Here is a 144,179-nt window from a genome sequence, read left to right on the forward strand (position 1 = left end):
GGAAACGATTATGTCAAAACACCTGATTTGTTGGGGCCGTATCTCCGTTGGGACAGAAACCAGGCAATGCAGTGAATCGAAATTCAATTCGGCTCCGTTTGGAAAACACGCTTGATGTGGACCAGGCGAGAGCGTCGATGTTTTCCGCGCTGCGAGCCGGGCGAATAGGAGGATGGGTTTATTTGGTGGCCAGTGGAGCGAGTATCAGAGCCTTTCCAGAGGCAGAATTGGTGCCCAGTCTCTGTAATCGCACAGGTTGAAGTGAAAATGTATCCAAAATTGATGTGTTCAAACAACAAGGACTTAAAATGGGATGGGAATGATTTGAGGTGACCAATACGAATTCGACTATTTTTGAGCCAGAATATCAAACGCTTTTGAACCAGATCAAATGGTGCGGTGGGTCTCAAGGCGAGTCTATATGAAGAGAAGAACAACAACCCTGCAATGCGCATTCAAGTTAGCTTCACTATTTTTAGCGGCGTTTTTTACTTAGCTTTTTTAACTAATTTCGAAACAAGGTTCCAAATTGTGACATGTGTAAGATGATATCAGGATCACATCCGTAAACAAATATTTGCTTGTGAATATTGTATCAGGTAACATAATGGAAATCCGCATTTATAATGGCATTATGGCAATTCATGTAATGACTATCAGGAGAACTCTAATGGCTGTCTCATGCCTCGACCGAACATGCTCTTAGGAAATACAAGAAATAGGAAACCTTATTCCTATTGTGAAGGATCCTTGTCGTTGCACTATATTTTTGTCATTAAGTGCTTTTTATTTGCTGTTTTATTACTAGCCTGTAACTGCATTGTGTTATTAAAATAAAGCAGGTATGGATGAAATAATATGGGCACGAAATATATAGTCTACGACACTCGTAGACTTTATACCTATTCCGTGCTATGGGGATCAGCTGTTGGTAAGCTTTGAGTGCCGCTTGTGATGAACAAACGTTTACCAGAAATTTGCTCTCTTCTTAATTTTAGCATGCTGGAGTAAGTAAACACCAACATTTTTTTTAACGTCGCATGTTGGTTGTGGAGAACACCGAACTGGTGATGCTCAATCTCGGGTGCGGTCGGACAACTCCCGGAAACTACTTTCCGAGCTGAATTGAGCCTCATCTTCGGGATATTGGGCCTGTAGTGAGCTCTATTTTCGGCGAGGCCGCCACCAATCACCCCACTGCAGCCGATTGATTATCACATCGCTCTTCAGCCGGCGAAAATGTGCGAACCCGGAAAAGACTTTAAAATGTTTGCAATCCGATTTTACCTCTAGCCTATTTGGCTCTTAAAGTGGCGCACAGCGTGACATTGTCAATATCTCGAATATTCTCGAACTGCCGCGAACATTAAAGGGACTATCCCACCTTTAACATGGGGTTTGAGTTGAGATAGCCAAGTTTGCGGCGAGGTTCAGAAACCACTATCTATCTAGGTTGCAACCCCCGCGGCCTCTTGGTGTTGAAGAAATTCGTTCCCTTCATTTGAAAATGGGCCTTGTGCAAGGCCCTATCTTCAACATGGAGCGACCGTTAGTGTGACGTCACCTCGTTTAGTCATTCTGATTTAAATGGGTTTGTTCGTTGAAAAATCGCTTAAAACGTGGTCTGAACTTTGTTGAGGTGCCTACAGAGTAAAAAGAATCAGCTTTATGACAGTAATGTGGCCTGGGGAAGGAGGTAATTTTGGGCTGTGACGTCACATATTTGAAAGTTTGTGTTTGGAATATGGGAAGCCTAAGATGTTTAATGAAAAATAAATGCCAGAACCGTGTTCCTGGTCATCCAATCTATAAAGTCGGGCACAATTTAACTGGTTTTAACAACATTTTAGAAGGTGGGATAGTCCCTTTAAGGGGCGCAGCGATGGAGGTACACATCTTGGGAACAACCATGTACCGTGTGTGCTAACACAATCTGATGGCTGTTTACAAATTATAATGAACCACGGGCATAATGTTAGGCACTGTTTTTCATATTACGAAAATCCGGATGATTAATAAAGCGAAGCCCCAAATTTTTACAGGCCCATTAGAGGTTAGATCCACACTTACACACTTATGTATTGTCGTGAAGTTCAGACCTTGTACCTACATTTATACATTTATACCAGGTTTTTACGTACTTACCTATATATTCAAGCTCGGAACTGTATTTCGGTCCTCATTTGTCTGACCTCGAAATCAGTATATACACAACGGTGTAAACATGTACGAGACCCAGAAAATAAAATGCATAAATACCGCATTTTATTTTCTTACCGCATTTACCGCATTTATACCGCATATAAATACCGCATTTATATGAGTGAGCATACTGATCTCAGGCAGCTTTTGCCAAATTGTTAGGGAACTCAGATTTGTTTTTTCAATAGAAAAACACAATTCTAGAGGATAGTGTTTTAACTATTGACAACAAACCTTCGGTTATATGGTCACTCAACGGGATCATATATTTCTGCAAGGAGGGCTCAATCGCCGATCCTTATTGACATTTACAAACATATGCCAGCCGACAAAAAGACGTTGAAGTGCTTCCTCAATCGACCTGCAGTGTCGGTCCTAAAATGTCTAAAACCTAAGCTTCTTAAAAGGTTCTTAGAGCTGTTTCTGTAATTTCTAAAACGAATTATGATCTGGAAGATTAAACCTTCAAGTGTTTGAGACGCTAACAGCCCTCATTCTGGCGACTTGGGCTGCATTCTTGCTTGAGGAAAAACTCCAAGAAAATTTTGCTGGAGGTTCGATCAAACACTTAAGCGAAGAGCTGTCCCCACTTCAGCTAGAAGCTTGCTATACACATTGAAGCTCTCGCCGGTAACGGCTGCGACTTGTGCAGCAGGGATCGTATTACTATAGTTGGCTTGTAGAGCGAAAAGTGATGTCCGTGACATGTCCACGCGTCGATCTCTTAACTGTTGCATGTTTTGCAAAATGCCCAGGCATTTCTAGTAAGAAGGTACGAACTCTGCCTGCCATTATCTGTACTAGCATGGAGAGACTCGCTCTTAAGTGTGGCATCCGTCTCGATCTGATCCGCCCGACCTTCAGTGGGCTCCTCGGAGCGGCGATCCATCGGAGGTGCCATGTATCAGCGGCCCGGCCGGCACGCTCAGGTGCTCAGCGGTCTCATCAGTCTTCTGTAATCTGCAGGACGCGTCTCACCGCCACCCTAATCTACATTTCGAACTTTGCCACTGCCGCTGCAGACTCGGGAATGGTGGGCTGCATGCTGGCATACGCGCGGCACTGATACCCATCGGCATGGGACGAATGATCGACTGAGCACTGCCACAGTCATTTCGCCATTCCAATTTCCACGTAAATGTGCACCAACAATGGCTGCTTGTCAATGGACTGGACCTACTGTTGTAGGTAGGGGAAGCGGGGGTAACACCGCCACTGTGGGAAACACCGCCACCCCATCTGGCGGCGAAAGTATGAAATGTGAAGTGTAAAAATCCGTTATTTCCTATTGACCGCACGCAGGTAAGCGTCTTCTGATTTGTGTTCCGGTGTTTCAGTGTAATCGAAGCTCAATGTGGGCATTTAAAGAAAAATGCACATTCTCTTATAAAAATTCGATGAGTTGGGAGCACTTTTGAATGTCTTTAAGTAGAGACTCATTTTGATTTACTTGATAACATCGAAAAATAACTGATCGGCTTTGTCCAGTAAGATAAGTTTGCTTGAACCGTGTAGTACATTCTTACCGCTCGCGATTTTTGCTTGTGATCACTTATTGGGGAACACCGCCACCCCGTGGCGGTGTTACCCCAATTGAGGTTGCGGTGTTTCCTGTTTGTAGCGTGATAAGTGATGAAACTCCAAAGACACGCTTTATTTATGTTCGTAGATGTTCCTAAGTCGGGAATAAGCAGCTTATTTGATTTTTTACTTTATATTTTTCATGCATCCCGACCAAGCACTTGCCAGCTGTATAAAACTGGTAAACAGCTGATGAACCTATACCTATTTAGGTGTCCATTACCGATTATTTGCGAAAATTACCACTTACCGACAGGAAACTCATCGCACACGATCTCTGAACAATTAAAAGCTTTCGTAGGAATGGGTTTGGTTAACATCAACACCGGTGGCGGGGTTACCCACACAATTTGTAGGCAGCAAATATGCAAGGTATTTTTAAAAGTCGTGATACATGAAAACCTTTTAGGAGCATGCAAAATAAGTACCTAAAACACGTGAGAAAATGTTTAAATATTGTAACCAAAACAAAAACTACCAAGAAACTTCACACATATTCTCTCATTTTGGCGAAAAGCTTAGGGAGGCGGTGTTACCCCCGCTTCCCCTACTTTTAATTCAGACATCATTAGGTGTCTGAGATCACCGCAGCTATAACATTTATCAGAATAATATCAAAATAAACAGGGTTTATTACATTTGAAAGCGAAGAACTACATAAATTACATGTTAAACCTAAGACGACGCTATAGACCAAAGCAGTGAATGTCGCTTAATAAATCACATGACTACGTCTGTTCAGCAATCAGCCCCATCAGTTCAAGCAAGAAGATCCTAGGTACTCAGTTACAAAATAACTTACCTAACTGTACAATGATTTTTCATTACAAGCAGGATGTGAAAGGTACACATTTAGTATTGATAAACAAGCGCTCATAACGCTCTACGCCGAAGGGCTTCAACTGCGTTGCTGTCATAGCTCACCGCGGCTTCGAATACTGCTATTTACTTTATATTGATCTGCTATTTATTCCCTTCCCGTAATTGTGTGCGTCGATGACCGCAGTCTGTCCTCTCCGTTTTATCGGAGGGCAATTAACGCTGATAGCCACGGTTCGCGCGGTGGCCGCCCCCGCGGTGCCATCCGTTGGCCAGCGCTGGCGTTTATGGGAATAGCTCCGGCGTCGCACCCGCCGACCCAGTTGGAGGAAAATGAATGTGCAGCTAAACACGCGCGGTCAACCGCGTGTGTACCGAGCGTTAGTGGAATATTGACTGTCGAATCTAAATGTCAGGTATGGAACCCGACTCAGCGTCAATTTGTCAGCGGGCACTGACGCTAGTAAAGGCACGACCCGGCGCGACCAAGTGTTTTAACCTATCCTCTTGCTGTTCAATCTTTTTGGGAAATTCTGAACATACTTTGACCATTGGGCAGTGGGCAATGGGCATTCTGTAACATCATCCGAATCTTCCCCTTCCGTTTTCTGGATTTACCTACCGAAAAAAAATCACGGCAGAGGCGAGAGCAATGAAATGAGGATTATAATATAGGTAGGCGAATTAATATAGGTAAGCGAATTTGCGACACAGTCGCCAGCAACTCCGATGGCCAACGCAAAACACGTTTCACCTCTTTATCGTCAGCGACATTGCTCAGTAAACGGAATCTGAGCAATCGCGAGACCGGTCAGATATTATTAGATTTGCCCATCTCTCCCTCCTCTTCGGCAGGGAAGTGCATGTTAGTTCATTTTGGAGGTATTAACGCCAGTTAGCCCAAGAACCATCTCAACGTTTTTTATCAACCCACAGAATCAGTAATCTTCTTCCAATCTTCAAAAGCGCACATAACAGCTGAATGTTATATCTTCATGTCATACGTTGCACGGGACCGTAACTCGGCGATGGACGGGCCATTATTACGGGACTCGGATGCACGGGATTCAGCCATGCACGGCCCCGCGGCGCTTTACCATGTCACCTCATCACCTGAGAAGCGCCGCGGATTGCCGAGAAGATGCCGCGTTTAACGATACGCCGGAAACTTGCGCGGGGTTCGCTGAACTCTGTCCGAATGAGTTTCGGCTGCACCATCAGCCTGTGGACGAGAACAGCGGCACTTCCGTCCAGCACAATTGGAGGCTGTTGCCGGTGGTGCAGAGAATAGCGGTTAGGTACTTACTTCCGCTCAGAGAGGATAGGACCTTGTAGAAAACAGCTCTGTGCTACGATGTGTGACACTCGTCAGCTCGAACCAACGCCGCTCAATGGAACACTTGCATAGCAGGCGCTCAAAGCGCGTTTTGCGGAGGGAAATCGTTGGCGACGTAACAATCGAAATTATGGCCAACATTATTTCAAGTTCCGGTACCGGTAGCAACTATGCGGGTGAAGATGAGCCAACGAACACCGTAGGATGAGTCGATGAAAATAAGTCAAGATGGTTTTCGACGTTTCGATTGTGAAAACTGCAAAAAGCAATCAACATAACTTGAAATGCCGTGGGGTCGGTAATGCACAGCACAGTAAGGGCATAACACTTTTATTCCATTTCGGATGCAACATTAGAAAAAAGACAGATAACATGTCGCACTTGCATACCTATATCACGATCACCTAAACTCTCAATTTTCAAGCAAAACATCCGAAAAAATCAAACTATTGTTAAACAGCCCAGGAGCCCTACCTGTAACATGGAGAAACATCTACAAACAGCTCACACAAAAACAGAACATCGTTCCGCACGCCCAGGTAAACACAATGCTCATCTTCGGGAACACCGGAAATCAATCGGCAAAGAGGCGCGGCGCCACTCTGATTTCCCAGCGGAGTGCGGCAGATCCCATCAGCCGTCAGTTTTTACTCACCTGGCCCACACTGCGGGTCGCCTCGCCAGCAGCAGCGGTCCGCCCGGCACGGCGGCCAGTCCCAGTCGACCGCCGCTCACCGGTCCCCTCCGTCCAGATCCGTATCCGCTCGACACTCGTCCGTACGTCGTTCTCGACGCGTCGAATGGAGCCCGCCCGCCGCGCGCGATACGCCCCGCCGCGGCGCCTCCGGCCGGCCGACTGGTCCCGTCGATGACGGCGGAGGAGAGCGGCCGTCGGCGTCGACGAGCCCGGCGCACGGCGGAGTGGGGGGTGGGGGGTGGGGGGACAGATAGGTTTATTACCGTACGCTTATCTGGGGCCGACCGATGTAATCCGTCATGGTCCGGCCGGCAGACGGTATCGTCCCGGTGTCTAATCCTGCAGCTCTGCCGCGGCCGCCCGGCGCGGACTGCGGACCGTCGCGGCCGACGGACCACGGAGACCAGCCACGGACCATCGGTCGACGGACCAGTGACCACGGAGACCAGACGGACCTCGGGGACCACACACTTTACAGACAGACCACGGACCGTCGGCCGATGCGGATGGACCACGGATACCAGCCACGGACAGCCGACGGACCAATGACCACGGAGACCGGACGGACCGCGGAGACCACACACCGCACACTAACCGTCATACTGTCGGCCGACGAACTATACGGAAACCAGACAGACCACGGAGACCACACACTGCAGACAGACCGCCATTCTATCCGCCGATAAACTACGGAGACCAGCCGGACCACAGAGAACAGCCACGGGCGGACCGTCGACCAACCACCTTATCATGACATCTGACCGACCGGACACGGTCTATGACCGGCTAACAGACAACACCCATAGCCTCTATCCGACCGTTGTCCGATCACCCAAACAGGTGACTTTAAAGTGTCAGATTTCCGCGACCGATGTAGCTCGCAATTTTATGTAGTAGCACGCTCCTCAGCTGTAGACTTCAGGCTGGTGTGGTGTGCTCAAGAACGTATAAGATGCTCGGCGGTATTTCCCACAACTCCATTAACCCTCGCACGACCAGACCATTTCTCATAACACGAACGACCAGGGGGGGGGGGTTGTTACGACCCCCCCCCCTGGCGTTTCGAAACGGAAGGTCGTAGAGCTTAGCGGAAAAAACCAACGGATTGCTCTCAACGAGATCTCGCGATTGGTGGTATATTTTTTGGTCCTAGGTCAATATTTGACCTACTTTTGACCGGTCAAAGGTCAAATTTTCCGAAAAAATCAAACTTTTTCAACTTTCCGCGGCGATTGCGGCAAAACGGTGGGAGATATCGACTTGAAACCTTCACCATCGTGTTCCTTGATCAATTCTCTATCGTTTGGTATGTATTTCGTTTCCCTAGCTCTAAAAATGGCGCGTTGGGAGCGCCGGAAGTCGGCAAGGTCACAGTCGGCGGCAGAAATTCGAAAAATCAAAATTTACATTTTTGAAATCTGATTGTATTTTTGGATTTGGGAGGTCCATTTGCTCCCTATAGAAGCTAATATTGCTGCATATTCCCATTGAGGTGACAAGAATTAGCAAAATAGTGGTTCGGGCGCTTTTCAAAAATAGTACCGGACGCTGTTCCTCTTGTGACGTCATAGCTCCGTGACCTGACCTGACCCGGTCAATTTTCTTGCACCACACGATAGCCAATGCTTGCCCCAACATGCATGGGAAGTTTCATCATGATCCATCAAACAATGTGGGTATCACCGGCAGAAAACCTAGGGATTCGGCGCACACGTTTGGTAACTGTCGGCCGGAGGCTGTACCTCTTATGACGTCATAACTCCGTGACCTGACATGACCCGATCAATTTTTTTTCGGCAAAAGATGCGCAAAGGTTGCCCCAGAGGGTATTGAAAATTTCAGCCCGCTACAACAAGCCGTTTAGCGTGCACTTCGAAAAACCTCAGGGGGGGGGGTTGATACAACCCCCCCCCCCTAGGCGTTCTAGGGTTAAAAAGAATTAAATAAATTACTTCCTTTAATCACACAAGAAAGCAGATTGGCAAGGAGCTAGAAGGCGCCTTCTAAGAACTGCCGTAAATTCGCTCTGGCAAGAACACGCTTCATTTAATTTCAGCTTACATGTTCGGGATTGTTTACCCTCTCTTGTTCGACTTTTGCCCGAGGCGAAATCCTTCCAAATAGACCTTCTTTACAGGTTTCAGTTGAAAGTTGTGGCAGATGTTTCGTGTAATTTGTCTCGGAGGTCAACGCGGGAATACAGGATTTAAGCTAATGCCTAAACATATATACGCATGGCCCATTAGGAGTTATAACTTAACACAATCGATGCAAACCCCAGAATATGCTCAGTTGCCATATGGAGAAAGGTCACAAAGAAAGAGAACATATCAAGACACAGTGCATGTAGAATGTAGATCAATACATTTAAATGACAACGTGCGATTAAAGAACTATCATGAATGAAGGTGATCGGACCCGTTGGGAGCACAGATCGTCCGGCGGACGTTGGGAGCATAGGATCGTCCGGTGGAAGAAGTAAAGCCGTCTGCCCATCATCAACCTTTGAGGTATAAACACAAGCATTGCCACTGTGTTATGCGATATGTTTTTCAGTCGTGTGCTTGATTTCCCGCCACTTGTTGGTATTTGGTTTGCCATTAACTTGGGACAATCTACGTTTTACATGCTCATTGCACACTCTATGCAAACTTTCAAGAGCGACTTCGGGCTTATCTCGCCTCCACGTTGCTAGGGCCAAAGAGTAGAGTAGTTAGAGTCTGCTACGCGGCGAAAATCTCATGGCGTGTCAGGACGGTATGGACATTAAGTATGGTTGAGTGAGGGCATTGTTCCGAATCGTTACCCCCTGTCACAAGAGCTGACCATCTCCGAACAGCTGAGCGGGTGCTGCTCTTGCTCAAAGTGCTAACAGATGCAGCAGATTTACTAAACTTGTCAAGTAAGTCATCCGCATGATCGAAGTTTCTAAATATTCAAAGTATGCAGTTATGCATTTATGTAAGGCATGAGGGGTGATACATCCGGTTCGCTTCTCTCCCGAGTAAGCCAAACCAGCCGACCTGAATATAACAGTAGTAAGTGCCAAGCGTGGGTCATGGCGCTATAGCCGACCAGGTGGTGATTCGCCATCAGGAATGAGCGGTTACCAACACCCATTGCAACTCCACCAGGGCTTTCACTAGTGCCTTGAAATGGTAGATTTGTCTAGCGGTCATTTCGACTCAGCGATGACCTGCCCACGGTCACCCGTGTCGCCCGAGCGGTTACCAATGGCCAGTTTCTTCCAAGAGTGTCTCACTCAGCACTCGGGTCCGGTCGAGTGCCCGTCGCCCCCATTAGTGTGCCTCGGCATCCACTGCCCCGGGCGAGATCGCCAGTGACGCCCCCGGACGGCCCGTATCGACCCGTACACATGTGGACAGATCCGTCAGGTGGGTGTTTTGTTACGCTTCTCGGGTTAGAATTAGTGAAAGGCGGGAGTAGAAGCCAGAAGAGTTTGAGATGGATCGAGGTCAGGTGTCAATGAAACGCCGGTAATGCGTCACATAACTCGTCACATTTAGTTCGTGCTGTGCGTCACACAAACTTATCACTGTCACGACAATAATATTGCTGTACCTAGCAGAAATTAGGAAACTAACAACTCAGTTGTTCAACACGGCAGCTGAGGGTTAATACGAGCACTCGTGTGCAATGTGCATGGTCATTGGTCATGTGACGACGTTCATGTGCTGCGGCAGTCTGGTCGACTTTAGGGGTCGACTTGCCACCTAACCCGCTGGTGAACCGGTGCCGTTGCCACGTGATCCGACTTTGCTGTCAAAGTCCCAGCGCTGGTGCCGTATATATCCAGCCACCGCTGCCGCTTGTTCCACCTCTACTGCCAAATTCCCAGCGCTGGTGCCGTATATGTCCCAGCGCTACCGTCGTACGTTCGAGCGCCGCTGCCCTGCCAATACCCGTGCGCCGCTGCCGCGTGTCCCAGCACTGCTACCAATGTTCGGCCGCTGGGGCCGTATGTTCGAACGCCCGCCGGTGGCCGTAAATCGGCGGCACAATGCCGCTCGCTCGCCGATCGGTGTGGGCTTTGTCGGTGGAGAGCGGCCCGGCCATTCTGCAGCCCGCGGTGGGCACCTCGGCGGAGCGGTCGGCGGGCAGGACCGGCCGGCCCGGACCGCAGAGGGACCTTCAGGGCCGGGCAGAGGTCAGGCAACGGTGGGCGGCCTGACCTATAGGTGGGCTGAGGTTTCACAAGAGCAATTCTACAGACGAAACGGTTTTCGAAACGAATAAATGCATCAGTGCTGGCCAGTATGGCTGACCTCAACATTTGATCACATATAATTTTGCACCGATATGCGAGATCCAAAATTTATTTTTGTTTATATTCAAATTCCAGTAAAAAATCTATTGAACGGGCAGCACATTCAAAAGGTACAATGCATTAGATACATTATGCACTGGTGCATAATCTTAACATAAAATGCGGTCAATTAGTGTACAAAACAACAGTCAATTACTGTTTCCTACCATCACAAAAAGTATGCTCGTTATTGAGGAATAACGCTTACGAAAACAGTAAAACGAACCAAAGTAGGTATGTATTGGTGCCGTCTGGTACAAACAATTCGTTCTCAGGAAACCAAACATTTCCTCGTTTCACGCGGCACCACTGTAGTACATCCACGTCAAAAGCCTGCGTTCCATTAAATAACCATGATGTGATGAATCATTCCTGTCCCCGCCTTTCGCTCCGAACTATCTCCAGCACCGCAAGTGGAATCTCTGTTTCGATTCCGTCCCGCCTGCGAGATGTCCCCCGACTCAGTTCACTGTGCTCGGTGCTTCATCTTGGGCGACAGTAACATCCATCGAGTGAATCGAGTATCACGACTCGGGCACCTGGTCGAAGGGTATTCTCAGCCAACAAAGCTAACCTTCCATCGTCCAACCTGAATGCCGAAGGTGGGCGCAAAGACCTCTTCAGCGCGATACACAAAAACAAACAAGAGTCGGGTAGAAGAGGACCATTGCCCTGAAATAGCGGCAGCACGGAACGTTCAGCCCTCCAACCTTACAGCGAGTCACCATCACACCATAGTCAACATCGGTCGGGCCGACCCAGTGACGTCAGAGATCAGCTGACCGCAGTGACCAGTGACGTCAGAGCTCAGCTGACCCGGGCCGACAACATGGCCAGGTGTCGGCTGAACGCGTCCCGTTTCAGGGCCTGCCGCGCTGCTGTCTCCGAGAGCGCTTCAGTTTCAGTCACCTCGCACAGCAGCCGCCTACAAAAAGAGATAAAACACGACGGTTATTTCAGATGGGATTGAGCGCAAAGTATCCTCAAATATATAATCAAAGACAGGGCAGTGACATATTCTACGCAAGAGGAAATCACACTGGTGGAAAAGGGGGATAATTACTTCACGAAGAACTTCAAACAAGAAGAACTATTCGCGGATTTGTTATGTATCTCAAATAGAAATTCAAAATACTCCAGAAACGGTTGAAACAGAGTCCATGGTTGCTTGGCTACGTTTTGAACATTTTCAGTGATACAATTGTCCTCCAAGGTGTGGCATTGTCTTTACAACCGATCGCATGATCCATTGAACACTTCATAGCCGAAGTTTGCATCTTAGACTGTTAACCCGCGCCCCGTAGGGCTACCGGCGGACCCTACCACCCGTAGGGGGGGGGGGCGTTTCGGCCCCCCCCCTAAGATCTCGGAAAGTTACCGGCCGATTTTCAAAATTCAAACGGCGTTCGATAGCCCCACCCGGGAACTACCTTGTGACCAAAATTCATTGACCTAGGTCAAACCGATGACGTCACAGGTCAGGTCAAAGGTCAGATTTTCACCGTTCACAGGCAATTCAAGAAATGTGCTGTGAAAGCGAGTAAATTGGTAATTTATTGAAAACCATCGATGGTACATTGTTCGTCAAACACATACTTTGCTATCTGAGGTCACTGATACCAGGTCAGGTCACAGCGAGGTCAGGTCACCGGGGGTCACAATATGAATGTGTCGTGTGATACATGTTTTATGGTCCATTTTACATGACAAATGCGATTATGTGGGTTAGGCAGCCTTTGGGGCCAGCCTAGGTCACGTTTTGGTGAAGGTCAGGTCAAGATCAGGTCAAATTAGGTCAAATTTCAAAGTTGATATTTTTGCATAAAATGGGTATCGATTCGATGCAGCTCGTCACGGGGAGTCTAATGGTGGTCTTCGTTTTGCTCTACGAGTTCTAGAATTGCCAAAAATTGAGTTTGAAAATTTGACGTCATCATTTTTGAACAGTTTTTTCCCTATAACTTGGCCAAAAAACGAGGTATCGATCTGAAATTTGGTATGTAGATAGAAGACGGTAGGCACTATCACATATATTCCGGTTTTTTTCGAAACTCAAAAAACTTTTTGGTTTTTTTGGCGAATATATCCAAAAAAATGCTTTTTTGATTTTTGGGGGTCAAAACTCAAAAATTTTAAAAATTCGAGATAGCAGTTTTGTAGCCCTGTCAATTCTACACCTTTTATGTCTTGATCATTTTTCTGTATCTTCAAAGCTGTAGTCATGACAGGTCTTCTCGCGAAGGTCTTTTTTCGGTCGAAAATGACAGAACATGACGTCACTCTGACGTCATTTGTGGCCAACCTATCATAGCTTCTGGTAAAATTTTTGGTCACAATGTGTAAAGTTGATGCCCGGAGGGTTCCTGAAAGTTTGGTGGCGATATCTCCAGCCGTTTAGGAGATATCGACCGAAAAGGACAGGGGGGGGGCCGTTTCGGCCCCCCCTACGGGGCGCGGGTTAAGTGTTAAGTGTTCAGTACGTAGGTGATACGACGCGACCCGTGCCAAACGACCGCCACCAGCATGTGTCGCATTGGTTGTGCCGATTGATTGCGATGGATGATACTGATTGATGGATGCGATAGAAGATATGGCGCGCTGCGCTCGGCGACGGCGCTATCTGACGCAGAAAGCACGTGACCTTACGTATACGTAACCACGAACAATACCAGTTTAAGGTTCCGTCTTCGACGAAAGAGCAGCACTACGGGATGCTCGAGCACCTAAATTAAATACCGAACGCCCGCACGAGTGAACACGCAGTTACTTTTTTAAACACAAAATGTCAGCACGTGGCGTCGCAACGCCGACCAACATTCCAACAGCACCCTGCGAGATTCAGCACCCAGCCTGCAAAGTCCAGCACCCGATCTGCAAGGTCCCGGCACCCGACCCACTGGATACCGGCACCCGACCTGCAAGGTACAGCACCCGAATGGCAAGGAAAAGCGCTCATCCTGCTGCAAGCTCCACCAACTTCCAGAGCCGCCATACGTCTACCGCTGTAGTCGTAGGTCCTGCTCCCGCGGCCCGGCCGCTCGGCGGTTCCCCGTTTCTTCTGGCAGCCACCAGAGGATGCCAATCAGCGGCTCCACCGTGACATTGAGTGGCTGGAAAAAACGACGGCCAGCCGAAAGCAAAACGACTTACAGCCGACAACAGAACGACTTCTAGTCGACAACCTCACAACAGCTTTGCACCTACGTCAAAGCAAAACAAATCCAAGCCGCCAAAACAAAGTCGCTGTGACCCAGCGAGAGACCGAGGTCTGTCAGCCAGCAAGGACAGAAGTTCATGGACTTCAGAATATCGCGAATTAAAATCATAACACTCCACCCCGGAGTTTTCCGTCACAGATCGAGTGACCACCGTTCTACTCCCGCTAGTGGACAGTCCAACGGCCTAAGAGCACAACGCAATTATAAATAGCCGAGGGGTGGTGGAAATATACAGCCTGCCGACAAATATGCATTGCTAGCGTCATTGGTCACACTTGTGTTGCTGATTCAATGTCTTTCAACCTACAGCATGGCAATGAAGCGGTCGATTACGCAACACCAGAACTCATAAGTTCCAGGATATGACAGATCCATCACCATCATTACTACATCGTATCAACCAGTCAGTCTTAAGTGGCTCAGCCGAGTCGCGACAGATCATCAGCCAGCCCACGCAACTCACAATCGACCAACTTACGCAGTTCGCCAGCGACCAGCTCCCACAACTCACGCGCGATGCCACGTGACGCGCCAATCAGCTAATTGATGGTCGCGAGTTCGACTCCCACCAGGGCCGGTCATTTCAGCCCCACGGTCATTCCAGATCGGTGCGCAGGCGGGGGCCGCCGGACGGCAGTAAACCTGGCCGGGACGTTCGACGACGGACGGCGCGCGTGGCCCCGTCCGTTACTGACTGGTCTGGTCACGGAGGTGAACAGCGGACCCGGTGCCTGCATTATCAGCCAGACTACCAACCAGCCCCACCGTCTGGCAGTGAGTCAGCGATGATTGGGTGTCCAATGCCTCCGCCGCCGGAGGGAAGGAGGTCAAACACGCAGCTGATTACCTCTTTAAGTGGTCACGGAGATGGTCTATCCGCCGTGCCGCACGGACAGGTAAAGGGGCCACATGAAAGCGTCCGCCAAGAGGGAGGGCAAATGGGAATGGATGCGGCAGTTCGAGTGGAAGACAGAACCGGCGGCGACCGTCAGTCGTGACAGCTCTGTCAAACAACCAATCAGAGGCCGGTGAGGCGGACCTAACAGCCAATCCGACCGCTCCATCCCGAGGCGGCGGCGCCGGGGGTAGATCTCACCCCTGACTGAGTAGTGATGCGGAGGTTAGGGCTCCTGCTAGTGCACTGGGCCGGGGTCAGCCCCGTCCTGGCGGCCACGGTCGCGCCGACCACGGTCGCACACGCGGCGGTCGGTCGATGGCCGGCACCGCCGTCGCTCCGTGATTGCCGGCCTGTAATCCGAGCTCAGCGGCTGCTCGGCCGCTGGGCCGCAGGCCGGCTGTGACGTCACACACACACACAGGCCGTATGACGTCACCCGTGCACACACAAACACACGGGCTGTCCGCTCACACATTGATAGAGACTGTATCGGCGCTGGGCTGTTTGGTCAACGCCATCGGCCGTCCATACTCGCTCCGCCCGGCCGGCCGCCGGTGCCGCGTCCGACGGGCACGGCACGAGCCCGGAGCGAGGGGAGAGGCGTACCCATCCGCCGGCGGGCATCAAACAGCGGGCTCAAGGCTGGACAAATTGTTCAAAGTGAAACACCCGACACCGCTGTAAGTTGATCTTGTAGCATGCAACTCCTTTTTCAGAAGAAAGGAGCAAAACGTGACTGGAAACGTGTGTCAATGGCCTGAAATAAGTACCAGTAAAACGACTTTTGGGCGACCAACGGAGCGAGCGAGAGGATGGGCCTTGCACGTGCGAAATTGCGAGGGGGTACCTCCAACTAACTTGTGCACTGCACCCTACTAGCCGGTCTTTAGCGATGTGCCAAATTTCAGCGCAATCGGCCTAGCCGTTCTCGAGATCTGGAAGCGGCACACTGCACGTGTGCACGTGCAAGCGGGGTCCAAACTGACTTTTGCACGGCACCCTACTAACTGGTCCCCAACCGTGTACCAACTTTGAGCGCAATCGGCCCAGCTGTTCTAGAGATCTGGGAGCGCCCCCTGCACGTGCGCACGTGCTGTAGCACCCCAACCTTAACACATGCAGATGAATTATCTGATGGAGACCTAACTGTGTACCGAGTTTCAATTCAATCGGCCCAACCGTTGTGCCGTTATTGAGGTTGCAATTTTGGGGGTTCTTAAAAAATGTCCAACTTTACCACGCGCCACGTGCGGTGGTTGGCAAGAACGCATGGTGGCCATCACACCACAGAACTTTTACGTCCAAGTGACATTCAGTAAAGAAGACCGCTTGTCAATCGGATGTCCCGTTCCTAAGATATTAGCTTTTGAAGAGGGTCCCCACGGCCAGCCGCTCATACTCAGGATTTTCCCTTAATTCAGTATGAGACTCCGTTCGCTTCGCTCGCTCCGTAACTACTACACCGATGCCCGTTTACGGTGAAAACTTTGAGCAGCCACAAGTGACGTCAGAGCTAACACACCACCCACCGCGACCGCGCCTGTCACGCGTGCCTTCGGAGGGGCTAGGCAGAGCAGTCCTGCGTGCCGCTCTGCATCACTAACTCAGCCTACCTATCACGGCATCATCCGCCAGCATAAATACAAATTGCATCACCAAAGACAAAACACAGAAAACAGCTGGCGCTCCTTTTGTACCCAACGATGCACGCATTCAGGTTGCACGAAATGCTCGCTTAACCATAACGCTTCGCTCAAACCAGGATGAAGTTCTATTCAAATCGACCAGGTAGCCGTTGTTTCAGCAGCGCACATTTCAGCCCAGCCTCCAGCCACGTCAGTCAAACCTTGAAACATCCCCACACCCGCAACTGGCTGCGTCGGCGACGGATGACGCCCCGTCAGCCTGTCATCTCAGGGTGACAGTGACGAGCGGGCCGCGACACTTTCATCAAACGCCGCCGACGAATGGCCGCCCGGACGGGCCATTTCGACGGCGCGACCGGGGCGGTTGCGGCGCGGCTGGGACGACTGCGGCGCGCCTGAGACGATCGTGGCGCTGATCAGCGCCGGGCCGATGGCCGGGTTTGTGACGGTGCTGCCGAGTGATGGCACCCGTCGGAACGGTTCCGGGGATGTTTGTCACCGTGGCCGCGGGGGCGGCGGGAGCGGTCAGTGGCGTGACTGCCGCAAAACTGGATGAGGGAGGAGTCGGATGGAGAGGATTAACCCTAGCCTTCCCAGGTGGAAAGTTTCGGTGATGAAGTTCCCGACTGTTATATTCTTCCAGGACCGTTGGATGCTACCAACTGGGGAAAACTGCTATTAAAAACCACGAGTCGAGTGATGCTGATTCAATTTAATGAAGCTCGAATGTTTCGACTGAGTGGAGGCCAGAGCCCGCACTTCTAAGGGCTCGTTATGCACGTTTGAGATCAACAATCCGATCGCAAATTCCGTGTAAACAACATAATTCAGTATCGAGCAATTCGCAAACATCATATGCGGGATTCAACCTTCCTCGATAGCAGATTTGCTATGGCCTGTAGTTTGAGTAATGCCACTTAATCGCAGTTAATACCAATCAGAAAGTAACCGTTCAATGTTCATAACCTGGCTCCCGGCCGCCTCAACAATCTATTTCCTTCTGAGATATTTCGATGCTCAGGGGGGCAGCGTTACGACTATTTACGACAGCAAACATTAGACATTCGACTTAATCGGCGCGGAGAAATACAAGCCTTCCGAACGATTCTTTGTTCTAAAAATGTAAACGGAGCTGTTGTGTTCCTCAAAAACCGACGCTGTCCACCGCTGTCGGTCGGCTGTTCACTTGTGAGACGCACAGTCACCGAAATGACGTCTCCATAAGTATACCATACTAAGTCGAGGTCACGGACAACGAGACAACTTCCGCCTTGCTGAACAACCGCAAATCACAGCGTCCCGGTCAATATCCCGCCTCCCCCACGTGCCGCGCTCACGGACCGGGGCGGGGCGGGGCGGCATATCCGTGTCAGATGACCAGACCGCTCCGATTGGGCCCGTTTGGCCGCGGCGGCCGCTAATGGTAATCGGACACCGGCACACGGGTGTGGAGAGGTAGACCGACACGTCGACGCCGACACTGTGCCGCAGCGCTACCGGGCCCTCGCACCGGTAGCGGTAGGAATATACTCACAAATTCGCTGAGGACGAAGATGTTTCGTAGAACGTCTGGCGCAAAGCGTTTTCTTCCTAAGTGGACCAAGTGTAAGTATGAGTCTCTCACAGTGCCATCGATCCTACAGAGGTGCCGAGGAGTGTGAACGAGTGTACAGGTGAGTGTGCGCCCGTCCACCGATAGTGCGTTCTTCCTCCCAGCGGAAAATTATTGACTCAATGGCACCAACACCATTAGTGAGTCGCCTTCGAGCACCGGCTTCCGGCTGAAAAGAGAGAACCTAACTAGCCTCCACCGTTCGCGGAACAGCCAATGCGTGTGCCACAGTGTTTGCGCTCAGTCACCTGCCGGTAAACAGGTGCGGGGAGCCATTCCGGCTACCGCCCGTCGTGTCAAAGCCGGGTATCTATCAGCAGGGCGTCGGCTCATCATCAGAGTCACCAGCGAGGTGCCGGCTCCTGCGGCGACCTCCAATCACCACAGCATGCGGCAGCACGACGGAACACACTGAACAGAAGCCGGCGACACCAAATAATGAGGCCGGCAGAGTCCGAGGAAGCTGCTCAGAGCCGGCCGCAGCCGAGGCAGATGACACGCGGCGGCCGCTAATGAATGGCGACAGGCGAAAAAAGAAGCGGCCGCGCGCACAGCGCACGCCGCGCCGCGGCGCGGCTCCGCGTGCACAAACGAGAGTAGGGCAGAAATAGCGGCCCTTATCGCGGCGCAGTACCGATTTCCGGAAACATTGGTGGCTGTATGTCAGTGCGGGGAGTGGGGATTATTCAGCAGATCAGGCGACAGAGATTCAAACCATGGTCAACTGGGAGCTAATGAGGACGAGTCACGGACACCTAGAGCATGGACATTGGACATTCATGCCACGAGTTCCATAACGATAGTTCAGGAAAAGCGAATGGGAAATTCATGTCTTTTTAGACCACCCCACGGCCGCAGTCATAGCAGAGGCCTCTTGCACCACACTACCTAGCTAGGTAAAATCGAAAAACCGGTTTCAGAATAAGCTAATTTAACGGTGGTAAAATTGTTTGCAATAGCCCAATACATAATCCTACATGTGCTTGCTATTTTTTGCGCGCAAATTGTTACATTTGAGACTTGGACTGGGTACACGATGCAAAATAATCCAAGCATTGGTGCAAGAGGATTTTGGTGCAAGAGGCCTCAGATGTACGACAGCGATTTTTCCTATCCCTTACAAACACAAAAACTACCGTAGGAGGCACAAGACATCCACTCTAGGAAAAAAAACTAATTTAAGTCGCACACGAACTTCACGACTCTCCTGACTTTTAACGAACACTTATTCACATGCGCTGTGCGAACCAACTTAAAACAACTATGCATCCGACTGGCGAGCTAAAAAGCAATCGCCCTGACGTAACGAAAGCTGGACGAATAACAATGCCGAGTTAAGTTTAGTAGAAAACAAAACCCAAAGCACTAACAAACTGCAGATAATCCACCTAAATGAAATACAGCGGAACATTCGGGAGTTGTCATCCGTCAGTAATAATTCGACGCATTGAGTAGCGAGTGGAACTCAATGTAACCCTGGCATGAAAGAATGTCCCCCAAAATAATAAGGCAGCGCCGACCCAGCTTCACCACTGTGTTCACCGCAAACCTAGCCACCAACATTTACAGATACAACACAGATGACACGCCTATCCCGCCGTGGCCGACAATCTCTCTCCCGTTCCCCCGTCTCCCTGACTAACCTGAGCGCCAGGTATGCCCGCGCGTTGAGAGCCCACCGTTACGGTCCCGGGTAGACTCAAGACTGTCCCCATACCCTGACTGACCTGAGCGCCAGATCGGTGCGTGCACTGAGTGCCCGCCGGTACGGTCCAGGGTCTCCGATGGCCTCTTCCGTGCGCTGTCGGTACTGTCGGCGACACTGCTCCACGTCCGGAACAGGCTCCTGCAGCGACTCGCCAGCGGCTGCCGGAGAAGGAGACGGTCAGAGTGGTCACAGCGGTTACAGGGGATCAGAGGGGTCACAGATCGGTTACAGGAATCAACGCGGTCACAAGGGTCAGGGCGATCACAGGAGGAAGGAGTCAGAGAGGGTCAGTCTGATCCCAGAGGTCAGAGCGGTCGCTGAGGTAACAGAGGTTAGAGTGGGTTACAGCGGTCACTGGGAGCACAGAGGACAAGGCAGGTCATAGGTCAGAGCGGTCATACGGTTACAGAGCCAAAACGGGGTCAGATCGGTCATGTTGGTCAAAGCGGGTAACATGAGTTCCAGTAAATACCAGAGTTGAATATAGATCACGGGTCACTATCGATCGCAGACGTTAGGGCTGCAGGAGAGCACAGGTCAGCACAGTTCACACTACAAATTCAGGGGCCACGAGAAACACAGTACGGTTAACAACCGTCCACCAGTGACTACAAGCGAGGACAGGCAATATTGAAGACAATTAGACGTCCCCAATGGAAGAGGGACGTGATATTACGCTCCATCACCCTACCAAGATCGATAACATACAGCACGTGTAAGCACACATAGCAGTTTCCTTTCCAATCCAATCTTGTCGGTCGTATCTCATCGAACCGTCCGTATCCACCTCGCAGCTACACACACCAGTACACCTGTACACCTGTGCATTATGTAACACCGATAGACTGAATCAAAGGCACGACTAAGCGGCTGTCACAGTGCCGGCCAGCTCAGTTTGAGTCCGTGAGTTCACGTGTGGCTCTCGCGATGGTCGGGGAGGAATGCAATTCATTTTTACCCGGTACGATGGGTGAGGGAAGGGGGGAGGCGCCCTGTTGAGTTCATCTAGAGTCAGTTTGACGGTTAGCTAATGGTGGAGGGGTTAATCTGGAGCCGATCCTATGGCCTGAATGAGGGATCCCGCTCTGGCGAGTTCCTTGTAGACGGTCCGATGGACTGCGGAGGAGACACCCGCCGGTGAGTTCATCAGGAGCCGGTCGAAGAGCCGGGCGAGGGAGGGTGAAGCAGAGCTTCTCTCGGCTGTTTGCTCGTCCCGCCGGGCACAGAACGCTGATTAATTGTCAACAGCAGTAATGGCAAGCCGGGCCAGCGTTCATCGATGGACTGCACACAGTCAATGGGCCCGTAATGGGGCCTTAGTTAATCTGTGAAATGAATAGACTGACGGCGAGCCGGAGCACACGGGCTAATCGCCAACGGCAAATGGGCAGCGAGTTGCAGCCGTGGCAAGTCGCTCACAAATGTACCAATAGCCGATTACTATAACCCCTCGTGAAAGACGATACCCGAAGATGAAAACCACGCCTTCCATTCACATCGCAATTCACCATCTCCTTTCGCCCAGTTCGGTAACAAAGTTCAACACTATAGCGAATGAGCAAAACACCTCAACACAGAGGCGTACCGCCGGATCAACCGTCCAAAATCGAAGTCCAACACCGGCTGGAATTTGAGACAAAACTCTGTAAAACACAGCATAGAAGCTGTGGCGACCATGACAAAGCAAGCTTTGTAACCACCATTCAATATCTCCAATTTCTAAGCATATATTACATACAGAAGGTATATTATTATCTCCAGACCATATGCATACCATACTTCAGGTCAAACGTTCGTGACGTTGGTTTCAGATACAGGGTGGGGCAGAAAGATTTACCTGTTTGTTTTCAGTCCATTACTTAAAAAGTTATGAACGGATTTTGATAAAATTTTGCATGCAGCTTCCCAACTGACTCATGTATCAACTTTAAGATCGTTTTACATTTTGTAATAGTTGTTGGTGAGCTATGGCGAAGATGACTAAGTGAGCCCAAATTGCGGCGCTGAAGTAGACTGGTCACAGCTCCCGAAGCGTTGCCAAACAGCTCGGTGTTGCCGTAAAAACTGTTTGCAGTATAATTAAATGACTTAAAAAGACAGTGTTAGTGTCGTCGAAGTACACGCCACGCAAAACAAGGGATTTCCGCTTCAAAAAGCTAGTTGATATCGTGCACAAGAAGGTGTTTCAATTCCTAGGCGAAGCATGCGCAAACTGCCAAGGGAACTCGTTGTTTAGCCCAGAACCGCCAAGAGAATCATAAACGACGGCTTAGGCTTTATGTCATACAGGATGCAACGTCGACACCTAATTTCGGCGGCATCCAGGGAAAACAGGCTATACAGGATCCAAAAGACATTGGAGGAGATCAGGAGCGCCGGTAACAAGGCATTCTGCTGGTCCAATGACAACATGTTCATGCCTGAGCCCCAGAGACACTCCTAAAGCGTCAACATTTTAGCAGATGGTCCATCCAGCATTGATCCTGCTATTTGCACCATTTTTTGTTGCTTGAAGCCTGCTGGTGTCATGGTTTGGGTTACCGTCGTATCCGACGGCTCAAAAGGAGTCTTGGTCTTCATCAAGGAGGCTGTGAAAGTGAATTCAGAGGTTCAAGTCCATCTGCTGGAGGAACATGCTTTGTCTTGGGTCACTCAGTCGTTCTGAGACGGATACGTCTTCGTCCAGGACGGTGCGCCGCCGCTAACGGCCAACATCACTCAACCATGGTGGAAGACCCACATGCCTGGGTTCTGGGACAAAGACATTCGGCCATCATCAAGTCCAGACCTGAACCCGATGGACTTCGCAATCTGGGCCATCTTAGAGAGGTGGGTGTGTGCAGTTGCCACACAGCAGAATCGCCGCCCTGAAGCTGGCCCTCGAGACGGCACCGTCGAATCTTGGCGGGGACACAGTGCGGCGCTCGTGCCCCTCCGCAGAGGGATGTTTCGAAGCAGTGGTGAAATACAAAGGTGACCATATTGAGTCATTATGCCGTCGCTGAGATGTGTACATGTTACTGCATATATGTGCCAGAAATCAATTTGATATCTTTGGTCGGGGCCGAAATATTTAAGAAAATCAAGAGGTAAATCTTTCTGCCCCACCCTGTACAATCACACGTCAGGCAAACTCAGAAAGGTTTAGCGCGGTCGCGGGTGCGCTTAAAGAGCCGCTTAGGAGATCAGGAACGGTTCGTCGGGTCAGGAAAGAATGACATGGGACAGAGGGGACGGGCACAAAAAGAGGGGAGGGCAGAGGCAGAGGAGGAGACTCCCGGGTGCGGACGTGGCATTCTCATTTATTCGCGCAGCGACAGAGCACACGATAAGGGTCGCGGCGGTTCTTACAGAGGCCCGACATACAGGAGGCTTTGTCGTTGTCCGTTGCCACGGTGGATCCGTATTGGTTTCGATATGGTCGCTAGGTGAGCACCAGTTACCGATCACTTTAAACCCTGGTCGGGCGGCACACCGGTGGCTGCTGATAGTGCTGATCAAAGGCAGGTGGATCGGCAGACTAGAGAAGTAAATATGACGTCCGCCGCTGAACGCAAAAACAGTCAGTCCCCGCACATAGCCACAGGCTCCCAGGGGCCACCGCAGTCCCCTGACAACACACTCTGCTTAGCGTGATATACCGGCGAAACTGATAGCTGGCGAGAAGGCCACAGCACAGAGAAAAACAATAGAAAACAGGTATGACAGCCCGCTGAACATCTGAAATTGCTCGCCAGCACGATCATTGAAAATAATAAGCAATGGCTATTTGGTTGCCGAGTGAAAAAGAAAGATGAAAGACGTAAACGTACGATAAAAACAAAATTTTCGACGAAGTTTCGGCGTTGGGAAAAGCTCTGAGGAGGTGAGCGAGAGGATGGGACTGCTTAGCTATATAAACTTAATAGTGTGCGTGTCAGCTCCACGCACAGTCTCAATCGTTTTATCATCGATAAGAGAGAATTCGGTACCTCAACAGCCGGTTCGTTCAAGCGATGTCACCGCAAGCCGTCAGCGCTACTCGGCATCTCCGAAAAGAGGGCCCAGTGATTGGAAGTTCTAGGAACACATGCCGAAAGTCTTCGTATGGCTTGGTTCAACAATCAACGTTGTTTTGAGCATTGCTAATAAAATGTGGGAAACATTGACCCAATACTTAAAAAAGTCCAACCAATCGAAATCGGCGGGCTTTTAATGGTTAGGATACTTGACAGCCTTAGGAGGGCACAAAAGTCTCATTCGTTTTGTCTGAAAGATGAAGAATTTAGGGTAAGATAAGCACAGAATAAAAAATGAATGCTCATTGCTCAATAAACAATGACACAACACACACATTTTGACACGACAAAGGATGCCCGAAAACACATTTTGTGGTTGAACTTGGTGTCTTCATCTTATTGAATCATTGGAATATCTTTTCATTTTTTAATGAAAAGACTCGATAAAAAAGAACAAATTATTAACCCTGGCCCTGGCAGGGGGGGGGGGGGGGGCGGGGGTGAATGCTGATATTTTATTGCGATGGGCGCCGAACCATTAGTCGGATCGTGCTGAAATTTCCAATAGCCTATGGGGCATCCCTTACGGAACTTTGGGTAAAAAATATTTTCGGGTCAGGTCAGGTCACCGAGCTATGACGTCATAATAGGTAGAAGCTCCGACCATTTTTGACAAAATCGTACATTCCGCGTAACTGGACGTGATCTCATCGACAAAACGAAACTATTCCGTGTGATTTATGTCAGATTTTGACAGGACATCAATATTTACATTATATATTGACCTTTCTAAGGTCAACCAAGGTCAGTGGCCTCGCATGTTCACACGATGATCTTTGTGATATGAGCTGTGTTTAGTGGGATTCCTTGAGGTCCTGAATCCGGATCTGTGGTTATTTTTCATCTAAACGCCTTCAAAACTGTTCCTTGACCTTTACAAGGTCAATCCAGGTCAATTAGGTCCGTCCTCGCCGTCGGCGAGTGTGAGTGTAACCTCCCGTGTTCCCGGTGATAACGTCACGCCCGTAATGACTGAAATGCGGTCAACTATACATCATTTTGTTGCTAATTCGTTGAGAAACACGGTCGTGAGAGATTCATGTCGCTATCTTTCATAGATTCGCCAATTTTGGCTGAGTAACTTGAAAAATTATAGCTTTCCCCCGAAATTTGACCTTTAACCTGCCATTACTGGGTCAAATATTGACCTTAGGGTCAAAAAATTTACCGCCAATCGCGAGTACTCGTTGAAAGCAATCGACTGGTCTTTGTTGCGAAGCGCTACGACGATAAGTTTCGAAACACAGGGGGGGGGGGGGGTTGTATCGAACCCCCAATCCACCCTGCCAGGCCGCGTTATGAAAAATGTCCTGCCAGGCCGAGGGTCAAAATAATAAATCATCCATAAATCTAGAAGTTTATGGCACATCCGGCTACTCGTCAGAGCCGAGCTGAAGAACTAGACACTGAAGTGCCATTTCTGTCTCCAGAAGCGACCTCCCTTTAATTGGTCTTTAATCGCCATTCGCCATATAGTCATCGTGCAGAGTCTACACATTACACAACAGTCGGCAGTGTTCGGCACGTGGGCCGGATCCGGTCCGCGACCATCTGACGTTTTGCCGGCTGACGCAGTCTGGAGTATGACTAAGTATACTTTATGACGCATGGCAAGACATTTTAGCTGTATCAACCAAGCAACATGTTTCTCACGCAGTCATATTTAATAAAAACGCATGTAATATCCGAAGGTAGAGACTTTTCAATAGGAAAAATCACTACTTTTTAAATTGTGATTTCCTATTCAAAATCCCAACCTGAGCTACCTCTGAAGGGGGATATTTGCGCATATACGGTAAATTTTTACCATTGTTGACATGATTCTTCCGGCCCGCCGACCGAGTTCTGCGGGATTCGTTCAGCCAGCATCTTAAAAAGGTTGCCGACCATTGTTCCACTGGCGGATCCAGGGGGGGGGGGGGGGGGCCACCGGGGCCATGGCCCCCCCCAAAAGCCTGAAAGGGGGGGCCAACATATCTTTTGGCCCCCCCCAAAACGCTTGAAGAAAAATTAATGTGAGATGGTTGCGTAGTAGATACCTACTAGAATCAGCAGCGTGATTCAATAGCGTAGAGAAAGTCAGGGGTGCGGGAACTACTTTCAGACTGGGGGGGGGGGGCACACCATAATAGAGATAAACCTAGGGTCCCCCCAAATCTAGTTTCTCACCGGTTTTAGGCCACTTATTTTTCATCTCTTGGCTTTTTCAACAAAAAAGAAAACATTTGCAAAAAGGGCGGTATTCCGTCTGGAAGTTGTGGTGGCACCGCCCCCCGCTGGTGGATTCAGGGAGGGGGCCACCGGGGCCATGGCCCCCCAAAAGCCTGAAAGCCTTTGGCCTCCCAAAACGCTTGAAGAAAAATTAATGTGAGAAGGTTGCGTAGTAGATACCTAAAAGTTAGAATCACCGGCGTGATTCAATAGCGTAGAGAAACTCAGGGGTGCGGGAACTACTTTCAGACTGGGGGGGCACACCATAACAGAGATCAACCTAGGGTCCCCCCGAATCTAGTTTTCTCACCGGTTTTGGGCCACTTATTTTTCATCCCTTGGCTTTTTTCAACAAAAAAAGAAAACATTTGCAAAAAATGGGGTATTCCGTCTGAAAGTTGTGGGGGCACCGCCCCCACGGCCCCATAGTTTGGGGGGGTGGGCAAGCTGTCCCCACTGCCCCGGTTCCCGCGCCTATGGAGAAACTACCGGGTTTACTAGCTTCCTTCATAAAGTGTCGTCATGTCTTGTCGTCACCCGAGAAGGTCTTATTGCATACATATCGATTGAACTGTCAAGTTATCAAACTTGCTCTGGGAGCCTGACCTGACATGACCCGGCAATTTTTCATTCACGGAATATGCGCAATAATTTTTTTTAGGAACACTCACTGAGTTGGCGTTGAAAAGCTTGTTTTGTTTGGTAATTGTACAAGAAGCATATCAGGGACCTTTTTGTCCCTTCCCGTGAAACGGTAAAAGACTTATTTCGGTCAGAGCTCAGGCCAATCTCTAAGGGGTCAGTCGGGTCACTTATTTCTTAAAAGGGTCCTTACGGCATCCAAGGACCAATTCCGGCTTTTGAGTGCACCACATCAGCATTTGATGCTGCGACAGATGGTGAAATATGAATATATGTTACAGGCCGTATGAAAATTGTCCGTTTGCAAACGGCCTGGCCCAGTCAGGGCATATGAAACAGCCTGAAAACACCGGCCGTTTGCAAACCATGACCTGAAATATCAGACCGTTTGAAAACGGCCTAGTTAGTTTCGGCCTAGCGGATCCAGGGTGGCCACGGGGTCATGCCCCCAAGCCTGAAAGGGGGCAACATGTATTTTGGCCCCCAAAAACACTTAAGAAATATGAATGTGAGAAAGTAGCGTAGTAGGTAGAAACTACCGTATCATTAAAAATATGTGAGCTTGAGTGTTGGTCTCGTCTTCACCCAAGAAGTTCTTATTGCATACTCTACCTCTCGATCGACGCGTGAAGTTATCGTGTAAGTTATCATGAATCCGATCGCGACGAAACTTTAGCACCCTCATGTTGACAAAGTCTGAAAATTTCATGACCCTGACCCAAGTGACCTTTGACCTGTGGCCTATTTCTCGAGACTATCCGTGCGTTCGGAGAGCATGGAATATTCACCGTCCCCTGGAATATTCCCCGTGCCGCGTTCGGAGGCGTATCTCTCTGAACGACCAATCTCCGGGAATGTTCCGCGCGCATGGAGTATTCCACGGATTCCACGTGGAATGTGCCTCTCCGAACGCACCATATGTTTGGCCATGTTTGAGGCCATGTTTGGCCGGAATCGCGATTCCGCGTATGTCGGCTCACATTATCCGCTTGTTTACAGTCTTTTCGTGGTTTAAAACGCTCAAACATGTGAAATGATGTTGGTCCCAACCATTGTGGTAGGTGTCAATGTCACCTTAGGGTCAAGTCAGGTCATTGACCTTTGATGACCTCGGTGCACTTTTCCGAGTTTAACATGTTTCTAGGATAGTTTCGTTTAGCTGATTTTGAATTTAGCATTTAGCAACCATTTGAACATTTACGAAGTAGTTCCCGAAGTAGGTCAACCAATGACCAAGGACCTTAAAATCGGGTATCATCGGCTTCCTCTCGTCACTCACAGGCAACACACTCGTTTTTTCCGCGAGCTCTAGCTTGATCAGGGGCCGAACGGCAGAGAGGTTCAACCGACACCTCCCAGCCCGCGAAGGCTGCGCCAAGCACCGACCCGGAGCGGTGGTCGACAAAAGCAATTTGAAGTGTTTTCAAAGTAATATTAAGGCACGGGTTGAGTGGGCTACCATTTCTCTCTCTATTTTTTTTTTAGTTTAAAAAAATATCGTTTCAGGGCTGTGACGAAAAATAAGTGGCCTAAATCCGATGAGAAAACAGGATTTGGGGGTACCCTAGGTTTGGCTCCTTGCACGAGTTGGCCCCCCCCAAAACGCAAGTCTGGATCCGCCAGTGCATTGTTCTAATGTCAAAACCAGACAGGTCAGTGTCTGTTGAGCACTGTTTTTATATCAGAGTAAAGTGATCTTGTTTTTATACGTAAAACACCTGATAATAAGAGCAGGGGCTATAAGAATAAGAATAAGAATCGGCTCTACTCTGGAGCCGATTCATAAACAGTCGGCTTATTTGAATGTGGATGTCAAAATGGACACGGTGAACATGTGTGATGTGTATTACTATTCATCCCTAATATTTTATTCCGCCAACGCCAAGAGATTGGGAACATGTCGAGTTTCTTACATGAAACATGGTGCTGCGCATTTAGAAACTGCGGTGCTCCTATGAAGCGTTCAAATTTATGACTTTCGGTAACCACTTCCAAGAATTGATCATCGCTACAGTATTTCACGTCTGACACGCACATTATCGAGAAAGGTCCATTCCGATTAGTAAAAGGCAAAATATATTATACAATCACCAGGGAGCCGTCATCCATAAATGGTGACCGGCCAGTAATAGCACTAGGAAGCTGGACTACAACACAGATGACCACTGAACAGCCTATCATTATCGGTAAAAGAGGGACGACACAAAACATAGTGGTCAACTATGGACAACTCTCGTTCCACTCTTGGTAGCACCTGCTGCGACAGCAAAAGGTCCATACTCCATAGACCTAAAGGCAAGGGTACTTTAAATGGGTCTATCGTAAAGAAAGCCAAAGGGTACTTTTACTTACGACCATCGTGACTTTCAGGTTTCAGGGGGGTCTTTCCCGTATTCCCAAAGCGCATGCTCCAAAGAAAATTACCGTCAATAACTGGGAAAGGGAGTCTCGTTCATTACGGGTCACAGTAACATACATACATAAAACACACAAACAAGGCCACAGTTAGACAGACAAGAGAGTTGAGAGCTGGAGACCATAGCTAGAGAGACACACACAAGATAGAAACAACGCATTGCAATAACTTCACAAGTGCAAACGCACAACTAATGAGGATCGTATTGCATATAGGTAAGGATTCAGGTGGGTCAATACCATAAAAGTGGCATGGAATGAAGCATCATGATTCATGAATGTATTCGATTTGGCATTACGGTTTTCGATGACGCTTTCATTTACGTACTCACAAAAATAGTGTTAAAAATGACGTTTACAGTAAATGCACTGCTCAGTCGGCACGGGAACATCAATATCATCAGTATAAGAGACCTAAGGCTCTTTTGGTATCTGTTGCCATTGCATCCACAGGAGTTAACGACACATTTCCGCGCCGACACATACAACCATTTACCACAGTAGCAATGCATCAGCCAATACCACAGAATGAATGGGGCAATCTATTTCAATTGCCGAAAATAGCGCAGATATATAGGAGAATAAATGAGGAACAAAGACACAAAGAGGTCGGTTTCGGCGTGCGCTCTGCCCGGGATATCGACATTTTCCGGCAACTATACCAATCCAGATGCAAATAATTCACTTGATCACCGGTCCGTATGGATGAGCAGCCTCAAATACATTAGCCTCTGGCCGATCGATTGGTGCAGTTGGACCACAGCGTTCATATGTTCATCGAGAACTGGTACACAGTTGGTGCAGTGTTTAACAGAACCGGTTAAATGAAATCAGTCGACTGACGGAGTCCAAAAACCTGCGCTCGGGTCAAATTACCTGCGGTCATCAACCAAACTAATTTGAAGACGCTCCGGGCACCTTTTGGTATCCGTCAAACTCTCTGTGACGACCGACGTTATCTCCAAGGAGACTACCAGCATCCGGGCAGCTCAGGATAACAAGCACATCGGGGACACATAATATGCGACCCTGATCGGGAGATAACGAGAACACATCGTGTAGCACTCGCCTTCTGATTGTTTTTTCCTCGAAATGCCTTAGTAACCTAACAAGAAGCATACTTGGTGAGACCGGGCTGTGGTATTCCCTGTCCCAGCCACCACACGGCAACTGGCTAAGGGAGGCAAGTATCGTTACACCAATGTCTTCTGATATTTTTTTCTTATTTATAAGATGTGATATCGGTTCTGGTATCAAGATACCTGCTGTCTCAAGCAAATGTCCATCTCCGTTAGAAAACCAGCTGCCCACCGGGCCATAGCCAGTCTGGCTCGCACCCCTATCCGCCGCCCGGGACACACCCAGACAGTTTGGCTCAGACCCCAGTCCGCCGTCCAGGACAGTCTGACTCGGACCCCAGTCCGTCGCACAGTCAGATGGCCTGATCCGCACCCTTGTCAGCCACGCACGCCACAGTCAGATAGTCTGACTCGCACCCCTGTCCGCCACCCAGGAGGTGCTCGCTCTGTGTGTGCCACGCGCCACTAATCTCACCAGGGATTAGTCGCCTGGACGGAGCGAGAAGGGAGAGGAGAGAGGAGAGAGCGAGGGGAGAGAGAGAGAGAGAGAGAGAGAGAGAGAGGGGGGGGGGTGGGGAAGGGGTAAAGAAAAGGGTAGGGGAGGAGGGAGAGGGAGAGGGAAATTAGTCTGCATGGAAACTAATGCCATCGGATATCAGTTTTGTGTTAAATTCAGCGTCATAGCTTCTATTTTTCTTAGCTTTTAGATGTAAGAACGTTGTTTACTTTATTTCATTCATTTACTTTGCAAAAAAGTCTCACGATTCAGAGCTTTTTTCCTACAGAAAAACACAATTTAAACTAATAGCGTTTTTTGCTACTGAAAAATGAAAACAAACCTTCGATTATTTTTGGCGATGTTTGCAAGGGCTCCTGCTTAATTTGTTATCCAAATTAAAGTGAGGTTTGAAGATAAGTGGAACGGACTGGTAATTGATTCCGCAACCAATTATCAATTATGGAACACTATCCGTGCAGAAATTATAACCGACATCAAAAGGATGGTAACTCAAACCTGATAAAGCAAACATGGGGTTCTCTAGGTGGTGATTTAAGCCGAGGGCGCTCGGAAAATGCTGAACGATCAACGAGGAACATCAAAAGCCGGGCCCAAAGTGGCATTCGGGACACCTTTGGTCAGATAAATCACATCAAACAGTCGTATGTATGGCGTCGGCGGCGGGGCTGCGTCCGAGCGGTTGCGCTGACGGTCATCCCACCGCCGTGCGATCGGCCACTAACGGTCGGCCATCGACGACACCCGCGGCGGCGGGCCGTGTTTTCCAGCGACCGGACCCGGCACAACGCCGGCAAATCCGCCCCGCAGTCGCGGTCTGCCGACACGCTGAAGACACAATTGAATTTCCCGTGGAGGCGCCGGGCGGCGGCTGGCTGCTGGGCGGCCGTGGAGTCGATGGGTGCCGAATGGCCTGCTCTGATCGGCAGGCCGGCTCCGCACCGCTCGGAAACAATGGCAGCCGTACGGCCGGCCGGCAGCCGCTGAGCCGGCGCCGCGCCCCCCTGATCCGCCAAGGAGGTGGTCCTTAATCGAATGGGATCGCGCCCGCCGCCCCAAACACGATCAAAGCCCAGCGGCGATCAAAGCGGCTCAGAATGACGGCACATTGAGAGTCGAGAGGCACATCGACCAGTGCCCGTCTTCGCCCGGCCGGCCAGCCAACAGCGACGCAAACGGCTTCAGATGGCAGATGGGCCGCGCGGCACCTGACCTGCTGCAGACCAAAGGTAGCTGACCTACTGCTGACCAAAATATCTGACCTACTGCAGAGCAAAGATGGATCACATGGAATCACGGGTCTGCGGAGCGGGAACTTCATTAAAAAATCCTCCGTTTAAAATGCTCCTTCCTGAGTTGGTCATGGCTAATACATGTTGCATACAAAACATCTCATCTTGTTTTGATTTCTGCTAAACGGTACCAATCAGGTCCGGTCGGATGGAGACATATGCTTGCTGAAACTAGAATCGCTCCCCGCCCTGTCTGCCCGACTGATGCCGGAGCAGCACTGCTACCGAGCTGCCCTGTTCAATGGAAGCCGTTCTCTGTCTCGCCTATTTTAATAGACAGCGGCCTGACCCAGTCAGACGGGGCTGTCTCCAGGTCGATCACTAGGTCACGGTCGGGAAGGACACACGCAGACAGCCCGCCATCGGTTCACGAAATGTCGGCGGGGTCTGACGTCTGTCCGCCTCCACCCTCAGCTCCACGAAACACGAAACGAGCCCAGACAGGGAGGACGAAGATATCCACGGATAATAACATTGATCGAAACATATGATCCCAGAGGTAGCACCGGTGGGCGGGACACACGATTAGGGAGGTAGCATTGGCGGGCGGGACACACTGACACTACCCAGGAGGTAACATTGATACCGCTACAGTATTCACACGGTGTTTACTAGGGACCTGAGCTTAAAATGCAGCTGGCGGTGGGACGCGCTAACTTCGGTCAATAGGTCTAGAGGTAAACCCAGTCCAATACTGGACCGATGGGCAGTGTGGGCCTGTCTCACCGACGTCGGAATCGTGACAGGAATATTCAATGCTGTCACCAAGGAATGGCATGCATACGGTCTCCCGACACATATCACATATTTCACGTAGCAGATGCTGGGGCGGGCGAAGAGAAGTCGAGCCACTGATCCAACACACCAAACTCTTTCAATGCTTTCCCATGTATAAAAAGATATTATTAAAATCATGATCAGTTTGGTTTTGAGGATCCTCAAGCTGTATCCTCCCTCGGCAACCCACCACCCTCCACCGGCATCTCTCCCTCACAACCCTCAGGTAGTCTGGGGTTGTGAACCTATACCCCCATCCCTCCCGTGCAGCGGCGTCCTGTTCCGGTCCCCATCACTAACCTTCGCACTGTTTCCGGAGTGTCTCCGTCAGCTGAGGGCCAGCCCAGTCGGCACACACCCCCAGCTCGCGCAGAACATTGACGGCAGAGAACCTCTCGAGCGCTGAGCCGGGGGGAGGCGAGGCGGGCCGGCGGGGTCCCGGCTGCACCAGACTACTCCAGTCAATATCCAGAGCGTCCACCAGACCTGAATGGGGGGGGGGTGGTAGAGTGAGAGGGGCACCGACGGAAGAGCAGGAAGACAGAGAGAGGGATAACTCAGATTTACAACGAGTAACCCTGACAGTCCCGGGGCAGCAACACTGACTAGTAGCTCCCGTGAGAACTATGATGGCGGTGATCTGATGATGATTGAATTGTCCAGCCGGCTGAACTGCAAACCCATCTGTTTTACGACGGGTCTCATGAGGATGTCGGGCCGCGCATCGTGTACACTGTACAATAACGCTTCAGACATGCCGTGCGCGTGTAAATCACTCGCCCTGGAGGGCCACGAGTCGGTTATAAATCACAGCGCTCGGAAGGAGCGGCACGCTGCCGGCCGCACGGCGACCTCCGTCGGAGCGAGCCATGAATCACTGCAGAGGAGTATGGACGGCCGCCCGGCGCAGAGTAGCTGCCGGGCGGGATCTCCCGGAGACTCGTGGCACAGAGACGGTTCCAGCTTCCAAGTACAGTCATAGACACACAGTCCCATATATACAGCACAGACAAATTCACATATACGCCGCACAGACAGTCCAAGACACAGTCACAGACACACAGTCACATACAGGGTGTCTCAAAAGTTCGCTTACACATTTCCCATGTCAATAAAGCATATAAGAACCGGCCAAAAATCTAAGGTTTTGGTGTCCGTGTGTACACTAGACAAATATGCATGCTTTGACAACTGATTCGGAAGGTTGGAAACCAAACCCTTTGCTGTATCTCCAAAAATATTTGCCCATACCGATATTCGTCACTCCGTCAGCTGCCGGATGCTGATAAAAGGTTACCAGCTTTCAAGCTCTTGTAGGGGAATCCCCTGCAGTTTCTGCGTCGGATTTAGGTTTGACGAGCTCCCCGGCAACATCCGCTTCTCCCTGAAAGCCGACAGCTTGCATCGACACCATCCGTGAGTATTTTGTAGGTCTTCTCTGGCGCTAACTCCTTCATGAATGACTGGCGCCGACTTCCCAAGCACCATTTTTCTTTTCAAAACAACCCCATTCCTGAACAAATGGGAAGTGCCAGGGGCAAATTTTTCGCAGCATATCGTAGCAGAATGTGTCGGCCATCTGTTTCTTAGACACATTTTGCAAATTTTGCAAATCCCGAACGCTCGTCATTCCCAATGCCAAGACCTTCGCTGGGTTCCGGAGTGTTTTCCTCAGGAGAGGTTCTGCTTTGTAAACGGCCAAAACCTGTCCATCGTGCGGTTTTGTCCGGATTTTGTGTGTAAAAGAAAGCTATTTGCTCCAGATCTGCCTCTTGAAACTTCGTTAGATAAAACTTTACATTAATTGACACTTTTGGAGGGTCACTTGTCCTCGGCATTGACGATTTTCGCATTATTTTCCCTCAAAATTTAGCGTATAGATATTATAAACAATTTAAAATGATATTTTGTCTTTATTTTATGATGACCTGCAATTTTTGAAGCTGGGTAACCTCTGTCTGTGAGCTTCTAGTCAGTTTTCAATAGTTAGGACTGCATTTTCAGCTGCTTTCCGGAGCACGAGTCCGCTGCGGTACAAGGGTCGTTCAAAGCGCTGTTAGTCTCGCATGGTTTTGTCCTTCAAAAATTTTAGCCACCGTTTTTATTAGATGACCAACATGTTGTACTCATCCTCGCCGACACTTTGCCATGTGTCATTTCCGACCTAACCATTCCCATTACCCGTGAAGCAGAGAGTTTCTCAGCCGACCCGAGTATGCGACCTCCATTTTCATGCCTGATCCATGATCAGAGGTGAACCCTTTTTGTGAGCTCATGAAGGGTCGAATGCGCTTGAAAACAATGAAGCTGCTTGAGGAAGGTTGTTACCAATGCCCATGCAAAATTTCGACTGTTAATTTCTTGTTGATTCAGAATTATTGACAAAAAAGCATGGCTGGTACCTGTAAGCGAACTTTTGAGACACCCTGTATATGCCGCACAGACACAGTCCCAGACACAGTCTCATCAGTGGCAGGCAACCACCTGCATCCGCAGACGAAGAACCGGAGACTCGATGTAACGGACCGGGGACTCACTAGTCACTGACAGACTCGCCCTGATAGACCAGGGACTCAATGACGGACTGGAGAGTCACTGACTCGTCACTGAGTCAGTGACTCAGTGACGTCAGTGACTGAGTGACGTCAGTGAGTCACTCACTGACTGACACAGTGACTGGCGTCAGTGAGTCAATGAAAGACGTCAGTGACTGACTCGTCTCGTCACTGAGGTTGTATCCGCAGACGGCGAATGGGAAACTCACTTTGACGGAACACGGACTCAGTGACGAGCTGGGGACTCAGTGACGAGCTGGGGACTCAGTGACGAGCTGGGGACTCAGTGACGAGATGGGGACTCAGTAACGAGCTGGGGACTCAGTGACGAGCTGGGGACTCAGTGACGAGCTGGGGACTCAGTGACGAGCTGGGGACTCACTGGCGAGCTGGGAACTCAGTAACGAGCTGAGGACTCACTGGCGAGCTGGGAACTCAGTAACGAGCTGAGGACTCAGTGACGAGCTGGGGACTCACTGGCGAGCTGGGAACTCAGTAACGAGCTGAGGACTCAGTGACGAGCTGGGGACTCAGTGACGAGCTGGGGACTCACTGGCGAGCTGGGAACTCAGTAACGAGCTGAGGACTCAGTGACGAGCTGGGGACTCACTGGCGAGCTGGGAACTCAGTAACGAGCTGAGGACTCAGTGACGAGCTGGGGACTCACTGACGGGCAGGATATTTTGATTGGACCTACTCTGACGCACCAAGGGCTCACTGATGGACCAGGGACTAACTCATAGATCGGGAAAATCAATGACGGTCCGAGGACTCACTCGTATGACGGACTCACTGACGGACCGGGGAGTCCGGGGGCTCACTGACGAGCTGGGGACTCATTCTGACGGACCGGAAACTCATTGGACTCACTGGCAGGCTAAATGACGAACCGGGGACTCACTGACGGACCGAGGGGTAACGCTGACAGACTCGTGAGTCCGGGACTCACTCTGACGAACCGGGGACTCACTCTGTCAGCCTGACGGACTGGGGACTCACTCTGCGGTTTGGTGTCGGTCGGCTCGGGCTCAGAGTCCGCGTCCTGGCGTTGCTCCGGCCGGGCCGCCGCGGCAGTCGGGGTGGTGGGTGTCGCCCCCTCAGCTGCAGGCGGCGCCGGAGGTCCCTCCCGACTGTCACGCCGCTCGACAGAGGGCGTCCGGCCGGTACCCAGGGCTGAGCAGCGCGAGGACGGTCGCTCGGCGTCCTGACCAGAATCCTCCTCGAATGTGATCTGACCCTCCTCCTGAGGATGGCGGCGGACGGGGCGACGGTCATTTACCGGGCTATGATGGTATTTCCGCAAGGCAAAAGCACATAACCAACATATATCAAAATGTTGGTTATGTGCCTTTTGCCTTTGTGTGGCAGCGCAATGAAGTCCCACCCTCATCACAACATCCCAATAAACTATCGTTTTAGATTACCGTCCAAGCAACAAGTTATTTACTCATAGTCAGCTGTTCTTAACAATTTCTTCACCAGTCATCACTTAACATTTCACCACGCAGCTGTCCGTGTATTCCTCACCTCGTAGTCTCTGTTTAATATCTCGTCGGCGTCATCGTCAGAGATATCGGAGAGGGACTCGGTCTGAAGATCGGTGGGCGGCGCGACCTCTACTGCGGAAGGTGGAGCCGCGGAGGTGCCGCCGCCCTCACCGACACCATCCGGGCCGCCGTGACTGCTGACACTGAAACAGGAGGTATAGCTTGAGGAGAGCATAACAAAACACATTTTCAGGGACTTCCTACTCATAATCTGAGAGTTAAAAGTAATAAGATTGACATTAGCTTAGCTTGGTGTACCTGAGGAAAGCCAAAAAAAAAACATACGGGAGCTGTTAAAGGGACAGTATCACCATTTTGATGAAATTTGACATTGCATAGGCCCCACCTTTCTGGTCCGGGAACTGAAGACCGATCCTCGAAGCTCCACACCGTTTTCCCGCTATCGCCGCTCAAAGTACGAAAGGTGTACCACACTTTGAATCGTGCTTCACTATCTTCACTGTTTAAATGTTTGCGCCGTTTTGAATTGACCGCCAGTAATAAAACTTTTACCCTGGTCATTTCATCAAATTTTATAAGGCCAAAACGTTTTTCGCACTTATTCATCACCGTTAAATTCATTAAATAGTCGTAGGCAATTTCCGCTGTTTCCTTCGGATTCTAGCGGCTCAACAAAGGAATTCCTCCAGCTTGAATCACAATCTCCCTCCAATGTATGACGTTTATCACGTGATTGTCACGTGATATTTTCTCCCATTGTCAATTGTCACGTCCAATTGTCACTCCCTCCAATTGTCACGTTACATTTTTATAGGCAATACCTAAGGCTACCTCTCCCTAAGGACAACTCAATCAGAAGAACGACCGCGTAAGCGTAGCGTCAATAATGTATTATCTGCGCCAGTTCTGTAGTAATTTTGCATGCTTCCAAACTGGCGGCCATGCTTGTATAGTGGTGGTTCGCTCATGAAAATGAATCATGAAAATGAAATGTGGTTGCAATATTTTTCACCGAGTTCGGTCCTCAAACTATGTTTTTCTGATTCAGAAAAATAAGAAATGCTAGTAAAAAAAAATCAGCTCCATACATGGATATTTTTTTCGATGATACTGTCCCTTTAAAGTAAGTGTTATTGACAGATTTACGCTCACCAGTCACCACCGGACCACCACCGACATCTCTCCCCACCCTAGAGCGGTGAGTGTCGCTGACCTCTGTTCGCCGCCGGCTCCGTCCGCCTTCTGCACCCAGGCGTCCTTCCCGGCGTCGTAGCTCCAAAGCTCGCCCGGCATGGGCGGCTCCGGCTCCCGGGAACGACGACTCGGCTCCGACGGACCTGACTCTGTAGGGGGGGGGGGGAAGGGGTGAGACGGGCTATCTATGGGGGAGGGGGGCGGGCGGGTTCTGCTCCCGAGAACGACGACCCGCCTCCGACGGACCAGACTGTGTAACACACTGATGCACGGATGGGTGCATTGTTAAGTTCATTGCGCTATCCAAGGGTTGTAAATTCCTTAACCCTATTCCTGGCGGGGGGGGGGGCTTCAGGAGCCCCCCCTGAGGTTTTTTGGTTATATCTCCCAAACGCGTTGAGCTAGGAAGCTCAAATTTTCTGACTTTTCCTAAAAGGCTTCTACGCAACATGTCTGAAAATTTTGAGTTGATCTGACCTCAGGTCAGGTCACCAGAGGCGGTTTGGTGACGCTACCTCAGAAAAGTTTGCAATCACGCCAGAGCTAGAGTTTTTGACCGATCAATTTCTTCTCTTCAGGGTTTAGTTAGGGTACCAGTATGTGCAATTTGTATATCTCGGAATTTTGATATCGGTGACCTAAGGTCAGGTCAATTTCGCGACCTCCCCATTATAAGTCAATGGGGGAAAAATCAACTCCCTGTTTTTACCACTAAAACCGGTCGGAATGGCCCCATATACCATACATGACTTCATATACGATCAACCTTCACTACCTTGAGGTCTGTTTTGCTGTTGGGCAGCTGTGAGGTCATGTGACGTCATCAAAGGTCACCAAAGGTTTTTGGCCAATAACTCCGTACAGGAACAAGATACAGACGCGTGGATGGTCTCATTGTGTTCAGCTCGTCAAGACGCATCGAATGATATACATGATGACCTCGAGGTCACGTGACCTGAGGTCAACCTTTGACCTTGACCTTTCGAGGTCAACATATATATCATTCGATGCGGATTGACGAGAGGATCACGATGATGCCCTTAGTTTGTTCCTATCTTGACTAATTCGAAAGTTATTCGAGAAAAACTCTCTCCATATCTAGTGCCGCCATTTTGACTTTTTCGACCCCTGTGACGTCATCTTTGACCTGACCTGAAAATGACCTTTGTAAAAATTGTAGATCTTGGCCGTGCGTATCCGATGCCGTTTACCGCTTGTCGCTATCTTGCTTCGTTCTCGAGATCTCAGGGGGGGGGGGCCGAATCGGCCCCCCCCCCCCGCCAGTTTCTTGTCCCGGCGGAGCCCGCCAGGAATAGGGTTAAGGATTCGCGAGAAGAGCAGAAGTAGAAAGACGCTATCGGTGTTGCGATAGTGCACATTACGAAGAAAAAAACACTAAATGAGCGGCGTGAAATGGCACAGCCGTTGCAATCTAAGAGGATATCAAAAGCATATCAGAAATGTGTGCGGGTGATTTTCAATTATCGCAAAAGGCCTGAGGGTCTGCCAGCATCAGACGATAATCAAACGAAGAACCTGGTCGCAACCAGAGCTACCCACAACCCAGGCAAAGTCACGAATCCTTACCTGATCGGGCGGCGGCTGGGGACGGTGCCCTCTCCTCCTCCTCCTCAGCCCCGCTGCCTCCCTCCTCAGATCTGAGGACACGACAGAGGACGGTCAGATACGTGAGCGGACCGGTGTGCTAACTGTACGCACACTGTACAATGGAAATAGAGCTCAAGTGAAGCAGTGACGATTAAGAGAAAGCGCAACATAATTGCAATGATGAAAAGATAGCATCAAGCGAATCGGCTAACAGAAATAATCGGCAATACATATATGTGTAGCTATAAAAGAGCCAGAAAAGTAATACAAAGCATGTTTATGGGGAAACGTGTCAATATTTTGAAGTCAAATGAAACATACGTTTAGATTCATAGCCATTGATCCCTCGTAGGGTTTGAGCCCAGGACCGTGCTCCACTCACCGGACCTCGTCGCGCACAATCATGTCTCCGGGGTCGGGCGGCGGCTCCAGCTCCGGCTCCTGCTCAAAGTAGCCCGGACCGCCGACATTGTGGTAGCCGCCGCGTCGGAACGGCGCCGGCGCCCGGCCGCGGCGCGCCGGACCGCCCCAGTCGACAGCCTGGCGGCGGAACGCCGGCCCGCGCACCGGCGACCAGTCGCGCGCGCCGCGCGGCGGACCTCGTACAGGCACCGGCACCGGAGGCGGCGGCGGCGGGGGCGGCGGCGGCGGAGCCTCCTCGTACGGCAGCCAGTCGTCGGCGCGCGGCGGCAGAAGCCGGTCCAGACTGCGGCGGGGATGAGCGGGTCAGAAGGGACAATACAGCGCTGCCGTGCTGCTTCAGGGGGAATGCGAACAGCTGGAGGTACACTTGACATCATAAGAACACTGAGAATCTAGCAGTTACCCGTCAATCCCATCGTTTGCCGCTGGGTTGACCGTTACCCATTCATTCCTCCGTTCCTTGCCGTATGCCACTGTCCTAAGTCCGCCCCACTCTTCCGCCGAGTCCCTTTTTCCTCACCGTTTCCCAGCCCTATCCCACCCCACCTGCGCCGATCGTCGGCATGCCGGACGTAGGGCGGCCGGGAGGCGCGGTCGTCGGGTGCCGGTACTCCGAGCAGCGCCCGCCGACCGTCGCCGCGGACTGGGGAGAAGCGACGTGGTGGCAGCAGCGGCACCTCGTCATACGGCAGCGGCTCTGTCGAGAGGGGAGAGGAGAGAGATGTCAGCCTCGGTGCCTGTCGAGTGGACCAACTCAGAGAACCCGTTCCGTGACATAGCACGCCACACTCCTACAACGCTCTGTAACACAAAATGCTACATCGCTAGGACGCAAAATGTTACACTCCCAAACCATTGTACCACAGCGTCCCATCCTACGCATTCTCTCCACGCTATGCGGGGCGTCGGCAGACATGTTTGTATCAGCCCTGCCGAATGGAATCACCTAGCCAAACATGAATGTCAGCCGAATGTCACACAACATCTGTCCCCTCTTTGTTGCTCCCTCGGCAGTACCCACCTCTGCCAAAGTCTGCAGGCGGCGGCGGCCGGGCCGGCCGGTCCCACTGGCGGTCACGAGGATCGTCCCGTCGGCGACGTTCCTCCTCTTTGCGTTCATCCCAGACCCGCTCCACCGGACTCCGCCTGCAGAGAAAAAGACCGCCGAGATATCGTTACGGACATATAGGGACGACAAGGTGAGCCACACAAACGACATAACTTATTAGAGAGCACCAGTGATCATATAATATGCTGCTGTGAAATGATATATGTAAATGTGGAACACGCAGCAGTTTTGTTACCCATGCTTCATATTACCTAGCCTTGTTTCAGCACACAGCGGCCCCTTTGTGCGGCATCACGTCAGACCATCGTAAAGTCCCATCATCCCCTCAGTTTTTCCCATGGCACCCCTCTCTAGACGTCTCTCCTCCCTCGGACCACACGGCAACTCACCTGGCAGCGGTCTCAGCCGGTTTGGCTCGGACCGGCGATCTGCGCTCCTTCCGCTCCGGTCTATCCCTTGTGGTGCTCGCCGGCCGGCGGTCGAACGAGCCGCCCAGTCGAGCGGCCGGCGAGCGCGGCCTCGCCCTCTCCGGCGAGCGGCGGCGACTGCCGTCCCTGCGGCTCCCGCTCGGGCGCGGCGAGCGGCTCGCCCGACGCCGAGGAGACGGCGAGCGTTTGCGGGCGGCCGGCGAGGCGCGTCGCGGAGAACGGGACCTGGACGGAAAGAGAGAGTGGGGTGATGACGGGAGAGAGGGGTACAGAGTCATCAATTTCAGTAATCGGAACATTGCAAGCTACTGAGGAATGAAACCGATTTACGTAAAACAAAAAATTTCGACAGACATTTTCTTATGAAGATCGGATTACGAGTTACACTGCGATATCCAAGTTTAGAGATATACTACGAAAGAAACCCAACAGCATTGCGCATTTGTTCGTGTAGGTGTGAACTGACCTGATTTTCGGCGAGTTGGAGTGTCGCCGCTGGGATACGCTGCGGCGCCGGTCCCGAGACCGGGAGCGTTTCCGTCCGCGAGAGGTGCTCCGCCGACTGGGTGCGGCTGGCGCGGCGGCCGGGACGGGTGCTGGGGCGGACAGGGTCACCAGAGGTCAGAGCAGGTAGCCGGGGGTCAGCCTCGGCGATGAACACTGTGGCCTAGTCTGTGTTTCCAGAATTTTCATACCTATTTCGATAATACTACAAGTCCTACGCACGCAGGCGCTGTCCCTCCAAGAGACGGTCGCCTCTTGAAGCCACGCCCGGAGGACGTGGCTCAAGCGTGGCTCCGCCGCACATTCATCACTAGTCACTACTCATTGGTTGATATCACTGACAACAGTTCGTCAATTAACCGTGACACCCTACAGTCTCTTACCTCTCTCGGCGACCTTAGCTTTCCCAGAGGCATTCCTCCGCTTCTTCTGCTGCTGCTGCGGCGCCTTCCGAGCCGGAGAGCCCACCGGCCGTTTGGATACAGGCTTCTTGGCTGACAGCGGCTTCTTCTTGTCGCGTCTGCGCTTTGGCGGCGGGGAGCGCGACCGGTCGCGGCGGCGGCGCGCCGAGTCGCTCGAGCGGCGCCGTTTTTTGGCGCGCTTCCTGCGCTGCTCGTCCTCGGAGGACGAGGATGAGGACGAGTCGGAGGAGCCCGACGACGAACTGCTCGAGGAAGACGACGAAGACGACGAGCTGCGGCTGCGCGGACGCTTCACCTGCGGAGCACGCGCGGCCGTGAGCGAGTAATGGTTAGATAATGGTTATTCAAGAAATATTTAGGTGTGTTGTCATACCACCCACACACAAACACACATAATAAAACAAGCATAGCATTTTCACACACACTATTGATAAGCCTTTGCAACACTTTGACAACTTTATAAAATGGCCTCCTCTTTTGGAGCATGCTATCAAAAATTCCTAGTAAAACAGCCTATCACACTGTACCAGTAGGACCATGGGCTCACCCGCTTCTTTTTTATGTCCTTAGTGGTTTTCTCGGGCTCCTTAATGATCTGAGTCTTCTTGGGTGGCAGAAGTCGCTCCTCCACTGGCTCTGGGTCTTTCTGTACTCAGATGAGTGAAGCACAATGTCATTTTAGAAGCAATAACTTGGGTACATACCTAGCAACATGCTGTTAGCAAAAACACATTTTCCAATCTCCCCAAATTGTACTAAAACAGGCATAAAAATAAAAACCCACAGTATTTTTTAGCCATCTAAGTACCTTATTTTCTACATATGTAGGTAACTTGTAACTAGCCATACATGATACATAGTGCATTGAATGTCATCCATCCCTGTCAGAAACATTAAAAGTGTGCACAAGTGAGTAGTGACCTGAGAGAGCAACTCACCACAAGAATCAGGTCTATAAAGTGATCTATCACTATCAGAAATTGGACACTAGACACTAGACAGTGAGGACAGCTTACCTCTTTTGGCTGTTTACTGGATTTAGGCCTGTTTCCCTGCTTTCTGGAAACAAGGTGAATTGGAATCAGTGGATACCATTATTACCACATACAAACAGCAACATAATGCACCAGCATTGCAGTAGAAAGATACAGAATGCACTCCTAGACCCAGTCTCAAAGTGCTGTACCTACTCATACTACCTATTCTTGTTACAGCATTTTGTACCCTAGCATGTATGGCCAATACATAATATATGGTGCAAATCTGAGCATAGGAAACATTTCTCATCATCCTGGAACCATCAACATACATAGGACTGAAGTGCATCAAAATCATTTAGCATTTAATAGTGGCGTACTGCCGCTGCTGTTGTTGGAATAAGCTGCATAGCTGCGAAGCTCAAGCCTCCAACTTCTGGCTGCTCAAGTGGTTCTTCCTCTTACATTTTTGGTTGAGGCATGCCCGGCTTGGTGCCAAGCCTCTCAAAAACGCTGGGACGTTTGGGCAGCTCCACACTGATTTTCCTACGAGAGGACATCTCAACTTAGGGATGATTACATCAGCTACAGAAATAATCTTAAATTTCAACAAGCACAATTTTGCAAAATCATGTTGAATCTGCAACAAAAATTATAGAAACTTTCAAAGTCTTTTATTCGCCTCTTTTGACGAAGTAAATTCATTTGCGCTGATTTTGTAGCACATGCGCCAAAAGTCGGCTGCTTCAACAGGTTTTTTTTAAAATTTGCTTTATTTGTCAAAAGCGCATTACGTATTTGTTATGTGCCACTCATAGACATTTTGAGCCTTAAAAAAATATTTTTATTTTAATCCTGGTTTTCAAGTAATTATTGGAAGCCTTACTTATTTTTAGGTAGACCACCAAATACAAAATTGTGCAACTAATGCGTAACTGGTTCCTGGTATTGTTTTTTATTATATCTATCAGAAATGTAATCAAATAAGTAATCATTTTAAGTAATTTGTATATTTTCCATGTGTTTTCCATGAGGTCACATATGACCTCCCCTCACATTAGAAATTGGACTCGCTGGTAAACGTGGTCATTGCGCATGCTCCGACAGCCGATAACAAACACAGCAGAAATTGTGCCGCCGATCTTCGCCCGCGGTTGCGGTAGTTCTCTATATACCGTGGTTGCGGTGAGGTGGCAATTCTAGGGGGGATTTACTGCGTGTTTCGCGCGAAATTTTGTGATTTTTATAGATGTAACGTCCACACCAAAAGCATCGCCATGGTGAGTATGTGTTCCGATTCATAAAGTCACTGTGGGCCTCGTGCGAATGATGTTTCCAAGCTGCTTTTACTCTGCGCGTCAGCGCAACCTGTTGCATGTATGGCACCATAAGGGTCACATATCCCTGTCAACCTTTTTCACCTTTTGTGCTGGCTACTGTTGATATGGTCAATCTTGCATGTTAACAATATTGTGCTGCCTTTTTATCTTGCATAGGTAGTGACTAAGTCAACTTGAAGCATGTTACGTGTCCCACTTCTGCTCATAGATCAGGGTAATGGGTCATTTGGTATGTGCTACCAATCAGCACATGCTATGAGAATGTTGTTGATGCTGTGTTCATGTACTGCTTCAGCTTGGCATACTGTATACCTATGTTTAATGAGCCATTGTAAGTCAGGAGGGCTCATGATTCAGGACATCAGGGTGCTCTTTATTTTGAGTTTTTGTCATTATATTGTGACTAGCCTGCTAGCATTTTTGTGCTTCATTGGTGAAATCCACAGGTGTTCAATGAGAGGCCAATAAACCCCAATATGAATAAGTAGGTAGCTTTTATTTGTGGCTAAGCTAGAAGCATGATAACTAACACAAACGGTGCTCAGATGCTCTTGGGAAGTGTACCAATTTGCCTGTCAAGGCAGTTCAGATTGAGATAACACATTTGCCTACAGATGAAGTGGGAGTTCAAAGCTGACCCTTTGAGCAGGAAGGACAGCAAAGAGTGAAAGTAGGGATACAGGATCTTAGCAATCTGAGCATTGGCCACCCATTTCTTGAAAGGGAGGGAAGGCAGCCGAACCAGAGAACTTTGTTTTAACACGCGCACTGCAGGGGGGGGGGTTGTTTTCAACCCCCCCCTGTGGTTTTTCGCAGATCGCAAGAAAACGGCGGCGCGCAGCGCCGCCAAATTTTGCATACCTGTTCTCCCAACTGTTGCGCACCTTGAGTGAAAATTTTGACCCCAGGTGACCTATGGTCAGGTCACCAGGTCAGGTCAAGTGACCCTACCTCAGAACGTAAATTTCGAAGTTTGCAATCCCACCAAGCCCACAGTTGTTGAGATAGGATCTTGAAACCCGCAGGAAGTAGTAAGGGCATCACGAGCTACAATTTGTATATCTCGGAATTTTTATATCGATGACCTAAGGTCAGGTCATTTTTGCGACCGGCCCATTATAAGTCAATGGGAGAAATTTCAACTTACTCTGAATGCCATCCTATGACTTCAATATGCTCAGGATCATAGTATTACAGGTCCCTGTTGGTGATTTCGCCGAAGTATATCACTTGTGACCTTTGGAAGGTGACCTCCAGGTCATCTGAGGTCACCTGAGGTCACCAACGGTTTTTCTTCAATAACTTGAGATTGAATAGAGATAGAGACTCCGTTCGACGTTTATCGTGTTTGTCTCGTCAATGCGGATCGAATGATATGCAACATGACCTATTTCGGTCAGGTCATGACCTTGACCTGAGGTCAAATTTTCAACTTGACCTTTCGAGGTCATATTATATATCATTCGATGCGCCTTGACGAGCTAAGAACGATGGCGTTCGAATCAACTCTCTATCTATTCTGTGTAACGAGTTATTCAAGAAAAACTACCGCGAAATTCCCGTTGTGAAAATCGTAACATTTTGTCTTCGGTGACCTCTGGTGACCTCGTTTTTGACCTAGGACAAAAATGACCTTAGTATTTCCTCTAGATAACATCCCGACCTATCCAACGCCGTTTACCGCTTGTCGCTACGTTGCGCCGTTTTCGAGATCTCAGGGGGGGTTGTTTTCAACCCCCCCCCTGCATTTCGTGTTCGGCTCAGACCCGCTGCAGTGCGCGTGTTAATTTTTAGGAAAAGTATAACTTCTGAAATACAACATGGTCTGCTAACACTTAACAGAATCATAAGTCATTAGGATGAGCAGGATGGTCAGATTATTTTTGCACCAAAAATGCCTCCTTAGTCCTTATATTACTGGACTGTCTTGTGTGGGTGACTGAATCTTGTATCTTTGTTATTTTTCCATGTTGCATGACATGAATGTAAAAATTGTTCTGATTTATCTAGCACATTTTGCTAAACCTAAACCTGGACTGTGACTAATTACTGGCCCACATGTTATACCTTGACAATTTTCATTTATTTGACTTTTTGAAATGTTGATAAGGTTGATATGTTAGGTGGTATTTTTTGCTTAATGCACCTGCTGTTATGTTGCTGAATTGTCAAAACTGAAAGAAGCCTTGATGGATTATTTTATGTTCTTGATTTTCTGTAGTTTTCTTTTCTATTAATTTGCACAATTATGTGTTGCAACTTCTGAATACCTTGACAGCAAAAAGGAGCTGCATTCTGGGCTGGGCAAGAGTTGGGTATTATAGTGCTGGAATAGGGCCCTCACCTGATCATTTTGTTATCAGCAAATATGAAAAACTTATGTTTCCCAGATCCCAGATGTCATGAAACACAAAACCAATTGGCAAGGGTGAATGACCTGTTTTTAATGCTGTATGTGGATAGTGAAAAAAAATTAATAAGAAAGAATTGAAGGTAGCAAGGATTATTAAGGAAATGGGTGTGCTCAGAAACTGTGTGGGAAGTGGTGATGATGAGCTCATATCACAGGGATAAGATAGGGTTGGGTGCTGCTGCTTCAAAACAGTGTTGACTTGTGATGGTGTGGGAGAATCATGATACCATCATACATTTTGTACTGGATAGGAGAAGACTGAAGTGGATAAGCAGTGTGTTAATGTCATGTCTACTAATAAAATTTGTAGTGTATTGTGTAATAAGGCTCATTATGTATATGTTGCCAAAGTGTCTTTTATAGCGTACTTTAAAATGCATTAGGCTAACACAGGAAGGTTTTTTATTGGTTGTGGTGGGTGGAGGAATGGTTTTTGAAGTTAACATGCCACTTCTTTCATTTCAGTCAACTGGAAACAGCAATAATGTATCACCATCAGCTTCCCCTGGCATTGGCTCCAGCAATGCCCCTAAATATGGCACTTTGGTGCCAAACAGGTATGCCATTGTTTTGTAAGGCTGTGTTACTGAGCCAGTGCAGATGTTTGACTTGGTTTTGACCAAAGGACTGACTAGGTTGTTCTTGTTTCTGGCATGCCAAAGACACAGCTCCTGACACTGGGTGTTCTGAAGTCTCATGGGCTAGCTGTGATCTGGATAAGAGCTCTATTTGAAAGTAATGATTGGCCACATATCAGAGCAAAAAGTTTGACTGGCCACATATCAGAGCAAAAAGTTGTAGAAGCAGGTTTATGTTTCCACTTTGTTAGTTATAACAGCCTTATACAATCATGATGTAGCTACATATTTTAGGCTACCATCTAAAACATTAGAAGTTAATCATACACAACTAACAATCTTAATTAAAAAAAAATATGAACAAAGCTTACATGTAAATTGGGAATAGATAAAGGGTCCTTTGTGGAATTATGTCTATGAACTCTAATATTTTCTTTTCAGAGAATGTCTGTTTACTTCACTGTTGATAATTGCACTGATAAATGCACATGATTTCTGTTACAGAGTATTCGTCGGTGGGATCTCGCCGCACACTACTGAAGCTGAACTACATCAGCTGTTTTCATCATATGGGAATGTGAAAGCAACCAAAATCATTCAAGATCGTGCAGGCGTCTCCAAGGGGTATGGCTTTGTGACTTTTGAGACAGAAGACGAGGCGAGACGACTTCAGAATGAGGTGCGTACATGAAACCGGCAAAAGAATATGCACTAGGAAACCGTCGTTTCAGCGCTAGGTACTTACCTCTTACTAAATTTGAACTCAACTCCATGGATTTTCTTAGTCAGAAACCTACGCAGCAGATGCGTGGGTATTTTTATCAAAAAGGTCGTACGTAAATATGAAACAATGGGACTTGTGCGCCAGCTATATTTCATTGCAAGAACCATCAGGCCGTCGCCGATTGTACCTAAAGGAGCTTTATGTGATTCAGAAGGTAATTTGCATTGATATCTAACCGTAGACGACTCATGTTGCGTAAATAACATGCGCCTGAATGACCGAATTTCGTACAGATCGACGGCGGTGTGTGTCTGATCGCGTGGCGGGGTAGACTTTGTGTGACCTCCGATAGTTGATGTGATCACTTCCGACGTGACCGTCTTTGGGAGCGAGTGTATCATACTGTTCCGACTTCCAATACAGTATTTTACCAAGTTAGCGCCATACAGTCGCTGCAGAACGAGAAAAGTATTGCATTGTTAGGCAGATGTGTGCAAATTTTGACAATTGTTCCAGCTGGCAGTATGCCCGCGATCCACGGTACGCCTGCACCACATAACTAGCGCTTGATCGTCCCCCCCCCCCCTTCCCACTTGTTTGATCCCTAGCTCAGCAAAAAGAAAAAAACGACATCCCTTGTCAAAATATTGAGCTTGGTATTGTGTGAATCTGGCGCACTGTCTTGACGGCTATAAAACGTATATTTTTTCGCCAAAATTTAAACATTTGTCATTATTGTTACCACGTTTGGCGGCAGTCAATAATCGGGGTTTGAAGATTTAGGATGATTTGTGTTGTCCTTTCCAAAAGGCTGATGCACGATTTTCTAACTAGTTATATGTTCCCCATTTTATCTAAATGAACGTCTGCCTGGATGTCTGCTCACTGAATTTTCCATGTTTTCAGGGAGACAATATTATATTCAAGGACAGGAAGTTGAACATTGCTCCAGCAATCAAGAAACAAGTAAGTCACCGCATGTTTTCTGCATTGAACAAAAGGAGCGGATTCTTATGGGATGTCGGCCCCCTTCCAAGCTATCTAAAGTTCTTAGCATGCTGTTTTCTTCCTTTTTTGGATCGCTAGCAATTATCAAATGATATCGAGTGGCTGGGCACCTATCTATATATGATTAACGCTGGTTGGGCACTCAAGTCAGACTAATTAGTTTGCGATATGCTTTCCATGACGATTATACTGGTCTGGATGTCTGGTTTTCGAACAAAGCTTGACACCCGTTACAGGCATGGTCATCGAACAAAGCTTGATATCCGTAGGCGTCTGAAGGGTGCTGGGTTTAGAAACGGTCGTGTTCCTTTACTTATGCAATAGGGCATACATCCCGGAGATATTACGTAAGTGAGCATGTCAATATTTGAACGTGCTCCCCTGCGCCCTTGTTCAGGATAGATGCTTGGCCGACGAACCGCCTGTAGAAATGGAAACTGATCACCGACGTATTTCATGCAGGTGTCATGCCATCAGTCATTGCTTGGAATGGAGTGGTGCTACTTTTTTCGGGGGTTATTGCTTTAACAAATAATCTTCAGTGTCTGTGTCTACACATCTTAAAACATCGCAAGGAGCTGTCGAGTTGTTCGTTTTGAGGGCTCAACGGCAGCTGCAATCCTGATCCAGTGTCTAACGACAGCAGCACTCCAAACAGCATTCCTAACTACGGCTTCGAATGATCAATGATAGGCAGTTGCTTCGTCTCGCAGTAATTTTTGTTGGCAATCGCCGTATCGCCCTGTTTTTGTCGCTTGTATCGGGAGTCTGAGGTTTCTAAACGAAGTGAACATGCCAACATGGCTTGTTTCACAATTAATATACTATAAACATGCTATTAGGCTATGTTTTTCACTAGCGGTGTCTTGCGTTTGCTATGAAGTGATTGATAAGCTTGTTCGTAAGATATTCATTTTTCTGGCTTCTAACACGTCTTACCCGCTTGCCTCGCCATTAAATCCTGTGATATGTTCTCCAATGTAACAACTAATTGCCAGTGTTCCAGATAACAAATTGTTGCTGTTTGACTGCTTCACTTTTTAAGTCCAGGTAGTCCTACATAATACATACATATTATGCCTTCAGCAAGGGCTTATTGTCCCACGTTGACAACCTTCAGACTGTGTCAATAATTGGTCACTATTCCTACCCCGATGCTTTTGCAGTCGGACGTACCGATCGGGTGAGGTTGGTTGTCGGCATTCGGTCTGTGTGTTTTGTTTGTTCATTGTTGGCTGCGCGGCGCGTCCTTGCCGGTCGGTCGGCCCGGTCGGTAGCAGTGGCCCGTTGGCCGCAGGCTGCAGTGACCCGGTGTGCTGCCAGTTTGGCGACCGGCCAGGAGCCGAAGACGCCTCGATCCCGACCGGGTATTGTAGGCCTCACGGCGGCAACGAGCGCCGTCACACGTCGCCAATCAGCTGACGATCAGCACGGGGATCGACGGTTGGCGGTGTTTGCCGTTTTAATTAACTGATTGCTATCCGTTATATTGACATTTCAAGCCGTACATGGGAGAGCCGTGTCAATGACATGACACGACGCATGCAATATTCGCATTCCCTTCATCAGCTTTGCTGAGAAGTGGAAGGAACCGGAGACTGACTGGTTTAAATTTAGAAATATTTCGTAGATTGGCTGATTTTTCCGTCTGAGTTACCGCCATATCCATTAGGGGTGTTGTTTCTACTGGTTTGCCTGAACTACTGCCGGTCACGCGAAGTGGCCATTGAAGACATGTCTAGCCGTAACAATTCATACTGTCGTCTGTTATGACTAGTGTGTGCCCTGTCCCTACCCCCTCCCACAAACAACACGGGCCCGTGACGACTGACCAGTGACCACGTCAACTGGACGCCGCCATGCCATTTATTACCCGCCCCAGACGTCTGGACTGACCCGCCGGCCGGTCGTTTCAGCCGTTTTCGCGAATGATCGACCCGTCGACGGCGTCTCCGACGGGCACCGTGCTCTTCCACAACGGGATGCCGTACACGTACCACAACGGGATGGCGGTGTTCCCGGCTCAGGAGTACGGCGGCTACCCGGCCCAGCCGCAGTACCCCGTCATGTACTCGCAGCCGGTCATCATGCCCCAGCAGAATTTCCAGTACCAGCCGGTAGGTAGCGCGAGACGTCGGGCTTTATTGGCGCGCGGTGTGCTGTGTAATGGGTGATGAGGTGGCGAGCAATCACCCCCTGATGGCCCCGGTGGACTGCCTTTGCGTGCAGCGACTAGAACGGTTTGCAAGGACCTTTCCGCGAGCTGGCATCCTGCAATTTGCGTGTGCCCACGATATTTAGCTGCGCTATGGTAATTTGAAACACTGCCGTGTAATTTGAAAATGTAGCGTTTATTGTTCCGCGTTGCACCTTGTCCTGAGAGTTTGCTGCATAAATTGTCCGTGTGGGCGCGTGTCCGACTGTTTGACCGTGGCGTGCCTGTTTCAGAACCAACCCCAATGGCCCCAGTCCAACTCGCACTGGCGCTGGACCGCCCCAATTGGATATGCCCCTCAGGTAAGGAATGAAAAACACATGCCAGCAGTACTCCGTCCTAAAGTTTATTTTATACGCCACCCACGGTATCGCATATTCGGTATCCCACGATAGTTGCGCTGTCAAGATAAAGACATTTCCGAAAGGTCTTCGCTGATGGAATAAATGCCGTTGTTTGCAGTACCCCCGGAAAGGCTCCGCCTCATTGTGTAACTCGCCACTATGACTGACGAAACTGTACCGTATTGCCCGTCCCGGCCCAATCTGTTCACTCGTACTGGCCCGCTCGGGAGTGTATTGTGCTGCCACCTGGCGCGCTGAGCGTCCCGTGTCGTGTGTGTCTCCGGCGGAGGCTCTGCAGCTGCTGCCCGGTGCGCGCGTTTCAGTCGCCGTGCGCGGCGCTGGTGCCGGCGCCGGAGCCGCCTCTGCCGCTGGTCGGCCACCCCCCGGCCTCCTGTGTGCTCGGCGCCGACCGGATGTACTAGCCGCTGCCCCCGTAAGCGGCCGACGTGTCGTGCTGTGCAGCTGTGTTGTGCTGTGCTGTGTGTGTGCATATGTTTTGTGGTGTGCTGTGCCGTAACTACCGGTTTCGCCAGCCGGATAGCAGCTGTTTGGTGTTTGACGTCAGGGTGTCAAGGCTTGAGCACCTGTCGTGTTGCGGGGTCTGGTTACTGGCGTGGCCGGCTGTCGTTCTCGCATGCTTCAGTATTTCGCCAGGCGACCAGCAAACTAAAACAAACTTGATATCATGACGTGAGATAGTCAACAGTTTGGCTGACTGATTTTGATAATCATACGTCACGTCCAGCAGCTGTAGGCCACGGGTCTGCCTCAAGCAGCTCTGGCTAGCTGTTTTTGGGAGACGGGCGATCAATGACCTCCTTTCGACTAATAAAATTGTTTCTGTACATGATAGAATGCACGGCTTGCATGCTCTAGGCTCAGTGGGTCTTGCTGTTGGAGCATGCTATTTAGTGACTTGTTTTAGTTGTCATTCGCCGTTTTCTTTGGTTGGATAGTCACCAAAGGGGTCAGTAACTTGAAAATGTGTACTAAGGTGCTTAACAGGTTACCATTATTCTACCATGGCATATTTACATAAGGTCCTAGTATGCCTTCCTTGTTTTCTTATGTCTCTTGTAAGTTGTCGAGCCCCGAATATCACTGAAAAAAGAAAACATATTGAAAATCATGGCCAGCATCAGAGTGATTCACCCTATGCACTGCAGCCTATCCCCGTATATGTAGGTTATTTTGCATTTCTTACCACGTCCTAGGTTGCACCCGTTTCTTTATTTGAATTTGCACTTTTTGCAATTAAAAACTTTTCTCTGGTTATGAGAATGTCATCCTTCAGCAACTGGCACGGTATTGGACTCTTGGCGTGGCTATCGTTGTGCATGCGTGCTCATTGGCCAGTCTCTTCTCTGGGATTGGTTTCGGTTTCATGTGTGGTTTGTTGGGATCGTCTTAAGGACTGGTGACTGAAACTTGAAAGTGTAGTGACGGAAAATGTTAACCATTTTAACGTGAGACAGAAGGAATATGCCAAAAATGAATTGTATCCGTTACAGGATTGCTGGCAAATCGGCGCTGAATGCCCCTTCAGCGGGAATTGGACATAGGCTTATCCAGTTACCACGGCAGCACAAGTCAAACACCGTTAGCGTTTTTATTCGTTCCAGCTGGATGTCAGTTACACTTGTCGAAAATATGAACACTTCGTCACGCGACGTAACGTCTGAAGCACGAGGGCAATGTGTAGTGTAGCCTGAGCTAAAGTCAAGAGGTTCTGCTCACGTCCTCCACAGTCTATATCATTTATTCTTTTCACACCCGTTGCTAAAGGACATTTTTAGAAACAGTTGAAAATGGCTATCCTTAATTTGGGCTTCAGTGTCACGCCGAAAATCGGTTTAAATAAGTGCGTGCGACGTTATTTCAGATCCGAAGTCGCCCGGCGGCTGGCCCCAATTCGGGCCGCCGTCTAGCTCCATTAAACCCCGACCCCACGTCATTATCGGGCACGCCTGTATGTATGGCTGCCCGGTCACGCAATGCCGACGGTCTCACGCTGCTGATGCTGACGCTGAGCAACTGTGTTTTGACTGTGCTGACGACTGCCCCAGCGGTGCTGACGCCGTGTGTGACTTTGTGCCTGTCTACAGCCGACGTCCGGCCACCAGTACGTGTACGCGCACTCTGTGCCGCCGTCCCAGTCTGCCGGCCTGCAGCTGATCACCATCCCGCAGCAGCCGGTGGCGCCGGCCGCCGGAGAGTTTTACGTGTCGCAGCCGCCGCCCGTCTACCACCACCAGGAGGCGCAGGCGGCCGCCACTGCCGCCGCAGCAGCCGCCGCCGCTGCCGAGCACGACTACCAGCAGGAGGTGGGACCGCGCGCCCGGCCCGTCAGACGAGGGCTCCCGGCGCGGTAACCGCATGGTATTAGGATGGTATATCAGTGCTTTCTAACACAGACGGTGACGGTTTTTAGGTGGACGTAAAAGAGATCTCGTATTGCAACTGTCTGTGGTGTTGGGTCGCATGCTGCGAGGGAATATTATCGTTGAAACAACTTCACCTCCGACAAACGTATGAGTATTTGCCTACACATGCCTTGTGTTTTCGCAGTGTATGCCTGCCTCATTACCATTTACCGGCCAAATTATATAACATCGGTGTTTGTAGCCGGTTGGCATGGCGTCAACCTGCTGTGTGCCCCGCTTCCGCATGCTTATTAATCCGCTTCCTTCCCCCGCAAAAAGCCAGCACGGAGACTCATTAGCCATATACTCACAGTATGGAGACGGCTAACCACGCTCACAGCACGGATGTGGATTAACCCCGCTCACAGCACGGATACGGTTTAACCCCGCTCACAGCACGGATACGGAACAACCCTGCTCACAGCACGGATGTGGATTAACCCTGCTCAAGGCTGGCTTGGTGACGGACTAACCCTAATAACAGCACGGAGAAGGGCTAACCCCAACGTGGAGATGGCGGCCTGTCCCATATCGTTTGCTCTAACCCAGTGGACTTTCTACTAACGCCTTGGAACGTGGTACGCTCTGTACACCCGCACGCACGGAAGACGGCACCTTCAAAGGCTCTGACGCTGTCGGCTGGTGGAGGGAAGATTTACATCTGATCAGTCGTTTGCTTTCATAAAGGCATAGCGTCAACATGTCAATTTTCAATCAGACTTTGTTTTGCTGTCGGTGAACTGTGATAAAAGTCGCGTGGCTCTGAGTTGTCAGCGCTCCGACTGTGAGTGACAGCGGTCGGTTGTCGGTAGGTGAAGGACGGCTCGAGTGACTGGTCCGAGACCGGCTTGGAGCGGCTGTCGGCGCTGTGCCTGGACGAGGCGGCCGCCGACGGTCTGCACGACCGCCCGCCGGACGCGGCCGACAGTGCCTGTGCCGAGGACAATAGCTGCAGTGAGAGCGGCGACGGCTCTGCGCGCGCCACACCCGCCGGCCGGGAGCGCTCGCCGTCGCCGCTGCCGCTCACACCGCCCTCGTCATCCGTGTCGCCGTGCGCCGACTCTGTGTCGTCCACCACCAAGAGCTCGAGTCCGCAGCCGCCGCTGGGCGAGAGCGGCTTCGCGTCGCACGTGAGCAGCTCGGGCACCGAGCAGGACAGCTGCGACGGCGAGCCCTCCCCGGCCAAGTCGCCCTCCAAGCCGCCCAAGTACACCATCCTGGCGCCGCAGATGAGCCGCATGTACATGACGCCGAACGCGGTGCCGCACTATCACATCTGGACGCCGTATTACACTCTGCAGACGTCGGCCGGCGCGATACAGGCGCCCGCCGGCGGCAAGGGCTGCCCGCGGCACGGCTACGGCGCGCCGCTGCCGCCGCCGTCCGTGCCGCCGCCGCCGCTGTCGCCGGCCGGCGCGCCGCCCCCGTGCTGGCTGCACTCTGCCCCGCCGCCGCCCCTCTCCGTCCACTCGTCCTTTCCCTGTCCCGTCCCGCCGCCCAGTAACGAACCCTTCTCTCCGTCCTCCGGCCAGATGCAGCGCGCCCGCTACGCCAGCCCCATCAAGCCGGCGCTGAGCCGCGGTGGCTACATCTGCGGCCCGCGCGCCGCCGGCGTGCCCGGCCGCTGCGGCGCCGGCGGCCTCAAGCAGCCGGACTTGGGCGGCGCCGGCGACGCGCCGCCGCCTCGCTCGGAGCAGACGGGCGGTCCGATGACGCCGCCGCCGACTCCGGGCCGCGCCGACCAGCCAGCCAAGGTGGAGTCGGCCGCCGCCCGCCTGCAGACCATGACCCTGTGAGCGCGGCCCGCGGGCGGAGCCGGCGCGACGCTCCGGCCGGCGCTGTAAACTAGCTGCGGACGAATCTCCTGCGCTGTGCAATGAAACTGGACGGCGGGTGGCCTGGTAGCACAAGGCTCACTGGCGCTCTGTCTCTCTGACGCGTCTCTCTCCGCTACGTCCCTGCCGAACTGTTTCTGTAACAGTGCGCGCGGTTGTTGTGAATACGGTAGATTAGATTTGCTCAGAGTGCTGATTGTAATTAAGTGCCAACCATCCCAGGTGCCTTAGGAAGTGACCTTGTTAATGATAATAGAGGCCCTTATTTATTGGTAAACTGGTGTAGGGTTAAGTAGTTGTAAGGAGCCTTCGGGCTGATTGTTCTGGGTGGCAGTCGAGAGCCCTCGAACTCTGTAACCTGTTGATCTGGCCGAAGCTGTGCTTTCCATTGCTGTTTGTACCGCCCTTTGTGTGATTCTTTTCTGCCTCGACTCGTCATCCAAAACAGACTGATTCGGAACTCTGTAACCGCTGCGGCCGGCCTGTCTTCCATCGTGAATGGCGTCCTGGTGTCGCCCTCATCGTGGCCCGTTTGGTGGCCCGTTTTTATATACCTGCAGGCAGCCGTCCTCTTCCATCACCCTCAAACGCTCGCCGGGCTTTGTATCCACGTTTAATCGAGAACTCCCATTTTTTGTTTCGCGCCGGTATGTATGTGCGTGTGTGCTGATCACTAGGTTAAGCATTGAACCCCAGTGTATTGTACAGTGATTGAGCGCCCGCTGACTTACGTGTCGTGTTGCCGATGCGCTCATCTCACCAGCTCGCTTTCATCAGTATTCTACGCTCGCTCTCTATCTCACATCTCCCTTATTGATATTGCTGTATCGTCTCGGCACCAACCAAATCATCTGTGATAACGCTGTTGGGGTTCCAAATATTTATTAAGTATTTATTGTTATGCCGCCTGTGCAATATGCAGCTGAAAGGAGTTGCCAGTAATACGGTTGTTGGTGGCACTCATGCACAGACATGGCATATTTCATATAGAGTATAGTTTTTTATGCGGACGGTGCCGAGCAAAGCTCTTGCGTTAGGCGGTATTCTGAAGGCTCTGAATTTGCACTATAAAACTAGGATGCAGCTGCGGGCTGTAATTTTAAGGTCGGGCTGTCTGTCGGTGTTGAGGCGCTGTGTAGGTTGTGAGAGGGGCCCGGACTGCCGGTCGGCTGGGAGGGGCGGCGCTCGCTCGCCACCGGTTGTGGTGTCAGGGATCGGGGAGGGCCCGCGCTCGGCCCGCCGTCTGTACATACGGGGCGGCGCAGGGGTTCGGGAAGGAGGGCTACTGCTACTGTTCAGGGCAGGCCATGTGGCCGCGCTTTATAAGTCGGCCGGCCGCCGGCGACCTACTGCCCCGCTGCGGCCGGCCGCGGGCCGCGTCCCAGCGCCCTCCCACTCTCCACATGGGCTGCCCTGCCGTGTAAATAAATAGCCTGATTTTAAAGTGCAAATGTCATTTTAGTGCAAAGTGTCACATACTATTGTGTGCTCATTTTCGGTCAGTATCCGCCTAGGGATTGGCGACGCTATCCGCTGCCGGCCTGACGCGCCCGCCGGTTGTATCCGCTCGCGCTCGCTGTCTGTCCGACTGCTGGGCTCCGTCCCGGGCGGCCCTCGGCTGGCCCACTTCCCTGCAGTCGGAGGCGCTCTGCCCTGGGAGCCAGTAGCCAATGTTTCGGGTGGGGGTGGTGTGCGCGAGGCGCGGGGTGGACGCCGCAGACCGCCCCGGCCCACTCGCCGCGCCGTGGGCTCTTCAATGGTAAATCCTTTGTCAGAGCCTGTAGTCTTTGGAAGAAATAAATCTGTGAAATACACACGAGTTTTCAGCTGACTGACCGAGTGTTGACAACTGACATCCACATTGTAATAGTTAGAGGATATCGCCAGCTAGAAAGCAACTGGTCAACCTACGCTTTTATTTTCTATTTGCAAGCAGCGGCACTGATATACTGATCATCGAATTCGGCGAAACACTTGTATGTCTCCTGATAGGAGACTAAAAGAAACGCCAGGGGAAGGCTCATTGCTGCGAATCGGTGGCGTAGGGTCGCTGATCCACAATGTCTGGATCGGTTTGGCTGGAATTTGTCCTATCGTTGGTTGAGCGCCCTCCATGTTTTTATTTCCATGTTCAAATATGCGGAATCAAGATTACGTTGCGGGATGCTAGTGCTCGTGCGATGTGCAGGGTTCCATGGCGACTACGAATGCGAAGTTTGTATGCCGTTGGCGGCCGGATATGGGATGACCTAACCCATGACCTAACTTAGCCCGCACCAGTCAGTAATGAGTTTCAATCTCACTTAGAGCTACATAGGTGCCTAGCCGACTACTGCGCTGGTCCATAAAACATTCAACACATGCCATGTTTTATTGAATATCTACCTTCACACAAAAAGTGCGTAATAAACCCCTAATACATGCGTATGATTATGAAGAAAAGTGGCGTCAGAAGATACTAAAATGTCTTCGCTAATCGTCGATAACTTAAGGATCATTCAAATCTTATTTTAATAAATAATTAAAATGGTTCGAGTCCGGAAAAGTACACCGTGCCACAGAAGACAATCAGCTATATAACTAATCTAGATAATACATTAATGAGTAGACAAAAACATTGCACATAAATTACCCCACACTGGGTACATCGTGCGCGCCGCACAACGGAAACTGACCGAACAGGGTGTGCTAAGCTCGATCCATCGGGTGATCTCTCAAAGCTGAGTGGTTTTGGGCGGTGAGGCCGGGAGTGGCTCGGTACAGCTCACAGTACAGCGGCGGTGACGCCGGCAGGTATGAGCTGTGGCCTAGCAGTGACGCCGGGCCTGCCGGACTGTTCGACACACAGCTGCCCGGCTGCTGACGCTGCTCCGTACATATACAGCAGCTGCTCGCGGCTGCTCTCCGAACCAGATGTAACACTCAGTGACTACATGTAAAGGTGTAGAGTACCTCAGGGTATGCACTGGCGCTGCGGCCGGCCGGGTGCGCGCAGACACCGTGCCGGCCCTCATCCAATCCCTAGCCAGACTCCATCGCCGCGCGTCCCTCCTATAGCTATGTCTTGATCCCGGCGGGCGGGCCACGCCCACCCGTGTAATTATAATATAATCAAACACACAGGACTAAGCAACGATAACAGCTCCCTGACTGCACTCCACTGATCCCATTGACTAATATCCACTGATCTTGCTGACTTATCGCAACCGATCCCATTCACTTGGGCTATCGCCACTTATCATGTTGGCCACTCTAAAGGTCGCTGTTGAATTTTACCGGATAACCGGCGGAGCAAAGAGGTCAGGTCCTGCCTTCCTCAGCGCGGTCACTGGGTGCCGGCCGCCGGAGCCCGCTTGTCCGCCTCTGCGGGAGCCGGCTTGTCCGCCTCGGCGGGCTCCTCAGTGGTGTACAGACTGTCCACGAAACACCAGGCCAGCTCGGAGACCAGCGAGCGGTCGGGCACGCTGGCCGCCATGCCGTACAGCGCCACGTCTCCGGAGTTGGCGTTGTCGGCCGGCGCGCGCAGCATCTCGGCCGTCAGCTCGCGCATGTCCTTCACCAGCCTCTCGCGCACGCCGGCGGCCGTCTGGCAGTAGGTGACCGCGATGTGGAAGCAGGGCGGGTTCTGGAGCGCGTTGAAGTTCCAGCCGCGCTGCGCCATGGCGTCCGAGAGTCGGTAGATGTTGAACTGGTCCGAGGCGAAGGCTACCACAGAGACGTCCGGGCTGCCCTGGATCCGCAGGCCAGGAATCTGGCGACACTCCGCCTCGATGTAGCGCGCGGTCTCGATAATGCGGCGCGTCGTCTCCACGTAGCCCTGGCGTCCGTAGTACATCAGAGCCGCCCAGCAGGCAGCCAGCACCGCTCCGGCCCTGCTGCCGGCCATCGAGGGACTGGCGTAGATGCCTCCCGGCCAGTCGGGCTGCACGAAGTACTGGAAGTGACGCATGTGCTGCGAGGAGTACAGTATGACCGAGGTGCCCTTCGGAGCGAAGCCATACTTGTGCGTGTCTGCCGAGATACTGGTCACGCCCGGCACGCTGAAGTCGAACGGCACCACAGGGAAGCCGGCCTCCTTCATGAACGGCACCAGGAAGCCGCCCAGGCACGAGTCGACGTGCACGGGAATGCCGTACTTGACTCCCAGTGCGCCGACCTCCTCAATGGGGTCGATGTTGCCATGCGGGAATGCCGGTGCCGAACACACCAGCATCACCGTGTTGCTGTTGATGTAGCTTCTCATCTTGGACACGTTCACGCGGCTGGTCTCTGGGTCGACCGGAATGTGGATCAGCTTCATGCGGAGTAGCTGGGCGCCTTTGTCGAAGGCGGCGTGAGCCGTGAACGGAACGAGCACTTCTGGCCGCGTTATGCCGCGCTCTTCCCTGGCCATGTCTCGGCACGACTTCATGGCCATGATGATGCTCTCCGTGCCTCCGGAGGTCACCGTGCCGCACGAGTCGGGCCCGCCCGAGAAGAGCTGGCAGCACATGCGAATTATTTCCGCCTCCATCTTGCGGACGCCCGGAAACACGTCCGGATGCAGCGGGTTGGACCACGCCGCCAGCCCGTACACCTGGGTCATCAGCTCGGTCAGGTCGGCCGACCCGTTGTACACCGTTCCCGACAGGCAGCCTTCCTTGTAGGAGAACTTGCCGAGGGCGCAGTAGCGACGCGCCTCCGACAGCACTTGTTCGGCGCTAATGCCACGATCCGGCAGACGGCGCAAGAACGGCATCCCCGCGTTCATGCGCACTATTTCGGCGTTCATGTTGTCCTGCATGTGACGCGTCTCCTTCTCGATCTTCCTCCGAACGGCGGGGATCGTCCTCACCAGCCGGAACAGTCGCTTCTTGAAGCGGGATGAGATGTCTTCGTCGGAGAAGTGCACCTGAGCCCAGATCCAGGTGATCGCCAGCGTGGCCCCGGCCGCGCCGGCGGCCACCTGCCACGGCTCTCGGTCGGCCAGCAGCTCGTTCAGCCGGCACCGCGCCAGGTCGCAGGTGGCGCGGACCGCCTCCATGGTCATCTCACTGACGGATGAGTCAGCACAGCGCCGCTGTAGCCCGCTGTCCAGCGGAGGTCGGCCGTCTTCCCGCCGCCCGACTGCACCACTGTCCGAGCAGTTACCAGATTGAGGGCGACGCCCGCCGATCCCAAGGCCAGACAACACTTATCGGAGCGGAGCCTCTGTCGAAGCCAGACTTCCCAATGACAGTGGGCGTTGTCGAGTGGCCACGGTCACCGTATCAGTTTCGCCGATAGAACTTGTCACGGAGCGCACTGAACCCGAGTCGGCCGCCGCTATCTTAGGCCGAAAAACCGGCAAGATACTGCGGGCAAGGCCGTGTATAGATGGCTGATGGACGCGACACCTGGGGACAGGAGCACATGAACGTTAGCTAGCATTCAGTGCAACGAGGAGTGCCGGATTCTTGGCTGCACTGCCTGATCAGTATCAATTCATGTCCCACACGTTTTGATGGCTGAACTCTGAACCATTGCTCTATAAGCATGTTTCTGATGAGCCTTGAAAGTCCTTAGCAACTGAAATGAAAGGATATTCAGCTATCCCAATGTTTCAAAATTCTACTAGGTACTAAATAATGTTTGGAGTTCCTTCCCATGTTTCCCCCTTCTGAGCTCACTCCTACTTGAGCTGCATCATTGAATCGAAACTACTTTTTCAGGTAATTTGCACTTTCTCCTTCTTCAACCGTCTTCGGTCAATTCAATACGTGATTGGTACACTGGCGGATCCGGGGGCCTTTTGGGGCAAATTCCCCCCCCCCCAATCCCAGCGCCTGAAATCGACGAAACTTTGCGGTTTTTCGAGAATATTTAGAACGAAAATTAACCCGGCGGCCGCTGGGCCTCCGCGCCACCCGCCGGCCGCTGGGGGGGGGGCATATAGTTGCCCCCCCCCCTTTACTTCCGCGACGATATCGTCGCAACGCGAAGAGATAGAGAAGCGAAACTTTGCACACGTCTTTCTGAATACCTAGCCGAGGTTGTGTCCAAATTTGGTGTCGATCCCATTTGAAATGATGTCACAGTAACGTCATAAGCCAAATTATAGATTTGCGACTCTCAGTTTCCTCACGATACATCAGATGTATGGGACCGAATATAAAGAGCCGATTATTGGTCAGGAACTAGATGGAAGTGTGCTTAGATGTTTTAGGATGACAGCAGGTGCTGTCTAGTTCATTTACAGTTGAGTTTCATGCTCAGCGTCATCAGAAACGGTCCATATCGGAAAACGACAAAACTTTATGACGTCACTGTGACGTCATCTTTGGTGCTACAACCACCAAACTTTCTCCAAACATTGCCTAGGTATTCATTTGAAGCTATGCCAAGTTTCACGTTCGTAGCTCATCAGGTTTCGGAGATATTCCACAAAACGTAAAGGGGGGGGCAACTTTATGCCCCCCAGCGGCTCGTGGGTTAAACAACTTTTATTATGAATAGTTTGTTTTAACCCGCGCCCAGCTGGGGGTCCTAGATTTCTACGCCCTGCTGGGGGGGGGGGGTGTTTGAACACCACCACCACCCTTCTAACTCGGCTCCTGGGCCACGTAGCGATACGCGGAAGGCGGCGTTCGAAAGAGCGTCAAAAATAAGGAAGAAATCACTCCGGTCCCTTTTTTGGTCAGGTCAAAGGTCAGATCACCACTCACCAGAGGTCATTGAAGGCCAAAATTCGCCGATTTGTAGGTCAGACGTCGACAATTTTCAACAAATCGACGCGCAGCTCGGAAACTGATAAAGCTACAGCGCCGCGGAAAAACTAAGTTGTTAGTCCTATTAACGCCCTTTCTGAACAATCCTCTCGGATTTGACCTACCGTCAACGGTTTTGCCTGCAGAGTGCAGGGGACAAAAACTGTCAAAGATATTTCTGATTTGATATCAATACTACCCTGTCATAACTCATATTCTAATAACAGTCGGACCAAGAAGCAAATTATGGGTTCTCACTTCTCAGCTTTCTTGGTTTGCTATATCATTCACCTTGCACACACCAGGTTCAAGTAAGTTCATAAAGAGTCTGATTAAGCATTCACTTTTCATAGTTTTCAAGCATAAATTTTGCAGTTTCTTACATTATTTGACATCCTGAATCCAAATATGATACCTACATGTGGCGCAAATGCAAAAAAAAATCAAACCTGACCTAACCTTACCTTCAACCTACCAGCCTACAGCCCTACAACCTACCAACCTAAAATGTGCAAACCTACAACCTAACACAACACAACCTACAGCCCACAGCCTAAAACCTACAATTAATGCTGTTGCATATTTGTATCAATGGCGCCACAATCGTAGATCGGACCCATCGGACCTTTTCTGAACAAATACCAATTGCCAGAGGCACTATATCCAGAGATGCTTTCTAATCAAATCAAATCAAATCAAACCAAACCAAACCCAACCAAACCTGAATTAACCTTACCTACAACCTAAAATCTACAACCTAAAACCTACCACCTAAAACCTATAACCGCCTAGCCTACAACACGTTCTCTCCTTGGTTGCAAAAAAGTGTGATGCCTGCTTTACTGCTAAGTGCTACTGTTTTGGGAAGTGACAAGTGACAAGTGGACTTCTGATGAATCAATCATACTTAATTTTGGTATGTTTTTGTAGGCATAAAAACCACTTGTATATTACCCATCAATTAGATGCTCCTTCAATCAGATTGAGATAAGTTACCAATCTAGTTGCACCTGCATTTCTATATCATTAAGTCCTACAAGTCATCTAGTTCTTTTATTATTCTGTGAAGACAGTTTTGTGAACCATTTTCAGTTCCAGCAACTTTTTAACCCCAAATTTCTTAGTCCTAATACCTGGCCCAGACTGAGACATGGGACAAGGTCACTGATTGCTCAGCTGCTCAAATAAGGTTTTCATTGCACTTGAGCATCATGATAATCACCATATAGTCAATGCTCATTATAATGATAACATAATTACGAGCGAGCGAGCGCAGCGAGCGAGCGAGTTCATACTGAATTAAGGGAAAATCCTGAGTATCCGGCCATGGGGACGCTTTTCAAAAGCTAATATCTTAGGAACGGGACATCCGATTGACAAGCGGTCTTCTTTACTGAATGTCACTTGGACGTAAAAGTTATGTGGTGTGATGGCCACCATGCGTCCTTGCCAACCACCGCACGTGGTGCGTGGTATAGTTGGACATTTTTTAAGAACCCCAAAAATTGCAACCTCAATAACGGTTTAACGGTTGGGCCGACTGAATTGAAACTCGGTACACAGTTAGGTCTCCATCAGATAATTCATCTGCATGTGTTACGGTTGGGGTGCTACTGCACATGCGCACGTGCAGGGGGCGTTTCCAGATCTTGAGAACGGCTGGGCCGATTGCGCTCAAATTTGGTACATGGTTGGGGACCGGTTAGTAGGGTGCCGTGCAAAAGTAATTTTTGGACCCCGTTTGCACATGCGCACGTGCAGAATGCCGCTTCCAGATCTCAGGAACGGCTGGGCCGATTGCGTTCAAAATTTGGCACACCGCTAGCGACCGGTTAGAAGGGTGCTTTGCACAAGCCCGTTAGAAGTACCTTCTCGCCCTTGTGCACGTGCAGGGCTGAGGGCTTACTATCTCGCTTGCTCGTTCTTCACCCAAAAGGCGTTTTACTGGTAATACGATATTCAAAAACAAGGCAATGGGTACTGACTACTGTGAGATCTATTCTAAATCAACTGCTGATAAATGTCTCACTCATCATGATGGCACTCAAGTTTTCTGCAAATCTGCATTGAAATTTGATGATTAACATTTCAATTAATCTGGTTCCCTGATTATTTCAACTTATAATGGCCCAGCGCTGTATGTTATGTAACCTCCTATACGGCAAGTACCTTATATCTAGAGTTTCTTATAGGTATCTTCCTCCTTTATATACCCAATATATACCTCTCTTCATCGGTAGGTAACAAACTGAAGCCTTCTAAATTGTAACTAACAAAAAAAGATGGGATATGCACTAATCGTGCAAGAATCAGAATCAGAACATTCACGGATATCGAAGAACATTGCAAAGAAAAAAGAAGCACGTGCATCAAGTGCTATGATATTCAGATTCACTTTCAAATGCACATTCAAAAAAACTCACCAAATGCAAAGTTTTGGCTACCATCGTGTAGCCAGGAAAGCCCTGATTCTGAAAATATATATCCCAATACATGACACTCAATAGTTTACGAGATATGCCTGTTTTCCTTTTGAAGGTCATTTAAGGTCATATAGTGGCAGGTCATCAAAAAAAAACTCACCAATATACACCAAAATTACAGGATATATAGTACAAAGCAGCCTCCATCGAATGGTGGTAGTCGCTATTCGTGACACTTCTTCGTTTTTGGTACAGGGGCCATTTTTATTTTCAAATGCCTATCTCGCTAATGTTAACACTGCCTGACTTAAAGGCCCATAACTCCCAAAGTACATCACCGTTCTCTTTCATCTTTTAGCGACACGTTTGCAAGGCCCTGAGGCAGTTTTGGTCAAGTGCCTACCCATGACGCCTTCTCAAATCGTTTGTACGTGGGTTTGAAAATTTGATATTTTTGGTCATACGGCCAAAGTCAACAAAAAAGAACTCACCAATATGCACAAAAATTACAGGATATATAGTCCAAAGTGACCTCCATCGAATCGTGGTAGTCTCTATTCATGACACTTCTGCGTTGTTGGTACAGCGGCCACATTGATATTCAAATGCCTATCTCGCTAATGGTAACACTGCCTGACTTAAAGGCCAATAACTCTCAAAGTACATCACCGTTCTCTTTCATCTTTTAATGACACGTTTGCAAGGCCCTAAGGCAGTTTCTGGTCAAGTGCCTACCCATGACGCCTTCTCAAATCGTTTGTACGCGGGTTTGAAAATTTGATTTTTTTGGTCATACGGCCAAAGTCAACAAAAAAGAACTCACCAATATGCACGAAAATTACGGCATATATAGTCCAAAGTGACCTCCATCGAATGGTGGGAAACTCTATTCATGACACTCCTGCGTTTTTGGTACAGCGGCCACATTGATATTCAAACCCAGTAAACATGACGACGTCGGCCCGACGTCGGGCCGAGGCTCGGCCCGACGTCGGCCCAACGTCGGTTCAACCTCGTCCCGACATTGGCTGGACGTCGGATATGCCCGCATGTTCCGACGTCCAGCCGAAGTCCAGCCGACGTCGAGCCGACGTCGGGCCGAGATCGTTTGCCGAGGTTGACGAGATCGTTTGTCGTTGGACCGACGGGGCCGACGTCGGCATGTTTATTGGGACAACGCGCCAAAAATATCAGCCGGCGGCGGGATTCGAGCCCCCCAGTCGCCGACGTCGGCATGGGACAACACGCCAAAAGCACCAGCCGGCGATGGGATTCGAACCCCGTGTAATTCGAACGCGAGGTCAGTGCGCTAACCACTACACCACGCAGCCAGCTAGCGAATTAGGTTTGTTTTGTTGGGTTATGCCCTTTCGGTCTGACAAGACCATTTCAAAGCCGGAAAGATCATAGGATGGAGACATTGGTCTTCTTGGCGAGCACCCTGGGTCCAGTTCATATAGAGTCCCTGGTCCCATTGCTGTTACGTGCCACTTATTGGAAAGGGCGACCCCACAATGGGTTCATATAGCCACTCTTCACACACCTGCACCAACGTTTCCCAAAGTGTCCCTTTGATAAGTGGCACTTTGACAAAGTGACACTTGCCGACTGGCCTTTCTATATGAACTGGGCCCGGCCCTGGTGAGTTGCCGGGGCTGAGCCTGACCAAAGGATAGGCCGAGCAGCCCCCAAGCACTCACCCCACCCGGCTACGGGCGAGCTCGGCTTACGGGCCATCCCAAATGGGATAAAGTTTCCCGTCCAGTCCGGATCACGGGGTTGCGGCGTGGAGGAAGATTTGAGTTTCCTGAGGATATTTTGAATACAGAAGCTCTTTATGAAACATGAAACATGTATTCTATGTTATTTTAACGGTCAAAACAGCGGCCGATGTCGGTCCGACGTCGGCCCGACGTCGGCTGGACCTCAGCAATTGATCTCGGTCCGACGTCGGCCCGACGTCGGCTGGACCTCGGCTGGACGTCGGAACATGCGGGCATATACGACATCCAGCCGACGTCGTGCCGAGGTTGGACCGACGTCGGGCCGACGTCGGCATGCTGATGCCGAGTTGCCGACGTCACCCCGACGTCGGCCGACGTCGGGCCGACGTCGGCATGTTTACTGGGAATGCCTATCTCGCTAATGTTGTCAACAAAAAAGAACTCACCAATATGCACAAAAATTACGGCATATATAGTCCAAAGTGACCTCCATCGAATGGTGGTAGTCGCTATTCATGACACTTCTGCGTTTTTGGTACAGCGGCCACATTGATATTCAAATGCCTATCTCGCTAATGTTAACGCTGACTGACTTGGATGGGTATAACTCCAAAAGCACATCTCCGATCTTGTTAAACTTTTCGTGGCACGTTAGCAAGGCCCTGGGGCAGTTTTTGGTCAAGTGCCTAGCCATGACGCCTTCTCAAATCGTTTTTACGTGGGTTTGAAAATTTGATTTTTTTTTTGGTCATACGGCCAAAGTCAACAAAAAAGAACTCACCAATATGCACAAAAATTACGACATATATAGCCCAAAGTGACCTCCATCGAATGGTGGTAGTCGCTATTCATGACACTTCTGCGTTTTTGGTACAGCGGCCACATTGATATTCAAATGCCTATCTCGCTAATGTTAACACTGCCTGACTTAAAGGCCAACAACTCCCAAAGTACATCACCGTTCTCTTTCATCTTTTGATGACACGTTTGCAAGGCCCTAAGGCAGTTTTGGTCAAGTGCCTACCCATGACACCTTCTCAAATCGTTTGTACGCGGGTTTGAAAATTTGATATTTTTGGTCATACGGCCAAAGTCAACAAAAAAGAACTCACCAATATGCACAAAAATTACAGGATATATAGTCCAAAGTGGCCTCCATCGAATGGTGGTAGTCTCTAATCATGACACTTCTGCGTTTTCGGTACAGCGGCCACATTGGTATTCAAATGCCTATCTCGCTAATGTTAACACTGCCTGACTTAAAGGCGAATAACTCACAAAGTACATCACCGTTCTCTTTCATCTTTTAATGACACGTTTGCAAGGCCCTAAGGCAGTTTTTGGTCAAGTGCCTTCCCATGAAGCCTTCTCAAGTCGTTTGTACGCGGGTTTGAAAATTTGATTTTTTTTTGGTCATACGGCCAAAGTCAACAAAAAAGAACTCACCAATATGCACAAAAATTACGACATACAGGGTGGGGCAGCATAATCGGGAATAAATATCAAACGGGATTATTTGGTCATGAATTTAAAAATATAGCTCCAAGCACTATTTTAACAACATCCCATCAATCGGTCACCTTTTACCTATCCCTCATCCTATTTGACCGCCCTTCGCGTCGATGACCTTCTCAAGGCGGGTCCAAAAGCACGCGCATGCACGTGCAGCCTCCTGCTTGTCCATGATCGCCCATCAGCTTCGTACCTTGCACTGAAGACCGTTTTTACTGATGATAAGTTGTTCATTAAACTTCTACCAAAAAACGCTCCATATAAAGAATTTGGTCGGATTTAAATCGGCGGAGTTGAAGGACCAGAAGTTTTTGGTTCATCTCAGGTGGAGGTGCCCTACACAATAACATGTCGTCCTCACTGCAGTACCAGCACGGACAGAGTCCTCGTAAGACGTGATCTGGACCGTCAGTGATCCTCTCTTCCGACGACTCCACGTGAGTCTGCCAGAGTGTGGATGTATTTACCAGAGGTGCTCGTTTTATCCGGGCTCGATGAAGTAGGGTGCACCACGTGCACCTCCCTTGAAGACCACCCATAGGTCCATCACCTCAACAGGATGTTTACTTTGCATGACCGCTGCAATATTCTCGATACAATCCCCTATATGGCATGCCATTCTTTTTTATCGTATTCCAGTCGGTGATAAGATTTTTGGTCGCTGCAGTTTTGAACATCGTTTCTTTTTAATATGCTCAAGAGCTTCTTCCTTATATTCAAGTGAGTCATCTTGTATGTCCTCTGCTAAGAGTTATTTTACGACGATTACGTTAACTTTTTGTCCTAAGTATCCCCACACAATCCTTATCGTCCGTGATAACACGTTGACCTGTCCAGCAACCTTTACGTGGAATGGCATTGTTTTAAACAAAATGTTCTTGTTTTACTCGTTTAACATTAGTGTCTATGGGCGCGCGCAAAGCACTTGGAGCACCGTCGAACTATTTTGCTGCTCTTTTCCAGGAAGTTGCATGCTCATGGATGTAGTCATGTCAGATGATGCACAACTTTTGGGCGTTTCATTGCCATGATATAATTTATCAAAATAATGCCATGCCTACTCATCATGACCAGAGCCCAAAAAGCATTCCCGATTATGCTGCCCCACCCTGTATATAGCCCAAAGTGACCTCCATCGAATGGTGGTAGTCGCTATTCATGACACTTCTGCGTTTTTGGTACAGCGGCCACATTGATATTCAAATGCCTATCTAGCTAATGTTAACACTGCCTGACTTAAAGGCCAACAACTCCCAAAGTACATCACCGTTCTCTTTCATCTTTTGATGACACGTTTGCAAGGCCCTAAGGCAGTTTTTGGTCAAGTGCCTACCCATGACGCTCTCTCAAATCGTTTGTACGCGGGTTTGAAAATTTGATATTTTTGGTCGTACGGCCAAAGTCAACCAAAAAGAACTCACCAATATGCACAAAAATTACGGCATATATAGTCCAAAGTGACCTCCATCAAATGGTGGTAGTCCCTATTCATGACACTTCTGCGTTTTTGGCCGTTGACATTGACCGTTCAGCACTGCAAAAAATGTCGAGTTTTCAATCAAGCGTACAAAAGTTTTGAGAAGGCGTCATGGGTAGGCACTTGACCAAAATCTGCCCCAGGGCCTTGCTAACGTGCCACTAAAAGTTTAACAAGATCGGAGATGTGCTTTTGGAGATATACCCATCCAAGTCAGTCAGCGTTAACATTAGCGAGATAGGCATTTGAATATCTATGTGGCCGCTGTACCAAAAACGCAGAAGTGTCATGAATAGCGACTACCACCATTCGATGGAGGTCACTTTGGACTATATATGCCGTAATTTTTGTGCATATTGGTGAGTTTTTTTTTTTGTTGACTTTGGCCCTATCACCAAAAAAATCAAATTTTGAAACCCGCGTTCAAAAGTATTGAGAAGGCGTCATGGGTAGGCACTTGACCAAAAACTGCCCCAGGGCCTTCCTAACGTGCCACAAAAAGTTTAACCAGATCGGAGATGTACTTTTGGAGTTTAACCCGTCCAAGTCAGTCAGCGTTAACATTAGCGAGATAGGCATTTGAATATCAATGTGGCCGCTGTACCATAAACGCAGAAGTGTCATGAATAGGGTCTACCACCATTTGATGGAGGTCACTTTGGACTATATATGCCGTAATTTTTGTGCATATTGGTGAGTTCTTTTTTGTTGACTTTAGCCGTATCACCAAAGATATCAAATTTTCAAACCCGCGTACAAAAGTATTGAGAAGGCGTCATGGGTAGTCACTTTACCAAAAACTGCCCCAGGGCCTTGCTAACGTGCCACTAAAAGTTTAACAAGATCGGAAGTGTACTTTTGGAGTTATACCCATCCAAGTCAGGCAGTGTTAACATTAGCGAGATAGGCATTTGAATATCAATGTGGCCGCTGTACCAAAAACGCAGAAGTGTCATGAATAGGGACTACCACCATTCGATGGAGGTCACTTTGGACTATATATGTCGTAATTTTTGTGCATATTGGTGAGTTCTTTTTTGTTGACTTTGGCCGTATCACCAAAGATATCAAATTTTCAAACCCGCGTACAAAAGTATTGAGAAGGCCTCATGGGTAGGCACTTGACCAAAAACTGCCCCAGGGCCTTGCTAACGTGCCACTAAAAGTTTAACAAGATCAAGGATGTACTTTTGGAGTTATACCCATCCAAGTCAGTCAGTGTTAACATTAGCGAGATAGGCATTTGAATATCAATGTGGCCGCTGTACCAAAAACGCAGAAGTGTCATGAATAGCGACTACCACCATTCGATGGAGGTCACTTTGAACTATATAAGCCGTAATTTTTGTGCATATTGGTGAGTTCTTTTTTGTTGACTTTGGCCGTATCACCAAAAAATCAAATTTTCAAACCCGCGTACAAAAGTTTTGAGAAGGCGTCATAAGTAGGCACTTAACAGAAAACTGCTATAGGGCCTTGCTAACGTGCCACTAAAAGTTTAACAAGATCGGAGATGTACTTTTGGAGTTATACCCGTCCAAGTCAGTCTGCGTTAGCATTAGCGAGATAGGCATTTGAATATCAATGTGGCCGCTGTACCAAAAACGCAGAAGTGTCATGAATAAGGACTACCACCATTCGAAGGAGGTCACTTTGGACTATATATGCCGTAATTTTTGTGCATATTGGTGAGTTCTTTTTTGTTGACTTTGGCCGTATCACCAAAGATATCACATATTCAAACCCGCGTACAGAAGTATTGAGAAGGCGTCATGGGTAGGCACTTGACCAAAAACTGCCTCAGGGCCTTGCTAACGTGCCACTAAAAGTTTAACAAGATCGGAGATGTACTTTTGGAGTTATACCCATCCAAGTCAGTCAGTGTTAACATAAGCGAGATAGGCATTTGAATATCAATGTGGCCGCTGTACCAAAAACGCAGAAGTAAGTCATGAATAGGGACTACCACCATTCGATGGAGGTAACTTTGGACTATATATGCCGTAATTTTTGTGCATATTGGTGAGTTGATATTGATACTGAACTACGGCTTTTTTGTTGACTTTGGCCGTATCACCAAAGATATCACATTTTCAAACCCGCGTACAAAAGTATTGAGAAGGCGTCATGGGTAGGCACTTGACCAAAAACTGCCCCAGGGCCTTGCTAACGTGCCACTAAAAGTTTAACAAGATCAAGGATGTACTTTTGGAGTTATACCCATCCAAGTCAGTCAGTGTTAACATAAGCGAGATAGGCATTTGAATATCAATGTGGCCGCTGTACCAAAAACGCAGAAGTATCATGAATAGCGACTACCAGCATTCGATTGAGATCACTTTGGACTATATATGCCGTAATTTTTGTGCATATTGGTGAGTTCTTTTTTGTTGACTTTGGCCTTACGACCAAAAATATCAAATTTTGAAACCCGCGTACAAACAAATTGAGAGGGCGTCATGGGTAGGCACTTGACCAAAAACTGCCTTAGGGCCTTGCAAACGTGTCATCAAAAGATGAAAGAGAACGGTGAGGTACTTTGGGAGTTATTGGCCTTTAAGTCAGGCAGTGTTAACATTAGCGAGATAGGCATTTGAATATCAATGTGGCCGCTGTACCAAAAACGCAGAAGTGTCATGAATAGAGACTACCACCATTCGATGGAGGTCACTTTGGACTATATATTTTGTAATTTTTGTGCATATTGGTGAGTTTTTTTTTGTTGACTTTGGCCGAATGACCAAAAAAATCAAATTTTCAAACCCACGTACAAACGATTTGAGAAGGCGTCATGGGTAGGCACTTGACCAAAAACTGCCTTAGGGCCTTGCAAACGTGTCATCAAAAGATGAAAGAGAACGGTGATGTACTTTGGGAGTTATTGGCCTTTAAGTCAGGCAGTGTTAACATTATGGAGATAGGCATTTGAAAATAAAAATGGCCCCTGTACCAAAAACGCAGAAGTGTCATGAATAGTGACTACCACCATTCGATGGAGGCTGCTTTGGACTATATATCCTGTAATTTTGGTGTGTATTGGTGAGTTTTTTTGATGACCTTCCACTATATGACCTTGAATGACCTTCAAAAGGAAAACTGGTATATCTCGTAAACTATTGAGTGTCATGTATTGGGATATATATTTTCAGAATCAGGGCTTTCTTGGCTACACGATGGTAGCCAAAACTTTGCATTTGGTGAGTTTTTTTGAATGTGCATTTGAAAGTGAATCTGAATATCATACCACTTGATGCACGTAAAAAAACATAGAAAAATAAGGCTAACCCCGCATTCGATATCTCATGGACGACGAAGATTCTACGTCATCTGGCCAATCCCGTTCAAGGTCAGCGGGGGCTCGGCTGCGGTTATGGAGCGTGATTGGCCGGACGGCGTAGAATCGGCGTAGTTGCCGTCCGAGAGACATCGAACGCGGGGTCAAACAGCTCTAAGTCCGGGAAACGGCCGGACAACACTTTACACTATTCGACCGCCACCCTTGCAGCCCTTCTGTAACTCAGGAACTACTGAACTGATCCGAGCTAACGGAACACTATTCGAATCAGGGGGTACGATTTTATCAGTCGTTCTGAATATGGTGACCTCAGGTGACCTTGGTGACCTCGAAAGGTCAACTTTACGTTTTTGCTTATTGCAGCCATCCGATAACTCAGGAGCTACTGGGCTGATCGCGACGAATACAACTCCAGTCGAATCAGCGTATGCGATTACATGAAGCGTTTCAAATATGGTGACCTCAGGTGACCTCGGTGACCTTGGGAGGTCACATGACCGCTGTGGCCTATGGCAGCCATTCTATAACTCAGGAATTACTGGGCCGATTGAGACGAAAACACCACCAGTCGATTCAGCGTATGCGATTTGATCAGTCGTATCCAATAGGGTGACCTCAGGTGACCTCGGTGACCTTGGGAGGTCACATATGACCGTTGTATGGCAGCCATTCTATAACTCAGGAACTACTGGGCCGATCGCGACAAAAATAACACCAGTCGAATCAGCGTATGCGATTTCATTAGTTGTTTCGGTGACCTCGGTGACCTCAAAAGGTCAACTTTATATTTTCGCCTATTGTAGCCGTTCTATAATTCAGGAGGGCCGATTGAGACGAAAGCACCACCAGTCGATTCGGCGTATGCGATTTCATCAGTCGTTTCCAATATGGTGACCTCAGGTGACCTCGGTGACCTTGGGAGGTCACATGACCGTTGTGGCCTAAGGCAGCCATTCTATAACTCAGGAACTATTGAGCCGATCGCGACCAAAACACCACCAGTCGAATCAGCGTATTCGATTTCACCAGGCCCTCAGCTGACCTCGGTGACCTCAAAAGGTCAACTTTACATTTTCGCCTATTGAGTGCAGCCATTCTATGACTCAGGAACTACTGGGCCGATCGGAACGAACGAAACACCATTCGAATAAGTTGGTACGATTTTATCAGCCGTTTTGAAGATCGTGACCCCAGGTGACCTCGGTGACCTGAAAAGGTCAACATGGCATTGGCACCTATTGCAACCATTCTATAACTCAGAAAAGCGAAAAGGGGGAGGGGGCGATCGCGAAGAAAACACCACCAGTCGAATCAACGTACCTATGCGATTTCATCCGGCTGTTTCGAATATGGTGACCTCAGGTGACCTCGGTGACCTCAAGAGGTCAACTTTACGTTTTCGCCTATTGCAGCCATTCTATAACTCAGGAACTACTGGGCCGATTGCGATAAAAACAACACCAGTCGATTCTGCGTATGCGATTTCATCAGCCGTTTAGAATGTGGTGACCTCAGGTGGCCTCGGCAATTCTAGACCACGTAGCGCAAAACAAAGACCGCCATTGAACTCCCCGCGACGAGCTGCATCGAATCGATAGGTAGGTAGGCACACATTTTATGCAATAATATAAACTTTGAAATTTGACCTAATTTGACCTGACCTTGACCTGACCTTGACCTGACCTTCACCAGAACATAATCTATCGCATGATATTTTCATATTGTGACGCTCAGTGACCTGACCTCTGTGACCTGACCTGGTAGGTATCAGTGACCTCAAATAGCAAAATATGTGTTTGATGAACATTTCCCCATCGATGATTTTCAATGAAATGCATTTTACTCGATTTTGCAACGCATTTCTTGAAATGCTTGTAACGGTAAAAATTCGACATTTGACCTGACCTGTGACGCTATCGGTTTGACCCAGGTCAATGAAATTGGGTCACAACTCACAAGGTATTTCCTTGTTGGGGCTATCCAACACCGTTTGCCGCTTGTCGCTATGTTGCGTGTTTCTCGAGATCTTAGGGGGGGGGGCAAATTGCCCCCCCCCCCTCCTAAGCAAATTGCCCCCCCCCCCCAACATGGCGCGCTGCTCGGCAGACCCCAACGGCGCGCGGGTTAAATTTGACTGGCCAATCAGCTTACGACATGACATTTCGCTGATTGGCTTGACGGACGACGGTTGTGAATTGTGACGTAATCCCATTTTATGGACGGCAGCACTAATATTTACTCAAGGGCGCACACAAGGGGGGCGGCACCGGCACACGTGCCCGTGCCCCCCCCCCATTCGAGTTGGGGGGCCCAACTCGAAGGATTAGGGGCCATTTGAGGCGGCCTTCGACCCCTTATCCTTAGACCGCCGAAAAACGTGTAAAATGAGCTGAAATAATGACTGAAAAGACCGGGAGGCCCAGCAGGCCCATATGAGTCCATAAAATGCCCAGTAGCGCAGCCAGGGTGATTGTGGTGAAATTTCAAAGGCCCTCAGAAAGGTCTAAAAGGCCCCCAGATGGCCTCAAAGGGCCCTCAGATGGCCTCAAAGGGCCTTCAGGTGACCTCAAAGGGCCCTCAGATGGCCTCAAAGGGCCTTCAGCTGGCCTCAAAGGGCCCTGGCAGCTATCGTCAAGTGGACCTCAGAAGGCCTTATAGGGCGTCAAAGGGCCCTGAGCTGGCGTCAGAGGCCGCCACTTTGCAGGGCCACACACATGCCAATGATGGCCCCACCAGTTGAAGCCCAAAGACCCCGCAACTGCGCCTGTGAGTACCCAACACCAGCGCATCTGACGGCCTTTCACTGGCACCCCTGAGCGCGCCACACACCGGTGACTCTGAGGAGCTCGCTCGCTTCGCTTGCTCGTAAAATACCATGCACATTAGGCACACTCCTCGGGGAAAAAAATGATATTTTTACTTGCCAATTTTCCACATTTTCTCAGGGCAAAGACCATTTTAAGAGACCCGTCTGCCAGTAGGACCGGACCGGACCCACCGTGCCCCCCCCCCTCCCATCGGAATGTCCTGGATACGTCCCTGCCTGGGCTGACCCCGGGCCCCCGGGTCCGCGGGCCTCTTCAACAGCAGGTGACCCCCTCTTGAGCGAGATCCTTGGTACTTATACTATATGTAGTACATGTCTGACCTACATCGTTCATAGTCCTGTTGATTTGATTCATCGGTGAAACATTGCATATAAGTTTTAAGCTGGATCTCTGGAGTCTGGTCTGTGATGTCGCATCGCGATACAATGGAATTTCATGTCGATGTGCCTATAAATAAATATGCGAATGCTACGTGAGAAAGGAGTGCTGCTCCCGCTCCTACACATCCGGGCCGAACGGTGACCGGCCCCTGCTTTAGCCAGCCGGGGCCGGTCGGCAGTCGTGGTCGCTGCCCGGGGCTGATTTCTGAGGGACTTGCAAGAATGCTTCAAATAAATGAATGTTTTACAGGGGCGCGGGAACTACTTTCCGACTGGGGGGGGCACACCATAATAGAGATTAACCTAGGGTACCCCCAAATCTAGTTTTCTCACCGGTTTTAGGCCACTTATTTTTCACCCCTCGGCTTTTTCAACAAAAAAAGAAAACATTTGCAAAAAAAGTGTGGTATTCCGTCTCAAAGCTGTGGGGGCACCGCCCCCACGGCCCCAGAGTTGGGGGGGGGGGCAAGCTGCCCCCACTGCCCCCCCCCCCGGCTCCCGCGCCTGTGATGTTTTACGTAATAAAATAACTAAGATAATTAGGTATATGTACCGACACTGAGTCGTATTTGAATACCTAAAACATGCCAGCGTAAAAATATAGATTTTATGAAAATTAAGCTGGTACCGAAATAATTGTTTTCAGCATTAGCTCAAGCTTCAAGCCAACTGAAATTCAATCCCGTAGGTCGTATTTTGGGGGGGGGGGCCTTCGGCATAGGGGGAAGCTGTTCGCAGGTCGTGCTCCTCCCATTAAAACAATCCTGTGTGTGCGCCTGTATTTACTCAACAGCAAAACATTGTCTTAAACATATATCACGGTATCTATGAATTTGATCGCAATCGTATTATAAATAGCACTAAATAGTTATAGCACTAAATAGTTTTCAATAGGCAAATTACCGATATGCTAAAAAGTTTTTGAGCTTATACATGTTAAATGGTCTTAAAATATCAAATAGACGATTCCGCAGACTGTGACAAGTGCCCTAAAAATGCAACCATCCTGTCCGGCATGAACTCGACTACCATCTTTGCAGCCTGAGCCATTCTATAATTCAGAGTCCAAGGGGCAATTCAGTAACAATACTCGGTTGCCACCCCTGTAGACTTCAGTCATGGTATACCTCACTCAGGAAACACCGGACAGATCGAGACAAAAGTAGCATCTGATTCAAATCAAAGCAATCAATCTGCATTTTATCGGCATTTTCGAGTATGGCGACCTCAGGTGACCTCGGTGGCCTTGAAAGGCCAACTCAAAGTTTTAGCCTAAGTGCAGCCATCGTACAACTCAGCAACTATTGCACTGAAAACCAAAATGAATCTCCTGATGCCCTGATCATTGAAGTCTATACCCCAATTATTCCCTTTTGATCTCCTCATTATACCTATGGGGTATATTCATGGAATCGCAGTTGGCTTCATATTCCCATGATATTCCCTCGACCTCCATGAATTATTGATTCTCTTAATAAGCTCTTGATATCACCCTGTGAGAACCATATTATGCCATTGATACCCCAAATGATTCTGCATGATTCCGTGCGTATAAGATGCTGTTGATACCCCAGTCGCTGATAGTTATGCCTTTATGATTCTCTATCTATTCTTGCAATATATCCTTTCATTGCCCAGAGGGTATCTTGCCGGAATCACAGGGAGGCTCATATTCCCTTGAGATGCTTTCATATTCTTCTGTTATGCTTCCTTTGCCTGATTCTTTCAAAATACTCTTGATATCACCCGAGTAGAACCATAGTATTCCTCAATGATTCTTCGTTGGAGGCATCAGGAACGCGCCAAAGGTCCGCCATTTTCTCCGCCATTTCCGGTGATCAGTGAAGAGCGGTGTTGGGTGCTGTGTGGTTGCGAGTGGTGCCATTTTTAGGCTGGAATTGAGCCTTATTGAGGGTGAGTACCATCCTTAGCAGGAACTCATATGACGATAAAATGCTTGGATTGACTTAGGCCCTTGATTTTTCATATGTAGTGTTCTTCTAAGGTTGCGTGTACTTGTGCTTCTGATGTCTAAATGAGATCATTACTATACAGCATTATATTTGTTTAAATAGGTAGGTACCCAACAGTTGAACATCGCTGTTCTGATACATGTTAACTTCTTACATATCGAGTATAAGCGAACCTGTTCAACCAATCTTATACAAAATGCATTGGGGGGGGGGGGGGGGGCTGCCTCATACGGACCCGTCAGTGTGAATAAAAAATATTCTCAAATGAGTAAGTGATATGTCCGTCGTCCTCCTTGCCTGATCCACAGAGGACGCGGCGCTGGTACTGCTGCGCCTTCTGGGTGAGGAGGGAACGGTCGTCATGGAGGCGCCAGCGGCGACGATGACACGTCCCCTGATAAACGAGCGGGAGACGAGTTCGACATCGTGGTCGAAGAAACAGTGGTGGCCAGCGCCCAGTGCCTTGAAGAGGCACTCCTTCTCTTCAGGGTCGCCTACTACGTCTTCAACCAGAAAGTGTCCCGTGCATCGCGCTCCACGATGTGGTTCATCGTCCACGACATCATGGGGCTGCCGGCAGAGTCAACAGCGACGGCGGACGCGCTGAAAAATCTGTCGGTGCTGACAGCATAGTGTGCCCGCGCAGTGAGGTAAGCCCAGGGGCGGAGTGGAGACGGAGTGATGGACGGAGATGATGGAGACGGACGTGATGGCCCGCCCCACAGGGAAAGGGGTCACAAGCGGCATGGGCGGGCCTGTTGACATCCTGTGGCAGCCCCTGGGCTACGTTGTCGGACTTTCTTGAGGTCAGGGAGGGGGAACTCGTAGGAGCCACACGCTCAACTTTCGTTGTGTAGCAAAGGTGGGAAAAACCACGCCATTTGAAGGGGCACCGGTTGTTTTGCGACTCCTTCGTAAGAGTCGCAAAACAACGGTCATCGTAGAAGAGCCAGCGGCGCTTCTCGTGTTTCATGTGTTTTTTTTTTTACAGCCTGGATCTCAACATGTGATATGGCATTTGTTATTTGTTTGTTATGGTATGAGGCGTGTGCGTGACGTATGTTTAATATGGATAGTATGTACAGTCTGTCTTAAAAGTACCGCGCAAAGTGACGGTGGATCCATCAAGCCTGACCGAAGAAGAGCCTGCTATACCTAATTTGAAAGTCACCGAACCAATTGACCTGGGGAGTGGTCGAGAATGTCAATTGCTTCGGTGATTCAAATTTAGCAGGCCCTTCCTCGGTCAGGCTTGATGGATCCACCGTTACTTTGCGTGGTACTTTTAAGACAGACTGTACAAATTGAATGTCTCTTGGCAACTAGGAAGCTGTGATTTTGAAATGAATGCAGAGGCAGTTGTCTTTCCAATCAATACAGTACGTTTTTCTTATACACACAAGCGTATCGTGGTTGCTGTTGGTGTGGCTGAGCGTCGATGGCATGGGCGGATCCAGGAAATTCAGAGGAAGGGCGAAGGTGGTTACTAGAGATGTCAATCGGATACCAACTTTTTGGTATACCGATACCAAACCGATACCAACTTGGTATTTGGTATTTCAATCGTAATGTGTTTGGTATTTTGTTGGTATCATAAACCCTCACTAATGTATAAGAGGCTAAGAAATCGGTAAAAAGTTGGTATTTCCCTAATTTTCTCAAGTTGGTTTGGTTTCGGTATTTCCCCGTGGTTTTGGTTGGTATTTGGTTTGGTATCGGTATTCCGATTTTCCGTAATTGACATCACTAGTGGTTACATAAATGGCGTCTCTTACCTTTGTGTGGGTAAAGAAATCAGTGCGCTAGGTATCTCATGGGGATCTCACGAGGAATAGCATGACCCCGCGAGCCCATCCCTTGATCCGCCACTGCGGAACGAAGCATCAATGGGGTATATAGAGAGCATCAAAGGAGCATCAATGTGGTGCATAGAGAGCATCAAATCAGCATCAATGGGGTTTATAGAGAGCATCAATGGGGTATGTAGAGAGCATCAAAGGAGCATCAATGGGGTATATAGAGAGCATCAAAGGAGCATCAATGGGGTTTATAGCAAGCATCAAAGGAGCATCAATGGGGTATATAGATAGCATCAAAGGAGCATAGATCGGGTTTAGACGGAGCATCCGAACTATGCTAGGGGGCATCAAAGGGGCATAGAGGAGATTCAGGGGGAATACACTAGGCATTTCGTAAGAATAATGGAGGCATAACCAGATAATCATTTTGATTCCACTTAGCCATCCAACAGGCATATTAGGGTAATGATGTTGGGATATTGGGGGTATCTAAGGCCAAAAAGGTGCTACTTGAAGTATATTACGGGAATAATTGGGGTTTCGTTTTAGACCATTCTCCTAATATCACACCCCCGGAATCATTTTAGTTTTCAGTGTGGGCTGGTCGAGACGAAGTCGCCTCCAGCCGTTGCACAACATGCAATTTCATCATTCGTTTCGAATATGATGACCTCAGGTGACCTCAGTGACCCTGACCTTGATAAATCAACTTGACCTTTTTGGCTTATAGGCAGCAGCCGTCTTATAACTGAGCATCTGCTGAGCCGCTCGCAAGGGCGCATCATGGATAACGGGCGTGTGAACTACTTTCAGACGGGGGGGGGGGGTAGATAAAGTAATCGGGGGGGGGGGCACACCATATAAATAGATCCGAATTCCTCTCGCTGGTTTTAGGCCACTTATTTTTCATCCCTTGGCTTTTTCAACAAAAAAAAAAAACATTAAAAAAGTGCGATATTCTGTCTCAAGATTGTGGGGGCACTGTCCCAATGGGTCTACGTCAAAACAGCTAGTGACATTTGAGCTAGTGACTTTTGAGCTAGTACAAATCAGCTAGTTCCTCAGAACAGCTAGCGACAAAATCGCTAGCGTCAAAATAGCTAGTGAAACAAAATAGCTAGTGCTTCAAAACAGCTAGTGCTATAATCACTAGCGTCAAAATAGCTAGTGAAGCAAAATAGCTAGTGCCTACGAAGTGCGAGCAGCTAGTGTGATTTCTTTCCCGACGGGTCCTTTAAGAAGATTGTGACATGAACATTGGCATTGAGGTGCAGGCCATGGCGCCAAAATGCACGAACATTTCTTTAAGGCTTCAAAGGAAAAGAAGGAGGCTCGAAGGCTATGCACCAGAACCGGCACTGTAAACCAAATTGACAAGTCTTGTGTAATATAACCAATCATCTCTTGGTATGTTTACCAACTGATACTTTTCAAACAAGCCGTTGTCTGGTGCATTGCTTGTCAGGTGACAACTACGAGTCAATAGTTACTATGCACACCAACTTCTCAGTATCCAGACCAACTCTACATTTGTTTCAACGTTTGTTTCTTAACCAGTTTTGGAAACTTGTTGCCGCATGGTTATTTAACCGGCGCCTAACTTGTACTGGTCAGCTGGTCAGCATACACATGGTCAGCTGCGCCCGTGACGTCAGACTTGGCGGACCAATCAGCGGTCGCCGTCCGGCCCCGGCGCGGCGGTTTCAAACCGTTCAAACCAGCAGTTGTCGCGCGGCCGCCGTGCAGCATGGATCAGCGACGAGGGCTGTTCCAGCATTTGTGCAGTAAAAAGTGAAATCTGTGAACTGTGGTGTTCGTGCTGTGAGTGAGGCCCGCTCTGGCCTGCGGGACGCACTAATCGTGCCTATACCCGCGGTCGAGACGCCTCCCTTCCCCTGCGCGCGCAATGTAAGTGGGCCAGACCTTTGCATGCACATGTGAGCAGATGTTTTGCGGTCGGTGTTTTTTATATATAAATACATTTATTTGCCTTTAATTCAACTCTTTGTATTTTTAACTTAACTGATGGACATATATATGGGCTGTAAAAGCTAATCTGGTTGGCGATCATGATTTATTCGAATTATCTGCGTGATCGTGCAACTGCCATGATTGTTATGGTCAATGTGGAAATATTCGTCATACGGGCATGTTATACTTCTGGCTTGATGCGATGCACAAAACCATGTTCTTCCACATACGCAGCAGTTCTTGCTTCAAGGACTTATATGCTGACGGTGCACGATAGGTATACCTACCTCATGCATTTACCACATCCATTCGAAAATATGCACTTGGAATTGTCTCCAGTCAATAGTACCTATTAATTACATACTACGTGATGTAGGTACGTGACCGTAATAAATACTAATGATTCCAGAAACTTCCGAATGGATGTGGTGTATGCATTCATCGATTATATAACCCATCAGTATTTCGTTTCTTGTCAGCGCAAGCCTTTGAGCAATAACTGATGCCAGTCATGGTTTTGTGCACCACTTCCAGCCAAAAAATGACCTGTCCGTATAGAAAATATTTCCTGAATCAGTATCGTGGCAATTGAAAACGAACGCGAATCGTAAGTTCTTAAGGTTATCAACGCAAACAAAGCGATTGTAAGGAAGAACAAGTTCGAACTGAGCGTTAGTACACTTACTTGTTGACAATTTGTAAACTAGCAATGCCCAGTCAAAGGCTAGTTCATCAACAAACCAGGGGTTGTTGAACCGACAAGGAAACGGCTATGCCTATCCAGAAGTTGGTAGGTTCACAAGGCCCAGACTAGTACTCAACAAGGTGACGCCTATGCGAATTGGAACCAAACTTGTAGACAAACTGTTAGTTTGTTGGCCAACAAGCCTGGGGTTGGTGAATCGACAAGGTATCGACAAGGTGACGCCTATGCGAATTGGAACCAAACTTGTAGACAAACTGTTAGTTTGCTGGCCAACAAGCCTGAGGTTGGTGAATCGACAAGGTGACGCCTATGCGAATTGGAACCAAACTTGTAACAAGGAGCCAACTTGTAGATTTGGTTTACAGTGATACTAGAGCAGGAATCCAAACGCCAGAAAAATAGAATTGTTAGGCTAGGAGAAGCAGTTGTAAGTAGTTACGACCTAATGACCGAATCATACTTTTGTGACCGATCAGATGCTTGACGAATTGGTGAAGAAGAATGCATGGATGCTCGAAGGTACTTTCAAAATCTGACCAGTAACTTTCAGTTTCAGTCAAATATGCAAGATTAACGTGGTTGTACGCGGTGCTTTAGAGGGGCGCAAGTGGTCTCAGAGGGGCGCCGTACGTTTACGTCTTCTGGGAAAAACCTTTGGCAACATAGGTACCGAAAATCTACGAAACTAAGTCATTTACGAAAACGCACGTGTATAATTGACATTGAATTTGGCCAACCTAGAGCCCTCCGCGATGTCTTTCCTACCATCTCAGTAGAGGGATTTTTTTCATTTGACTCAAGCTATTCTGCCACTAGCTATTTTGATCCACTAGCTATTTTGCTTCACTAGCTATTTCGACTCTAGCGATTTTGTCACTAGCTGTTTTGAAGCACTAGCTATTTTGCTTCACTAGGTATTTTGACGCTAGCGATTTTGTCACTAGCTGTTTTGAGGTACTAGCTGTTTTGCACTAGCTGAAAAGTCACTAGCTCAAATGTCACTAGCTATTCTGACGTGCACCCGTCCCAATGGCCCCAGAGTTGGACGGGGGGGGGGCAAGCTGCCCCACTGCCCCCCCCCCCCCCGGTTCCCGCGCCTATGGCCGCTTGAAACGGTAACATCACTTCGAATCGCCGTGTGCGATTCGAAATGCCGAAAACGATAACCGGCATTTCGGAGTATGGACGCTTCTGAAGCTTAAGAACGATTAGCCAGACTACAATGAAACTTTGAATGTAGCTTATATGTATCGTCACCCTTGCAGCTGCAACTTTAGCTATTGACATCTTCTTTTCGATCACTCCGCATTAAACAATCGCCAGTCAAAGCCAACCGTTGAGATTGGTAAAACCCTACATTACTTTAGCGGTGGGCTGTACAGTCTGTCTCAAAAGTACCGCGCAAAGTGACGGTGGATCCATCAAGCCTGACCGAGGAAGGACTGCTAAATTTGAGTCTCCGAAGCAATGGACATCCTCGTCCATTCCCCAGGTCAATTGGTTCGGTGACTTTCAAATTATAACAGGCACTTCCTCGGTCAGGCTTGATGGATCCATCGTTACTTTGCGCGGTACTTTTAACCCACGCGGGGCTGGGGTCTCCAGCCGAACGCGCGGGGCTGGGGGGGGGGGTAAATTTTACCCCCCCTGTTATCTCCCGAACTAATGGTCCGATTTGGAAAATTCAAACGCCAATCGAAAGCTCTCATCACGAACTACTAAAAACATGTACTTAATTTAAAGTTTGAGGTCAAGGTCAAGGTCAGGTCAAGGGTACAAATTGCAAGTTTCTACAGTATCGGCCTTGCACCGTAGTTGCCGAAGAATGGAGTCATGGACTGAGACTGATCGCCCAAAACGTGTTCTTAGGCTACCAAGACAATATTCGTTGCATACAATATAATTCAGAGGTCAAGGTCAAGGTCAGGTCAGGTCAGGTCAGGTCAGGTCACCAAAAAACAAAATATAGAAAAGGGCATGTGCGACACATGTTTTATGGGTCATTTTACTCATAGAATTCAATAGGCACACTCAATAAGTGATATGGACCACCTCTGGATGAATTTCAGGTCGAGGTCAGGTCAAGGTCAGGTCAAGTGAGGTCAAATTTTGAAGTTGGTTGTTAAGGCCTAAAAATGTGTCTATCTGATGCAGTTTTTCACGGCGAATCGAATGGTGCTATTTTTGATTCCGTACGAGGTCTAGAACTTCCAAAAAAGTCATTTTTCAAAAATTTTGTGTGTCGTGACGTCATAAAATTTTGAATAACTCCCACATTTTTGAACCGATTCTTCTAAAATTTGGTATGTAGGTGCACATAGACCACTTCTCTGACATATATTCCGGTTTTTTCGATAGACTCAAAATTTTGGATTTTATAATGATTTTCCCAAAAAAGTCAGTTTTTTGAAAAAATTTAGGCCAAAATCCAAAATTTTCAAAAAACCGAGATAGCCATTTGATAGACAAAGTAAAATTACGTATAACCTTTTTTGTTACGTCTTGATTCCTTTAAAAATGAAGATGTTAGCGGCGTTTGAACTTTTGCCGTTTTTGAGGCGAAAATGGCGAACATGACGTCACTAAAACGTCAATTTCTCAAAAATTTTCCGACGGATTTCGCTCAAATTTTCAGGGAACGTGTCAAATTGACGTAAGAAAAGGTACTGAAAGTTTGGCGGCGCTGCGCGCCGCCGTTTTTGAGATATCGCAAAAATTCGCGAGGGGGGGTAAAATTTACCCCCCCCCAGCCCCGCGCGGGTTAAGACAGACTGTACATACGTAGGCGCTGAGTCAGCGCGAGCGCCGAACGGTGAACCCAACCGAGGGCCGGGTGACACTGCACGCACTCCGAACCAAAATGCAGTAATATTTTATCAATTCCTATACCTACGGCTACGGTGGGGCGGTATTCCGGGTGAGATGTTGCGTTTCTTCTGGGTTCTTCAGCAGATGTAAGTAAAGCCTAAAGGCGTCGGCGGTGTTGTGTCTCGACTATTCTGATTTGATGACTGAGTTATATGCTTTTTCAGAGCTAGAAGAGGCTGACAAAGGTCAGCTCAGCATGTCGTATTCCGTAATCGTGCCTTTTTCCAGGTGGGAGGCTGGGCTGGGATACGAAATCTTAAGAAATGGTGTGAGTATTACGGAAGATGGAGAGCTGGGGAGGGGAACTCATGCTCACTGTTATATATGTTACAGGGAGTATGCGATTTCAGTTAGTTTGCAACGACCCTAGGGTGGTTGTAACCTCCCTGAACGATCAGTTTGTTTGCAACGACCCTAGGGACGTTACAAAATAACTGCTCGTTCCGGGACGTTGTAACGAAACTAGGGTCGTTGCAACCTCCCTAGTTAGTATGCAACGAACCTAGGGTTGTTACAAAATAACTAGGGAGTTTAAGAATTCATCGAGTCTCGTTTCACAGGAGGGCCGTCAACAATCTTGACCAATGAAAATCTTGTTTAATCTAATCTAGTTCATTTCATCAGTTCATTCAGTTGATCAAAATTTAAACATTCAGCTTAGGAGTATTTCACGACGGCCATCTAGTGCACATTTTGTGCAGATTAGATGCACAGTTGGTGCAGTTTTGTGCAAATTAGATGGACATTCGCCAGGAAGCCCTTCGTAAAAACGGCCATTATCCGCTCGTTTCTAGTCTTTTTGTGATTATAAATGTTCAAACATGTGAAATGATGGTGGTCCCATGCATTATGGTGGGTGTCAAGGTCACGTGAAGGTCAGGTCAATGTCATTGACCTTTGATGACCTTAGTTCACTTTTTCTGGGTTCATATATTTTTAGGCTAGTTTTTGGAGCTGATTTCGAATTTAGCACCCATTTGAACATTAAAGAAGTAATTTTGGCGCCTTCGTACCATGTCACGAAGCTGCCAGTGATGATTGACACCTACTATGGACAGCTAGCAAGACACCTACTGGTTGACCTGACCTGACCTGACCCGACCTGGCCTAAAAACATCAAGACATCATCGGTGATCAAAGCTAATATGAAATTCGTGATCAGCGCCCCGAAAAAAAAAACTCGTAACAACCTAACTCTCCAAAGTTTAACAGGTCCCGATTTTCCCGACTTTTGAGTCACTGACCTGACCTGGAAGGTCAACCCATAACCTATCCCCGCCCTGTGCGTTTGCGGCTAGCAAAACACCAATAAGGGCGAGAGTTAACACCGCAGGACCTGGTTTTCTACATACACTGTAAACCAAATCTACAAGTTGGCTCCTTGTTACAAGTTTGGTTCCAATTCGCATAGGCGTCACCTTGTCGATTCACCAGCCCCAGGCTTGTTGGCTAACAAACTAACAGTTTGTCTACAAGTTTGGTTCCAATTCGCATAGGCGTCACCTTGTCGATTCACCAGCCCCAGGCTTGTTGGCCAACAAACTAACAGTTTGTCTACAAGTTTGGTTCCAATTCGCATAGGCGTCACCTTGTCGATTCACCAACCCCAGGCGTGTTGGCCAACAAACTAACAGTTTGTCTACAAGTTTGGTTCCAATTCGCATAGGCGTCACCTTGTTGAGTACTAGTTTGGGCCTTGTGAACCTACCAACTTCTGGATAGGCATAGCCGTTTCCTTGTCGGTTCAACAACCCCTGGTTTGTTGATGAACTAGCCTTTGACTGGGCATTGCTAGTTTACAAATTGTCAACAAGTAAGTGTACTAACGCTCAGTTCGAACTTGTTCTTTCTTACAATCGCTTTGTTTGCGTTGATAACCTTAAGAACTTACGATTCGCGTTCGTTTTCAATTGCCACGATACTGATTCAGGAAATATTTTCTATACGGACAGGTCATTTTTTGGCTGGAAGTGGTGCACAAAATCATGACTGGCATCAGTTATTGCTCAAAGGCTTGCGCTGACAAGAAACGAAATACTGATGGGTTATATAATCGATGAATGCATACACCACATCCATTCGGAAGTTTCTGGAATCATTAGTATTTATTACGGTCACGTACCTACATCACGTAGTATGTAATTAATACTATTGACTGGAGACAATTCCAAGTGCATATTTTCGAATGGATGTGGTAAATGCATGAGGTATAAGGTATACCTATCGTGCACCGTCAGCATATAAGTCTTTGAAGCAAGAACTGCTGCGTATGTGGAAGAACATGGTTTTGTGCATCGCATCAAGCCAGAAGTATAACATGCCCGTATGACGAATATTTCCACATTGACCATAACAATCATGGCAGCTGCACGATCACGCAGATAATTCGAATAAAGCATGATCGCCAACCAGATTAGCTTTTACAGCCCATTTATGTCCATCAGTTAAGTTAAAAATACAAAGAGTTGAATTAAAGGCAAATAAATGTATTTATATATAAAAAAACACCGACCGCAAAACATCTGCTCACATGTGCATGCAAAGGTCTGGCCCACTTACATTGCGCGCGCAGGGGAAGGGAGGCGTCTCGACAGCGGGTATAGGCACGATTAGTGCGTCCCGCAGGCCAGAGCGGGCCTCACTCACAGCACGAACACCACAGTTCACAGATTTCACTTTTTACTGCACAAATGCTGGAACAGCCCTCGTCGCTGATCCATGCTGCACGGCGGCCGCGCGACAACTGCTGGTTTGAACGGTTTGAAACCGCCGCGCCGGGGCCGGACGGCGACCGCTGATTGGTCCGCCAAGTCTGACGTCACGGGCGCAGCTGACCATGTGTATGCTGACCAGCTGACCAGTACAAGTTAGGCGCCGGTTAAATAACCATGCGGCAACAAGTTTCCAAAACTGGTTAAGAAACAAACGTTGAAACAAATGTAGAGTTGGTCTGGATACTGAGAAGTTGGTGTGCATAGTAACTATTGACTCGTAGTTGTCACCTGACAAGCAATGCACCAGACAACGGCTTGTTTGAAAAGTATCAGTTGGTAAACATACCAAGAGATGATTGGTTATATTACACAAGACTTGTCAATTTGGTTTACAGTGTACGCGCCGGCCGGGGGGGAGGGTTGGTACGACCCTCTCGTCGTTTTTCACCCCTGATGGAGTTAGAGCGTCGCGGAAAAAAACGAGCGTGTGTGCCGTTAGGAGACACAGCAACTAGTACCCGAGTTTAAGGTCTCAGGTCAACCGGTGACCGTCAGGTCAAGTGACCCAAGACACGGGTTCGGTTTTTGATTAATAACTTCTTAAAAAACAGTCGCTGAGCGCGATTTTAGCATCAACGTGCTCGCCTTGCTTACGCACATCGAATGGTATACTTTTTGTTCGGGTGAGGTCAACTTGAGGTGTTGACCTCGGGTCAAGGTCAGGTCAAAGACCCCTAGGTCGCGAAATTGGTCAAAGGAGGTCATGTTGCATATTATTCGATTCGGCAGGTCTTCCTGTGTCCATCGGTGGCTTAACCGTCTCGCTAGCTCAGTTTGATCGGGAGTTATTGACGAAAAGCTCGTATGACCCTAGTGACGTCATAAATGACGTCATGCAACGTCAACAATGCAAAATTGAAGCATCTAACCTTGCAAGGAGTGCATTAAATCACGATCCGTGTGCTTGAGATAGTTTGAGATCGTTCCCGGCGCCAGAATAGCAGTTTTCATTTTTCTTAATGGACTTTTAGTGGTGAGGTCACGTGACCGACCTGACCTCATGTGATCTTTAGGAAAAATCCTAGAGGTACAATGTGAGACTTCTAGAAGATGCACGTACTGTAAGCTTCATCACCCTGTAAAAACTCCTCTGGGACTGAGGGCGTTGCGAAGTTGCGGCATCTAAGGACCGTCCACTTATGACGTCATAGGTCAGTAACCTGACCTGACCTGAAAATCTGGTTGATATCACGAGATCTGGCTTGACTCAAAGGTCAGGTATGCGTAGTTTCAGCTCTCTGTTGCTGGCGTGTTCGGAGCTATCGCGAGAAAAAAAAAAACTTGGGGGGGGGGCGAGGATAAAGCCAGGCTGGGTTGGGTAAGTTTGGGTCAAGTAGAAGCGTCCCACCCGCACAACCTGTTTATATTAGCAGGTGTACCTAAACCACCGGCGACAGCTTCGTAGCAAGTTGCATTGGCGTTACAACTATACCTACGTACTTCTCAAATGTCTCAACGAATGCTGGATTCAAAATAAGCTAAAAAAATTCCCTTAAAATCGTAAAATTTGAAACAGTCACCCGAAGTCACCAAACGTCAATGACCTTGACCTGGCCGACAACTGACAATTCAACTTGAAACCCATCATGATGCATGGGACAACCATCAGTTCACATGTTGGCACGTTTATATGTAATCATAATAGAAGTCCGGAAACGCAATTTTATGTGCGCTAACATATATGGCAAATAATTTCGGTCTGCCATGGTCTCAGAAATCAGATCAAAGATCAAATGCGATTGGTTTCAGGATCATGAACTGTATAGGGAATGTGTAACCAGTAACGTAGATAAGTTCGAGGACACTCCAAGTTTCGTCACGATCGGCCGCTTTTAGCGCGAGATAATCGCGAAATAAAACGAGGGGTTTTATCCGACCCGCACCCCTAAAAGTGTGAGGGATAACCCGCAAACGGATAGCGACGGATATCCATCACACATACCCCAGTAACTATATTTTCTACATATAAGCATATGCTGGCGATATAATGCAGCCAAAATTATCACAGTTACGTGGTTTGTCCCGGGCACCACATATACTCCTTGGCTGAATGTTCAAATTTTGTTCTCTTTTTCTTTTATACTGAACTATGTAGATTGAACAAGATTTTCATTGAAGAGAGTTTAGCGTAGTGAGGAAAATCATATTGATGATTATGAGCATATTTTTAATTGACCGAATCCTCAATGTAATCTGAATAAAATGACAAATAGCAAAAATTCGGGTATATTCGATCACAGATCTTTGTCAACCCAGGGTTGACAAAGATCTGTGATCGAATATACCCGAATTTTTGCTATTTGTCATTTTATTCAGATTACATTGAGGATTCGGTCAATTAAAAATATGCTCATAAGATTTTCATTGGTCAAGATTGTTGACGGCCCTCCTGTGAAACAAGACTCGATGAATTCTTAAACTCCCTAGTTATTTTGTAACAACCCTAGGTTCGTTGCATACTAACTAGGGAGGTTGCAACGACCCTAGTTTCGTTACAACGTCCCGGAACGAGCAGTTATTTTGTAACGTCCCTAGGGTCGTTGCAAACAAACTGATCGTTCAGGGAGGTTACAACCACCCTAGGGTCGTTGCAAACTAACTGAAATCGCATACTCCCTGTAACATATATACCTATCTAATATAACATCACCTATTGTGTTCTTTATTCATTTCAGCAATTGGGTTCTCCGCTAGGACCACATGGAGGGAGGCCCACTCGGCCTCTCGCCCGGATTTTCACCGGGTCCAAGCACGCGTGCCACCCAGGCCTACCTAACATTCTGACCGCCACCCGCGGTCAGTGCAGTATCACATATGCGATAGGTATTTGTGCAGTGGCACGGTGGAGAGCATGGGTTTACAAATAGCAAAAATCTGACATCGTATATTGATTGATCATTTAACTTTTGACATTACTGAAATATTGTCCTGATTAGTGATTTTCTCAAAAATATTATTAAAAACCGTCGAGCATCTCTGTTTTGTGGCTGGCAGGCCGCCTCGAAGCCATATAAACCATGGCTCCAGTGTATCTCGGCATGCCTGAGGGCTGACGCCGATAGCGGGACTAAATTAGATGAGGAGCTGGAGAAGGTGTTGTATGGGACACAGCACGGAGCGCTAGCAGAGCTGGGCGTCGGAGCGGCAGATGAAGTGGCGCAGGTGGTCGCACGGGATGTCGTTGGCCGCCCCGCCAATCATCTCCAGGCAGTGCTCTGCGCCGCCGGCGTTGTCGGGCTGAGAGCTGTGCCAGGGCACGCCGACGCCGCCGCCGTCCAGCGTGTACCACAGGCCCTCGCGGCCTATGTCGTGGGCGCCCATGAACACGCGCGTCTCGGTGTTGCTGAGTAGCCTGTCCCAGAGCACCAACCAGATGCCGTTGCTGCCGGGACTGGCCAGCTGGCCGTTGGTACCGTGCGTCGAGCAGAAGGCGTTGGCGTCGTGCCAGATGCGACTCTCGGTGAAGTACTGGTAGCAGTACTGCTCGAGGAGGAACCAGCCGGCTGGGCACGGGGCGTTCATGCGACATCGCAGGTCGCCCTCGCAGATGTAGTAGTGGATGTTGCTGTTGACGTTTGTGGTGCGGTGGATTTCGCTCAGGTAGCGGTCGGGCATCAGTATGGGCCCGGCGCTGGCCCAGCTGTACATGGGCGGCGTCCAGCTGCTGCTGCCGTCCATGTTGCTCATCACGCCGTCGCCGTCCGGGTCCTCAGCGCCGATCCACTCGTAGGCGTTGGGCCGCTTGAAGTGCCACAGTGCCAGGAAGGCGGCGCGGTGCGTGGGCATGGCCAGGTGGCTGCAGGCGTCACGGATCTTGCACGCCTGCTGCGCCGCTTGCCACGTCAGTGGGATCAACGCGTGGCGGCGCATGAAGCACCGGTTGTCGAAGGCTATTCCTTGATTGTCGGGGCACCAGCGGCTCGGCTCCGGCGGCTTGGCGTAGCTGACGACGCCCGGGTGGTCGGCGCTCGGCTCCGTCTGCAGACACGTGGTCCTGAACAGCCAGCAGGTGCCATTGGCGGCGAACGAGTAGGCCGCGCACTTGCTGTAGGCCAGCCGGCTGCAGCGACTCGAGCACGCCACATTGGAGATTGTGGTGAGCGTTTTGAACGGTGTGGCGGCTAGCACCCCGGACAGCAGCTGGAAGGAGGGCTGACCGGCGCCGGCCGCGGCCGCCGCGCATAGCAGCACCAGTAGCGGCCGCCGCATGGTGACCAGAGCGTGGCCTGTGTGTCCACCGCACTGCACGCCGCCGGTCGCCACCGCCTGTTGTTGCTGTTACCTGGACACGGGGCTGTGATGACGGCCCGCCGCCCGGCAGCGAACAGCACGCAGCACGTATTTACACGTGCCTCCGTACGTGGCTCACGTATCAGCGCCTCTCGTACCCTGGCGGGGGCGAGTTACAGCCCCGCAGACGGCCGAGTGGCACGCTCTGGCTGGAGCTGCCCAGGGCGGCTCCAGGGTCGGTTGTTAGCAGCGCGAGGTCTGCGATCTGCCCGCCGGTCCTCCGCTTCCACAGGAGGACCTTCCACACGAGCTGCGACCAGCGATCAGTGGCGGCCAGCGCTGTCCGCCCAACAAGGCGTCCAACCGGGCTTCCGAGCCCGCGAGCAGCATCACAGCGAATTTGATCGCGCAGGTGGTCTAGGAACGAAAAGATTAACTACAACTTGCCTTATTTGTATTAATTACTTGTTATTTCTGTAAGACCTATTTGGTGAATGGGTTATGGCAACCAAAAGGTTATGAAGAATTTACCATCGACTATCGAATACTGCTATCGAATGCCTATCTATCGATAAACACCAAACACCTTCAAGATGACGCCGAGATCTAGGCTTGATCGATTCACTTTAATTTCGATTCTTCTCCTTCCTCGTTTGCAGTTGGAAGGGGAAAACGCGTTTGTCTCCCTGGCCTTAAATTGGTTAATTTCGAATGCCTTTTTTAACTACACTTCCCACACCCATGTGCGCATGCCTACTCAGCGAAATATTTGAGTCCTCTCAGATCATTTACGGCATGGCTATTGACTATACATACATAGACGTATAATTATGTACCTACCTCCGAAATCCGAAATACCTACCCGTTATTTCGGATCCGCCCTTACACCGTTACTGATCCGCCACAAAATGACACATCAATTTGGAAAAAAGTAGTTGCGTGTCATCTGACTCCCTCGCCGGACCTATTGGTTTTCTACATACGCGCCGGCCGAGGGGGGGGGGGCGGGTACGACCCCCCCTCGCCGTTTCGCCCCTGGTGGGGCTAGCGTGTCGCGGAAGAAACGAGCGTGTGCGCCGTTACGAGACGCAGAGATTGGTACCCGATTTTAAGGTCCTAGGTCAACCGGTGACCTCTGAGGTCAGGTCAAGTGCCACAAGGTACGGCTCAGTTTTTGGTGAATAACTTCGCAAAGAAACGGTCGCAGAGCCGCGATTTTGGCAGCATCGTATTCGCCTTGCTCAGGCGCGTCGAATGATATACTTTTTGTTCGGGTCAGGTCAACTTGGGGTGTTGACCTCAGGTCAAGGTCAGGTCAGCACCCCCAGGTCACGAAGTTGGTCGAAAGGGGTCATGGCGCATATCATTCGATTCGGCAGGTCTTCCTGAGTCCATTGGTGGCTTTCCCGACTCGATAGCTCAATTTGATCAAGAGTTATTGACGAAAAACTAATATGACCTTGATGACGTCATAAATGACGTCACGCAAGGTCAACATTGCAAAAGTGACGCATCTAATCTTGCAAGGAGTGCAACAAATCACGATTCTGTGTGCTTGAGATAGTTGGAGATCGTTCCCGGCGCCAGAATAGCAGTTCTCATTTTTCCCCATTGACTTATAATGGTGAGGTCACGAAAATGACCTGACCTCATATGACCTTTAGGAAAAATCCGAGATATACAAGTTGTGAGACTCATAATGGATACTAGATCCTGCAAGTTTATTTCCCTGTGAGTTGTGACATCTCCACTGGCAGTGAGGGCGTTGCGAAGTTGCGACATCTGAAGACCGTGCAGAGGTTCACTTATGACGTGATAGGTCAGTGACCTGACCTGACCCAAAAATGCTGTTGGTGTCATAAGATCTGGCTTGGATCAAAGGTCAGGTATGCCAAGTTTCAGCTCTCTATCGCCAGCGTGTTCGGAGCTATCGCGAAAAAAAAAACCTATGAGGGGGCGGCACCCGCCCCCCCCCCCCTCGGCCGGCGAGGGTTTTAAAGGGACCCTCCCACCTTCAAAAAGTTGATGAATTGGCATGAAAGTGATGTCGCTCGGTTCAGAAAGAGCGAAAACGAATATCTACCAAATTTCATCGAAAAATATTCACCAGTTTTCAAGATATTAGACTTTTACTTTTGTTTACTTTTTGGGATCTCCGCTGTTCCTAGCGACTTTATTTGGAAGCAATAGTTTGGCAGCTGAAAGTGCGGCACTTGTTGCGCGCAAAGCAGCATATACCACCGCGTGCTACAAAACGTTTTAGTCGAACATTTAAAAATCGTTAGATATCTGCGCTGACGTCACACATTCAGAGGGGTATTCCTATGCATTAGCCCCTCTGAATCAAAATGCTGCAATTTTGAAATTCAATATTTCCGATTTAAGGCATTTCTCGATGTTGTGAGTGCCGAAACCGGTAATTGTGAGCCAGGGACCCCATTTTGGCTATCTCAACTCAAATCTTATGTTAAGGTGGGAGGGTCCCTTTAAGACAGTACAGTGTGCTTCCCTTTATTGTTTCTTAAAGTATTCTGAGGTGTTTCCATTCGTACAGACTAAAAGTCTCAATTTCCCATTTCAATTGAATGATTATTGGATAACATGAAAAAGTTGTTATGAACATGTATGTAATCTATGAATATAAATCAAAAGCAATTGTGAAACTTGTTCCTATCAGCATTTCCTGCAAAGGAAACTTGGCTTTATAGCTCGCCTGAATCGTTTCCATGTGGCAAAACGTGGACCGTCAGACCCTGGAGAACTGGCAGTGTGGACCAAATTGCTGGAAATACGTTGTAAAACTGGCCGTATTGTGAGTGAAACGCGTTGTCCGTGTGTGAAACTGTCGGTATGTTTTTGCGCGCGCCAGGGTAGCAGTGCCGCCGCGCTTACAAACTGAGGCGGGTCATGCACAGGGAGGTGTTAGCAGTAGCTAGCAGTTTGCATACTGTTTTCAATCAAGCCGAGCGTTCCACAATCCACACAAATAGAAAAGCCATTAAAGAATTACTTACGTCATTTGCATGTCGTATTCCATTTACCATTAATTCGAAATCATGATGAACTGGACCCGTATACTAACTTCCCGGGTTCTTTGATTTCCAACCGGCTACTGAGAAAGTGTAGGAGCTATGATAATAACAAATGATCGGTGGATAGTGACAAGTGGCGTGTAGTGAAGGAATCGTAAAAATGCGCATATATTTTCCTTAATTAGTGAAGCAAAGGTATCAAAAGTATGGCGTATGTTAACGTTACCACTGCTCTTTTGTCACCTAAATGGCGCAAAATGAACACTTCATTAAACACGGTCGTCACTGCGAAAATTATTGGTAGGGCTGATGATTTGTTTTAGGCTATCAAAGCCATTCTGATTTCTTACCATGCAGTGCCATGAGGCTAATGTTCTAGGGCTCAGGCACCAAACCTATACAAAACGAAACCATTTCAATAGATAGCTCTCGTGTTTGCATTTTAGAAATTGACGTCAATGCGTCCAAGGATTCGTCTGGTGCGTCAAATGCTTAACCCGAGCCCTGGTGGGGTCTGTTTATAACGTATCTCCGTATCCCCGTATATAACGTATCCCCCTCGTATCTCCGAAACTACTATAGACGGATCCGCAAAATTCAAACGGTGTTCGAAAGCCCTGTCAAATTTGTCGAGGTAAATTTAATTTTATTGACCTCGGGGTCACCAATGACGTCACAGGTCAGGTCAAAGATAAAATGTTTTGCCGGTCACGGGTCTTCTAGGGAATGCGCTATAACATGGAGTAAAACGCATTTTATCGAAAATCAGCGATGGGGCGTCAGTTGCCTAGTACATATGTTGCTATTAGAGGTCATTGATAGTACCAGGTCAGGTCACAAGTCAGGTTACCAAGGGTCAGCACATGAACCGGAACCCAATCTTACTAGGGCTGTGTGATGCATGTTTTATGGCCAATTTTTCATTTCAAACTCAATGGTGTTGGTTATAAGACCATCAGGAACGGCTTAGGTCACTTCCTGGTCGAGGTCAGGTCAAGGTCAGGTCAAAAGGGCAAATTTTAAAGTCGATAGTTTTGCATAAATTGGGTATTGATTCGATGCAGCTCGTCACGGCGAGTCAAATGGTGGTCTTTGTTTTGCGCTACGTGGTCTAGAATCGCAGAAAAATGAGTTTCAAAATTTGACGTCATCAATTTTGAACAGCTTTTTCGCTATAGGTAACTTGGCCAAAAAAGAGGTATCAATCTGAAATTTGGTACGTGAATAGAAGTCGGTGGGGGCTATCAGATATATTCAGATACATCACTTTCATGCCAATTCATTAACTTTTTTGAAGGTTGGAGCCTGGAGGGTCCCTTTAAGGTGGGATGGTCACTTTAACGACCGTCCTCTCCGCTGACAGCCTGGTGTCGTGGCTGGAAGCGTGCACCTTCTGGCTCAGTCAAGCGGAAGAATGGCTCGAACGGGTGATCTTGATTGACGAGAAGTGGTTAGTGGTACAACAAACACCACAGTCTCCCGGTAGCCTAATAATCCACAAAAGCTGATTCCATACAAGAAGGCGTCCGGTGCAAACGTCATGGCCGGGCTCAGCCGTGCGGAGAAGCGAGATTTCTTCGAGCACCTCCCGTAGATAAACGAAGTGTCACAAGTGACTTCAGTTTGTGTGATGTCAAATGTCCAACATTTCTCTTTCTAACGGTGTGCTGTTTATGTGTTAAAAATATATATTATGTGCTTTACCTGGGGGCTAACTTAAAGGGACTACACTGTAAACCAAATCTACAAGTTGGCTCCTTGTTACAAGTTTGGTTCCAATTCGCATAGGCGTCACCTTGTCGATTCACCAGCCCCAGGCTTGTTGGCTAACAAACTAACAGTTTGTCTACAAGTTTGGTTCCAATTCGCATAGGCGTCACCTTGTCGATTCACCAGCCCCAGGCTTGTTGGCCAACAAACTAACAGTTTGTCTACAAGTTTGGTTCCAATTCGCATAGGCGTCACCTTGTCGATTCACCAACCCCAGGCGTGTTGGCCAACAAACTAACAGTTTGTCTACAAGTTTGGTTCCAATTCGCATAGGCGTCACCTTGTTGAGTACTAGTTTGGGCCTTGTGAACCTACCAACTTCTGGATAGGCATAGCCGTTTCCTTGTCGGTTCAACAGCCCCTGGTTTGTTGATGAACTAGCCTTTGACTGGGCATTGCTAGTTTACAAATTGTCAACAAGTAAGTGTACTAACGCTCAGTTCGAACTTGTTCTTCCTTACAATCGCTTTGTTTGCGTTGATAACCTTAAGAACTTACGATTCGCGTTCGTTTTCAATTGCCACGATACTGATTCAGGAAATATTTTCTATACGGACAGGTCATTTTTTGGCTGGAAGTGGTGCACAAAATCATGACTGGCATCAGTTATTGCTCAAAGGCTTGCGCTGACAAGAAACGAAATACTGATGGGTTATATAATCGACGAATGCATACACCACATCCATTCGGAAGTTTCTGGAATCATTAGTATTTATTACGGTCACGTACCTACATCACGTAGTATGTAATTAATACTATTGACTGGAGACAATTCCAAGTGCATATTTTCGAATGGATGTGGTAAATGCATGAGGTATAAGGTATACCTATCGTGCACCGTCAGCATATAAGTCTTTGAAGCAAGAACTGCTGCGTATGTGGAAGAACATGGTTTTGTGCATCGCATCAAGCCAGAAGTATAACATGCCCGTATGACGAATATTTCCACATTGACCATAACAATCATGGCAGTTGCACGATCACGCAGATAATTCGAATAAAGCATGATCGACAACCAGATTAGCTTTTACAGCCCATATATGTCCATCAGTTAAGTTAAAAATACAAAGAGTTGAATTAAAGGCAAATAAATGTATTTATATATAAAAAAACACCGACCGCAAAACATCTGCTCACATGTGCATGCAAAGGTCTGGCCCACTTACATTGCGCGCGCAGGGGAAGGGAGGCGTCTCGACCGCGGGTATAGGCACGATTAGTGCGTCCCGCAGGCCAGAGCGGGCCTCACCCACAGCACGAACACCACAGTTCACAGATTTCACTTTTTACTGCACAAATGCTGGAACAGCCCTCGTCGCTGATCCATGCTGCACGACGGCCGCGCGACAACTGCTGGTTTGAACGGTTTGAAACCGCCGCGCCGGGGCCGGACGGCGACCGCTGATTGGTCCGCCAAGTCTGACGTCACGGGCGCAGCTGACCATGTGTATGCTGACCAGCTGACCAGTACAAGTTAGGCGCCGGTTAAATAACCATGCGGCAACAAGTTTCCAAAACTGGTTAAGAAACAAACGTTGAAACAAATGTAGAGTTGGTCTGGATACTGAGAAGTTGGTGTGCATAGTAACTATTGACTCGTAGTTGTCATCTGACAAGCAATGCACCAGACAACGGCTTGTTTGAAAAGTATCAGTTGGTAAACATACCAAGAGATGATTGGTTATATTACACAAGACTTGTCAATTTGGTTTACAGTGTATCCCACCTTCAACATGGGGTTTGAGTTAAGATAGCCAAGTTTGCGGCGAGGTTCAGAAACCACTATCTATCTAGGTTGCAACCCCCGCGGCCTCTTGGTGTTGAAGAAATTCGTTCCCTTCATTTGAAAATGGGCCTTGCGCAAGGCCCTATCTTCAACATGGAGCGACCGTTAGTGTGACGTCACCTCGTTTAGTCATTCTGATTTAAATGGGTTTGTTCGTTGAAAAATCGCTTAAAACTTGGTCTGAACTTTGTTATGGTGCCTACAGAGTAAAAAGAATCAGCTTTATGACAGTAATGTGGCCTGGGGAAGGAGGTAATTTTGGGCTGTGACGTCACATATTTGAAAGTTTGTGTTTGGAATATGGGAAGCCTAAGATATTTAATGAAAAATAAATGCCAGAACCGTGTTCCTGGTCATCCAATCTATAAAGTCGGGCACAATTTAACTGGTTTTAACAACATTTTAGAAGGTGGGATAGTTCCTTTAATGTCATTCATTAGGTATTGATCACCCTGTAGGCTGTGGGTATGTGCATATTTGCAATTTGCCCGCATGTAGTTTCAATTTCAAATGACCTTTTTCCTCGATAGTTTGAAATTACAGTAAAAAGCAAACATTACATTGTTTGGCAATTTTTTCGAACAACAGTTCATTCTCAAGCCACATGAAAAAATTGACAGCGAAGTTTTATAACTGCCGCCAAGCAGGTTTTTTTAATTCTCACACGTGAGATACAAAGTGGTCTTCTTAAAATCAGAAACCTGAACATAACCAATGACACCCCAAGCTGTTTCATGCTCCACCTATTCTACACATATGTACATGCAGCTGCCCAGTGTCCATAATAGGTATGCGAGCACACACACACACAAATACATACATTATGATTCGTCTTTGTCGTGGTCGTGACTCCTGACAAACAGCTCGTGTCGCATTGAAAAAGACGATAACAATAACAATACAAACATCTACTGTTATTGTTATTGTTATCGTTATTGTCATTGTTATTGTTATTGTTATTGTTATTGTTAATGCTGTTGTCTTTTAATGCATCACGATCTGTTCATCGCGACCACGACCAAGACGAATAAAAATGTATGTATTTGTGTGGGTGTGCTCCCATATTATACTTGTAATTGTCATGTATGTATGTGTATAATAAGTGGAGTTTGAACAGCGTGGGATGTCATTGATAATTTTCAGGCTTCTGATTTTAAGAAGACCACTCTGTATCTCTCGTGTAAGAACTAAAAAAAATGCAGCTTGGTGGCAGTTATAAAACTTCCTTGGCAATTGTTTCATGTGGCTTGAGAATGAGCCGTTGTTAGAAAATTTGCCAGACAATACATATTACATATACCTAATCATGAAAATGAAATGAACTATTGCAAAAAAAAAACAGCGTGGGGTGTTCATTCACATACACCAAGTAGCGGCACATGTTAAGCAATTCAATTACCTTAAGGCCGCCCCACACTGGAACTCGCATGCGGATTGCGAGTTTGCGGGTTTTAAGTTTGCGGGCATAATACTAATTCATAGAGTGATTAGACCGTTCCCTTATGGTAACTTCATGAATGCAGTGAAGCCGGTACACCTTCAGAAACTTACATATAGTCGCAACACCAGCGCAACGAACCAAAATTCGACTTCGGCGAAAAACCCGCAAACCTGGCAAAACTCGCAGACCTCGCTGCGAGGGAAATCGAAAGCTTATTAAAATACAACTTTTGGAATGCGATGCAAGGTCGCTCACAAGCTAAAAACATGCAGACTCGCTTGTTAGATGGTAGTGTGGGTCATTCAGCTTAGATTGTATTATTTGGTTTTGAAGAAACCGCAAAACCCAAAAACTCGCAACCCGCATGCGAGGTCCAGTGTGGGGCGGCCTTTACTTGAGCGGAGTCTTTCCTTAGATTAACGGAAATTTCTGAGTATGATTTTGCGAGGCTTATATCTCAGCAACCACTTGACCGATTTACATGCGGTAATTTTTGTAGGGTATAGCTTCATTCCTTCTACCAAGTATTGGACTTTTCCCAATGCATATGGGTGACTCCTTATGCACGTGCCACGTGCAAAACGAAGAGGTGTCAGTTTTGCAATTGTTGCAATATCTCGGTAACTACTTGGCCGATTGCGCTGAAAGTTGGCATGTAGGTAGGCACCCACTAGGCACTGCATATCCATGTGCCAGAGTTGGGGTGCCGCTGCACGTGCGCACGTGCAGGGGTCGATTCCAGATCTCGAGAACGGCTGAACAGATTGCGCTCAAATTTGGTACACGGTTAGGGACCGGTTAGTAGGGTCAGGTGCCGTGCAAAAGTCAGTTGGGACCCATTTTGCACGTGCGCACGTGCAGGGTGCCGCTTCTAGATCTCGAGAACGGCTTGGCCGATTGCGCTCAAATTTGGCACATCGCTAGGGACCGGTTGGTAGGGTGCAGTGCACAAGTTAGTTGGAGGTACCCCCTCGCAATTTCGCACGTGCAAGGCCCACCCTCTCGCTCGCTCCGTTAGTCGCCCCAAAAGGCGTTATACTGGTTTTATTTATTTACTTCGGTTTAGATTAATTTACTTTAGCAATGTGGTAATCAGTTTGTGAAAAAATGCAACATTGTCAAAAAAATTTGCCCCAAAATACAGCATTTTTCATCCCAATGTTGATTTTCCGATGATTGCGTTATCATTTTGAATGACATTTTTTCTTAGTTTTCGGTATTTAACATTTCTTGCGTTTTAGGAGTTCACGATTTCTGGTGGGTCCCAGTTGGCTCTTTTCGTGAAGACTTGTCAGCTGTGATTTTCAAGTCGATCGAAGGTAAGAATCCCAGCCAGCACACTCAAGTGGGTCCCATATGGGCTCGATATGGGCAGCGCATGTGAGTCTCAGTGGGTTTTGTCACACGGCTCCACATGGGCTCCAACTGGGTCCCATGTGGGACAGCCCCGATAAATGGGTCCCACATGGGCCCCAGATGTAGCCTAGTGGGCTTCATTTGGAGCCCATTATCACCCCCACCTGCGCTACATCTGGGGCCCATGTGGGACCCACCGATCTGGGCTGTCCCACATGGGACCCAGTTGGAGCCGTGGGACAGAACCCGCTGGGACCCACATGGGCTGCCCATATCGGACCCATATGGGTCCTTCTTGGGTGTGCTGGCTGAGATAGGTAGGCACTGAATCTGGGTTGCATTCAGAGGAGTCCTACTGTCTCATTTGGATTTGGGCTGTTTACCTACCACAATTTAGGTATTGTATTTAAGCGAGCATTCATTTCTAGTGTAGGCAATACCTTTCTAGATATTGAATAGGTATAAACGCAGGTTGTTTGAAATAGACGAACACTTTTCGTTATTATTGTGTTTTTTTTTCTATTGTATTGAATATTCATAAAGGTATGGTACCGACATTCGTGAACATTTGCGATAAATGCACCTGCATAGTGGACACTGACACGTTGGACATATAACCATTGCAGCTGAAATAAAACGCCGCCGGGTGGCGGCAGCTGGGGTGAAGATTTCTAATACTGTCGCTAGGTGACACTAGCGGTACCCATTGCAGAGCTAAGGAATGCAGCGTTGGCGGCTGGCGCTGCTGAATGGCGACTCAGTGAGTAGGTGCGTATTTTTAACAATTACATTTATAAACCTTACCATTCATTACATCTGCCAGTCAAACATTTCGGGAGACGAAACCCAAGGAAGTGGCAAGATACAATACCAGTATAACGCCTTTTGGGGCGACTAACGGAGCGAGCGAGAGGGTGGGCCTTGCACGTGCGAAATTGCGAGGGGGTACCTCCAACTGACTCGTGCACGGCACCCTACTAACTGGTCTCTAGCGATGTGCCAAATTTGGGCACAATCGGCCCAGCCGTTCTCGAGATCTGGAAGCGGCACCCTACACGTGCGCACGTGCAAAATGGGTCCCAACGGACTTGCGCACGGCACCCTACTAACCGGTCCCTAACCGTGTACCAAATTTGAGCGCAATCGGTCAAGCCGTTCCCGAGATCTGGAAACGACCCCTGCACGTGCGCACGTGCAGCAGCACCCCAACTCTGGCACATGTATATGCAGTGCCTAGTGGGTGCCTACCTACATGCCAACTTTCAGCGCAATTGGCCAAGTAGTTACCGAGATATTGCAACAATAACAAAACTGACACCTCTTCGTTTTGCACGTGGCACGTGCATAAGGGGTCACCCACATGCATCGGGAATAGTCCAATACTTGGTAGAAGGAATGAAGCTACCCTACAAAAATTACCGCGTGTAAATCGGTCAAGTGGTTGCTGAGATATAAGCCTCGCAAAAGCGTGACCACGGCCGGCCGGCCGGCCGGCCGGCCGGCCGCTCATACTCAGAAATTTCCGTTAATCTAAGGAAAGACTACGCTCGCTTCGCTCGCTCCGTAATTAAATCAATTAAGGAAAATAGCCAAGTCAGCAGCGTCACTTAAAACCAGTATAACGCCTTTTGTGGCGACTAACGGAGCGAGCGAGAGGGTGGGCCTTGCACGTGCGAAATTGCGAGTGGGTACCTCCAACTGACTTGTGCACGGCACCTTACTAACCGGTCTCTAGCGATGTGCCAAATTTGAGCACAATCGGCCCAGCCGTTCTCGAGATCTGGAAGCGGCACCCTGCACGTGCGCACGTGCAAAATGGGTCCCAACTGACTTGTGCACGGCACCCTACTAACTGCTCCGTAACCGTGTACCAAATTTGAGCGCAATCGGTTCAGCCGTTCTCGAGATCTGGAAACGACCCCTGCACGTGCGCACGTGCAGCAGCACCCCAACTCTGGCACATGGATATGCATTGCCTAGTGGGTGCCTACCTACATGCCAACTCTCAGCGCAATCGGCCCAGTAGTTACCGAGATATTGCAACAATTACAAAAGTGACACCTCTTCGTTTTGCACGTGGCACGTGCATAAGGGGTCACCCACATGCATCGGGAATAGTGCAATACTTGGTAGAAGGAATGAAGCTACCCTACAAAAATTACCGCATGTAAATCGGTCAAGTGGTTGCTGAGATATAAGCCTCGCAAAAGCGTGACCACGGCCGGCCGGCCGGCTGGCCGGCCGGCCGCTCATACTCAGAAATTTCCGTTAATCTAAGGAAGGAAGAAACGGACGAACGAAATGAACTGAACATAACGAAGGAAACGAAACGAAAAATCAAGATCGTACGAAACTACGAACTGTCAAGTTATGTCAAGTGCGCTTTTGGACGTAGCTTAATTTATCGTGACCTAGTTAGGTTTCATAAGGCATTACCTACTTAAATTTCAGCCTTGTCTGTCCGAAACCTTTGTTACCAGCAATACAGTATTTTCAGATTGTTTTTGATTGCGGTGTTGACAATTAGGACAAGAGCTGAAACAGTAACAAAGTTTTCGTTTCGACGTTCGAAGTAAGGGTAACGTAAAGTAGTTGTAACCGGTAACTGTAAACTCGAACCTACCAGGTCCTAAAGTAATTAAATTACATATGTCTGGAAGATCACGAAGTGTTAGTAGCTGTGGCAGTGAAGGGGAGGTGGACCATTTATCTGTCTCCTCCCAATCGTACGCAAATTCTGAACGCATTCGTGAAGCTGCCATAAGGGCGGGCTTGGCGGCCAAGCTGGCAGTTATGGAAGAACTGCATGCTCTCGAAGACGCCGAAACCAAAATTAGACAGCGAAAAGAGGAAATGGAACTTAAGCTGCAGTTAGAACAAGCCAGGGCGAAGGAAGGGGTTTTTGAAATATTCAGTCGAAAGACGTACGACGAAAATCTAATGACGAACGAACGAAACGATTACGATGATCGAGGCGGACTTTCGACGAAACCGACTGAAATAAAAACCGAATTCCAACCAGCCGAACCGAATCTACACGAAAACCCCACTGCGAGACAAGGTCCATCCATAGAGAGGTCAAGTATCGAGCTGGTCAGAAGGATGCAACTGCCTACATTACAGCTCCAGCCGTTTAACGGGGACCCTACTCTATACACCAACTTTATACGGGGATTTGATGCCAAAATTGCTTGTAGAGTTGAAGATGAAGAAGAAAAATTGTATTATTTAGATCAGTACACAATTGGGAAGCCAAAGGACATTGTTTCGTCCTGTTTGTATATGTCGCCCGGGGAAGGCTATGCTGAAGCGCGACGACTCCTTCAAGAGCGCTACGGAAATGTTGTTCAAACGGTGGCTTATATGATCGAAAAAATTGTTTTGTGGCCATCTATCAGATCCGAAACCGATGATTTAGACAAGTTTGTGATATTTCTGAGAGGCACTTGGAATGCGTTGAAGGCTATGCCACAAGGGATTAACGAAATCGATTCGAAAACGATACGAACGATTTTAGATAAACTGAACCCGTCGATAAAGGATCGTTGGCGGCGTCTGGTCGACCGAATCGAATACGAAGAAACCCGCATCGCGACCTTTGCCGACCTGGTAAAATTATTAGAACGAGAAGTACGAATCAATATGAATCCATCTTACGGTCAACAATTTGATAGTCAGATGTATGCTTCGTTGGCAGCATCCTCTTCGTCGGCTTTACCCTCTCACTCCGGAACAAGACCTCTTGATAGCCTTAAATCCACAGTTTCAGCCGGTGGATGCGAGGTATGTGCGCAAGGACATCCGATTCATGAGTGTCCGGAGTTTTTGCGCTGGGAGCCAGATGAACGGAAGAACTTTATATTGAAACAAGGGCTTTGCTTTGGGTGTCTAGGCAAAGGGCATATTAGTAAAAATTGTCGCAATCGCCAAACATGTCGCATTTGTCAGGGAAAGCATCCTACGGCTCTACACATCCAAAAGGATTCCCGAGAAGTAAAGCCAAGCGCTATTACGTCATGTCATTTGTCGGCAGATCAGTTATGTCACATGGGAGCTAAATTGCCGATCGTTTCTGTATTGGTGAAATTTGGAAATAAGGAATTACGGACAAGCGCCTTTCTCGACTCGGGAAGTACACATTCCTTCTGTTCGGGGAAACTTTTCGAACAATTGGGTGTTGTGAGGAGGAATCGCATCGCTCTAAATCTTACCACCGTGGATCGTGAACGCCAACTTGAAGGATACGTAGTTCAAGGATTACGCATGACCAATGAAGACCGCAGTTATCCTGTAGACCTCCCCCCATTGTTTACATTGGACCATATTCCAGTGTCGGAAGATGACGTCGTTCAAGTTAATGATTTAAGTTCGTGGGACTATTTGGCGCAGAGTGACATCACACTGTACGATGGCAAAACTGAAGTTGGTTTACTACTCGGCAATGATTGTGGGTATGCCATGGAGCCTCTGGAAGTTATACCGAGTAAAAATGGAGGGCCCTACGCCATTCGTACTAGGTATGGATGGATCGTTGGTGGAGCACGGAAGCAGAGAGCATCGATGAGGGTCAGTAATATACTGGTGAGGAACGTAATGAATGGACAAGAGATAGGAGATAATTTAGCAGACTCTCGAACGGCATCATCTGTGGAGGACGGGCTTTGGCTAAAAAAGGTGGCTACAACATGCCGGCGGCGTGAAGGTAGATACGAGATCGGCCTCCCATTCAGTAGCGACAAGCCGATGCTTTCAAATAATTACGGGGTAGCACGGAAGAGGCTCGAGACTCTGTGTGATTGTGAGACTCTCGAGACTCACAATCCAGCGGACGTCATAACTCGTGGACAGAAGGGAGAAGCGTTCCTAGACAATGAGATGTGGAGGCGCGGTCCATGTTTCCTATGGTCGAACTCATGGCCTGCTCAGCCTAAAGAGGACAGCTTACCGCCCACGGATCTGGAATTCAAGAAGGTGCCAGTCGCCTTAACGACTCAAAGGCAGCCAGATATAGATCCAGTAAGTCGGCTGTCGGAACATTATTCGTCATGGACGGGACTGGTGCGAGGTGTCGCTTGGATTCTGAAAGTTAAAGCGGCACTGAAGGTCAATGAGCCCAGATCGAGCGGACGGTCAGAGTCAATGAGACTGACTCTGCAAGACATCCAAAACGCAGAGAGTGCGATATATAAAGCTGTCCAGCTCATTGCGTTCCCACACGACGTACGATGTCTCTTACTCGGTGAACACGTATACAAGATAAGTAAATTATCTCGATTGAGCCCATATCTGGAAAATGGGCTTATTCGTGTAGGAGGCAGACTCACTCGTTCCTTTATTGACCGTGAAAGCAAGCATCCAATTATCCTTCCCAGCAAGACCAGAACTACTGAGTTAATTATACGGCATACACATGAAATCGCTGGTCACGAAGGACGTCACCACGTTCTATCCGATTTGAGGAGGAAATTTTGGGTATTGAGAGCCAATGCTGAGGTGAGGAGGGTTTTAAACGATTGCATTCACTGAAAACCAAAATGATTCTCCTGATGCCCTGGTCATGGGCATTTATACCCGCATGATTCCCTTTTGATCCTTATATTATACCCATTTTTTCATTCCCTTCGATTATGCAGGCATCACAGAGGGAATCAGAGTCCCCAAATATGTCTGTAATACTCCCATAGTATACCAGTGGCGCTGATCCTCTCGATAGAACGTAGATATCACCCAATTAGAACTGTAATACTCTCCAATGATTCTCAGCTACAAGAATCATTGAAGAATCAATACTGTCTCGCGATTCCCATTTGACTCTCTCATGATTCTCCAATTATGTCACTATGATTCCCGGAAAGAGCATAACTGCCATTTTCTCGCCGCCATGACAGTTTGTAACTGTGAGGTGAAGTTGACTGCGTTTCGGGGCCTGCATTTTCGGGCATTTAAGTGTGTGTTTTTAGGTCTGTGACTTTCGCAAGCGAAGTTTTTGTTCCTATTGCACTCTTTGATATTTCTGACACAGCGTAAAGGCAATATTTTCCTAAGAAACACAAACAGAATCCATCTTTATGCCATGGATGGACTGAGAGAGAGATAAAGAGAGAGCTGAGCTCATCGCTGGGAAACCTGCCACCAGGTACGACCAGCCTACGTGACTTTATGAAGACAATCTGTGAAAATACATCTCGCAGTCGAGGTAAGGACGAAATGCAGCTGATTTATTATATGTTTTAAGTGTTTTTATTCTATATTCTTTTTTTTTTTACTGCGCCGTGCTGGTGGTCTGAATTTCCCGTGTCGTGCTGGGGGGGGGGGGGGGGAGGAGGGCGTTTTCACCCCTCCCCGTCTAATTCGGCTCCTAGGCCACGTAGCGACACGCGGTAAGCGGCATTCGAAAAAGGGTAAATAAAAATTGAAAATACTTCGGTCATTTTTTAGGTCAGGTAACCAGAGGTCATCAAATGTCAAATTTTATATATTTCAACAATTTTCGAAACACCCAGCGCATAACTCGGGAACCAATAGAGCTACAGCGCCGGGGAAGATCGCATTCGATACCTCTTTTACAGGCCTATCTGAAGAATGTTCTCAGATTTGACCTCAGGTCAACGGATTAGCCTCTAGAGGGGAAACTCCAAAAAAAGCCGTATTTACGAAAAAAAGTTTTTCGGTAATTGCTTTTGACTCAAATAAGTCACGACATCAATTTTACCAGCATCGTGTTACTCTCGTCGAGAAGCGTCGAATGAACTATAAGTTGACCTGGAAAGGTCATTTTGAAAATTTGACCTCAGGTCAAGGTCATGACCTGACCGGAAAGAGTCATGTTGCATATCACTCGATCCGTATCGTCGAGCTGAACACATCTGACATGTATATTGTTAAACATCTGACATGTTATCACCGCTCTAGCACGTCTCTATCAAAAGCTATAGTAAAAACTGCTGGTGACCTTTAAATGACCTGATATGACCTCAGGGGCACAGAGAGGGGTCATGTGTACAATTTGCAGCTTCAGTGTGTCATATTTACTTATAAACCGATGTTAATGAGTGTTTAGAACGACATTCCTTCAAATGAGGCACATTTCAATTTTCTCCCATTGACTTTAAAGGAGAGGTCGCAAAATTGACCTGACCATAGGTCACAGATATCAAAATTCCAAGATATAAATTTTATACATACTGCTACTCTTATCAATCGCCTTAAGTTTTAGAGCGATCGTTCAGTCGATGTAGCTACAGCGAGCCTTAAACTTATTCTGAGATCAGGTCACTTGACGTGACCTGGTGACCTGACCTTGAAACTAGACCGGGACTTGAAATTTTTACAACAAGTTTATATTCAATAATGTAGAATGAAGTTAATATCCTGGATTGCCATTACAAGAATGCGTGTCTTGTAAAACATTGAGCCTCAAAATATCTTGCAAGATGTTTATTTTCAAAAGTTACCGCTGTGTCGGGTCAGGATGTCCGCTGTCCAGTGAAGAGAAATGAACATTTTTAGTACGCCTCAGATAGGTATGTTCTCCTGCTTTTACATGGGTGGCATTGTCCCTTTGAATCAGTTAAGTCGGAGTTGAGTCAGATTACAACAATTTAGCATTGAGTTGAATACAATTTTGTCGCCGTGATTGTTCGTGAATAATGGACAAGTCAATCCGATAAACTTCCTGAGTCCAGTACTATCCTGCTTCCAGAACGTCAGTAAGTCAAAAGTAGTAAATTAAAGGGACCCTCCCACCTTCAAAAAAGTTAATGAATTGGCACGAAAGTGATGTCGCTCGGTTCAGAAAGAGCGAAAACGAATATCTACCAAATTTCATCGAAAAATATTCACCGGTTTTCAAGATATTAGACTTTTACTTTTGTTTACTTTTTGGGATCTCCGCTGTTCCTAGCGACTTTATTTGAAAGTGCGGCATTTGTTGCGCGCAAAGCAGCATATACCACCGCGTGCTACCCAACGTTTTAGTAAAAGATTTAAAAATCGTTAGATCTCCGCTGACGTCACAAATTCTAAGGGGGTATACCAATGCACTAGCCCCTTAGAATCCGAAAACTGCAAGTTTGAAATTCCATATCTCCGAATTAAAGCATTTGTCGATGTTGTGAGTGCCCAAACCGGTATTTGCAGGCCATGGCCACCAATTTGGCTATATCAACTCAAAACTAATGTTAAGGTGGGAGTGTCCCTTTAACAGTGATGCTACGTGTTTGTTTCACAGAGGACGTGCCGCTCATCATTCTGCGGTTGCTGGGCGAGGAGGCGGCGGTCGTAGTGGATGCGCACTGCGTGCTGTCGTCAAGGCCTATTATCCAGGAAGGACCCTCTGGAGGCGGCAGCACGTTCAACGTGCTGGTGGAGGGCGCCATGGTGACCAGCGCCACCACTCTGGATGGAGCGCTGCTCCTCCTTGGGATGGTGCATTTGTGATTTAATCTGCGAGTGTCACGGGCGGTGCGTTCCACAATGTGGTTTTTGTCGCGACTCATCATGGGCCTGCGCCGGTGGAGTCGACTGCCAAATGCCACAGCTGGCGCTCAGAGAAGTCTCGCTGAGCTGCAGTGAAGTTTCGAGCATCGGGAAGTGATGCGTTGGTTGCGAAGAGAGCGGGGCGTGCACAGACGGCGTGTGTGTTTGTCGGAGTGGAGCTGCAGCAGGAGGGCACAGGGCTAATGCAGGGTGCATTGGTGCATTGAGGCACATGGGCATTGAGCGTGTTTATGTGTTTATTTGTAATCCCAAGCTGGGAATCACATTTTTCATTCATTCTTTATGATTACGTGACTCAACAAGAGGCTGTGAATTGCATTCTTGCAAGTACATTTGAAATAATACATGCCACATTTGTAAGATCCATGTTTATATGTTATGCTTGTATTCCTCATTTTGCCAGTGAGAGTCGCGACCCGGGCATTTTGCGGACTCAAGGGGGAATATCAAGGGTGATAATTGGGGCATTATGAGAGCATGTAATGGGGTATATCGTAAGCATCAATAAAGCATAAAGTGGGATTTCTAGAGGTAGATTATGAGTGTGATGGGGGCATTATATGGGCATCAAAGGAGAATAGACGCAATTCTGTAAGAATATCTGAAGAATATATGGGGTATTTTAGGGTGCTCGCAGGGGAAGAATCGGGGCATTGTCTGTATTCTCCCTAACTCCCTTGTGGGAATATTTGAAGAATTTTGGCAGAATATTTTGAGGATCATAGAGCGAAAAGGGGAATACTTGAGGTAGAGAACAGGAATATTTGGGGCGTTGTTTTGGACCATTCTCCCATTATCCGTCAAAGGGAATCATTTTTGTTTTCAGTGTTGCATGTCGGCGACGACTCCGCCCACCAGAGTCACAGAAAATGGCCGATCTTCCGGACGAGAGGCTACAATTTCGTCAGGCTCCTTTTTCGGTAACGGGAGTCGATTGTTTCGGTCCGTTTTACGTAAAACGGGGAAGAGGTCAGCTGAAGAAGTACGGTGTAATTTTCACGTGCATGTCCATTCGAGCTGTTGTTCATTTGGAAATTATAGAGAGCTTATCAACAGACTCGTTCATCTGCGCTCTTCGGCGTTTCATGTCACGCAGGGGGCAAATTCGAACAATCATATCTGATCAAGGTAGAAACTTTGTTGGTGCCAAGGAAGAACTGAGGAAGGAACTAAAGGCATTGCTGAACGATCGAAATCGCTTGGAGGATGATATGTCAAAAAAGGGCATTCAATGGAAGCTGAATCCGCCAGGGGCATCTAGGTTTGGGGGAGCGTGGGAACGGCTCATCAGAAGCGTCAGAAAGATACTGGACGCACTCATCGACCTCCAACCACTGACAGACGAAACACTGCAAACGCTTATGTGTGAAATTGAAGCCATCATGAATAATCGACCTCTCACCCTGGTATCAGCTGACCACCGTGATCTAGAGCCGCTGACACCAAATCATATCCTTCTTCTTCAGGGAAAATCAGCAGACCAGATTTGTTTATGCACTGGCGACGAATTGATCGGTCGAAAAATGTGGAAGCAAGCTCAGTACCTATCGGATCAGTTCTGGCTTAGATGGCGAAGGGAATATATACCACTGCTTCAAACAAGACCCGGGCCATTGACGCGTTCAAGACCTAACCTGACTCCTGGAGACATCGTGCTATTGATCGATAATTCCGTACCTCGGGGACAATGGCCACTTGGAAGAGAAGAACATGTACGAAAGAGTCGTGATGGTCTGGTGCGCTCGGTACGTGTCAAGACGAAGAGTTCTGTCCTGGACCGACCCATCACAAAGCTGGTAAAGATTGTTGACGTAGAATGGCGCTCAGCTCAAGACTCCTGATTGCGACCTCTCGGTCTTGCAATGGGGGAGAATGTAAATGCCGAACAGTTACCCAGCATCTGCGATGCTGGGCTCCGCATCGCGGGACCGCAGGTTGTTTGAGCAAGCACCTTTGAAAACGCAGCAAAAACGCCCGCCGCCAAACGAGGGGATGAGCCTTGCACGTGCACACGGGAGTCAGTGTGCTAGAAACACTGCCGCAAAAAAACGCACGCCGTCCGTTAAACTAAACACTGACGCATTAAGACAAATATGGCGCCTTGCGGCAAGTGTGGTGCATTCATATCTGCCGTTTAAGCAACCATCCCTCAATCAAAGCGCATCCTAATCGTCCCATGTTCGATAAAGTTACGCACATTCTGTGATTTGCGGCAAAAATAGCGCTTTGAGACAAACGTGGCGCACTGCGACAAACGTGGCGCATTCGCTCCTGTCGCTTAACAATTTTATCCACCCACCAAAGTCTAGCCCAATTGGACTTAAACTGACAAAGTTATGTTCATTTGAATATTTCACTAAAAAATATCTCCGCAACGGAGGTGCCCAAATTTGCACGTGTGCCACGTGACCACCGGTGGTGTAAGCAGGACTTGTCCTCTCACTGATTGCACCATTTCAGTGTTCCTGGCTTGTGCTGTTTTCGTGCTATAAGGCCACAAATCGGCAAACACACGATAATCTGGGAGGTACGCGACTCAAACACGTGGCCACGTGGCACGTGCCGGACCTCTGATAGCTTCACCGTTCACGCCACGTGATGACCCATCGACGTGGCCATCAGCATGTAAAAGATGACCCCGGCCGGTGTCACCGTCTCTGAATAGTGGACGGCTAAACTCGAAAAACGGGAAAATTTAGGGAAATTTCACCTTTCGAATATATAATTTCCCCAGAATTTTCAATTTTTCATTTTACAAAAAATCCGAGATAGCAGTTTTTTAGCCCCCTTCATTCTGTGCCTAAACCCGTTTTCAGATCGACCCTATCATAAAAACCGACGGCCTGACGGCTATTTCCCCCACTCCTTGCATTTCACAATGCTTGTATATTTAAGCACCAAAATTGACCCCGTGCCACGGCACGTGCAATAGCACGTGCGACACGTGACCACTAGTGCGACAAGCTGGACTCATCTGCTCACCGGCTGCACTGATTTGGTGTCGGTAGTTGAAGTCGTTTCCACGCCATAGGACCCCGAGTAGGCCAATGTCTGATTTTCCCGGAGGTTACCCCATCAAACACGTTTGCACGTGGCACGTGCTTTTCAATCGCCCCATATGTGACCCATACCATGTGGTAGCCGACACCCCGGGGCACAACATATTGGAACATTTTCAAAATCTAACGTGGAAATTTTTGACAAAATCGATTTGAAAATAATTTTTCGAAATCGCCATAGGCTTAACATGGGGTAACTGTTCGTGACGATTACCCGCAATTTTGTCAATTATATTTTAAATAATTACCACCGTCAGTTGGGGTGCCAGCCCGAGATCCGACCCTAAAAATATCAGCAAATATAATTGACGAATTTTTTTCGCAAATCGAATTTCTAATTTTACCCCATGTTAACCCTATGGGAAAATGCACGTGCCGATTACCCCAAAACAACGAATTCTGACATCTTAACGAAGCACAACAACATGTTCTATGGTCGTTTCTCAACAGGTCCTGAGAGTTTAAACAAAATCGTATCATATAATTTTGTGGAATGAACGAAAGAAAATGTCTCTGCAAAAACGTCCATTGACTTAGCATGGGGAGCAAAAAAACTTCAACTTTAAACTCGTGCAACTCAAGTTAACGAATTCTGACGGGTATACGGCGCACACGGGCGTGTACCTGAACGTGTCGGTCATAAAATGGTGTGCAGCAAACCATACCTTGATCCGCGATTTTTTCCGCTATTCGCGATCGCGCAAAAAGTGTCCAAAACCCCATTGACTTAACATGGGCGAAAATTGAAACGCACGTGCCACGTGCCACGAGGTTTTAAGCGAGTAGCGACCGGTGCCATCAGGTAGATCGCCTGCGGGAGCCCATACCCTAAACTTTTTACGAAAATCGCAATGCACGTTTAGGCTGGAATCAAGTTGCCCCAATTCGCGGCCAGACATGCAAAACATAGCCCGGAGAAGGACCGCTCCGGTTGTTTTTCAATAGAAAAACACAATTCTAACGAATAGTGTTTGTCTTTTCAAACAACCTGCGGTTACCAGCATCTGCGATGCTGGGCTCCGCATCGCGGGACCGCAGGTTGTTTGAGCAAGCACCTTTGTAAACGCAGCAAAAACGCCCGCCGCCAAACGAGAGGATGAGCCTTGCACGTGCAGACCGGAGTCGGTGTGTTACAAACTGACGTGCACGGCACCCTACTCGCTGATCTATAGCGGTGTGCCAAATTTGAGTGTAATCGGCTCGGCCATTTTCGAGATCTGGAAGCGTCACCCTGCACGTGCGCACGTGCAAGCTGTGTCCAATTGCATTGTGCATGGGACCCTATTCGCCGGTCCCTAGCGGTGTACCAAATTCGAGCTCAATCGGCCCAGCCGTTTTCAAGATCTTGAAACGACCCCTCCACGTGCGCACGTGCAGTTGCATCTCAACCGTGACACATGGAAATACATACTAACTGACTTGTGCACGGCACCCTACTGATCGATCTCTAGATGTTTGCCGAATTTGAGTGCAATCGGTCCAGCCGTTCTTGAAATCTGGAAGCGTCACCCTGCACGTGCGCACGTGCAAGATGGGTCCAAACTGACTTGCGCACGGCACCCTACTAATCGGTCTCTAGCGGTGTACCAAATTTGAACTCAATCGGCCCGGCCGTTCTCGAGATCTGGAAGCGTCACCCTGCACGTGCGCACGTGCAGTTGCACCCCAATCGTGGCACATGGAAATACATACTAAATGACTGCAACCTACTGATCGGTATCAAGCGTTATGCCAAATTTGAACACAATCGGTCCAGCCGTTCTCGAGATCTGGAAGCGTCACCCTGCACGTGCGCACGTGCAGTTGCACCCCTACCAAGACACATGGAAATGCATCGCCTGGAAAGTGTCTACCTCCATGCCAAGTTTTAGCGCAATCGGCCCAGTAATTACCGCGAGCTATTGCGCTTATTACAAAACAGGCACCTCTTGGCTTTGCACGTGGAACGTGCGTTAGGGGTCACCCATATGCATCGAGAGTAGCACACTATGTGAAAGAAGGGAAAAAGCTACCCCACACAAAAAAACCGCACGTGTATCAGCCCAGTGGTTGCCGAGATATAAGTCGTACAAAAACGTCCCCACGGCGGCCGGCCGCTATTTAGCAGTAAAATCGTGTCGCATCCTTCTATTAGAGGTATCCCCGTCACCTGTTCGTATACTGTCTGAGCAAAGGCCATACGTTACGGTCCAAACTCCATAGTGAGGCGGACATACGAATTTACGAGAGTTTAGCGACGAAATGATTCACTTAATTGTTAAGTAATGGGTACCATTAGGTAGACCATAAATTTTATCTAGCATCTCACCGTAGATGCAGTAAAAAGTGCTTTACTTTTCAATGTATGTAAAGACTTGCTCAGCTCAATCAGTTCACTCTGTATTGGCTCAAGCCGTATCATGCGAACGCAATACAAACTAGAGCACCGACAGCGCAGCGCTCCCCAACTCACTGCTCGCCCAGTCCACCCGGGCCGCCGCCACGACGGCCCCCCCCCCGCAAGTAGGCATCCCGCACTGCACCGACAGCCGCGGGCGACCAGCTGACCGGCCAGCTGACCGGCCAGCAGCCGGCGGGCGGCAAGCCACGGATGGCCGACCCGCCGGCGCGGCGAGGGAGGGGAGGGACGCAGCTGAAAGACCCGACTACATATATATCAAAGAATGATACATTATATGTAATCATCGATGACGCGACATAAATCTGCTTTATTGGGTTTAGCGGTGTAGTCTGTGATGCCATCACAATGAAAATAGCCTAGTTTTGTAGAGCATCAAATTCTGATTCCATAACGACTCTCGCTAGTCCATTTTCAATTGTAAATAAGCCTTTTATTGCGATGCAAAGTCCCGAAATGGTGCCGACGGCGGCCGGTCCCCCGATGGTACCATACCATAGATGGTAAACAGGTTAGTTCACATTCCCGCCGCTATGCGGGCGGCGGCGGCGCCACCTGTCCTCGTGTCCGCCTGACACCGTAACGATATAGGTCTGAGCTCAAATCTCGGTAATGTCGTGCTTTTTTACTATATTTCTCAAAAACGGCACCACGTGCAATAAAGTTGTATATATCATTGGAAAGAGCATCAAAAGTTGTATAACCTATCAACTTTTCACATAAATATATCTCAACTGTAAAAAGTTATTAAGCAGCAAAGACGCTCCCATTGACTTTCCATGTTAAAATTTTTCATTTTTAAACGAGCCTAAAAAGAACAAACGAATTTGCACAGCTTAAAGAAGCATAACAACATGTTCTATGGTCTTTTCTCAACAAGTCCTGGAAGTTTAAACAAAATCGTATCATATAATTTTGTACAATGAGCGAATGAAAAAGTCTCTGCAAAAATGCCCATTGACTTAACATGGGGAGCGAAAAAAGTTCAACTTTGACCTCGTGCAAAGTCACGTTACGAAGTTCTGAGGGGTATACGGCGCACACTAGCGTGTACCCAAACGTGTTTGCCATAAAATGCTGGGAAGAAAACCACCTCTTCCTTGGCTCGTTTTCCCGCTATTCGCGATCGCGCAAAAAGTGTCCAAAACCCCGTTGACTTAACATGGGGAAAATGGAATCGCACGTGCCACGTGCCACGAGGTTTTAAGCGAGTAGCGACCGGTGCCAACAGGTAGATCGCCTGCGGGAGCCCATACACTGAAATTTTTAAGAAAATCGAGCCACAAGTTTAGGCCTGACCCAAGTTGCCCCAATTCGCGGCCAGACATGCAAAACATAGCCCGGAGAAGGACCGCTCCGGTTGTTTTTCAATAGAAAAACACAATTCTAACGAATAGTGTTTGTCTTTTCAAACAACCTGCGGTTACCCCTCCACGTGCGCACGTGCAGTTGCATCTCAACCGTGACACATGGAAATACATACTAACTGACTTGTGCACGGCACCCTACTGATCGATCTCTAGATGTTTGCCGAATTTGAGTGCAATCGGTCCAGCCGTTCTTGAAATCTGGAAGCGTCACCCTGCACGTGCGCACGTGCAAGATGGGTCCAAACTGACTTGCGCACGGCACCCTACTAATCGGTCTCTAGCGGTGTACCAAATTTGAACTCAATCGGCCCGGCCGTTCTCGAGATCTGGAAGCGTCACCCTGCACGTGCGCACGTGCAGTTGCACCCCAATCGTGGCACATGGAAATACATACTAAATGACTGCAACCTACTGATCGGTATCAAGCGTTATGCCAAATTTGAACACAATCGGTCCAGCCGTTCTCGAGATCTGGAAGCGTCACCCTGCACGTGCGCACGTGCAGTTGCACCCCTACCAAGACACATGGAAATGCATCGCCTGGAAAGTGTCTACCTCCATGCCAAGTTTTAGCGCAATCGGCCCAGTAATTACCGCGAGCTATTGCGCTTATTACAAAACAGGCACCTCTTGGCTTTGCACGTGGAACGTGCGTTAGGGGTCACCCATATGCATCGAGAGTAGCACACTATGTGAAAGAAGGGAAAAAGCTACCCCACACAAAAAAACCGCACGTGTATCAGCCCAGTGGTTGCCGAGATATAAGTCGTACAAAAACGTCCCCACGGCGGCCGGCCGCTATTTAGCAGTAAAATCGTGTCGCATCCTTCTATTAGAGGTATCCCCGTCACCTGTTCGTATACTGTCTGAGCAAAGGCCATACGTTACGGTCCAAACTCCATAGTGAGGCGGACATACGAATTTACGAGAGTTTAGCGACGAAATGATTCACTTAATTGTTAAGTAATGGGTACCATTAGGTAGACCATAAATTTTATCTAGCATCTCACCGTAGATGCAGTAAAAAGTGCTTTACTTTTCAATGTATGTAAAGACTTGCTCAGCTCAATCAGTTCACTCTGTATTGGCTCAAGCCGTATCATGCGAACGCAATACAAACTAGAGCACCGACAGCGCAGCGCTCCCCAACTCACTGCTCGCCCAGTCCACCCGGGCCGCCGCCACGACGGCCCCCCCCCCCCGCAAGTAGGCATCCCGCACTGCACCGACAGCCGCGGGCGACCAGCTGACCGGCCAGCTGACCGGCCAGCAGCCGGCGGGCGGCAAGCCACGGATGGCCGACCCGCCGGCGCGGCGAGGGAGGGGAGGGACGCAGCTGAAAGACCCGACTACATATATATCAAAGAATGATACATTATATGTAATCATCGATGACGCGACATAAATCTGCTTTATTGGGTTTAGCGGTGTAGTCTGTGATGCCATCACAATGAAAATAGCCTAGTTTTGTAGAGCATCAAATTCTGATTCCATAACGACTCTCGCTAGTCCATTTTCAATTGTAAATAAGCCTTTTATTGCGATGCAAAGTCCCGAAATGGTGCCGACGGCGGCCGGTCCCCCGATGGTACCATACCATAGATGGTAAACAGGTTAGTTCACATTCCCGCCGCTATGCGGGCGGCGGCGGCGCCACCTGTCCTCGTGTCCGCCTGACACCGTAACGATATAGGTCTGAGCTCAAATCTCGGTAATGTCGTGCTTTTTTACTATATTTCTCAAAAACGGCACCACGTGCAATAAAGTTGTATATATCATTGGAAAGAGCATCAAAAGTTGTATAACCTATCAACTTTTCACATAAATATATCTCAACTGTAAAAAGTTATTAAGCAGCAAAGACGCTCCCATTGACTTTCCATGTTAAAATTTTTCATTTTTAAACGAGCCTAAAAAGAACAAACGAATTTGCACAGCTTAAAGAAGCATAACAACATGTTCTATGGTCTTTTCTCAACAAGTCCTGGAAGTTTAAACAAAATCGTATCATATAATTTTGTACAATGAGCGAATGAAAAAGTCTCTGCAAAAATGCCCATTGACTTAACATGGGGAGCGAAAAAAGTTCAACTTTGACCTCGTGCAAAGTCACGTTACGAAGTTCTGAGGGGTATACGGCGCACACTAGCGTGTACCCAAACGTGTTTGCCATAAAATGCTGGGAAGAAAACCACCTCTTCCTTGGCTCGTTTTCCCGCTATTCGCGATCGCGCAAAAAGTGTCCAAAACCCCATTGACTTAACATGGGGAAAATGGAATCGCACGTGCCACGTGCCACGAGGTTTTAAGCGAGTAGCGACCGAAGCCATCAGGTAGATCGCCTGCGGGAGCCCATACACTGAAATTTTTAAGAAAATCGAGCCACAAGTTTAGGCCTGACCCAAGTTGCCCCAATTCGCGGCCAGACATGCAAAACATAGCCCGGAGAAGGACCGCTCCGGTTGTTTTTCAATAGAAAAACACAATTCTAACGAATAGTGTTTGTCTTTTCAAACAACCTGCGGTTACAGCATCTGCGATGCTGGGCTCCGCATCGCGGGACCGCAGGTTGTTTGAGCAAGCACCTTTGTAAACGCAGCAAAAACGCCCGCCGCCAAACGAGAGGATGAGCCTTGCACGTGCAGACCGGAGTCGGTGTGCTACGAACTGACGTGCACGGCATCCTATTCGCCGGTCTATAGCGGTGTGCCAAATTTGAGTGCAATCGACCCGGCCGTTTTCGAGATCTGGAAGCGACACCCTGCACGTGCGCACGTGCAGCCTGGGCCCCAATTGACTTGTGCACGGCACTCTATTCGCCAGTTTCTAGCGATGTACCAAATTTAATCTGAATCGGCCCAGCCGTTTCCAAGATCGGGAAACGACCCCTACACGTGCGCACGTGCAGCTGCACCCCAACCGCGGCACATGAAAATACATACTTACGGACTTGTGCACGGCACCCTACTAACCAGTCTCTAGTGGTATGCCAAATTTGAGCACAGTCGGCCCGGCCGTTCTCGAGATCTGGAAGCGTCGTCCTGCACGTGCGCACGTGCAAAATGAGTCCCATCTGATTTGTGCACGGCACCCTACTCGCCGATCCCTAACGGTGTGCCAACTTTGATCACAATCGGCCCAGCCGTTCTCGAGATCTGGAAGCGTCACCCTGCCCGTGCGCACGTGCAGCGGCACCCCAACCGTGACACATGGAAATGCATTGCGCGGCAGGTGCCTACAACCATACCAAGTATCAGCGCAATCGGCAAACTAACTACAGAGTTATTAGACTTGTTAACGAACTGACACCTCTTCGTTTTGCACGTGGCACGTGCATTAGGGGTCACCCATACGCATCGAGAATAGCACAATACGTGTAAGAAAGGGAGGAGCTGTCCCACACAAAAGACCGCGAGTGAAGCGGTCAAGCGGTTGTGGAGATATAACCTTTGCAAAGGCGCCCCACAACGGCCGACTGCTAATATTCAGCAATAATCAGTGTCGCGTCCGCACATGGGAGGTGTCCCCTTCACCTGTTCGTATATTCTAATGTGGTTGGGTTCAAGTCACAGTCGAGCCCTGCTTTTTTACAACTTTTCTTGAAAACGGCACACCGTGCAGTGACGTTCTATACATCAGTGGAAAGAGCATCAAAAGTTGTATATTATATTAACTTTTCACCTATGTATATTACTAACGATAAAAGTTATAGAGGAATAAAGACGCACCCATTGACTTTCCATGTTAAAAATTTTCATTTTCAAACGAACTTTATTAGAAAAAACGATTTCTGCCAGCTTAACGAAGCATACCAACATGTACTATGCTCCTTTCTCTACAAGATATAAGAGTTTGGGCGAAATCTATCTCTAAAATTTTGTACAAAGATCGAATGAAAATGTCTCTGCAAAGTCTCGACATCGCCGTCCATTGACTTAACATGGGACACAGCAAAATTCCAACTTTGACCTCGTGCAAAGACACGTTCCGAGATTCTGAGGGGTATACAGCGCACACTGGCGTGTACCGGAACGTGTTTGCCATAAAATGCTGGGAAGAAAACCACCCCTTTCTTGGCTCGTTTTTCCGCCATTCGCGATCGCGCAAAAAGTGTCCAAACCCCCATTGACTTAACATGGGGAAAATGGAATCGCACGTGCCACGTGCCACGAGGTTTTAAGCGAGTAGCGACCGGTGCCATCAGGTAGATCGCCTCCGGGAGCCCATACACTGAACTTTTTACGAAGATTGTACATTTCGTCTAGGCCCCAATCAAGATGTCTCGATTCGCTGCCAGACTTGCAAAACATAGCCCGGAGAACGACCGCTCCGGTTGTTTTTCAATAGAAAAACACAATTCTAACGAATAGTGTTTGTCTTTTCAAACAACCTGCGGTTACCCGCCGCCAAACGAGAGGATGAGCCTTGCACGTGCAGACCGGAGTCGGTGTGCTACGAACTGACGTGCACGGCATCCTATTCGCCGGTCTATAGCGGTGTGCCAAATTTGAGTGCAATCGACCCGGCCGTTTTCGAGATCTGGAAGCGACACCCTGCACGTGCGCACGTGCAGCCTGGGCCCCAATTGACTTGTGCACGGCACTCTATTCGCCAGTTTCTAGCGATGTACCAAATTTAATCTGAATCGGCCCAGCCGTTTCCAAGATCGGGAAACGACCCCTACACGTGCGCACGTGCAGCTGCACCCCAACCGCGGCACATGAAAATACATACTTACGGACTTGTGCACGGCACCCTACTAACCAGTCTCTAGTGGTATGCCAAATTTGAGCACAGTCGGCCCGGCCGTTCTCGAGATCTGGAAGCGTCGTCCTGCACGTGCGCACGTGCAAAATGAGTCCCATCTGATTTGTGCACGGCACCCTACTCGCCGATCCCTAACGGTGTGCCAACTTTGATCACAATCGGCCCAGCCGTTCTCGAGATCTGGAAGCGTCACCCTGCCCGTGCGCACGTGCAGCGGCACCCCAACCGTGACACATGGAAATGCATTGCGCGGCAGGTGCCTACAACCATACCAAGTATCAGCGCAATCGGCAAACTAACTACAGAGTTATTAGACTTGTTAACGAACTGACACCTCTTCGTTTTGCACGTGGCACGTGCATTAGGGGTCACCCATACGCATCGAGAATAGCACAATACGTGTAAGAAAGGGAGGAGCTGTCCCACACAAAAGACCGCGAGTGAAGCGGTCAAGCGGTTGTGGAGATATAACCTTTGCAAAGGCGCCCCACAACGGCCGACTGCTAATATTCAGCAATAATCAGTGTCGCGTCCGCACATGGGAGGTGTCCCCTTCACCTGTTCGTATATTCTAATGTGGTTGGGTTCAAGTCACAGTCGAGCCCTGCTTTTTTACAACTTTTCTTGAAAACGGCACACCGTGCAGTGACGTTCTATACATCAGTGGAAAGAGCATCAAAAGTTGTATATTATATTAACTTTTCACCTATGTATATTACTAACGATAAAAGTTATAGAGGAATAAAGACGCACCCATTGACTTTCCATGTTAAAAATTTTCATTTTCAAACGAACTTTATTAGAAAAAACGATTTCTGCCAGCTTAACGAAGCATACCAACATGTACTATGCTCCTTTCTCTACAAGATATAAGAGTTTGGGCGAAATCTATCTCTAAAATTTTGTACAAAGATCGAATGAAAATGTCTCTGCAAAGTCTCGACATCGCCGTCCATTGACTTAACATGGGACACAGCAAAATTCCAACTTTGACCTCGTGCAAAGACACGTTCCGAGATTCTGAGGGGTATACAGCGCACACTGGCGTGTACCGGAACGTGTTTGCCATAAAATGCTGGGAAGAAAACCACCCCTTTCTTGGCTCGTTTTTCCGCCATTCGCGATCGCGCAAAAAGTGTCCAAACCCCCATTGACTTAACATGGGGAAAATGGAATCGCACGTGCCACGTGCCACGAGGTTTTAAGCGAGTAGCGACCGGTGCCATCAGGTAGATCGCCTCCGGGAGCCCATACACTGAACTTTTTACGAAGATTGTACATTTCGTCTAGGCCCCAATCAAGATGTCTCGATTCGCTGCCAGACTTGCAAAACATAGCCCGGAGAACGACCGCTCCGGTTGTTTTTCAATAGAAAAACACAATTCTAACGAATAGTGTTTGTCTTTTCAAACAACCTGCGGTTACAAAACATAGCCCGGAGAACGACCGCTCCGGTTGTTTTTCAATAGAAAAACACAATTCTAACGAATAGTGTTTGTCTTTTCAAACAACCTGCGGTTACATACGTTACGGTCCAAACTCCATAGTGAGGCGGACATACGAATTTACGAGAGTTTAGCGACGAAATGATTCACTTAATTGTTAAGTAATGGGCACCATTAGACCATAAATTTTATCTAGCATCTCACCGTAGATGCAGTAAAAAGTGCTTTACTTTTCAATGTATATAAAGACTTGCTCAGCTCAATCAGTTCACTCTGTATTGGCTCAAGCCGTATCATGCGAACGCAATACAAACTAGAGCACCGACAGCGCAGCGCTCCCCAACTCACTGCTCGCCCAGTCCACCCGGGCCGCCGCCACGACGGCCCCCCGCAAGTAGGCATCCCGCACTGCACCGACAGCCGCGGGCGACCAGCTGACCGGCCAGCTGACCGGCCAGCAGCCGGCGGGCGGCAAGCCGCGGATGGCCGACCCGCCGGCGCGGCGAGGGAGGGGAGGGACGCAGCTGAAAGACCCGACTACATATATATCAAAGAAACATTATATGTAATCATCGATGACGCGACATAAATCTGCTTTATTGGGTTTAGCGGTGTAGTCTGTGATGCCATCACAATGAAAATAGCCTAGTTTTGTAGAGCATCAAATTCTGATTCCATAACGACTCTCGCTAGTCCATTTTCAATTGTAAATAAGCCTTTTATTGCGATGCAAAGTCCCGAAATGGTGCCGACGGCGGCCGGTCCCCCGATGGTACCATACCATAGATCAGAGGGCTGTTCACGGGCCCTGTGTGCGGTCGGACCGCACATAGCCTCCAAGCTCCGCCCACTGCGTCCCTACGTCAGCCTTCCGTCACCGCACACAGCGATCGCTGTGGCCGGTCGGGACTGGCCACAGCGGACCGTCCACCGCACGCAGCCGTGACGTCAGAACCGCCTACCCATCCCCTACCCCCACGCCTGCTGGACGCACCGCACACAGCGCACGCAGCAGTGTGCGGTGCCCGTGAACACCCCTCTGGTAAACAGGTTAGTTCACATTCCCGCCGCTATGCGGGCGGCGGCGGCGCCACCTGTCCTCGTGTCCGCCTGACACCGTAACGATATAGGTCTGAGCTCAAATCTCGGTAATGTCGTGCTTTTTTACTATATTTCTCAAAAACGGCACCACGTGCAATAAAGTTGTATATATCATTGGAAAGAGCATCAAAAGTTGTATAACCTATCAACTTTTCACTTAAATATATCTCAACTGTAAAAAGTTATTAAGCAGCAAAGACGCTCCCATTCACTTTCCATGTTAAAATTTTTCATTTTTAAACGAGCCTAAAAAGAACAAACGAATTTGCACAGCTTAAAGAAGCATAACAACATGTTCTATGGTCTTTTCTCAACAAGTCCTGAAAGTTTAAACAAAATCGTATCATATAATTTTGTACAATGAGCGAATGAAAAAGTCTCTGCAAAAACGCCCATTGACTTAACATGGGGAGCGAAAAAAGTTCAACTTTGACCTCGTGCAAAGACACGTTACGAAGTTCTGAGGGGTATACGGCGCACACCAGCGTGTACCCAAACGTGTTTGCCATAAAATGCTGGGATGAAAACCACCCCTTCCTTGGCTCGTTTTCCCGCTATTCGCGATTGCGCAAAAAGTGTCCAAAACCCCGTTGACTTAACATGGGGAAAATGGAATCGCACGTGCCACGTGCCACGAGGTTTTAAGCGAGTAGCGACCGGTGCCAACAGGTAGATCGCCTGCGGGAGCCCATACACTGAAATTTTTAAGAAAATCGAGCCACAAGTTTAGGCCTGACCCAAGTTGCCCCAATTCGCGGCCAGACATGCAAAACATAGCCCGGAGAAGGACCGCTCCGGTTGTTTTTCAATAGAAAAACACAATTCTAACGAATAGTGTTTGTCTTTTCAAACAACCTGCGGTTACACTGAAATTTTTAAGAAAATCGAGCCACAAGTTTAGGCCTGACCCAAGTTGCCCCAATTCGCGGCCAGACATGCAAAACATAGCCCGGAGAAGGACCGCTCCGGTTGTTTTTCAATAGAAAAACACAATTCTAACGAATAGTGTTTGTCTTTTCAAACAACCTGCGGTTATTACCGCAGGGAACACGACGCATTTATAGCCGATACATTTGCTTTTTTTCTTAAATAAGATTGAAACATTGCGAGTACTGGCTTTTCGCCTAGCAGTTGGGCGTGAGGTGAGTGACGATAAAAATTATTTCGCTCTCCCTTGCTCCTGCACCTGCGGAAAGTGGATGGATGGGCATTGGATACTTACTGGAAGGGTGTAATAAGGGCAATACACCACTTCATGCTCCGATAATTGCATTACGTCTATGACGGTGTAAAGTAAAGAATAAAGATGTGTGAAGAAATAGACATCTGACAATTGGCTGACTTCCCTGCCTCCCGGCCGCTACTCAGGTCCACCACTCGCCGTTGTCAGTGCACGGTTTTTCTAGCAAGCTCCAGCCTAGTATTGATCTTATTCAGTATTTACGGTACGAAGATTTGATAACGGAATGTGACGTTTCCACATCATGCTTGATGGTTGAAGTTTGCACCGTTAACAACTACCAAGTCAAGTCGCAGCCCCAGTCATCTGGCACGTCTCTGTCATCGAATAAAGCCAATGAACAAGAAAGTTATTATTTTCCAGCATAAATGAAAATATATAACACTGCTACAGGCGGTACGCGGATGTCATGCACATTACACACAACGATTCAATCGAATAAAAACTGGATTAACCATAAATCAGCACTGGATTAACCATAAATAATAACAGTACAGCACCAAACACTTGAGATGCACATTATAGTACTTTAGAATGCACAGAGGAGTAATGAGACTAAAAGTTTTAACACGCCCTATCTTAAAAAAATATTGAACGAGATATTTCCACAGTGCAAAAACAAAACCGAAATCCGACAAAAAACCGATTCCAGGTTCAATGTCCACAGATTTAAAAACAAAACTTTCAAGTGCCCCCATGGTAAAAAAAAAATGACCAAAGACGGAATTGTAACAAAGAATAAATAAAGATATGTGCGGCAAACGAAGGGCGGCACTGGACGAGCGTCTGCACAAAGTAGGCGCACAGAGTTACTCCTTAGCCCAGCGGGCAGCAGCAAATGAATTACAACCAAAGGAAGAATATGCATTAGTCTATTAAGGCTCATCGCACCATGACGAGGCACAGCTAGGATAACGCGATTCGCCTGCGTCCTCCAGGCGAGAAGCACCTCGAGTAGGCTGCCGTGTCTTGACCAACTGCCGCATCCGTCGTCCGCGCCGCAGGCCTCCCAGTAGTGCCTCGGAGTAGTGCCTCCATCGCATCGGCCGTCGACCGGCGTGGGGCCCGGATGTGACTAGTGCAGCTCCGTGGGGTGCCCTGCCGCGCTCTGCCGAGTGTGCAGAGAGCAGGTAGACTGGTGGCGGTGAAGAAAACAAGCAGTTATCTTCTTTCGGGATCTGTAAAGAAGCATTCTACTAAAAACTACATCCAAAACGTTTTCCATATTTTTTTTTTACAGAACACAATGCAGTAGCCAAAATAGATATGAAGTATGTGAAGACAACAGTCTACTGCCATTAGATAACTGATCCTGATGGACAAATACATTAGATACTAGTAAATCATAAGGTGGTTCAAAGGCACACTTTGCAGCTCCAGTAAAAAATCACTGTTTTTCATACTTCATACTGTAAGGGGAAAGGGTGGGGTGGGGATGCAGCCAAGAGTGCATCATATGGGGTTGTAGTGGTCGGACCATCTGGAGCAATAGCCTGTTTTTGCCGTTTTTAATGTTAACCCTATGGCGCACATGAGCACGCGCCACGGGCGCACCCCCGGCCGAATCGTGCCCAAAAGCTAATACGACCTGTTGAATTACATGACCCACGAGTCGTGAAAATTTCACCCTCGTGCGTCAATCGACGGCGCCGCAATATCCGTTTTGGGGCATCACGCCGCCTATAAGCCTCGCAAAAGCGTCCGCACGGCCGGCCGGCCGGCCGGCCGGCCGCTCATACTCAGAAATTTCCGTTAATCTAAGGAAAGACTTCGCTCGCTTCGCTCGCTCCGTAACAAAAGTGACACCTCTCCGTTTTACACGTGTCACGTGCAGTGGAGGTCACCCGCAAGCATTGTCCATAGTAAATACTTGTAAGAAGAGTATACGCTACCCCACACAAAAAACCGCAAGTGTAACAGTGTCCGTCCCCCTCCCCGGCGCCGTTTTCCTCCAGGGGAGGCGCCCCAGCCGCCGTACTGGGGCGTAGCGGAGTCCGTGCTTTTAGCACAGCAAAATATCCACCCAGGCTAGATTAACGTCACGACAACCTAGGATTAAGAGTGGCTAGACTTCAGACTTCATGCAGACTTAACATTGAAGTATTATATATGCAACTAAATGACACACATGGTGTTTGTTCTAACCTTCTCAACAGAAAGTGAACGTGTCAGGACAGCACCCCTTGGTGACCATTATATTCAAGGGGTGCAGGAACTGATTCCCCAGGGGTGAAGCGATAGAAGCAAAAACATGAGTCACTAGTTCCCTCCTGTGTCTTCCCTCCTGCAGAAAAAAAAATACATGTGTGATGCCCAATGTGACTGATAACTGCATATTATAAAGCTGGAAATATTGTACAAAGTTGTGACAACACAAGCAAACTATGCATGTCACTGCTCTTGTATAACTTTTCTATTTTTATTGCTATATGAGACCTCACAAGACACAAAAATATGCATGGTTAGAAAGTGGGTAACAATACATTTCCGCTCATACTCAGAAATTTCCGTTAATCTAAGGAAAGACTTCGCTCGCTTCGCTCGCTCCGTAACAAAAGTGACACCTCTCCGTTTTACACGTGTCACGTGCAGTGGAGGTCACCCGCAAGCATTGTCCATAGTAAATACTTGTAAGAAGAGTATACGCTACCCCACACAAAAAACCGCAAGTGTAACAGTGTCCGTCCCCCTCCCCGGCGCCGTTTTCCTCCAGGGGAGGCGCCCCAGCCGCCGTACTGGGGCGTAGCGGAGTCCGTGCTTTTAGCACAGCAAAATATCCACCCAGGCTAGATTAACGTCACGACAACCTAGGATTAAGAGTGGCTAGACTTCAGACTTCATGCAGACTTAACATTGAAGTATTATATATGCAACTAAATGACACACATGGTGTTTGTTCTAACCTTCTCAACAGAAAGTGAACGTGTCAGGACAGCACCCCTTGGTGACCATTATATTCAAGGGGTGCAGGAACTGATTCCCCAGGGGTGAAGCGATAGAAGCAAAAACATGAGTCACTAGTTCCCTCCTGTGTCTTCCCTCCTGCAGAAAAAAAAATACATGTGTGATGCCCAATGTGACTGATAACTGCATATTATAAAGCTGGAAATATTGTACAAAGTTGTGACAACACAAGCAAACTATGCATGTCACTGCTCTTGTATAACTTTTCTATTTTTATTGCTATATGAGACCTCACAAGACACAAAAATATGCATGGTTAGAAAGTGGGTAACAATACATTTCAAATGAACTAAGCAGATTATTTCTAAGCTCCTTTAAGTCCCAATTTCTGCTATATTTCGCTTGTTGTCACTTCATATTTTGAACTCAAGGTGCCTTGTGGATTTACCTCAGGTATGTAGGTAAATCCACAAGGATTTATGGGCTTTACCACAGTTGAGTAGCTGCTCCCTCAATTTAAGTTTCTCGTTAAATTTCATTGAGGCGTTGCAAGATGGGCTGAAGCCGAATCCTCTTCCCTGTTTAGCTGATGCTCATAATACCTGAACATTTTTAATTCCAATTTTTATAGCTGTTAACAATTGGTAAAGGCCCATGTACCTAGACAACAATGACTTTACAGAAGAAACCCCTGGCTGTGTTTCATGGGCGCGCTGCCAGCCGCTGCCAGCGCATTCCGCGTGAGCTAGCGTCAACCTCCGGTAGTGTTGGAGGTATAGGCTTGTTGATGTCTCTATGGAAGCCAAAAGCGGCTGGCAGAGTGCTGTGATATGCTGTGATACACCACCCTTATTTTTGCACAATAATGCTGTGATAACTGTTCCTGCAAAAAATATAAGGTGAAGTGAAGTAAAATCAGGTCAAACATTAATATATACCCGAAAATAGCAGTGTTTGGAGTACCTATATTCACATTACCAATAATATAAAATCAGGTCAAACATTAATATATACCAGAAAATAGCAGTGTTTGCCGTTTGGAGTACCTATATTCACATTACCAATAATATGATACACAACAGGCCATAGAAAACCAGTGAATCAGAATGTTGAATTGTACCCCAATTTCAATATCAATATGGCACTTGGCAATAACAGTTAAACACACCGTTTTTGATGTTAAATCAACAGAGAAAACTCCTGAACATAAAAAATGATCAGAATGTATAATAAGGATAACAGTATAAATAAAAATCGACGACATCAGCACCTATCATCGCCGTTCCACATTCACCACTCCCCATTCCACGCACAGATTGTTTACTCCTTGGTTTACCCCGTGTTCGCAGTCTCCCTGACGACGGAGATTCTTTACGCCCACCGACCAATCACGTTCAAGATCAGCGGGGCTTGGCCGCAGTTCTCGAACGCTATTTGCCAGATTAAGCAGGACCTTCGTCGTCAGTAAACTGTGAACACGGCGTTACATATTTCGCTATGGTAACAAAAGCGCCAGAATTGACTACCAGAATTGGATCCGAAGGTCAAATGGGTCACGTGACTGACAAGTTCAGATGGACAACACCAGGAAAACGGAACAACGTGCAATAACGTTCTATATATCATTGGAAAGAGCATCAAAAGTTGTATAAAATATCAACTTTTGACTTAAACATATCTTAAACGTAAAAAGTTATTAAGCATCAAAGACGCTCCCATTGACTTTCAAAGTTAAAATTTTTCATTTTTAAACGAGCTTCAAAAGAGCAAACGAATTCTGACAGCTTAACGAAGCATAACACCATGTTCTATGGTCTTTTCTCAACAAGTCCTGAAAGTTTAAACAAAATCGTATCATATAATTTTGTACAATGAGCGAATGAAAAAGTCTCTGCAAAAACGCCCATTGACTTAACATGGGGAGCGAAAAAAATTCAACTTTGACCTCGTGCAAAGACACGTTACGAAGTTCTGAGGGGTATACGGCGCACACCAGCGTGTACCCAAACGTGTTTGCCATAAAATGCTGGGAAGAAAACCACCTCTTCCTTGGCTCGTTTTTCCGCTATTCCCGATCGCGCAAAAAGTGTCCAAAACCCCGTTGACTTAACATGGGGAAAATGGAATCGCACGTGCCACGTGCCACGAGGTTTTAAGCGAGTAGCGACCGGTGCCAACAGGTAGATCGCCTGCGGGAGCCCATACACTGAAATTTTTAAGAAAATCGAGCCACAAGTTTAGGCCTGACCCAAGTTGCCCCAATTCGCGGCCAGACATGCAAAACATAGCCCGGAGAAGGACCGCTCCGGTTGTTTTTCAATAGAAAAACACAATTCTAACGAATAGTGTTTGTCTTTTCAAACAACCTGCGGTTACCCGGCATCTGCGATGCCGGGCTCCGCATCGCGGGACCGCAGGTTGTTTGAGCAAGCACCTTTGTAAACGCAGCAAAAACGCCCGCCACCAAACGAGAGGATGAGCCTTGCACGTGCAGACCGCAGTCGGTGTGCTACGGACTGACGTGCACGGCACCCTATTCGTCGGTCTATAGCGGTGTGCCAAATTTGAGTGCAATCGACCCGGCCGTTTTCGAGATCTGGAAGCGACACCCTGCACGTGCGCACGTGCAGCCTAGGCCCCAATTGACTTGTGCACGGCACTCTATTCGCCGGTTTCTAGCGGTGTACCAAATTGGAGCTCAATCAGCCCCGTCAATTTCAAGATCTGGAAGCGACCCCTACACGTGCGCTGGTGCAACTGCACCCCAACCGTGGCACATGAAAATACATACTAACTGACTTGTGCACGGCACCCTACTAACCAGTCTCTAGCGGTATGCCAAATTTCAGCAGAGTCGGCCCAGCCGTTCTTGAGATCTGGAAGCGTCAGCCTGCACGTGCGCACGTGCATAGCGGGTCCCATCTGACTTGTGCACGGCACCCTACTTACCAGCCTCTAGCGGTGTGCCAAGTTTGATCACAATCGGCCCAGCCGTTCTCGACATCTGGAAGCGTCACCCTGCCCGTGCGCACGTGCAGTTGCACCCCTACCAAGACACGTGGAAATGCATCGCCTGGAATGTGTCTACCTCCATGCCAAGTTTTAGCGCAATCGGCCCAGTAATTACCGCGAGCTATTGCACTTATTACAAAACAGGCACCTCTTGGCTTTGCACGTGGAACGTGCGTTAGGGGTCACCCATATGCATCGAGAGTAGCACACTATGTGAAAGAAGGAAAAAAGCTACCCAACACAAAAAACCGCACGTGTATCAGCCCAGTGGTTGCCGAGATATAAGTCGTACAAAAACGTCCCCACGGCGGCCGGCCGCTATTTAGCAGTAAAATCGTGTCGCATCCTTCTATGGGAGGTATCCCCGTCACCTGTTCGTATACTGTCTGAGCAAAGACCATACGTTACGGTCCAAACTCCATAGTGAGGCGGACATACGAATTTACGAGAGTTTAGCGACGAAATGATTCACTTAATTGTTAAGTAATGGATACCATTAGGTAGACCATAAATTTTATCTAGCATCTCACCGTAGATGCAGTAAAAAGTGCTTTACTTTTCAATGTATATAAAGACTTGCTCAGCTCAATCAGTTCACTCTGTATTGGCTCAAGCCGTATCATGCGAACGCAATGCAAACTAGAGCACCGACAGCGCAGCGCTCCCCAACTCACTGCTCGCCCAGTCCACCCGGGCCGCCGCCACGACGGCCCCCCGCAAGTAGGCATCCCGCACTGCACCGACAGCCGCGGGCGACCAGCTGACCGGCCAGCTGACCGGCCAGCAGCCGGCGGGCGGCAGGGCGCGGATGGCCGACCCGCCGGCGCGGCGAGGGAGGGGAGGAACGCAGCTGAAAGACCCGACTACATATATATCAAAGAAACATTATATGTAATCATCGATGACGCGACATAAATCTGCTTTATTGGGGTTAGCGGTGTAGTCTGTGATGCCATCACAATGAAAATAGGCGCCTAGTTTTGTAGAGCATCAAATTCTGATTCCATAACGACTCTCGCTAGTCCATTTTCAATTGTAAATAAGCCTTTTATTGCGATGCAAAGTCCCGAAATGGTGCCGACGGCGGCCGGTCCCCCGATGGTACCATACCATAGATGGTAAACAGGTTAGTTCACATTCCCGCCGCTATGCGGGCGGCGGCGGCGCCACCTGTCCTCGTGTCCGCCTGACACCGTAACGATATAGGTCTGAGCTCAAATCTCGGTAATGTCGTGCTTTTTTACTATATTTCTCAAAAACGGCACCACGTGCAATAAAGTTGTATATATCATTGGAAAGAGCATCAAAAGTTGTATAAAATATCAACTTTTCACTTGAATATGTCTTCAAGGTACAAAGTTATTAAGCACCAAAGACGCTCCCATTGACTTTCCATGTTAAAATTTTTCATTTTTAAAGAAGCCTAAAGACAACAAACGAATTTGCACAGCTTAAAGAAGCATAACAACATGTTCTATGGTCTTTTCTCAACAAGTCCTGAAAGTTTAAACAAAATCGTATCATATAATTTTGTACAATGAGCGAATGAAAAAGTCTCTGCAAAAACGCCCATTGACTTAACATGGGGAGCGAAAAAGTTCAACTTTGACCTCGTGCAAAGACACGTTACGAAGTTCTGAGGGGTATACGGAGCACACTAGCGTGTACCTGAACGTGTTTGCCATAAAATGCTGGGAAGAAAACCACCTCCTTCTTGGCTCGTTTTCCCGCTATTCGCGATCGCGCAAAAAGTGTTCAAAACCCCATTGACTTAACATGGGGAAAATGGAATCGCACGTGCCACGTGCCACGAGGTTTTAAGCGAGTAGCGACCGGTGCCATCAGGTAGATCGCCTCCGGGAGCCCATACACTGAACTTTTTACGAAAATCGCAATGCACGTTTAGGCCCCGGTCAAGTTGCCCCAATTCGCGGCCAGACTTGCTAAACATAGCCCGGAGAAGGACCGCTCCGGTTGTTTTTCAATAGAAAAACACAATTCTAACGAATAGTGTTTGTCTTTTCAAACAACCTGCGGTTATTTCGAGATCTGGAAGCGACACCCTGCACGTGCGCACGTGCAAAATGGTCCCATCTGACTTTTGCACGGCACCCTATTCGCCGGTCTCTAGCGGTGTACCAAATTTGAGCTCAATCGGCCCGGCCGTTCTCGAGATCTGAAAGTGTCACCCTGCACGTGCGCACGTGCAGCTGCATCCCAACCGTGACCCATGAAAATACATACTAACTGACTTGCGCACGGCACCCTACTGATCGGTCTCTAAAGGTGTGCCAAATTTGAATGCAATCGGTCCGGCCGTTCCTGAGATCTGGAAGCGTCACCCTGCACGTGCGCACGTGCAACCTGGGACCCAACTGATCTGTGCAAGGCACCCTACTACGCGGTCTCTGACGGTGTGCCAAATTTGAACTCAATCGGCCCGGCCGGTCACGAGATCTGGAAGCGTCACCCTGCACGTGCGCACGTGCAGCGGCACCCCTACCGTGGCACATGAAAATGGATCGCCTGGTAGGTGACTACCTGCATGCCAAGTTTCAGCGCAATTGGCCCAGTAATTACCGAGTTATTGCACTTATTACAAAACTGACACCTGTCCGTATTACACGTGTCACGTGCAGTAGGGGTCACTCGCATGCATCGTCCATAGTAAAATACTTCTAAGAAGGGTATACGCTACCCCACACAAAAAAAAACCGCAAGTGTATTGGTCCAGTGGCTGCGGAGATATAAGTCGTACAAAAACGTCCCCACGGCGGCCGGCTGCTAATGTTTAGTATTAAATCGCATCCTTCAATGGGAGGTATCCCTGTCACCTGTTCGTATACTGTCTGAGCCAAGACCATATATAGGTCTGAGCTCAAATCTCGGTAAAGTCGTGCTTTTTTACCAAATTCCTCAAAAACGGCACAACGTGCAATAACTTTCTATATATCATTGGAAAGAGCATCAAAAGTTGTATAACCTATCAACTTTTCACTTAAATATATCTCAACTGTAAAAAGTTATTTAGCAGCAAAGACGCTCCTATTGACTTTCCATGTTAAAATTTTTCATTTTTAACGAGCCTAAAAAGAACAAACGAATTTGCACAGCTTAAAGAAGCATAACAACATGTTCTATGGTCTTTTCTCAACAAGTCTTGAAAGTTTAAACAAAATCGTATCATATAATTTTGTACAATGAGCGAATGAAAAAGTCTCTGCAAAAACGCCCATTGACTTAACATGGGGAGCGAAAAAAGTTCAACTTTGACCTCGTGCAAAGACACGTTACGAAGTTCTGAGGGGTATACGGCGCACACTAGCGTGTACCCAAACGTGTTTGCCATAAAATGCTGGGAAGAAAACCACCTCTTCCTTGGCTCGTTTTCCCGCCATTGGCGATCGCGCAAAAGTGTCCCAAACCCCGTTGACTTAACATGGGGAAAATGGAATCGCACGTGCCACGTGCCACGAGGTTTTAAGCGAGTAGCGACCGGTGCCATCAGGTAGATCGCCTCCGGGAGCCCATACCCTGAACTTTTTACGAAGATTGAGCGATTCGTCTAGGCTGGAATCAAGATGTCTCGATTCGCTGCCAGACTTGCAAAACATAGCCCGGAGAAGGACCGCTCCGGTTGTTTTTCAATAGAAAAACACAATTCTAACGAATAGTGTTTGTCTTTTCAAACAACCTGCGGTTATTACGAAGATTGAGCGATTCGTTTAGGCCCCGGTCAAGTTGTACTGATTCGCGGCCAGACTTGCAAAACATAGCCCGGAGAACGACCGCTCCGGTTGTTTTTCAATAGAAAAACACAATTCTAACGAATAGTGTTTGTCTTTTCAAACAACCTGCGGTTAAATTTGAGTGCAATCGGTCCAGCCGTTCTTGAAATCTGGAAGCGTCACCCTGCACGTGCGCACGTGCAAGATGGGTCCAAACTGACTTGCGCACGGCACCCTACTAATCGGTCTCTAGCGGTGTACCAAATTTGAACTCAATCGGCCCGGCCGTTCTCGAGATCTGGAAGCGTCACCCTGCACGTGCGCACGTGCAGTTGCACCCCAATCGTGGCACATGGAAATACATACTAAATGACTGCAACCTACTGATCGGTATCAAGCGTTATGCCAAATTTGAACACAATCGGTCCAGCCGTTCTCGAGATCTGGAAGCGTCACCCTGCACGTGCGCACGTGCAGTTGCACCCCTACGAAGACACATGGAAATGCATCGCCTGGAAAGTGTCTACCTCCATGCCAAGTTTTAGCGCAATCGGCCCAGTAATTACCGCGAGCTATTGCGCTTATTACAAAACAGGCACCTCTTGGCTTTGCACGTGGAACGTGCGTTAGGGGTCACCCATATGCATCGAGAGTAGCACACTATGTGAAAGAAGGGAAAAAGCTACCCCACACAAAAAAAACGCACGTGTATCAGCCCAGTGGTTGCCGAGATATAAGTCGTACAAAAACGTCCCCACGGCGGCCGGCCGCTATTTAGCAGTAAAATCGTGTCGCATCCTTCTATTAGAGGTATCCCCGTCACCTGTTCGTATACTGTCTGAGCAAAGGCCATACGTTACGGTCCAAACTCCATAGTGAGGCGGACATACGAATTTACGAGAGTTTAGCGACGAAATGATTCACTTAATTGTTAAGTAATGGGTACCATTAGGTAGACCATAAATTTTATCTAGCATCTCACCGTAGATGCAGTAAAAAGTGCTTTACTTTTCAATGTATGTAAAGACTTGCTCAGCTCAATCAGTTCACTCTGTATTGGCTCAAGCCGTATCATGCGAACGCAATACAAACTAGAGCACCGACAGCGCAGCGCTCCCCAACTCACTGCTCGCCCAGTCCACCCGGGCCGCCGCCACGACGGCCCCCCCCCCCCGCAAGTAGGCATCCCGCACTGCACCGACAGCCGCGGGCGACCAGCTGACCGGCCAGCTGACCGGCCAGCAGCCGGCGGGCGGCAAGCCACGGATGGCCGACCCGCCGGCGCGGCGAGGGAGGGGAGGGACGCAGCTGAAAGACCCGACTACATATATATCAAAGAATGATACATTATATGTAATCATCGATGACGCGACATAAATCTGCTTTATTGGGTTTAGCGGTGTAGTCTGTGATGCCATCACAATGAAAATAGCCTAGTTTTGTAGAGCATCAAATTCTGATTCTATAACGACTCTCGCTAGTCCATTTTCAATTGTAAATAAGCCTTTTATTGCGATGCAAAGTCCCGAAATGGTGCCGACGGCGGCCGGTCCCCCGATGGTACCATACCATAGATGGTAAACAGGTTAGTTCACATTCCCGCCGCTATGCGGGCGGCGGCGGCGCCACCTGTCCTCGTGTCCGCCTGACACCGTAACGATATAGGTCTGAGCTCAAATCTCGGTAATGTCGTGCTTTTTTACTATATTTCTCAAAAACGGCACCACGTGCAATAAAGTTGTATATCATTGGAAAGAGCATCAAAAGTTGTATAACCTATCAACTTTTCACATAAATATATCTCAACTGTAAAAAGTTATTAAGCAGCAAAGACGCTCCCATTGACTTTCCATGTTAAAATTTTTCATTTTTAAACGAGCCTAAAAAGAACAAACGAATTTGCACAGCTTAAAGAAGCATAACAACATGTTCTATGGTCTTTTCTCAACAAGTCCTGGAAGTTTAAACAAAATCGTATCATATAATTTTGTACAATGAGCGAATGAAAAAGTCTCTGCAAAAATGCCCATTGACTTAACATGGGGAGCGAAAAAAGTTCAACTTTGACCTCGTGCAAAGTCACGTTACGAAGTTCTGAGGGGTATACGGCGCACACTAGCGTGTACCCAAACGTGTTTGCCATAAAATGCTGGGAAGAAAACCACCTCTTCCTTGGCTCGTTTTCCCGCTATTCGCGATCGCGCAAAAAGTGTCCAAAACCCCATTGACTTAACATGGGGAAAATGGAATCGCACGTGCCACGTGCCACGAGGTTTTAAGCGAGTAGCGACCGAAGCCATCAGGTAGATCGCCCCCGGGAGCCCATACCCTGAAATTTTTACGAAAATCGCAATGCACGTTTAGGCCCCGGTCAAGTTGCCCCAATTCGCGGCCAGACTTGCAAAACATAGCCCGGAGACGGACCGCTCCGGTTGTTTTTCAATAGAAAAACACAATTCTAACGAATAGTGTTTGTCTTTTCAAACAACCTGCGGTTACGGGACCGCAGGTTGTTTGAGCAAGCACCTTTGTAAACGCAGCAAAAACGCCCGCCGCCAAACGAGAGGATGAGCCTTGCACGTGCAGACCGGAGTCGGTGTGCTACGGACTGACGTGCACGGCACCCTATTCGCCGGTCTATAGCGGTGTGCCAAATTTGAGTGCAATCGACCCGGCCGTTTTCGAGATCTGGAAGCGACACCCTGCACGTGCGCACGTGCAGCCTGGGCCCCAATTGACTTGTGCACGGCACTCTATTCGCCGGTTTCTAGCGATGTACCAAATTTAATCTGAATCGGCCCAGCCGTTTCCAAGATCTGGAAGCGACCCATACAGGTGCGCACGTGCAGCTGCACCCCAACCGCGGCACATGAAAATACATACTTACTGACTTGTGCACGGCACCCTACTAACCAGTCTCTAGTGGTATGCCAAATTTGAGCACAGTCGGTCCAGCCGTTCTTGAGATATGGAAGCGTCAGCCTGCACGTGCGCACGTGCAAACTGGGTCCCATCTGACTTGTGCACGGCACCCTACTCGCCGAGCCCTAACGGTGTGCCAACTTTGATCACAATCGGCCCAGCCGTTCTCGAGATCTGGAATCGTCACCCTGCCCGTGCGCACGTGCAGCGGCACCCCAACCGTGACACATGGAAATGCATCGCCTGGAAAGTGTCTACGTCCATGCCAAGTTTTAGCGCAATCGGCCCAGTAATAAGCGAGCTATTGCGCTTATTACAAAACAGGCACCTCTTGGCTTTGCACGTGGAACGTGCGTTAGGGGTCACCCATATGCATCGAGAGTAGCACACTATATGAAAGAAGGGAAAAAGCTACCCCACACAAAAAAACCGTAAGTGTATCAGCCCAGTGGTTGCCGAGATATAAGTGGTACAAAAACGTCCCCAGACTCCCCACGGTGGCCGGCCGCTATTTAGCAGTAAAATCGTGTCGCATCCTTCTATGGGAGGTATCCCCGTCACCTGTTCGTATACTGTCTGAGCAAAGGCCATACGTTACGGTCCAAACTCCATAGTGAGGCGGACATACGAATTTACGAGAGTTTAGCGACGAAATGATTCACTTAATTGTTAAGTAATCGGTACCATTAGGTACGCCATAAATTTTCTCTAGCATCTCACCGTAGATGCAGCAAAAAGTGCTTTACTTTTCAATGTATATAAAGACTTGCTCAGCTCAATCAGTTCACTCTGTATTGGCTCAAGCCGTATCATGCGAGCGCAATACAAACTAGAGCACCAGACAGCGCAGCGCTCCCCAACTCACTGCTCGCCCAGTCCACCCGGGCCGCCGCCACGACGGCCCCCCGCAAGTAGGCATCCCGCACTGCACCGACAGCCGCGGGCGACCAGCTGACCGGCCAGCTGACCGGCCAGCAGCCGGCGGGCGGCAAGCCGCGGATGGCCGACCCGCCAGCGCGGCGAGGGAGGGGAGGGACGCAGCTGAAAGACCCGACTACATATATATCAAAGAAACATTATATGTAATCATCGATGACGCGACATAAATCTGCTTTATTGGGGTTAGCGGTGTAGTCTGTGATGCCATCACAATGAAAATAGCCTAGTTTTGTAGAGCATCAAATTCTGATTCCATAACGACTCTCGCTAGTCCATTTTCAATTGTAAATAAGCCTTTTATTGCGATGCAAAGTCCCGAAATGGTGCCGACGGCGGCCGGTCCCCCGATGGTACCATACCATAGATGGTAAACAGGTTAGTTCACATTCCCGCCGCTATACGGGCGGCGGCGGCGCCACCTGTCCTCGTGACCGCCTGACACCGTAACGATATAGGTCTGAGCTCAAATCTCGGTAATGTCGTGCTTTTTTACTATATTTCTCAAAAACGGCAGCACGTGCAATAATGTTGTATAATCATTGGAAAGAGCATCAAAAGTTGTATAAAATATCAACTTTTGACTTAAACATATCTTAAACGTAAAAAGTTATTAAGCAGCGAAGACGCTCCCATTGACTTTCCATGTTAAAATTTTTCATTTTTAAACGAGCTTCAAAAGAGCAAACGAATTCTGACAGCTTAACGAAGCATAACAACATGTTCTATGGTCTTTTCTCAACAAGTCCTGAAAGTTTAAACAAAATCGTATCATATAATTTTGTACAATGAGCGAATGAAAATGTCTCTGCAAAAACGCCCATTGACTTAACATGGGGAGCGAAAAAAATTCAACTTTGACCTCGTGCAAAGACACGTTACGAAGTTCTGAGGGGTATACGGCGCACACCAGCGTGTACCCAAACGTGTTTGCCATAAAATGCTGGGAAGAAAACCACCTCTTCCTTGGCTCGTTTTCCCGCCATTGGCGATCGCGCAAAAAGTGTCCAAAACCCCGTTGACTTAACATGGGGAAAATGGAATCGCACGTGCCACGTGCCACGAGGTTTTAAGCGAGTAGCGACCGGTGCCATCAGGTAGATCGCCCCCGGGAGCCCATACACTGAAATTTTTAAGAAAATCGAGCCACAAGTTTAGGCCTGACCCAAGTTGCCCCAATTCGCGGCCAGACATGCAAAACATAGCCCGGAGAAGGACCGCTCCGGTTGTTTTTCAATAGAAAAACACAATTCTAACGAATAGTGTTTGTCTTTTCAAACAACCTGCGGTTATAGGCTGGAATCAAGTTGCCCCAATTCGCTGCCAGACTTGCAAAACATAGCCCGGAGAAGGACCGCTCCGGTTGTTTTTCAATAGAAAAACACAATTCTAACGAATAGTGTTTGTCTTTTCAAACAACCTGCGGTTAAACTAATAGTAAAACGTGTTTGCCATAAAATGCTGGGAAGAAAACCACCTCTTCCTTGGCTCGTTTTCCCGCCATTGGCGATCGCGCAAAAAGTGTCCAAAACCCCGTTGACTTAACATGGGAAAATGGAATCGCACGTGCCACGTGCCACGAGGTTTTAAGCGAGTAGCGACCGGTGCCATCAGGTAGATCGCCCCCGGGAGCCCATACACTGAAATTTTTAAGAAAATCGAGCCACAAGTTTAGGCCTGACCCAAGTTGCCCCAATTCGCGGCCAGACATGCAAAACATAGCCCGGAGAAGGACCGCTCCGGTTGTTTTTCAATAGAAAAACACAATTCTAACGAATAGTGTTTGTCTTTTCAAACAACCTGCGGTTATAGGCTGGAATCAAGTTGCCCCAATTCGCTGCCAGACTTGCAAAACATAGCCCGGAGAAGGACCGCTCCGGTTGTTTTTCAATAGAAAAACACAATTCTAACGAATAGTGTTTGTCTTTTCAAACAACCTGCGGTTAAACTAATAGTATTACCGCAGGGAACACGACGCATTTATAGCCGATACATTTGCTTTTTTTCTTAAATAAGATTGAAACATTGCGAGTACTGGCTTTTCGCCTAGCAGTTGGGCGTGAGGTGAGTGACGATAAAAATTATTTCGCTCTCCCTTGCTCCTGCACCTGCGGAAAGGGGATGGATGGGCATTGGATACTTACTGGAAGGGTTGTAATAAGGGCAATACACCACTTCATGCTCCGATAATTGCATTACGTCTATGACGGTGTAAAGTAAAGAATAAAGATGTGTGAAGAAATAGACATTGACAATTGGCTGATTCCCCCCCCCGGCCGCTACTCAGGTCCAACCACTCGCCGTTGTCAGTGCACGGTTTTTCTAGCAAGCTCCAGCTAGTATTGATCTTATTCAGTATTTACGGTACGAAGATTTGATAACGGAATGTGACGTTTCCACATCATGCTTGATGGTTGAAGTTTGCACCGTTAACAACTACCAAGTCAAGTCGCGCAGCCCCAGTCATCTGGCACGTCTCTGTCATCGAATAAAGCCAATGAACAAGAAAGTTATTATTTTCCAGCATAAATGAAATATATAACAATGCTACAGGCGGTACGCGGATGTCATGCACATTACACACAACGATTCAATCGAAATAAAACTGGATTAACCATAAATCAGCATGGATTAACCATAAATAATAACAGTACAGCACCAAAACACTTGAGATGCACATTATAGCTTTAGAATGCACAGAGGAGTAATGAGACTAAAAGTTTTAACACGCCCTATCTTAAAAAAATATTGAACGAGATATTTCCACAGTGCAAAAACAAACGAAATCCGACAAAAAACCGATTCCAGGTTCAATGTCCACAGATTTAAAAACAAACTTTCAAGTGCCCCATGGTAAAAAAAAAATGACCAAAGACGGAATTGTAACAAAGAATAAATAAAGATATGTGCGGCAACGAAGGGCGGCACTGGACGAGCGTCTGCACAAAGTAGGCGCACAGAGTTACTCCTTAGCCCAGCGGGCAGCAGCAAATGAATTACAACACAAGGAAGAATATGCATTAGTCTATTAAGGCTCACCGACGAGGCACAGCTAGGATAACGCGATTCGCCTGCGTCCTCAGGCGAGAAGCACCTCGAGTAGGTGCCGTGTCTTGACCAACTGCCGCATCGTCGTCCGCGCCGCAGGCCTCCCAGTAGTGCCTCGGAGTAGTGCCTCCATCGCATCGGCCGTCGACCGGCGTGGGGCCCGGATGTGATAGTGCAGCTCCGTGGGGTGCCCTGCCGCGCTTGCCGAGTGTGCAGAGAGCAGGTAATGGTGGCGGTGAAGAAAACAAGCAGTTATCTTCTTTCGGGATCTGTAAAGAAGCATTCTACTAAAAAACTACATCCAAAACGTTTTCCATATTTTTTTTTACAGAACACAATGCAGTAGCCAAAATAGATATGAAGTATGTGAAGAAACAGTCTATGCCATTAGAATGATCTGATGGACAAATAATTAGATACTAGTAAACATAAGGTGGTTCAAAGGCACACTTTGCAGCTCCAGTAAAAAATCACTGTTTTTCATACTTCATACTGTAAGGGGAAAGGGTGGGGTGGGGATGCAGCCAAGAGTGCATATATGGGGTTGTAGTGGTCGGACATCTGGAGCAATAGCCTGTTTTTGCCGTTTTTAATGTTAACCCTATGGCGCATGAGCAGCGACACGGGCGCACCCCGGCCGAATCGTGCCCAAAAGCTAATACGACTGTTGAATTACATGACCACGAGTCGTGAAATTTCACCTCGTGCGTCAATCGACGGCGCCGCAATATCCGTTTTGTGGCATCACGCCGCCTATAAGCCTCGCAAAAGCGTCCGCACGGCCGGCCGGCCGGCCGGACGCTCATACTCAGAAATTTCCGTAATCTAAGGAAAGACTTCGCTCGCTTCGCTCGCTCCGTAACAAAAGTGACACCTCTCCGTTTACACGTGTCACGTGCAGTGGAGGTCACCCGCAAGCATTGTCCTAGTAAATAGTGTAAGAAGAGTATACGATACCCCAACACAAAAAACCGCAAGTGTAACGTGTCGTCCCCTCCCCGGCGCCGTTTTCCTCCAGGGGAGGCGCCCCAGCCGCCGACTGGGGCGTAGCGGAGTCCGTGCTTTTAGCACAGCAAA

At 48.4% G+C, this 144,179-nt stretch overlaps 4 protein-coding genes and 1 long non-coding RNA gene across 8 annotated transcripts; 1 reads left to right on the top strand and 4 right to left on the bottom strand.

The window, feature by feature from the left end:
* Positions 1-11,182: 11,182 nt before the first annotated feature.
* LOC122369013 (serine/arginine repetitive matrix protein 1-like) lies at positions 11,183-44,435 on the bottom strand. Of its 2 annotated transcripts, none has more exons than XM_043343370.1 (16): positions 44,189-44,435; positions 43,763-43,805; positions 43,294-43,392; positions 42,708-43,041; positions 42,287-42,416; positions 41,782-42,045; positions 41,345-41,469; positions 40,870-41,020; positions 40,283-40,606; positions 39,880-39,950; positions 38,312-38,441; positions 37,118-37,271; positions 36,590-36,833; positions 33,336-33,521; positions 20,064-20,202; positions 11,183-11,887 (listed from the first exon to the last, which is right to left on the bottom strand). In XM_043343370.1, the coding sequence occupies exons 1-16, from the start codon at positions 44,281-44,283 to the stop codon at positions 11,770-11,772; spliced, it is 2,607 nt and encodes an 868-aa protein (XP_043199305.1). In that variant the 5' UTR covers positions 44,284-44,435; the 3' UTR covers positions 11,183-11,769. The 2 variants fall into 2 exon arrangements, with proteins under 2 accessions (XP_043199305.1, XP_043199304.1); XM_043343369.1 differs by having other exon boundaries at positions 37,118-37,274; positions 44,189-44,415.
* A 467-nt stretch (positions 44,436-44,902) lies between these two features.
* Positions 44,903-58,417, top strand: LOC122369014 (SH3 domain-containing protein C23A1.17-like). The gene is made up of 8 exons (XM_043343371.1): positions 44,903-45,003; positions 47,942-48,033; positions 48,559-48,733; positions 49,685-49,744; positions 51,703-51,903; positions 52,235-52,303; positions 54,451-54,669; positions 55,581-58,417. Exons 1-8 carry the CDS (start codon positions 45,001-45,003, stop codon positions 56,562-56,564), a joined length of 1,803 nt encoding a protein of 600 aa, XP_043199306.1. The 5' UTR covers positions 44,903-45,000; the 3' UTR covers positions 56,565-58,417.
* Positions 58,418-58,960: 543 nt separating this feature from the next.
* LOC122369015 (sphingosine-1-phosphate lyase-like) lies at positions 58,961-65,679 on the bottom strand. 3 transcript variants are annotated; one of them, XM_043343372.1, is made up of 2 exons: positions 65,498-65,679; positions 58,961-61,978 (listed from the first exon to the last, which is right to left on the bottom strand). In XM_043343372.1, the coding sequence occupies exon 2, from the start codon at positions 61,630-61,632 to the stop codon at positions 59,929-59,931; it is 1,704 nt and encodes a 567-aa protein (XP_043199307.1). In that variant the 5' UTR covers positions 61,633-61,978; positions 65,498-65,679; the 3' UTR covers positions 58,961-59,928. The 3 variants fall into 3 exon arrangements, with proteins under 3 accessions (XP_043199307.1, XP_043199308.1, XP_043199309.1); XM_043343373.1 differs by having other exon boundaries at positions 65,553-65,675; XM_043343374.1 differs by having other exon boundaries at positions 65,603-65,650.
* Positions 65,680-92,169: 26,490 nt separating this feature from the next.
* Positions 92,170-93,267, bottom strand: LOC122369011 (aggrecan core protein-like). The gene has a single exon (XM_043343367.1). The coding sequence runs from the start codon at positions 93,265-93,267 to the stop codon at positions 92,179-92,181; it is 1,089 nt and encodes a 362-aa protein (XP_043199302.1). The 3' UTR covers positions 92,170-92,178.
* Positions 93,268-126,889: 33,622 nt separating this feature from the next.
* Positions 126,890-130,774, bottom strand: LOC122369017. The gene is made up of 2 exons (XR_006254336.1): positions 130,727-130,774; positions 126,890-127,730 (listed from the first exon to the last, which is right to left on the bottom strand). It is a non-coding gene; the product is annotated as an uncharacterized LOC122369017 (long non-coding RNA).
* Between the last annotated feature and the right edge of the window lie 13,405 nt (positions 130,775-144,179).

This window comes from Amphibalanus amphitrite, unplaced genomic scaffold (genome assembly GCF_019059575.1).
Source record: "Amphibalanus amphitrite isolate SeventyFive unplaced genomic scaffold, NRLGWU_Aamphi_draft 000998F_arrow, whole genome shotgun sequence".
NCBI classification, from domain to species: domain Eukaryota; kingdom Metazoa; phylum Arthropoda; class Thecostraca; order Balanomorpha; family Balanidae; genus Amphibalanus; species Amphibalanus amphitrite.

What these genes read in the sequence shown, in the direction of transcription:
- LOC122369011 (XM_043343367.1), bottom strand. Translation starts at nt 93,267, where the DNA reads ATGCGGCGGCCGCTACTGGTGCTGCTATGCGCGGCGGCCGCGGCCGGC.
- LOC122369014 (XM_043343371.1), top strand. An exon ending in CGAGACGACTTCAGAATGAG is followed by an intron (nt 48,734 to 49,684) that starts GTGCGTACATGA and finishes CCATGTTTTCAG; the next exon opens with GGAGACAATATTATATTCAA. An exon ending in AGCACGACTACCAGCAGGAG is followed by an intron (nt 54,670 to 55,580) that starts GTGGGACCGCGC and finishes GGTTGTCGGTAG; the next exon opens with GTGAAGGACGGCTCGAGTGA.
- LOC122369013 (XM_043343369.1), bottom strand. Translation starts at nt 44,283, where the DNA reads ATGTCCTCTCGTAGGAAAATCAGTGTGGAGCTGCCCAAACGTCCCAGC. An exon ending in CATGCCGACGATCGGCGCAG is followed by an intron (nt 40,607 to 40,869) that starts GTGGGGTGGGAT and finishes TCCCCGCCGCAG; the next exon opens with TCTGGACCGGCTTCTGCCGC. An exon ending in ATTGTGCGCGACGAGGTCCG is followed by an intron (nt 39,951 to 40,282) that starts GTGAGTGGAGCA and finishes TCGTGTCCTCAG; the next exon opens with ATCTGAGGAGGGAGGCAGCG.
- LOC122369015 (XM_043343372.1), bottom strand. Translation starts at nt 61,632, where the DNA reads ATGACCATGGAGGCGGTCCGCGCCACCTGCGACCTGGCGCGGTGCCGG.